The sequence below is a fragment of the Thunnus maccoyii genome, chromosome 6 (assembly GCF_910596095.1).
Source record: "Thunnus maccoyii chromosome 6, fThuMac1.1, whole genome shotgun sequence".
NCBI classification, from domain to species: domain Eukaryota; kingdom Metazoa; phylum Chordata; class Actinopteri; order Scombriformes; family Scombridae; genus Thunnus; species Thunnus maccoyii.
The window spans coordinates 10,279,296-10,423,474 of record NC_056538.1 but is presented as its reverse complement, the minus strand read 5'-3'; the positions used below and the strand labels follow the sequence as shown (position 1 = coordinate 10,423,474).

The 144,179-nt window shown below is 41.1% G+C and overlaps 4 protein-coding genes across 15 annotated transcripts; 2 read left to right on the top strand and 2 right to left on the bottom strand.

Annotated features, from left to right (window-relative positions):
- Nucleotides 1–12,489: 12,489 nt before the first annotated feature.
- On the bottom strand, nt 12,490–50,262 carry ets1 (v-ets avian erythroblastosis virus E26 oncogene homolog 1). 5 transcript variants are annotated; one of them, XM_042414005.1, is made up of 11 exons: nt 50,215–50,262; nt 49,631–49,711; nt 48,030–48,106; nt 44,711–44,858; nt 24,773–24,892; nt 23,752–23,952; nt 23,350–23,427; nt 22,641–22,886; nt 21,051–21,311; nt 16,245–16,363; nt 12,490–15,817 (listed from the first exon to the last, which is right to left on the bottom strand). In XM_042414005.1, the coding sequence occupies exons 1-11, from the start codon at nt 50,246–50,248 to the stop codon at nt 15,602–15,604; spliced, it is 1,581 nt and encodes a 526-aa protein (XP_042269939.1). In that variant the 5' UTR covers nt 50,249–50,262; the 3' UTR covers nt 12,490–15,601. The 5 variants fall into 5 exon arrangements, with proteins under 5 accessions (XP_042269939.1, XP_042269940.1, XP_042269941.1 ...); XM_042414006.1 differs by having other exon boundaries at nt 22,641–22,838; XM_042414007.1 differs by lacking the exon at nt 50,215–50,262 and having other exon boundaries at nt 48,030–48,226; nt 49,631–49,707.
- Nucleotides 50,263–62,625: 12,363 nt separating this feature from the next.
- Nucleotides 62,626–95,661, top strand: fli1 (Fli-1 proto-oncogene, ETS transcription factor). 8 transcript variants are annotated; one of them, XM_042415326.1, is made up of 10 exons: nt 62,626–62,765; nt 64,584–64,668; nt 74,538–74,749; nt 75,117–75,268; nt 76,666–76,869; nt 83,667–83,735; nt 90,767–90,826; nt 91,251–91,310; nt 92,104–92,151; nt 92,353–95,661. In XM_042415326.1, exons 2-10 carry the CDS (start codon nt 64,630–64,632, stop codon nt 92,880–92,882), a joined length of 1,374 nt encoding a protein of 457 aa, XP_042271260.1. In that variant the 5' UTR covers nt 62,626–62,765; nt 64,584–64,629; the 3' UTR covers nt 92,883–95,661. The 8 variants fall into 8 exon arrangements, with proteins under 8 accessions (XP_042271260.1, XP_042271259.1, XP_042271258.1 ...); XM_042415325.1 differs by having other exon boundaries at nt 75,114–75,268; XM_042415324.1 differs by having other exon boundaries at nt 64,584–64,695.
- A 3,214-nt stretch (nt 95,662–98,875) lies between these two features.
- On the bottom strand, nt 98,876–102,825 carry kcnj1a.1 (potassium inwardly rectifying channel subfamily J member 1a, tandem duplicate 1). Its single transcript, XM_042415057.1, has 2 exons — nt 102,742–102,825; nt 98,876–100,044 (listed from the first exon to the last, which is right to left on the bottom strand). Exon 2 carries the CDS (start codon nt 100,027–100,029, stop codon nt 98,911–98,913), a length of 1,119 nt encoding a protein of 372 aa, XP_042270991.1. The 5' UTR covers nt 100,030–100,044; nt 102,742–102,825; the 3' UTR covers nt 98,876–98,910.
- Nucleotides 102,826–114,042: 11,217 nt separating this feature from the next.
- On the top strand, nt 114,043–142,939 carry kcnj5 (potassium inwardly rectifying channel subfamily J member 5). The gene is made up of 4 exons (XM_042413187.1): nt 114,043–114,088; nt 125,710–125,792; nt 128,055–128,928; nt 141,422–142,939. The coding sequence occupies exons 2-4, from the start codon at nt 125,730–125,732 to the stop codon at nt 141,805–141,807; spliced, it is 1,323 nt and encodes a 440-aa protein (XP_042269121.1). The 5' UTR covers nt 114,043–114,088; nt 125,710–125,729; the 3' UTR covers nt 141,808–142,939.
- The last annotated feature ends 1,240 nt before the right edge of the window (nt 142,940–144,179 follow it).

Here is a 144,179-nt window from a genome sequence, read left to right as displayed (position 1 = left end):
ATACATTTATATTCTATGCATGTCTTTAACACTTTTAGATCCATTCATAAGTGTATCTTTAAAATGAGTTAGAATTCATGTATACTTCACAAGACAACATGACATGCTCTGACGGTGAATAACCAGTGAGATGACCAAGTGAAATCAAATCAAATGCTGTCATTAATTTTTAAAAAAATCACTTGTCTCAGTACACAGAGTGTAAGCAGAGACGTAAGCATGAGGTCCACATGTTGCGCAGGCACGCTGAGTTGTTAATGTTATGCAGTTGTCCGATGAGTCACATGAAAAGCATGGCTACAGTTTAGCTTTGGATATGGGAACAGATATAAACACAACTTCTACATCAGGAAAACACTGATGTTAATCTAATTTATCTTTCCAACAACACAATAAACTTGTTTTTTTTCCCAAAGTCAAGACCAGTGTCCCTATTACCAGTCGCTCTGCTCTGCTTTGTAACAATCTGTTATCACCTGACAGTGAGTCCCCTCTCACCGCACATCAGCTGCCCTGTGACTCAGTACTCTGGGCCGATTTCCTGACCACACACTGGCCTCGGGTATCTCTTCCTTTCTCTGTCCATCTCTCTCTCTCTCTCTCTCTCTCTCTCTCCCTCTCCCTCTCTCTCTCTGCTGGGGTAGTGACTACAGGGGGAGATGGTGAGAACAGTGGGCCGTAGCCTTTCCCAGCCACAGCCCAGAAGATTGCTGTGGAGCACCTCTTGCCTCAGCCCCCGGCCCCCAGGCCCCCAGTGATGTGGGAAAAGCTTGGGAGGGTGTCCCACTGAGCGTGCTCAGGCAATCGTCCCAGGCTGCAGACCTATCACTACAACCTTCAGTCGCAGCACCAGTCAGCCCAGGCCAAGCTTGTTAAAGATAGCTTGCTTCATGAGTGTTTTCTTTGCAGTGTTGTTTCACCTTGCCTCAGACCAAACAGAGAGTGCCACACAAGTTGCAGTGGGAGTCAGAGAGGTTGAATTGCGCCAGTGAGACGTGACTTCTTGTTGCCACTTAAAAAGATCTGTTTAAATATCTGTTTGGCTTGCCAGAAACAGACACGAGAAGGCTATTGATTGACATTGTTTCGTCAGTTGTTTTCCAGCTTTGAATCTCTGGTATCAGTTTTTGTTTGTTTTCCTTTTTTTACTGCTTTTGAAACATGCAGCTGTTATAATCATTACTATGATAACTGTATTAAGTGTAATGACTCTTATCCAGTTTCATGACTAAAATTCGAGAATTACAGATTACATAGTGTCCGTGTGGAAGAAGAAGGACTGTATGGTGGCTTGGTGAGTAATCTCCTGCTAGTCCCTGTGTGTTAAACTGATAAAGAGCAGGAGGATCTGCGTAATGTCAAATCCTAAAACAAGCCAAACACAAGCGTACACGAGCACATGCACAGATAAAAAAAAAAACTTCACACCATTGCAGAGGATAAGAGTGCCAAAATATGAGGAAAGAGAGAAATAAAGAGAGATCACAGACCATCATCTAGGCTTAGAGAGCATTTTCATTTTAAGATCCTTGCATGTCTCCAGCAGCAGTGCTTGCCATGGGAATGAGGCTTGCTCCACAGCTTACACCTCCTCTGTCACAATGTTTTCATGTGAGCAGAGCACATCAAGGAGAGCTAAACTTCTCTGAAGTTCCAAGTGCAATGATTTTTCACAAAATACACAAAGAAGCATAAATCATCAGTGCTATGTATGTTCACATGCACACCCCTCTCTAAGCTGAGAGCTTTATACTTTTCCAGCCAACCTTTTGCACTGATTCAGTGTCCATATGCGAGGGAGCGGATCTTTGTATGGGAAACTCTGTGACCTGAGGAGCGCTTGTCTCCTCCGCAGCGTGTGAAAGCCACTATCCTCCCTCCCTTTCCCCCACGCTCCCCCTCTACTCGCTTCATGCTAAACATGGCATTATATTTTTCTTTTGTCATATTTAAGTCTCATTGTCTTGGAAAAGTGGTGGCTAGTTGGCACCAGACCACCCTGTGCCTGCTTTACATGAGCTATGAGTCAGCAAGGAGAACCCTGTTTACACTGACTGAGGCAAGTAAGCTGGGGAAGACAGCCAGGAGAAACCCGTCTTCATTCTTTTACAGTTGTTTTTTTTTCCCCCCAAGTTTCATCTTGGATCTTGTGAGGTACGTGCACTGTCAGAGTCTGGGGGGAGGCAGCGTAAGCAGATTGTATGTGTGTGTGTGTTTGTATGTGGGGTGGGGCATTGGGGAATGGTTTGTGGTTATGTGAGCAAGAGCTTCTTGGCACATCATCATATGACTTTATTCTCTCTCACACTGTGAGAAAAAAGGGGATGTGATCACACAGATTGTTTTATTGTGGAAAAAACTATCACTGTTGCACAGTCACAGTAAACACATGATTACATAGCAACCGCAGCAAGTTTTTACAGCATTTTATGTAAATATAGGTGAGCTGTTATTGACTCTGTGGGTTTCCAGGATATTCACTGCTCGTTTAAAAATACGGTGATGATGTGGTCCTGTGGTTATGATTAGGGGAGAAATATTATGCCGATACTGCTTACATTATACCTGAACAGTACTTAGAAAGCAGACAAATTTGCTCATTTTATGTCTTTTTTTTGGTTTAATTTTGAAACTTAACATAGTGTGTTTAGCATAAACACACAGAAGAAGACTTAAGAACTTCCAGTTTACACAGCAGGAGAGCATTACTGCACACACAATAAAATAAAGAAAAACACAGCTTTTAATCATAACATTTAAGAAAACAGACTCTGAAACTCAGGTCTCATGTTTTGCAATAAAAGTGAATTATATGAGAATTGTATAAGAATTTAATTATCTTTATTCTTACTTTGGGTAAGGTGATGGGAAGGTTCCTTTGAGGTGGAAAACAATCATTATGTCATCATGTAGTGAACACAAATTAGAGTTTTTAAGGAACATATTATTTCATAAAATGTTGAGAGGCCTTTCATGTAATTAAATCTCTATTTGTGATCTTAAAATCAAAGTCACAGATAATTACTATACTCTGGCTTTTCCAAGATAAATTCAGTTCAAATTAAAACATGCCTTTTACCCATGATTCCCAGGAGCTCTCTATATAAAATCACAGACTGGCTACTTTTGTCCTCCGGACCTCTTGAGTCCCCCTCAGTTGCCAAACACAAACACATTTCCGGAGACGAGAAGCTTAAGTCTTGGAAAATGACGTGATATCACTGGACTATGTCTTTCCACAGCCCGATACGGTTTAGGATGGTAGTTAAGTCAGGAGTTGGTGTTTTCGGTGGGGTGGAGCTTACCTTGGTGCAGCACAGGTAAGCTCTGTGACACACCTGCTACACTTCAGCCTAGGTGCTGGAGCTCTTCAGCCCCTTTGGTCTCACATCACCCATCCAAAAATGAAAGTATGACTGAGGTTTAGTCAAAGTGCAACATTAACTTCTAGTAGTTTATTGTGGTTTTGCAATAGTTCCAAATCATTCACTGAAATGTAATCAGCCTATTTACTTGGAAATAATACTCATAATTTACGAGTAAAACTCTTGCGTATGACCAGAGAACATTGAACTTTCTTTTATACAGTTATCATTTTTTCAAGACACCCCCTGGTGACCTGTTCACTTCTCTGATGACTCCTCTGGTCTCAGTGGCCTTCTCCCTGAGTGCCAGGGGAGCTGCCCTTCTCACTTCTCCCTCCCTTCCTCTACTCTATGCTGTTATAGCTCATGGCTCAAGACTGAGTAAATGTATTCACTGTGTTATTGCAACAAAAATAGTTCATTCATGTTGTATACATGTGCCTTCACACAAACCCCGGGTGTTTCTGTCCTTTCCCACAAAACTTTAACCTCTGAAGTGCTAAAGGTTGGAACAGCTTACTTTACTCACTGCAGGCTTTGTAGAAGGGGTTGGTCTTAATCTCTCATGGGTACAAAATATTTAGTAGCTCTCTAGTCTTCTAAGCAGGAAGAGTTGACTTGACAACTGGGGAATTTTGCTCATAACCAAAACTATTAATCCCTTAGTCCAACCTTTGATATCTTTCAAATTTATCTTGTAAAAAATATACAACAAAAGTGATCTTATATTGAGCTCATCTGTATGGAGAGTTTACTGAGTCATCTGTTCCTTAAGGTAAGCCAAAGCAGAGCAGGCAACATGTCATGAAGCATATCTTCAGCCAGTTCTAATGAGTCACTGCTAACAGGTGCTGAGATATGCTGAGCTGTTCATAGCCTCCTCCCTATCCGCTGTACAGCTTACTTAGCCATGTTTGCACAGATAATATTTCATATCTCTGTGTTTTGTGTTTGATGTGCAGGGCCCAGCGAGCCGTGTCAAAGAAGCAACTGAAACAGAGAGTTAAGCCGGACAAGTGTCATGCAGACTGCAGTGAGCAGGCAACCTGCAGTGAGCAGCATGCACAGACTGAGGGGGAAAAGGGCAGCGCCACTGAGAGTACCAAAAGATCCAAATAAATTGCAAAGACACTCTTAAGTTTTACATTGCTAATATCTACTTTGGTGTAACTAAAGAGTGGCTGTGCCTAGAGTGAAAGATGTGAAAAACAATAAACAAAAGTGTATGTAAAAGTGTATATTTCCAAGTACAGTAGATGAAGATAATACATCTTTACTCCAACAACATACAAACATATAACAAATAAAGGTGAAGAGTGGAGTCTGGGCTGTTGATTTACATCTGATGACGTTCACTGATTTTCCTTTACCCACAGGGTTAATCTTTTTCCCTCGCTCATCATCTCAAGCTCTCACTTACCCATTTATTCTTTTGTATCCATGTTTCCTCCATCTTTAACCTTTTCAATCTTTCTGTAGCCACTTGCAAAAAGGCTGGTATGGGCAAATGTAATTGCAAGTGAGTTACTGAGTGGAATTATGATTCGTAATTGGCATGATTATATGAAATTCTGTGGAGGGAGAGCAGTCTGCTTAGACATAAGAGCTCTCCTTACACAATTGTGTTATTAGTTTTGACTGGCATTTCTTCTCTGTAAATGCTTGGCTGATTTTGCATGTATTGTTATTGGTTAAAAGTGGTAGTCTAACCCCACTCACTCCCACAGTTTTGTTTTAACATGTATGTGTGAAATATACTCTGAAAACTATCCCCACAACAATGTAATATAGAATTTACAGAGATTGTTTGGATGCTGTAGCAGATGTCATGTAAAATGTTGAAAGCCAAAAAAAAAAAAAGTAAGAGAAAGAAAGAAACAAAGACAAAGAATGAAGGAAATAAAATACACTTTCCATAAATCCTGTGCTGCAATCTTAAGGTTGGTCTGACCCTCTCTTGGAGTGGCACACTATAGATTTATTAGCTCGGTTTGACCCAGGATTACTCCTGAAGACCAGGCAGCACTACTGCGCTGTAAATCAGGCCTTGCTCAGCAGGAGCAGGACCACAAAACCAATGGTGTTAAGGGTCAAAGGTCAATGGGAAGGAAGCTCAAAACTAGGCAGCCACTAGTAATATCTTTATCTACTCTAGAGGACACTGTTTGTTCATTAGGAACAAGTTTAAAATGTGGTTTTCAACACCATAAGAATAGCGGTTATGGGTATTGTGTAATTCAAAATATCCTGGAAGCTCAGTAGTATTCAATTCCACTTTACTTTTTTTTTTTTATTGTTGCCTGTGAGAAAGATTTGTTGGGGGAGCCTCTACAGTTTGGTCCAGCTGTAGCAGAGAACTGTTAGTAATAACTCCAACATTTCACTTGACCAACCTCATAACCTCCAAGTTATTTCTCCCATGATTGTTTAGCTGTGGGGGCCAAAGCCTATTAAGCAGTTTGCTGGCAGAAACAACACAGTCAGCCTTACTGATAATAGCGAGCTATTGCTAAGAACTGGAGTAACTGCTGCTTACATTGTGTGTTTCTCTTTGGCTACAGTGAATCACCATGCTTATTTCTGAATATCTGTGGAAAGTACCTGCTATAATAAGCTGGGTTTTCTACAGTTTGTTGACTTGTTGTAGTTGAAAGTCACGCAATAAGAGCAACAGTAATGACCACACAGGAGGGCCGAGCTGTGAATGAAAGAGAGAAATAAAGTCAGAAAGAACAGCAGAAACTGACGCTTGTGGTCAAGAAAGTTGACCCTTAGTACTACTTTCTCATGAAAAGGGTGGGATGAAGTGCTGATGGCAGCAGTCATAAGGTTGGTTAATGTGTGTGTTTGTGTGAAAATAGTTTTCTCTTTACCAGTTTCTGATCTTGTTGCTGTCATTCAGTTCAGTCAGACTGATTCATGAATAATGACATATCATTCTTTGCAGTCAGATGTTCATAACTGAGTGTGAGTCTGTCACCTATAAAGAAACAGAATAAAAATCATATTATAAAGACAACATTTAGAAAAGTACTTGAATGAAGTCTGTAAAATATTTTTAAAAATGCATGTTTAATGTTGCTCACGATGACGCTTACAACAAGAAAGCTCTATGAAAAAGGTTGTCTGGTGTGTGTGTGTGTGTGTTTGAGTGTGTGTGTAACCCAGACAGCAGGGAGAAAGAGAAGTGGTCTTTTCACTAACGTTGATTGGAAGCAGATGTTGGCGAAAGCCAAGACAGAGAAGAAAATGTTTCGGAAAATTCTCAGGGCTCAGCCTTCCCTTTCTGGGCCCTGGCCCGGGCAACCAATCACTGCACAGCAACTGCTGGTCTTAGGGGTGTAAGAAGCACTCCTATTGGATGAAGATTCAAGCGTGGGCGTTGGGAGCAGATGTCCTGGGAAAGTTGCTGAATCCCAGTCGACTCACAGTAAAAGAAAAGCGAAAACATTTGCTTGTTCAACTGGACAGTGACCAAAACCTGTTTTAATCCAGCTGAACTCCCCCTCCCTCTCTTTCTCTATCCTAATGCTTGTACATACACTATAAAGTTTCTGAATGCCCCAGCTATGCATATAGACCCATAAATTTCAAATAGAATGGCTTTCAAGTGGTTAGTTATTCAATTGCCTCACAATAGAAACCCTAAGAATAATCTTTTGTAAGAAAAGAAAGTTGACTTTAAGACCCCTCTCCTTTCTGCTGTGTTCTTTCATCTAGTTTGAAGAAGATGTTTGAAATGAATGCAGTTGAGAGCTTCCACACCTTTGCCATCTCCCACCACTCTACCCATCCCTCCACTCCTCTTTCCCCCCCTTCGCCCTCTCTATATTCAACCTTTCATTCCATCTCTCATCTCTCTTCGTCTCCATCTCCAAACCCCCCTCTCGTCTCACCTCTCCTCTCCTCCCATCATCAGCTCCTTGATTCAGTCACACTCTAGTTCACATACGGCCTCACCTGCACACAAAGCCCCATCTCACTCTTTTATTGTGCCAGTCTATTGCCTATTCACAGCAACAGCACAGCACAAATCAATCATCTTTCCTAATGGAAAGTCCACATTAACATGAGAGGACACTCCATTTCCGTCCCAGAATGCCAGGTCGACTGGTACCTGAGCTTCAGCCAATGCAGATCCGGAGGCCAGCAGGCACTCTCATTTCAGGTGGGATAGCAAGGTGATGCCGTTAGGTCCAGGGGTGGCTCTGGGAGTCAATGGTGTATTAACTGAGGATGCGACAACGGCAATAAAAATGCAAATTACCAGCTAAAGCAGGGGATGGCCTGGATCTGCCCTTCATAAGCCTGGATAATACAGTCACCACACATGCCAAGACATGTGGTTCAACACATCTCAGCCACAACAATACAATGAATGAGAGGAGGGGAAGAACAGGAGAGGTTTAGAGTGTGTGACAAACCTTAAGAGCATAGGTGATATAGCAAGGGAAGACACCTTTTTTTAATCTGTGACAGCCATTGTAGGTTTGGGAAAATGTCTCCATTATATTTATTTGGTATCGGGTTTAATAAGAAAGTTATCATAAACAACATCAGACATTTGCTGTTTCTTAAAGATCCTCTCCAGACATGTATTAAGACATATAAAAATACTCTGCTTGCAACAGTTATGTGTGTCTGATATGGTTTTTCCACAAAACAAGTATAACTACCACTTTCAAATCCTTAAAATGACATCTACTCCTTCTCCCTCATTAAAAATTCCAGAATCTATGAATATGCGGATATATTCATGGAGGCGCGCGGCAGTGCAGTGGCTTCTCTAGCTCCCAGTTATGGTGTAAAGAGTGTTAGGGACTCTTCTCTTAACGTGACTAAGTGTGCAGATAACACGACCAGTGCAACTGGAAACTTGGCTGACGGAAACTTGGCTTTAACAGCAATATGCTACTTAGCCAAGAGTCTACCACCTTGAGTCTTCCTCCTTAGGAAAACCCAAGGAGATAGACTCTGCATATAATTATCTTTAATTATTAATGATTGGTTCCTTAGATTTGTGACATAGGAAATCTTGCATGACTGAATCTGTGTTTATGAGATTGTTCTTGGTACAGTGCAGTTTCAAAGCGGAAATGCTCAGCCATGGTGTTGACTGCTTATTTCTCTCCATCTTAATTAAAACGTGTTAAAATGTAGCTGTACTGTAAACAGAAACAGCAACAGGATGCTCATCTGATGTATTTCTAGACATAGTAGTAACTGAAAGAGTATTTGCTGTTGTGTTAACTCCCACTTATTGTTACTACCAGTAATCATGGGTGTTGCCAATTCAACCAGGACTGAAATATTAAGGATTACAACTTTAAGATTAAAAATTACTTTTACCCAAGACAAGTGATGTTTGAGTCTAGAAAAGAGAGACTTTTGTCTGAGTGAGTTTGGGCATCAGACTCTCAATTCTGAGCATAATTCTGCACCATCATTTAATCTATTGAAACAGTTTACGCGCTTCACAGTTAAGTTGTGCTGGTATGTCTTGATGTGAAATGAATAAACGGGGCTGCAGAGCGCACACTGCTACCAATTCATGGACATGTGTAGAGTTGAAGATGCAGCTGCGTTGAGAGTGTTGATATCAAAGTATAGCTTCCCCAAAGTAGCTAATAATCTCTCAAAAGCTTGGCCACTTGCATGACTTTTGATGCAGCGGTCCGATTTGATTAATTTGTTTTTCAATCTGTGTAAAAAGCCCTAAGATAACACTTTCTGTGATATATGGTGCACTGCCCAGTGTATGTGTGTCTAAATTCTGAGGTTGGCAATAGATCAGATCCATAGGCAAATTATTCACCTTTATCAACACTAAACTCTCTGTCTGGTTGGCTGTCTCTCCAGAAACCATGAGAAGGGTCATATTTGGGAGGACACGCTGGATGTAACTCTGTTTATGGTAGTCCCTGGACATATTGGCCTAAGTCAACCCAACCATGAAGGACAATAGGACATGGATATATCCCCAGGCAACTGCGTCTTAAGTTGGGCCATGGATGGGGGCCCTCAGGGACACATTGGTCATATTTCACAACTTCTCTGCGTAATGGAACCACTGAGCTGGTCTTTTGTGCGTCACAGGGATTCTCTATCTATGAAGAAGAAGTTAATTTAAGGCAGTGAAGATAGATATAGTTGTGTTTACTCCATCATAGCAGAAGGTCTTAAATCTGAAGACTGTAGACGTATAAGCATCATGACTGAAGCTAAGAGCTGACAGGGATGTTGCAATGTTGTAATGACATCTAGACTGTGTAATATTCATGACTTAAAAATTTACTAAAAATACCAATACAATATTTCCTTTGGAGTCAATGGGTGGTCAAGTTTTACTTCAATGTCATTAAAATACCAGTTCTGCTGCACTGATCTTTATAATTCACTTAGATGACATACACATGTACTGTAACATTCTCATATGGGGATTTATGTAACTTTCTGTGGGGATTTATGGTGTACAGACACATTAGTTTCACCATAAAAGCAGTTTCCTCTGGTACGATTCACCACCCCTGATGAGTGTGACTGGTTTAAGAGATATGGGGACAGATTTACTAAATCTACTGCAAATTACTGTCAGGACCACAAAACTTAGTGTTGCTAGCTGCCGCATGTTTTCAATTTAGTATTTTGTATTTGCTACGACTGGTTTTGTAATTTGGCTCAGCTGCAGTGCTGCCTATTATTTCATTTGAATGTTATGCTACTAATTAAGACTAAATCCAAGGCAAGGAATGTCTTGTGTGCATTTCTTGAAAGCAGTAAAGCGCGTCAGAAAGCTCTGCTACTGAGCTCGAAATATTTTAATGGTGTTAAATAGTGCTGTCAGCTTGATAAAAGGATGAGTAATTAGATAGAGAAAAAAATAATAACTGGTACTTATCCCAGACCTTCAATCACAGAGACAGTTTGCTGTGCTGCAGTGGTCAGTCATCATTTATAAATCAGTTTCCATTGCCTCATCTCATATTTTGCACTCCCACACAAGACTGCCCTAAAATACATGTTGCATTAACTCAAAACTCTGTCATTTTGCTCTCCGTAGTATGGACAACTGTGATTTGACCCATCAGTGTCTTAAAGTGCCTCCGATTTTTTGTAAAGCAACCCCATCATGTTTCTGGCTTCCTATACTGCAGTAGTATAGTTGTAATTTAAGAAGTAGACACAGTATACTAACCCCTGATCTCTTCTTTAATGATATGGTTGTAGAGTGAATATAGCCATGAGTGGTGTTGGAGAAGTAGATGTGAAAAAGAAGCAGTTCAAGCAGTGCATTCACAGTACTTGCATATATCCCACATTGCACTGTTAATGTGATAATGGGTTTTTCTTAAAATGGGTTGCATGCCAGTATGGTGAACTCAGACAGACCAGGTGCAGACAGACAGACCGAATCATCTTGATGCACCAAATCCTGTACTAGGAAATACACATCCTTCCATGCACTGATAAGATAAATCTAGAGGGTAGTTACAGTGAGTTATTGATTTCACCTAATAAATCCTCTTCAGAGGTTTAAGTTTTTGTTGGAATAGTGTTATTAATATGGCCACCCCAAATATTTCCCAATTTCATGGCTACACCAGTGCATTATTTAAGCTCCCTCCCTGTCTTTTCTAACTCATGTTAAGACTACATGCAGGAGACAGATGTAGCATGGTAAGACCCTTTAGATAAATATTTAGGTTTGAAATCTGACAAACGAGCCGTACTCCAGTGTCAAGAGAGCTCTAAGCTGCTGACGACAGGAGGTGAGAGGCAGAAATCATCCGACATCTTTCTGAGACTGCCATGCGTGACAGTTCTCACTCTCTGCACAGACTTCCTCTTTTCTTTACGTCTCTCTCTCTGCTGTCTTTCACTTTAAAATGTCACTTTAGATCAGTGGAAGCTGTCTTTAGATGAGGCGCGGGAGGGGGGGGTAAATGGGCAGAATATATCTGTGTGAGCCAGCTGTGTGTCTGGGTTTGGATGTGAAATAAGCAGGTATGAGTGGTATCATAATTGTTTGGATTCTGTTCCAGGTCTGTTGGAATGTGCACTGTCCGGGCAAGTATTTAAAAACCTGCCTAGCGGTCCCGTCTGGTCTGGATCATCAGCCCAGTAAGAGTGAGGGAGGTGGAACAGGAGAAAAACCACCTGGGTAACCTCAGCCTGCCCTCTGCCAAGAACACCACCAACAGGTCCAACAGGAGTATATGGGTCTGATTTTGACAGAAGACAGCTCTATTGTGGAGTTAGCTGTGGGCTGAAGTATGTGAAATCATTCATGTATGTGTGGTACATTCAACTAATTTACATAGTATGTGTCTTTTTTGATCAGCATCACTGTCATTTTTATATTTCCATGACCAGTGTAATAATTACATTTGTCATTTATTTTAATTTGTTCCACCTTAAATACACATTCTTAAATAGTGTCTTTCTGTAACATGCTCTGATGTGCATTTCATTTTGTTTCTACATTCAGGCTGACATTTTCTGAAACTGAAAATCAGCCTGTTCTACTGGACCTGTATTTTGGCCTTATTGCTAGACTGCTGCACCAGGGCCAAACAGCTGTGCTGTTTGGGGCAACAGGCCACAGCCCTGTATGTTTTCTATCTACAGTGGAATTTATATGAGCCCGGGGTTACAAGCACATGAATGGGCCCCAGTGTGCTGGTTCTGTTTTGACGTCACCTCATCAGTGCGCGTGGGACGTACTCGTTAAACTGGGACACACCATGGCCCGCTTGCATTTCAAAGGAAACCTAGGCCTCCTTTGAAGGACCAGAATGTGTTGATTGGAACAAAGGGCAGATTTGTATGAACAATCTGACACAGCCTGTGCCACTTTGAGTTAGGAAGTATTGCAGAACCAATCATTCATTCTATCTATCTATCTTTAATATTTAATGCACACTGTATATGACTCTTAATGAGTTTTCCTGCAGTATAGAAACAAAACAGCACTATGTTGCCATACAGAACAGTGAAACTAACAACAATAATGTTCATAATACTAAATTAATATAGTAAAGTAAATAATATATAATAATAGCATGTTATAATAGTACTAATAATAGTATATTATTGTGGATCAAAACACCAACAACACACACAATTATGAAATCTTTGTTCACATATATTTTATAACATTTTGAAGTACATTAAGTACATTTTAGAAATAGAAGCTACAGTTTATAAAACCTTTCCAGCAGAAATCATTGATGGGCCAGCATCAGCCTTTTTTCTCTAGCAGACAGGTCTATTTTCTATGTAAAAAAAGAATAAAAAAAACAACAACAAAAAAAAAAAATAATCGCTACATTATTTTGTCCTGCGCTACCTTTAAATTCCCATGAAAGCACCAGCTGTCTGCGTCTCTTGTCTTTTATAAAATATAAATTATTGAAAAATATTCAAATGTTTGTGAACTAAATACAATAAAAATGATCTCATAACAAAAATACAGAGACACTATAAAATATACAAAAAACATAAAACAAAAATGGTTTTCCTTCTGAATCCATTCTGAGATATGCATATGCCACAAACTATTGGTATGTACTGTATACACTTGCCCAACAAAGGTTCCTTAATACATAAATCCTGCAGTAGATTGTGATCTGTGACATTTAACAATAGACAAAATAATTTTCAAAATATTAACATTTTAGGTAACAGAATGTTTACTCTTAGCGCGTCGATCTTTTGAAGCCAACCGTACTGACACTACTGTGTGACCTTGTGTTGAGAACAAAAACTTTTTTTCCAGGGCATTGTCAACCATTACAAGTATGTTTAAAAATCTGTAAAGCTCTCTCTAACATAAAACACTGACATCAGAAAAAAAAAAGAACCTGAACAATACAAATAACAGTGTTTTGAAACCATGACATCAATGTGCAGAAAAGAATGAAAGTACAGTGCAGCTTATGACAAATTAATTTGTTGAAGATCCAATTATCTGTGTTGGATGAAAAGCATGGGTGAGGGTTTGCGAGTCACTGCTAGATGATGATGATTGACAAGCTTGTTACCAATTTAACATTATGAACATACACAGTATCTCTTCTCACAATCAGTGGGAAACCCCTATCAACGAAAGGCGTTTCTTTTTGTCCTAAAGCTGTGTGCTTCCAATGTATTAACAAAAGATAAAAGAAAAGTCAACACTTTCCAAAGAATGTGAGAGAATTCTGGTCCCTGTCTTCTAACGTTGTGGACGATACCCAAAGCACCGTGGCCAAAGACCTCACATGGGTTTTGGTTATTATTCCTGCTTTGTCTCTTGCTTATTTGTGTAATCTGGGTCTCAATAAAGCATTATGAAATACAATCTGTACAAATAGACATCTCAAAAGCTATTTTCATCCATATGGGTAACATTCAGCCACTGTAAACAATAACATTGTATTCTAAGATGATATTCGACTTTGGCATTTCCCATAAGGCCAGTGTACAGACACTGTTCCCACTGTTGGGAGGAAACTGCTGCCAATTTGCTCATACAAAACCAGTGAATCTTTATGCATGTATTCTGAGCAAACTGCACATATAAGGGTGGAATCATACATAGGTTACTCACTATGAGCTGAAAATGATCTTGTCCATAGATAGGCAACACAGAAACATAAAAATTAAATGACTACCACTAGTCCTAATAGGTCTCCATTTGTGATGGTGTTTCAGCTGAGAGCTGGAACAAACCTCGATGGCAGTGGCAAACAAAGTCCTCAGTACACAACACATAATGCAAACCTCCAAACAGTGCCAGCTTGAATCATTTCTGTCAGTCATTCTCTGTCAGATCTCACAAGCGATCCTCACTTGCAGCATCAACATTTTCTTTCAGTTACTTCCATCTGTCACATACAGCTTCCGAATCTCTCTCTGAAGTCAACATTTTTCTATTGCCTTTCCCTTTTTCCTGCACTGTACCTTCACAAAATACTGCATCCATCGTCTACTGCGTGATGAAAAAAAAAAAGAAAAACTCTCTGACATTCTTAGGATTTGGTAAAAATCCCTCCCTCAATTACTTCACTTGTGATTTTATTGTACAGACAGACAGACAGAAGACTATTCAAACACTTCTAAAGCAACGCTAACATGGACAGTGAATTGACAAATTATACTTCTAATCTGCACATTAAACAACTCTTACCAAGGACTCCTGAATTTCCCCACAAAGATTGTCTACAGTTTGCTAATACTGGTGGTATATGCAAAAATGCATAAGTTTCAGTCACAATATGTGTGTCTCTAACAAGGTGGCAAACATGTACGTAAAGGTGAAAGCGTCAGTTTCAAAAGCAACGGCTACTTTCAGTTGTCTGTCTATCAGATACTCTTGGTATGAGTGATCTCAGTGGGTCCTCACACCATATAAGCACAGGGCCAGAGTCTATAGTGTTGTCTGATAACGAATCAGTACATTTCAGTTTAAGGCTTCCTAGATAACAGAACAATTAAACTTGGCATCTAATGTTTGGTTCCACTGTAATACCTTCATTGACAACATAAGAAAAATACTCTTTCCAATATATGCCTGGTAGGTTTACATTGGGTGTTTTCAACATCAATAATATAATACTGGCACAAGCATACGCTCCTCAAACAACAGACTATAAATGACGCTTTTTGGTCCAAGCTGAAAACTCTTTCCTTGCAAAAGAGAAACAGTGAGCATGTACAGTATGTAAATATGACATTATACCTTCCTCAGTTCAGTTTTTACATTTTGGCAACCATTTTCTTAGAGGGAACTTTCCACGCTTACCCCACCGTTTACCCCGACAATCATTTTATTTTCTCTTCCTCTCTCTTGACTTTCTGTCTCCTCTTGTCTCACCACTGTGCTACTTAGGCAGAATGGAACCTGAACTCTACCTGATAGCACTCCATCTGCCTCGAGCTGCTAAATAATACCGGTATATATCACACATACGCACGCTCACACACACATGCGCACGCTCACACACACACATGCCCACACACATCTCAAATGCAACAGGGTATGAATACAGGCTTTTGGCTTGTGCCTTCTTTTAAAACATGGTCTGAGAGACAAGAGCTTCAAAGATGACAAAGACCACAGTTAGTCATTAAAAACATTTTTGGTCCCCAAAAAAATGGTTTACCGACTCTATCAAACAGTTAAGACCACTTTATGAGCCCCAGTCCACGTGGCTTCTTAACTTTTGTCTTCACCTTCTTTTTCATCTTTGCTTTCACTCGTCCGTATCAGGCTTAACGTCCAACATTGCATGCAGCTCCTCAGGAGTGTACCCCAGCAGGCTTTTTAAGTCACAGACAAAGCGGTAGACATAGCGTTTCCCTGATGTCTTGTGGATGATATTCTTGTCATAGTAGTAGCGCAGGCCACGGCTCAGCTTCTCATAGTTCATCTTGGGCTTGTTTTTCCTCTTGCCCCACCTCCGAGCAACCTAAAACAAAACAAGGAATAAGATGGTTACTATGTGCCATTCACAACTGAGAAACTACAAACAACTAATTCATTTAGTTTCAAATTAAGCAACCATTCTTGAAGCTTAATTTAATCTGGTCACCTAATTTAGTACATTCATTTGCATCAATACATGCTTGCAAAACAGCAACAACTCAGAGAATGCCATCATCTAATTTTTTTTAATAGCAAAGAACACTACTTTGGTTTTTGGTATCTTTAAGTTATTTTGAACTAAAACACTACATTTATAAAACCAAGCCAATCTAACCTTTCCAAAAGTAGTAATTGAGCCAAACAAGGCATGCAATCTGTTTACAAAGTAAGAAGACATCTTGTTCATCTGGCTAACTACTTAGGACCCCCCAGCACGTGTGCCAGTGAGCAGCGGGGTCACAACCTCTCACCTCATCTGGGTCAGAAAGCTTGAACTCCCAGCCGTCGCCTGTCCAGCTGATGAAGGACTGGCAAGACTTGTCGGTCAGCAGCTCCAGGAGAAACTGCCACAGCTGGATGGGGCCGCTGCCTGCAGAACAGATGGAAGAGAGAGAGAGAGAGGGAGAAAGAGACGATGTGGTTTTTAAGAAGAGCTATTTAGACTGAGAAAACACATTGTTGTTGGTGTAGACGCTGTGTGAGGATTTAATTAGCAAAGTGTGACTTTAGGGCAAAGAGATCCAGATTCAGGGAGTGCTCTCATGTTCTGCAGTCTTATTTTTTGTTTACTGCTCCACAATACTCTATTATATATAATATTGCATTTCATCTAATGTATGTTAATGCTAAATGCAGCTTAAGCGGTTCACAGAGTGGTATGTGACATACAGTATGAGCATAACAGAGTTTAGAGCAGTGAGGCACATTAGAGCCATGCAGAATTTCTGTTTATGTGCTGCAAAGATGAAGAGGAGATTGAAGATATTTGAAAAGCAAAACTACAACCCAAGTCCAAAGGAGGAATATGCTCCTCTATACTTCTGCTATGTATAAAAGTGTTAAATATTCATGCCAATTATTCATTTAGGTCCGAAGAAAGACAAAGTAAACCTTCTAATCTGGGTCAGACTGAAGTACAGCAGTGGAACCAAATGTCCTCCTAAATACAACAGTCCCATTCATCATGTATTCCCTTGTCTGCCAGTTGCCCTGTGCAGTATGTGAATCTAGAGTCTGTGTCTGTATGAGTTCCACACTGATGAAATCACTAGTTTAAAATAAGAGGGGCTGCCTTTAGACTTCAGTAACATCTCTGGGACTTGAATACAGACTGTGTGTGTCTGTGTGAGAGTGAGAGGGGTTGTTAAGTCATCTATAATATTATAGTGGAATGTATTATTTTATAAATAAAGACTAATATAATAAGCAGTTAAAACTGAACTTCAGTGCTATTACAACAACTTATTACATCTTGTGGAAAAAGGAGGGAAAGCAGAACAACACCAAAAAAGGCTGGTTTTGTTTCTGAGCTAGATTCACTGCAGTACACTTTGATCTTGTGGTTTTTCAGCATATGCACTAACCCACCCACTTTTGAGGCTCGCATGTTGAAATCACACCTGCCTATGCAGCACACCGCCTCAGCAAAACTGAAGCTAAGCAAAAGTCACCTCAGTCGAGTGCCTCAGAAAACCAAATGTACCCTTATACAACACAAACAAAAGCTTTCAGGGAAACAGATGCGTGGGCTGTACTCTTGAAATCGTGTTTCTGAGCCCTCTTTACTCCTGTTAGGATTGGAGAAGGTGCCTGACAACAGCCTCCCCGACTTTGGAAAATACATGGTTGCAACACTGGGTCTCTTTCAGACAGAGAGCTTTGACTCGCATTCCAAAAGTCTGCTACTGTAACAGCGTGCCCGTTTACCAGCCCCCTGTGCTCTCACGCCAGAATGTAGGCGACCCCTTTACACAAAAAAAAAAAAAAAAAAGTTTCCAAAAATATGTTACAAGTCTCCATGCACAATGGGCCTCATTGAATAAGCATACAGTGTGCCAAAATGGTGGGTTGGGTGGGGGGGTCACATTCACAGCAGCCTTTAGTCTCTGACCCCTGGCATGCTAAATGAGTCTTGAGCATATGCAGCTAAAGCAAGAAAGCAGGGTGGTGATTGAAGCTGCAACTAACGATTATCATTGAATCTATGGTTTCTATAAAAGTTAGTCTATGAAATGTAAAAAGTAATGACAAATACCAAAGGGATACCAGAGACCAAACTCATACAGCATCTTAACTTGAACATACAAGTATTTGAATTGGATTCTTATATTTGAAAAGGGGGAACCAGCAAATATTTTAACTTCATGAAGAACTTGAAAACAATAAATTCTCAAAATTACCCCTGATTTACTTTTTGTCACTTAACTAATTATTTCATAACAAGTGGCAATGCAAATAAAACACCAAAGTTTTATGATATAGACTGAGTTCACCACGTTGTAAGGCTGCTTAGTGTTACTGTAGGCTGAAGTATAAATGATGAATTGTCACAGGAAACCACGGAGATGACAAATGGAGCTTTACTTATCTCTCTGCAGCCTTATCAGGCTCCCTGTCCTCGCTACAAGTGTCACCTGTCACCCCGTGACTGGGACAGGAAGCCATGCAGAGCAAACTGTCAAGCTGTCATAAACATCGATTTGGAATTTTACAAAAACCTCTTTCTTTATTTTGAGGTTTGATTTCTTCTTTTTTTAGGTTGAGGTTTTTCTCTTTTGCTCGCCCTCTCCCTCTCCTTACACCTACACGTACCTACACGGGCATGCGCATACAGTACTTCTACACTCATAAAATGCTTCCACCTTTGAGGGCCTACACTCTCCTTACACTGTTCCTAATAACAGCTAGGACAAGAGTAGGCTGCCTGACATTCTTCTCTTTGAGAAAAATCGAGGTGTTTAAGCATGATTTTTTTTCCATCTTTCCCTTTCCCATTGTGTAAAAGCTCAGAGGAAGCACATTCCCCTCAGTGAGAATACATTACTATGCATTAGGCTGGAAACACTCGCCAGGCTTTCACACATGAGCTCTTCGGAGTCATCTGTCCTGACATAATAACTGATACTTCAGATGTCAGATTGAAGCGGTAAATGGAGTCAGAATTTTAGGACTGCATGAATCTGGACTGTTTGCCTGGATGTACATTTGCAAAGGTGGTGGAATAAGATATTTCCACATGGTTAGGTTCACAATTTGATAGAACACTGTGATTTCTGTCAAAGAAAATTCATCAAGGGCGATGGAACCATAATATGTTTGCATGATATATTATCTTCTGCATTTTAGTCTGTTGGTTCAGTCAGGGAGCGTCACTGCTTCTAATGGTCACTAGAGGGGCTTTTAGACTCTTAGTCTTACTCTTCATTATTCGATTATGTACATTACAACATCTTTCCAACATCATTACGAATGAATGACTCATTGTTCTATACGCGTCTTTTGAACTAATAACCATACAGATGACCAATTAACTTGTGCATACCAACTTTGGGACAGTCTATTGAGATCTGATGTATGCATTGTTAGTGACGTTGAGAAATTTGCTTGGACTTCCCCTTCTCCAATGCTGGCAATCTTGCAGCCTTGTGACTATAATTTAAACACAGTGGAGAAAGTCCCAAACACTTTGGAGCGATTCAGTGTCTACTCTGTAACCGTTTAAACCTCTTTATAATCCAGTTTTCAAGCGGCAATGCAGGCTCAACTTGAACTACTTAATATTTATTTTCTTATGCAATGCATGACTTGGAAAGTATCCTCTTCATGTGTAGAAAAGTTAATTAACATTGGGATGCAGTTTGCACAATTTCAGAAAAGCTTTAAAGTTATTTATATCCATTTCCTATGCTCGTATAATTATAGATGAAGCATTTATGGCTCAGTGTTAGCAGACATCCTGGTAAACTGTTAAATGTAGTAACACACTTTTTTTTATGCACCTTTTTCAGAACATAAACCATGACAGACTCTAAAATAGTGCATTTGCTTTAGAGGAGCATGTGAATATATCTCCACATCTCATTGAACTTGGAGAACATACATAAACCAGCTCTTTGAGCATGTTCAAGTATGAAGATGCCTCGTGAGATGAAGAGATAATTTCACTCTGGTGTTATGTGCAGGGGCAGGCGTAATTTCTATGTTTCACCACCGTTGCTAGGACGACCTGGAAAAAATAGGTTGAGATGCGGGCTGCAGATAACAAGAAGGTAGATGAGAAGTGAAGACAGAACAGAAGAGAGAAAGAAAGATAGAGGGAGAGAGAGAATACAGAAGAAAAAGAAGAGTGTACGAGCAAAATCTATTTTGTTTCCTGTAATGTGCATGACTCGGGCTGCTTGGGTAAAAGGTGTTTTTTTGTTTTTTTTCGTCTAAAAACCATTAAGGCACCCCCATATCTGGGGCTTTTGCAAAGCATCAACAAGTGTGTTACAGCTGCACTGAATTCTAGTCCTTATAGAACTGGTGGTAGAAATGAAATCATACACCTTGTGAGAAAATTTCACCCAAATTACAAAAAAAAGATAAAAAGTAGCAAAGCAACTAATAGTTTGGCTTTTATTTGCCCTGATTTTGAGACATCCACTGCTGAGACTTCTGCCATCCTTGGAAATTCAATTTTGTTTGTGATGCTCACAGTATTAAAATTTTTTTGATTTGCTCCAACCTCAATCTGTTTTTGCAATACATTCTGTGAAAAGACGAGATTAATTTTGTAGTCTACTTTTTTGTTTTGTCTTGTTATCTTTTTTCATAATGTCCAAGGTTGGATGTCAGAAAATGTCTTCTTTTCAAGGTAGAAAAACAAGACATGAACAAAATCTCTAATATAATTCTTTTAATGAAGAGCTTAAACCCTTATCACGTTCTACTCTAGATCAGGTCTGTTGAAATGGTTCCTTTTTTTTCCTTGCCAGTGCAGTTTAGTTAGAATCAGGCTTGGTAGCATACAATATGTGTAGTTTCGTATAGTTCTACATGTCTGTATGTTTTTTTAGGTGTACCAGTGTCAGGGCCTTAGTATATGCATGCAGGCTTACTGGCAGACCTAAATGGAACATGTCTATGATTGATGTTATTGGCTACCCTGTGCTTGAAATATGTGACATTTTAAAAATGACTGCAATGTGAAAGGTCTATAAAATGCTGTAGCACTTTTCAAGGTAGGAATCTATACAAAATTCTAATGTATAAACTATGACCTTTAGACCTTTTACCTGTGTATCCTGCCAGTGCTGCAGCTGGGATGACAGGTTTATCCTTGCTGAGGTCTGAGCGCTCCCTCACATAGTCTTTGAAGGTGCCCTTAGGCTTGTGGCCGTGCAAGGCGGTGGGGTAGTCTTCTGAGTCAAAACTGTCATATGAAGGTACCCGCTGCAGGCTGCTGAATGAAGACTGGCTGCTCCATGACTGGGTCAACCGGTCACAGCTCTCAAAGCTCTCAATGCTCTCAAAGGAGTCCTGGCCGCCGAGCTTACCTGAGAGGAAAGAGGAAAGAGAAATCGAGTTATTACAAAGCAGCAACCTGTAATTTGTAAATTTAAAAGCCCATCACAATTAAAAATGTAACAAAGTCTGAATTTGTTTTGAAGAATGGACGTGTAACTATTTTTCAATATATACACTTAAATGCATAAGAATTTAAATTGGTATTGGGCCTCTGAAAATGAAGCTATATTTCTGATAGTGACATAAAAACACCTTGGGAGTAAATTAAGTTCCTTCTCACTAAGTTATATTGTTCTCTATGGTGCCATGAATCTCTCCATTTCACACCTAATTTCACTTGTACAACCACCATTTGGATTTGATTTTAAATGGAAGACAATCACACAAATTGCCTTGCTATTTTTGGCCTTGGGAAAGATAAGAGGAGCCTTTCAATGGTGAGTCATTAACAAATGACAGATAATGCAGCGCCTCGATTGATGCTGAAATCTTCAACTGCTGAAATTGAAGCCACATGTGGATATCAGTTGTGCTACAAAATACTTTCCCATGTTGAGAGAGCACAATGCAATGCTGAAAAGCTTGGTATGTGTGATGCATGAGGATTGGACCTCATACCTTGCAGGCAAATGCCTAAAGCACTGGAGGGAGGCTTGTATAGTGTACATGGCACATGCTATTCATTTATGCAGCTGGGGATTTGTGAGAAGAAAATCCTAGCTTTATGGCTATAAATGTAAACCATGCTGCTAATTCCTCTGCAAACTATCACTGGGAGAGAAAACAAGCCTAAGCATTCAGAAAAGCAAACAGCTTCATGAGAAAACCCCACGCTTGCTAACTGAGGATGACACCTCTATCTCCTTACCCAGAAGTTTAAGGTTGAGTCGAGGAAAAGAGGCCAAGACAAACGAGAGAGAAAAAAAAAATTCTTGAAGGTTACACCACTTGAACTATTTTACATAAAGGACAGGCGGTAAGAAGAGAATTCGTTGTGGCTTTGTTCGTGTATCACTCTGACAAAAACAATTGAGTTTTTTTTTCTTTCCAAACCCAGTCTAGAGTGTATGAGGCGGGTTTGCTTGAACCACAAACCAACCAGAGGCCCTGTTTTTCTTCTCTTCTAATACATGCACACTGATGTGGCATGACAAGATTCTGGTAGCTTCAGCACAATCACACACACGCAAACACCCACAGAAACACTTAACATTTACACGCACTCACACATGCACTCGTGGACACATTTATCAAGCGCTCAATCCAAACTATTGAGTGCAACAGAAATTCACTGCAATGGTCTCTCTCTATGCTTTAATCTCAAATATGTTTCTCACATCTGAAGTGTGACCTCTCACCTCTGCTGAGGCGTCCCACACACATGTTGTCAGGGGATACCACCTCCTGCTTGACAGAGAAGTAGTCCGCTTGCAGGGGGTTGAGGGGTGTGTCCCGTAGGATGACAGCAGGGTATTCACTCTCATATTTGAGCGTCAGCAATTCTTCTGAGCTGATGGGATGAAGCGTCTGGTAGGACTCTGTGATGAAGCCGGGCTCTGAGTATTCAGAAGGAGGGACACACTGAGCATGCTCAACACCATAGCCTGGAGACACAAAGGGGAATATGTGTAGATAGAAGGCAGAGCAGGAAAGCGAGGAGCAAAACAGAGAAGGTAGATCAATCTTAAGAGAGCGGAGTCTTTATCCCTCTTGTGTTGAAGTGCTACCCAAAAACCTTAGTGTGTGAATAGTCCTGAGTGCATCAGATGAATCTTGCACATTTTAGGCAAGGTTAGACATGTACCTAATCTTGGCAAAACATGATGCAATATTATTTCTTATGAAATATGGCCAATATTTACAGCTACACAGCTGCACAGCTGTACTGGGGATCCATATCAAAAAAATGTTTAATCATTTTATCATGTGCAATAAGAAAGGATCCATTTTTCTAACATTAAATTCTCTTTTATTCACAACACTAAATCACTCCTCTTTTCGCATTTCCATAAGCATGTATCTTGTGCTATTATGCAGTGATTGACAATGGGTGTGATGAGTACTTACTGACAAAGTAGTCTGAGGTATAACGGGATTCCTGGAAGTTGGAGGTCAGTCCATTGATGGGGTAATGCTTTGTATCCTCTTCATGAAAAATAGATAGAGAATGAGCGTCAGTGACCTCGTCATTGATTTCATGTATCATGTAACTGCATCCAGCATTATCAAAAATTAATGGCCTGAGCTAAATTGTTTCTTCCCGTTTGGCTCTTGTTACTATAGCAAATGCCTACAGAGTCCTAAATTGGTGCAAGTAATGATATCACCCTGTGTGGTACAGGTTTTTCTCACATACAGTAAGTGAGAAAAAAAAAAAGTCTCTTTGTCTCTACTCTAAACCATCTTATAATACATAATACTCAGAACATCTCTATATATTAACTTGTCTTTAGATCAATGTAGCCTTACCTTTTTGAAGCATTTCTAAATGTTCCCAAAGGATGTCACCCACAAAGTCAGGTGCTAAGTCCAGGAAGCGTTCCTTCCCCATCGCACACAGGGTGGCTCCATTCATGCAGAATTTGTCAAAGTCAACATTCTTCAGACTGAACTCGTTCACTGTCCACGTTAGCCACTCAGCTACATTGTTCTCTGTCCACTGTCTGGGATCTGAAGAGGATCAAAATTGGTTATTGTTATATTCACTCTTTACATCTGTATGCCAATTATTTTGTTTAAAGTCACTCGTAGTATAGTATACATAAAGTATATATAAAAGGTGCATTTACTCTCCTTGCTGCATATACGACACATACACATTAATTCAAACATTCATATCAACTTGTGACCATTCAGATTACGTTTCCCCTTTTTCTGGCTCTAGCACTATGAACTACAGATCATATTTCTATGCATACATACATATTATGCTCTGGTTTCAATGCGAACCAATCTAAATCTTTGGTTATTCCGCTCACTTCTCTCGAACCTCCTTTGTGGTAAATATACCTGCCCATAACTAGTCAATCAAAAACAAACAGGGAGGCAGCAGTGGATGTAGACAGCTGTGGTAATGACAAGCCAAAACCATAGTTTGCAGATAAAGCACGATAACACAAACAGATACTGAAAGTCCTGCTGTTTCCAAAGAGCATGAAGAGGCTCTGCGGTCGGCCTCAATTTAGGAAGCTAACTCATTATTTTACTGTCTGTCTTTGTGTCTACATTCTGTGGACGCTGCAGTCAGTCAGTCTGCCTGGACTGAAATGTATGTAATATAAGCCATTTCTAAAATAACTGGGTGTCTCTTGGTTTTCAGTGAATCCTTCTAAGAAATGTCTTGTGGAGGGATCTGATGAATGTGCATGCCTAACATGTGACAAGCTGTGGTGGTTTTGAGTGCTTATGCTTTACTGATAAGATGTAGGTAATTTCCTCAATGAAGATGTTAACTGGGACTAATGAGAATACAAGCAGCTAACAGTCTTACCTTTGGGAATACCCAGCCGCTGCTGCTCCTTGGTGAAGCCACTGAAGGTGGCCTTCAGAGCCTGGGACATCATCTCTTTACTTCCAGGAGTTAGTAGGGGGACATCTCCACACTCTGGATCTGCAAATCAAGAATGACAAAGAACAATGATTATGATATTATTTTGAGAAATAGCGTTATCTGTACCATGTGGGATTTTAATTACTCATATGCTAACGTCATATACTGCTTTAATTATTATTGACAACCCAAGCCACGGCAATGCATCCTGTATTGTATTTCATGCCAATGAAGTTTACTAAATGGAAAATTTAGTTGAGACAGAGAGAGGGCGGGAAAGAGAGACTTGTGTGGCTCAATTACACACACACACACACACACACATACTCAAACAAAATCAACACAGTTGTATCTGACCGTGATCAACAACACCACTCAACAATTACATCCCGTCTAGACAGACACTGTCTCCGCATCAGATTCAATCTATTTAAACAAGAGCCGTCACTCTGTTGGATTGAGGGCAAGATGAGTTGGGACAGTTCAGAAAATGTCATACAGTTTCTGGTATTTCAGCAGGGTCCTATGGAAAATCCCATTCATCTAACACTCTGCATTAAAATAAACACACACGTTTATTTGCAAATTTTGCAAACACCATCTCTCTCCAACCCACACATCCTGGGTGGGAGTGCAGCGCCTGGTGCCCATCAGTGACACCATGACCCCTTCCAGCCCTCCTACCATGTTACCCCTACACAGTGGGCCTACTGTCACCAGACCAAGCATGGGGTCAAACACTGAGAGAGGTCAAGGGTCGAGCGATGAGGTGATGATGTCACCATGGCTGCTGGCGGGTGGCTAGGAGAGCTGGGGGTGGGCTGTCTCGAGGGTCTCGGTCGCACACTAGGCTTACTGTTCTCTACTCACAGCCAGTGGGCACCCAGTAGGGAACAGAACTCCCTTTGATGGCTTTAAACAGTGCCTGATGACTCGCACTTATCTAATTAGATTGACCAGGCTACAGAAGTGTGGGATAAGGGGACAAAGGAGGGAGATGATGAGGGAAGAAGGGGAAAGACCCCTAGGCCACTACTACTAGAATAGACTGCTAAAAACTAATCGGGCCAAGACTCAACAAATGACTTGTAAATAGACACAAAAAGTCTCTATAGAGTTCCAATTAACTAGCGTGTCTTTATCATTCAATCTGCAAAGCGCCCACAAAGCGCCTACACAAGAAAGACAGACATATATCATGATTTGTTAAAATCTTCAGTATGACATAAAGATATTATCTTGTCTGATCAGCTTGGGGGGTAAAGTGTTTTAAGTAAAATTTTAATAGACCACAATAGGATATATTGGGGGCTCAGCAGGTTAAATCATGAGTTCAAATCAGCATAAAATATTTGCAGCATGTCTTTGTTTTTAGCTCATCCTTCCTGTCTGTACTGATTGCATGTCAATTAAAATCGTTAAAAACCAGATCACAGGAGGCTTGGCTGGAAGGCAAACTAGTGGTGAGGAAAAGTTGTGTCACTCTGCTCGCAGCACCACCATTCGTCGAACCCAGATGTTCTGGCATCTCCACTGGCTGGTGGTTTTATCTGCCAGCAGTACACTGGGGCAACGTACAGTTCATGCTTGTTTTCACCACTCACTGACGTCTCGACCTCGTCTGGAATGCACAGCAGCTGTCCCTCCTTCGCCCATGTAACCAATGTCTGTCTGGCTGTTTGTAAAATTAGGTCTCCCATTTTCTTTTTTCTGTCTTTGACTTTTTTTCCCCCTCTTTTTCTCTCTCTAGAGAAAAAAACCCTGCAACAGACTGAAGACAGAGGACAGACAAGAGCTCTTTGCTTCTCCATGTGATTCAATTAGGCCTGTAATAATATATTGCTCTCTGTTACACTGGTGAACAAACACAAAGTTATTCATTCTAGTCTGAAGTAAAATCAAGGTAGAAGAGTTTTACAGTCTCACATAAGACCTCAGTTAAGCCATCGTCAGACAGGTCGTACATCAAAGTAAAACATGCAGTTTCACAGTGAAAATAAGACCTGAGCGAGCTGTCTTTGTGTACAAGTCGCCCCTGACAGCAAGGTTGTCTGGGTCTCTACTGAGCTCATTTTGTCTTCTAAGAAGCGTTGGTAGTGCAAAAACGTACATGTTGCAAACGGCTGCAAACTGAGATGGGGTTGGGGCTCAGACAGTCTGCGCTTTGATGTGAAGGCAAAGGCGAAATGTGGCAGTTTATTTAAGCTGGATCGAGTGGAGTTTGGCTGCACTTTCGAACCGTTTACGCCCCTCCCTCCCCATCACTTTTATCAACCCAGCCTGTACTTGCCCACACAGTCTTGAACCCACTTTAACACTAAATCCTCCATCAAAGACACTCAACACCATAGTGCATGAGAACTACCATTAGGCATTCTGCAGAGTGAAATATGTTAACCATGATTATAGAGCAAATTGAAATGCAAACTACAATTTGTGTGATTTCTTTTGTTTGTTTTTTTTATTTTAAATTACTTCTTTAAAATGAAGTTTGAAGTGGCATTTTTGTTTACTATCTTGAAGCAATTCAAAGCACAACAAAAGTTTCAACTATTAGGTGACAGTGTTACAGATTCTAGAAAGACAAATTTCTTTTTTTTTTTTTTTGCAACATTTTACTTTTAAATAGTATGTAATGTATGAACGTTGCTTTGCTGGGGTTTTGTATATTGAATTGAATTTCAATATTACAAAATGTGACACATAGGACACAGCACCACTGAAAGACAAACACAAAACCTAAATGCGCCATTATAATAGAGCAGTCTCCATGGTGAATGATCCATAAGAAAGTTATCTGCGGCAGAGCTAATGTACAGTGTGCATCCATTAGTGAGAGAGGGGAGCTAGGATCCAGACAATCTTGAGTAAATGATGAAGTCCTGATAGGATTTCAATGCCTGTGAGTCCCATTAGAAACAGAATGGTCAGTATGTACTGAGAGTTAGAGCATCCACAAGTCATCACTTTCCGCATTAGACAGTGTGGGTCTGTCCACAAAATGAGTCCCATCCACTTAGCTCACAAAATGTGGGAGCGGGTGTAAATCGCAATATTATGGCATTCACATTTCACCAACAAGACTCAGAGTAAAAAGAATGTCTGCAGAGAAAAGTATGAAATAAAACCAATTTCTGTTAATGATGAACTATTCTAAGAATCACTGATGAAGTGAGACTGAGGTCGTCTAGATGAACAGTAAAAAAGTATTGATTAGCCACTCCCCTCTTGCCATGATATGAGTAATGGACAGGCTGCTGAGTGCGACAATGATATTTTCCCCCAGGGGGTTCCAACTGACAGACTGTGCACCTTTACTGCCCTGCCCTTGTGACCAAGCCCCAACCCAACTTTCGACGAAGGTTGTATTCAGCACCTCAGGCTGTTAAACTGACACACATATAAACATACACACACATGATCTAAATTAGCAACCCTCTTTGCCTGTGCACCAGAGCGTGGGCGTGAAATTGGGATTCTTGCTGCTGAAGCCAAAGTCTATGGGACTGGAAGAGGCAGGGCTGGGTAGGACAGGACAGGGCTGGGGAAGATAGCAAGGGAGCATCTCGGGTGGGTGAGGGGTGACTGAGTAGGGGGCGATGAGTCACCAGCCTGTAATATGAGCCCATCACAGGACAAGAGAATCGGGGGTGGGCACACAGAGAGGGAAAGAGACAGATGAATGAATGGGAGGTCTCATAAAGCTCCCTCTCTTCTCCTTGTCTCTGGAGTGACATCACAGTGGGATCAGTGCCATCTCCCAGCCTCTGGCGGAGACTTGGTTCATTCATAAAGCCTGGACTGCTGCCTCCACTCAGAATGATGCAATGATACAAGCAGAGCAGGCAACCAGACCCAACAAATAAGGGACAATATGCTTTCTATCATGCGATTGAGCTATAAATAGCCCTATAGAGTTATTCAATCAGTGGGTGTGTGTTGGTGTGAGGAGTGGGCTGTGAAAAAAAACATGAGGACAACATCTGAAAAGGGTATGTATGCCTTTCTATGTCCCTCTATGCTAAAATGTATGGTGGGCTTTCTTAAAATCAGTTCAAGAGTCCATTTCCTGTGGCTAAGTTGCCACTTCCTGTGGGAAGTGAGGTGAGTTGTGGGTTCAGGTGAGGGTCAAACATTTCAGATCCACCACTAAGGCCTTCCTGAATTTCCCTACATGCAGGTACATATCAGCAGGGTCACGATAAGGTGCAGGGAAAAGGAGCGGAGGTCCTGGCTACTTGCCAAGGACTTATAATTGGCTCTTTAAAGCAGACCAGTCTACCCACAGCAGACCAGAGGTGACAGTGGTATCTGAGAGAGAGCCTTTGATGGCGATCCGTATCTGGACCCCTGGTCTGAGAACGCGGGGTCATAAACCCGACCAACATGAAGGGGGCCCATTCAGCGCCACAGGGTGATAAAGTGGTGGCTGAGGGCTGCAGTGGAGCAAGAGGAGGAGGACGGGGTGGCAGTCTGGTTTTGAGAGGGCTGCTTGTTCAGCCAGCCGCTTTGCTGTTTAGATTTCCATCTCAATGCCAAGGACCAGGAATAGAAGTGTAGGGCTGGCTCAAGCCAAAGTGAAGAAGCCAGACCAGACCTAGACCATGCCTGCTCCAAAAGCAGGACAGTGTTAACCTAGAGAGATCCAACACACAAACCAGGGCCATCCCACCCTCACGAACAACGGTGCTGAAACACTAGTTTTATTCTTAGGCCTCCACCACTGCCTTCTGGCTGCACTCTTGCAGCACAAGCCTGTGGTGGTGTAAAGCAGCTGTATGGGACGAGTCCACTACTGCTGACATCTGTCTTTGCCCATGAAACTAGAGTTGTCCAGGATCACCACCACCACAGACACACCGGCTACTGAAGCAGACAATAAGTGAGACGAATACCCCATAGCTGCCTTGCTGTCTTTCTTTCTTCCACTCCCTCCATTTCTGAAATCATATTAGCTTATGATGTGAAAGTGCATTAACTCTACTGTTTATGCCAAAGTCTGAGCACTTGATATGACATTACCTCTGAGTTTGAAATGATCCGCGCCACCGCCAACAGACGCTAGACATATTTTTGCTGAAAGCTTGATGGAAATACTTTCCTTTCCAGAGGAACGATGGGAAACAGAGACAAAGCACTTTCAGCAGGATTTGGCTCCTTATTGCTTGTTTAACTGCCTGCAAACTTTGTTGCTCTGTGATCTTCAACAGTGTGAAAAGGCCTAGTTTTTTTTAGATATGCTACAAGTATCAAAGATTGAGCAACAGTAATGCACTTTTCACAACAGCCCATTGCACAATCTTCAAGTTCTCTATTACTTCAAAGAGGCAGACACATAATATTTCTTTTTAAAAAGCTAAAACTCGATATGCACTAAAATTATATACCTACAGTAAGAGATCTGACAAATCACACACAACTTTGTGGTTTTCTGTGACCTCCTTGTATGTTAAATATTTATAATGAAAGCACTACTTGATCCAAAAACCTTGTTTTATCCATCTCTTCAATGCATATTCCCAAACACTGTGGCAGGGAAAATAGAGCTGACATCTGACTACTGTACTGGAGAGTGCAGGTGGTGCTATCCTAGCCGTATCCAGGCTAGCTGCACTCCCAGGCTCCATCCCTGTTGTAAACAGACAGGGGATGCTCTGGAGGAACTGTTTAGGCGTTAAACCAAACACACGACGTATCTGACAAACAGTTTACTCTGTGTGTTGCATTTTTTCCACAAAACATGGGGCCTGCCCCATTTCTTAGTCCAAACTGATAAATTCCACAACCAAGTTCTTGATATAAGTGTGAATTATGTGGGACACTATACAGCCACACATTCACACACAGCCACTCGACCATTCTATTGTACACATACAGTGCGCACGCATGTACGTCTTGTAATGGCTGGGTCTAATTATACATCATACATATATAAGAAGCTTGTTGCTTGTTTGAAGGCGAGCTATGGGCGACAGATGGATACTTGATAAATAAATTCCCTCCAGACCGCAGTGTTTTCATGTTGCGTGCCTCACATTCCACCTCTGTTTTACAATCACTAATGTGCTTCTCACAGCTTTCTTGTTTTCCTCTAATGTGACCAAAAATGACTTGTGGTCTAAGTGGCAAAATGGTTTCAGCTCAAGATGATGAATTACCCTTCTATTTTAAGCTCAGCGTAGACTCCATGGCTAATAGAAGTATAAAACATCAAACATCTGGCCACATCTCTCTTTCTTTATCTTATTTAAGATATGTGTGTTATTTTTCATGACGGTGTGAAACACCTCAGCTTTGGCTGACTGTGCTGATGAAAAGATCTTAACCACAGTTTGATAACTGGAAAGTTACAACTCAGTGTTTTGCAATAAGAGATGGAAGTGATTTCCAAAACATGCACATATCATTGCAGAAGTGTAAACTCAAGCTCATCGTGTGTTTCCTATATCTGTCTTGCCAACTCTCTCTCTCTTACACACACACAAGCACGCACAGACTATGACTCATTCCATCAAAGAATGACTGGACTTCAGGGGATATCGTGCTGTTTCAGTTGACAATGTGACTGATCATGATGAAAGCAATGACCATATCTTGTAAAATTCCTGCTCAATGACTCAAAATTTGACCCCGTTGCCATGTAAGTATGAATAAAACAAACACGTTTAAGGCAGCAAACCGAGCATCTCTAATGAGCATTTATGTGAAGCCCTTAGTTCATTTTCCACCGACACAATGGCATTTCTGTAAGCAAATACTGTCAAGTTCTCATTATGTTGTGGATGTGTGGGCCTACACCAGATGTAGTCAGTAAAAGTAACTCATTTCAATATGTAAAAAGTGCAGACATGAGGGAGGTCAGGCAGACAAAGCTAAGGAATCCAGCTGCTTTTACTCTCATAGCAGCAACCCCAGCGGCAGCCGAAAAACTTCCCATTGCTCGACCTCCTCCATGGCTGCCAGAACACATGTGCCTCCCATTTGACTGCGTCACTGAGGTCCAGCTCATCACGAGAGCCACGGAGTCACACCTACACAGCAGACCTGCCACCTCCTCAAACATACCCTTCTTTATCAGTCTTTGTTTTGGCAGGCCAATAAATCAATACAACTTTTGATGCTTTAGGTCTGATACACATACAGTCTGTGGCTGTACCCTATTTGTTCACCTGATTACAAAAGCAGCACGCAATGCATACTGACTCCAAAAACAGGTGGTGTGCAGAAAACACAGACAAAAGAGAAAACAGGGGAAGAAAATCTGGAACATACACTGAACAGAATGAATGACATAGCCTCGTTGTGGACAGATGAACATCAGCGGTGAAACAAACCTGCTGCCTTTCGGGACAGTAGACTGATTCTCAAAGCAGGCATGTTTCTAAACTAGCCCACTTTCCATTCCATTATAGGAAACACAGCTCCTAAATGTGGAACTATAAAATAGAAACAGCAACAGAAACAGCAGGAGGACTAAAAAAGTTAAAAAGCACTCAGGACGATGTGGAGATGCGTGGGTGTTGTGGAGCCATTCCGGGGCAGCTTCAGGCCAGTTAGGGTTCACAGTCTGACTGGTAATGTAGGAAGGACAGAGGCCTGTGGCAGCACAAACCGGCAAGCGAGCCAAGCAGACGCACAGTCGGACAGCCAGTGGCGTGTGGTGCAGCAGGCGTCTAGTGCCATGACTCAGGAATTACAAGCAAGGAAGGAGTGGGGATGGGACAACATGCAAACATCAGGAATGCACTATACACCACATCAAGGTGACATGAGAGAAACTCATGTGGCCAGCAGAAAGAAATAGAAGCAGAGGAAGAAAGGGAAAGGAGTGGGAGGAACACTGGAGGGCGAATTGGGTGAGTGGGTGGGTGAATGATTGAAAAGATTTGTGTGTTACAAAAGAAGCTTGTTAATGCCTTATTTCTCCCGCCAAGGAACATATTTTCCTTTGTTTTGGTCGTTGGCTTTTTGCAGAATGTGAGTAAAACAAGAAGCTGTTGAAGATTGATTGCTGGGAGAGGCACTCTAATAATTTTAATCTCTAATTATTTCTTAGCATAGCGAAGACTTTTCACTACCATCAAATCAACCACACCTTGGAAGGTCTCTCTCTCACCCTGACCCATATGCTTACTATTTAGCAGACTGCTGTATCTGGTGCTAACACGCCTTACTTTATGACTAAGCTTTATAAGCAAAGATTAAGGCGTGTAGTCACTAGGGAAGCGTCAAGATAGGACCCACGCAGTAAAATAGTTTTATGTTTATATGGGCAACACTGCAGATGACTGGCTGAAAGAATAAGTAATGAATGAAATGCCAACTGAATGGGGGGATAACCCATTTGATGTAACACAGTGGCATCAATGAGTAGTGCGGGAGGGAAAGAAAGACAGGGTCATTGTGGAAACTTACAGACAGCCACTTTACTACTACTCGCCTAGTCTGTTGACAAGCCTGACCAGCACAGGGAGGCTTATTGAGGATGCTGGTATCCATTGCCCTTTAGGCATAAACATGGCCTGGTCAAACACTACCTAATGACATATGGGTGATGCACTGAACACTGGGCTGACTAATCAGGTTTTGAGCCGGCAAACCATATCGCCCTCCGTTTGACATGGCGCATACAGATGAAAAATGGGCTTGTTTGCTCCGTTTGGCCCGATTCATTGACAGACCACATCAAGAGAAGCCTGGATCACCCAAACAGTGTTTGCACAGCTGCCAGGCAGCAACGCACACTCAAACATTGGCATATATTACACTGCACTACTGAAGGAGTGCTGACACAAACACACCGAAGCAAAAATCTCAGGCTTATGTAACACTGTTCTGACAGAAACTACCCTTCTCCTCACCAAACCAACATGGGAGCCACCTCGGGAGATATAAGTCACCGAAGCCTTTATAAGAGTCATCCGTGTGCTATGGCCTGTGTGTGCTTGTGCGCATATGCAGCAGGCGTGGAACAAGATGCCATATAAGGGCTCTCAACAGAATCATCAGGAACGCCAGCTATAACAAACAGCAGTGTTTTGATCAGATAAAAGTGAGACTCCCCCTCTTGCTCCTTCTATGCCTCCATGCATGCCACCCAGCAGGGCATGCTCACAAACATTCCTGTCAGTTACTGAACCCCGACCTGCAGGCCTGATGAACAGAGAAGGAAAGTAAAAGAGGGACGAGTCACTCAGGTCTGAAACAGACAACTCCTTGTACTGTAAATGATTGATATCTTTCTGGTATTAAGTATTAAATCAATACTTAGATGACCTTAAATGATAGTTATTTCACAATCCAACACCTTCCATATGAAGTAATGTTCCGCCCATCTTTAAAACTTGTCTCTGTAGAGCTGACAGTTTTGTTTTGACTACATGATGCTTTCAATAATAAGCTGCTATGATCTGGGTTACACTGAAGTAAGTGTACTGTATCAGGATTTGACTACTTTAACACTGAACAAAGGAATAAAAAGCTTGGTGGAACGTTAGAAGGCTTGTTTGGGTGCACCTCTGACCCTGGCAGTGTGTGAGCGCTTTAAAAGGAATTACCTCTGCTGGAGAGAGATAGAGGACAGGCCATGGGTAAGCTGACACTGGCTACACTTCCGTCACAAAGGAAAACAAACAACATAGTAAGGTGGGCTGGAAACCACTTTAGCCTGTTATGTATGTATGTACAGCATGTGGTTTCAGGAGGTCGGGCAAAGAAAAAAGAAAAAACAGCATCTGAGATTCTCACGATGCCATAGTTCTGTGCTGGAGAAAAAAAAAACAAGGAGCCATGTCCACTGGGAGAGCTACTACTTCCCCAATTGAGCCAATCAACAAATTCATTCTTGTAAGTTGTAAGCATCACTGTTGTGTCTTTTTGGAATCAGGAACAGCGAGGGCATTAGTAGCACATTTATCTTGTAAGCACAATAATACAAAGGAGTGAATAGAACAATGTGTGTGTGTCTGTGTGAGTGAGAAAGAGGTGGAGAAAAGATGTGCTTGTATCAAGTTGTGAACTGCTCTTTGGCAGCCTCAGCTTGACCCGAGTGCACCCAAGTTGAATGCAAGAGGGAGTGAGCATTGCGAAATGGTTTTGCAAGATAGCGCTACGCTTTGGCAACTTAACTGCAGCCATCAGCACTTTTAATGTGAGTTTGTGAGATGTGTATGTGAGAATCTATGCTGCGCAGGTATTGACAGTGAGGAGAAGGTGGTTAATGTGGTGAGTCACAGCTCCTTAGTGGGTCAACACTTGCAATTAGTATCAAATTTCTGTGATGCATCAGTGCTGCTTACTGCTTTACAAACACCACCTGAGCTGCAAAAACACAGGGGATTAGTTAATGTAAAAAGCTGCTAAATGCAAATTATCCAAACACACCACCATGTGTACCATCGCTCTGTGTAAAAATACAATCACACAAAATGAGAAGTGAAACCACACAAAGGTTTAAACCCAAACCCAAACACAGCTCACAGTTGTGGGCTTCCCTGCCCGTGCCCTGGACTACCCCTGCAGCAAGCCAAGTCTTCCAGGCAGCAGGGTCAGAGAGGCAAGCCTCAGCACTGCAGATTCATCACCTCAGCCTGCCTCTCCTTCCCTCTGGAAAGTCAGTTTCAACCACTGAAGAGGAGGGGGGGAGATAGAGACTAAAGGAGGGAGGGAGGGAGGGAGAAAAGACAGTGGGGCTGGTGGTGGAGGGGGGGCAGGAGGGGGGTGATTAGGCACCACGGCCTGTCTCCCATGCCGGCTGGGCAGAATGCCTTGGCTCTCCCAGTGTGGCACTGACTATAGTCAGAGATGGGAGAGAGAGGAGACGGAGATATATAGTGAGATTAAAGGCATAAAGGAAAGAAATAGAGGATATCATTTGTACAACAAATCTACAAAGCATAATCAATTCAAGCAGCACCAGTCCAAAACCAAACGTGACAAAACTTAAATTAGACAACTGTTTAAGGATAGGCTGTGTGTACAAGCAAACCTGGAAAAGCCATTAGTGTAGAACATGATCAGTGTAAAACATACAGCGTGTCTGAAAGTGTGTCACTTCAGAATATCAACACTGAAAACAAAATCTTTTGAATGAAATTAACACTTTTTGTTGCTATGCGTTGTGCCTTCACGACATAATCAAGTCTGCTTTTGTCATCAATGTCTAAAAATGTCTTAACTCTTGTGTTGTAACTTTTTTTCATATTTGCACCCTGTTTCACAGACAACGTCATGTTATGTATTATAACATGGGCACACGGGTCAGAGCATGATTCATTCAATAAGAAAAAAGAAACACACTGGTCATACTGTACAGCATATTGCATGACTGTAGAACCCTCAGGCGTGATTGCATTTCCCTGTTGCGTGTTGTCCAATATTGAGCAACCAACACGTTTTCACACTGAAATACCTTCGGGACGTTATGTCCCTCACAGCGCATCTGTTTACCGAGAATTATTACTGTAGTTAACATCACAGTAATCACCAGCCAGCAAGCTTACAAACATTAAAGGAGTAACGTTAGTCTCGTGTTAACTGTCAAGCTCTTACAGAAGAGTTGTATTACTCACCGTCCATTTTTTCAGCCTTTATGATCGTTAACGTCGGTTTCATATCGACAGCTGCCGTCATGATCATCAGATCAGTGTGACTTAATAACGCCGCGTCCCTCTTTTATTCTAACAGCTCCAAAAACACAATATAAGGGAAAATATTGTCTTCCTCTGGCGCCCCGGTCAGTTGTACTGGCAGATTTTTTTTTTTAACCTTCCCTCTCACACTGAATACCGATTCCGTTTCTTGTACTCCTAACTTATCTTTCTCTTTCCCTCTTTCCCTCTCCGGCACATATACACACACACTCCCTCTTTTCCTCGTTCTTTCTTACTCACTCACACACTCACTCACTCCTTCCTCTATGTTTCTGGCTATGGGCGTTGCATTGCAAAGAGCGGAGTGCGACGACAGCTGAAGGGGGCGGTGTTTGGGGCTGACTTGCCAGTTGATTCACAATTCAATTATAATGCCCCCCTACCCCCCCACCCCCCCGCCCCTTTACACACACACTCATGCTCACACACACGCACACACGCACACACTACTGCTACTACCACCTCCCCCGTATCTCAGTGAGAACCTACTTGTACCCCTTCACGTCATCAGACGTAGTTAGGGGTCCGCATGTTCCCGCAAATTACTCTCGTTTTACAAGGATGAGAAACACTCAGGAGATGTCAGAGCTGTGAGTTGCTGAGAAAGAACTTTAGTAAACCTTATTATAGGGTACACCATCCTAACATGACAGCAAATACTTCATCATGTTATCTTTTATGGCAAAACGTTTTAAAAAAATACTATTAAAGACTACTTTTATAGTGTTGGTCCCTCTAGGGATATTACTGAAATGTTACAGACATATTATAAGAACAAAAACAACATGGAGTACAATATGGCTTCTAAATTTGCACCAGAGAAACACTGTGAATCTCTTTAGGAACTTTATAGGAATAGTAGTCTACTGTTGAAGATTATTTCCTGAGTGTATGTAAGAAGCAAGTCCTTGGAGAGCATTTTAGATCTTAAAATAGTTACATACGGATGAATACCAGCAGTTTAGATGTAGTAATGTCCGAAGAACTGGTGACTATGAGCTAAAAGGAGAGACACGGCTGTCTGTGTCCTATATTCTGCACTTCCAGGCGTCCTCATAACTTGTAACTCACCCTCATAAACACCTCAGAGTATTTCCTGTTCACCTTGTACTGATCAATAAAAACAAACTATGTCTTTTTTTTCCTCCCTACATAGCTAATCTGGTCTAAATCTTTGCAATTACATACAACATTAACTATGAAATTTTTCTTATATAAAAATGAGACACATAAATGTTGCATGGTTTAAAAATAGGTTAGTCATACAAATATTAAAATCAATCAGACTCGGTCTTATGTCACCAAGACCATCAATGAAAATCCAGTTTGAACAAGGCAAACTGCCTGTTCTAATTCTCAGTTTGCATTGCTTTTTTTTAGACTTTTGTACCTTCTTATCTACAATAATCAGGAACAATGACCATGCCTTACTGGAAATTGAATCAAAAATTTGCTCTGCCACTGGAAAAGAACAAAGACAAGGGGAAGATTTGGCTTTTTAGCCACAGTACGGCTCCACTCTGAGCAAACCACTACCATTAGGGAACACCTCCCATGGCAACAGAAACAATAATAACAGATTATTATAGTAATTCTTGCACAAGTTCCAGTGGAACCTACTGCTTTTAACAAAAGCGAGAAAATCGGGCTCCAGCAAGAAACACTGGAGGAATAGTATGGACTCAGGTTAACGCAAATGCTTTCCTTCTTTTTTTCATTAATCAAACAAGGCAAATAGTTTACTTGAAAACACCAGACCTCTATTTCCATAACTCCACCCTCATCATAAGCAACCTTGTTAGGGTGAGTCATACGGCGCACCCTACGATGAGCGTAAATATGATACTTCTGCATGTACTGTACGCATGTACTTCTAAATGGGATGATGTGGATGGAGGCAGGGGAGCCAAGGATATTGATCATACATGGATTTTTAAACCGGTGGTACTTCACCGGTTCCATTAGCAGCCCCGGATCAGGTTTCATTGGCCTGATAGGAGCCTCGTCTGGGAAGAGTGCTGGTGGGTTCTGTGGTGAGAGGAGCTGCATCACCAGGGGCAAAGTGGAGGGGGTGATGGAAGGAGAAGAATGGACGAGGGAACAGTTCCTCTCACTTCATCCGAGTCAGTCAGTCAGTCAGTCAGTCAGTTAGTCTCTCTGACTAGACCTCTTTGTTTTCTGTTAATGAACTCCCCCGTATCTGTTCTTAAAAGGACAGCCTCAGTCCTTTTGTGCCTAAGGGCAGCCATTAGAGGTTTAATGGTGTTGCTGACTAATACCTGGGCTGGCGTCACTGTAGCTTGTTTCAGTTTGTGTTTTCTTCTGCCTGTCTTCACATCTTTACATCTGATACTCACATAAGAGAATTTAGATGGTATTTCCCAAAACACTTCTGAGAATGCACACTAAAAGTGATATGATCAAAACCGAATTATTAAACTGAAAATGTAAAAAAAAAAAAAAAGAAGTGAATGTGCAGCTTGTTGACAAAGTGATTACAATCAGCATTGTTGCTTTAAATTCCTGTTGCCAGGAAACATCTGAGCATATTTCTGTTCTCGTATCGCAGTGCAGTATGTTACTGATCTGTTTCTCAGAGCAATGACCATTTCTATTGCCAAAAGACAACCGGGTGTACAATGACCCTGAAACCAAACACATTTTTATGAAAAGGACATACTGACATGAGGAAAATGATTCCCATAAAAAATGTAATTGTTAAATAGCAAACAGTCAGTTTATCTCCAGAGAGATCTCAATATCAGCTACTTGTGTCAAAGTTTTGCACAATACAAACCCAGAAAACAACTATTGTTGAAACAAACTGTGTCATTTCCCTTTTAGATAAAGAGATTGTTAATTGTCTTACTGTCTCATAAAACAACCAGCTAGTGTATGTACCAGTACGTTTGAGGACAGATGTCCCAGATCAAACAAGTTTTGGTTTCAGTGTCTCTTTTCTTCACCTGGCAAATGCTGTTGCCATGGTTTTGACAGTTAGCTGGCTTCACTCATTTGCGTTGCAGTATAGCACCCCTAGCTGAAGCAGCTATCTCTCTCCTTGCTGCTCTCTCCTGCTGTCTGTCTCACCCTGGCACATCTGTGTTGTCTGCCTGTCTATAATCCTTAGATGTAACCGTTGCACCTGCTACTTTTCACAGAGTTAACTGAAAGGTTATTCGATTTAGAGCAATCCATACACCTGTCAAGTGATATTTTGTCTTTGATGTTGGAAGAATTTGAATTGCTTTAAGTATTCTGCTTTCAACGCTATTCATTTTTTTCCCCCACATTTACAAATATAAAATATGAAGTGAAGATTTAGCCAGAATTACTTCGAAGAGTTAAACTTCTCAGACAATGGATACATTGTGTGAATAGACAGCATTTAGCATGCAATCAATCAGTCACTGATTTACAGACACTCAAGCACAAGCACAGATGGGTGATGGACACACACACACACACACACACACATAGAGAGGGAGAGAGAGAGAGAGCAGACAGTGAAACAGTAAAACAGTGGGGTCCTTGTGGCCTCGGTCTAGTGGCTCAGTCTCAGCTCTATCTGTGGTGGATGCTGTCTGAAGGTGCCACAGGCTGGATGCACTCCTGCTGAGATCAGAGGGTTGGCTGGGACAGGAGCGGTGTATCCCTGTGTGTGTGTGTGTGTGTGTGTGTGTGTGTGCTTGCTTATGTATGGTGTACTGTGCTTGTGTATGTCTTTCCCTTGTGCCTCGCATTCCAAAGTCTGTTCAGACAGAGTGTATGTGTGTATATGTGCGTGTGTGTGTGTGTGTGTGTGTGTGTGTGTGTCAGCGTGTGCACTACTAAATTGTGTGCATGTAAGTGCACTGGGAAAGTAGCAGGGCCTCCCTGAACAAAGGCTCAGCTCTTTTCTGAACAATTAGCTTCGCTAAAAAGGACATCTCTTCCTCCATTAGCGGCACCACGTGCCCCCCATCACTCCATTGTGCAGATAATTCAATTATCCCCACCCCCCTCTGAGTCTCTTTGCCTCCCAGACCTCCCTCTCTTCGTCTTGCCCTCCCTCTATCCCTCCCTCCCTTTTACCAACACGCTCTCCGATAAAGCTCCACTAGTCTCCACAGCTGAAGGGAAAATACATCAGTCTGTGGTTTTAATTTGTTTCTCATTTAATAAATTGTGTATTACAGTAAGGAGCAACACTCAAAATAATGGTATACAGAAATGAAAATAATCCTGCTGTTGTACAGTTGCTGGTTGTTGTTTTTTTTTGGGGGGGGGGGGTTTGTTAATTGTTATATAAATGCTCTTTATATTGTGAGTTATTATGGGAAATAATTGACCTTTCACTGAAGGACTGGATTCAACTGTGAACACACATAACAAGACAAAGTAAGAGGTCTTACCGTCACTGTTGTACACTCATTGTAGTTAACAGTCTGTGAATATTGCAGAGCTCACAATATAAACATTAAAACAATGGGAGGTCTCTCTTAGGACTCATTAAAGCGCCACCTTTCCTGATGAGCTGGCATCTGTTGCATCATCACCCGTCAGTGATTGCATGTGTTTCAGTACTGCATGTTCTCCAACTGAAGTGGTTTGTAATTAGTCACTGCGCTATCAAGAGGAACTTACCACACTAACGCTTCCTAGAATAAAACTCTAGAATTCTGGGAAAGTTCAATCTGAGTATTTGGCTGATGCTCTAAAGCAGAGCATCTTTAAAATAATGGTAGAATAATGACTCTAAAATAAGAGGACCTTCAATAGACGTCAGTTAGGGCAAAATTCTGAGACATTTCATCGAGGTCAAGAGACTCAATCTTAAAAAGTACTTTAAATGATTCTTCAAAGAAAGAAGAATATTCACCAGAAATTAGTCTTTGAGATGATCCTTTTAGTTCTGTCAGTTCTTTTGGTACTTTGAGATACAAATTACACACTGACTCTGTTGTAAACATGCCATTTTAATGTGCAATACATCCACTTCTCAGAAGTCTAATGTTGAAACTCAGTCAGATAGTTAAGACTTCTAAAAATACTATAAAATTGACACACATACAGAGAAGCAGCAACTGACTACCTCTTTCCTCTGTTTATTGACTAACACCTCTTTCCTCAGAACTATCATTATACCATGCGGTTCAAATCTAGGACCACGGCAGTGGTATAGACCATTCCTCCACAGTTGTCTGTCGCTTTTCCGTGTTTCCACTCTTGTTTTGTTTTATTGTTGGAGGGGGAAGTGTGTGCCGGCCTGATTAGCATCACTGTTTCCTCCTTTCCCATAACCCCCCAGACCCCCGCAGGCTGCCTGTTTACTTTAAGAAATAAAAAATGGGCCTGCACCCGTGAGGACGTGCCCCTCATCAGAGGCGAAGCCCCCCGTCCCCCCTCCCCCCCCCCAAGGCTCCACATCTCAGATCCTCCTCCCCTCGTCTCTTCTCCTCCTACCAACGCCAGTCCCAGTCCTGTGACTTATCCCTCTCCTTATCCGTCTTTTCTCCTCATACTCTATTCCACCCACTCTCTCTTTTCTTTCCACCCTGTTCCCCTCCTCTTCCAACTGTCCAGCTGTCAAATCACATCAAATAAAACACAGGCCAATGGTCCCTGAGTGCCAGATCACAGCTGTGTCTGCGTGTACTAAATGGGAGTGCATGTTTTAATGTACAGTGAACTCACGAGTGCCTGGGAGTTGATGTGTGTGTGTATGTGTGTGTGTGTGTGTGTGTGTGTGTGTCTGCTTTACTGAATGGGAGGATGCTGTAATACAATACACACCAGAGTGCAGGGTGCGAATTTAATGAATGAATATGCGGAGTTTGCATCACTGCAGGATGTTTGCTGGAGGTTGGAGTGCATGTGTGTGATATCTGTGTCTGGATTTAGATAAAATTGGACACAGAAATACGCACTCACTTTTTTTTTTTTTTTTTTTTTTTTTTTTCACACACACACTCGCACATTGTGAGTTTCTACAATGGGAGTTTACAACAGGCTCTGTGGTACGAGTGTTGGATAGTGAAGAGTAGAGCTGGGTTAGTGTAAACATCACTGTGGCATGGCTGTTGTCAGGAAGCAGTGTGTGTGACATTGGGCTCTGGGCCAAACATGCAATGGTCCTTTAACATCCAACATCCCCGCCTCACATCTGCTCTGTACTTTTTCTTTCTCACACAAGCACATTTCATTTTAACAACACCCAATCCATTGTCAAAGAATAAAGTGACTTCAACTGCAAAATCATAACCTACCTCACTTTATCATCCAATCATCATCCCATACATCCAAGAAAGAATTGGTTTGTGAGGAAGTTGGGGGATCTTGGCAACTAAGAACTTACCTGCTTTAAAAAAAACATCAGATTTCATTTTCATGTCAACTATTGTGGCCGTAAAATATTTTGAAATGGTTAATTTATCTTTTTAGAATATCAGTTTCAGTCTTCTTTCACTGAAGAGTTAAAGGAAGGGAGGAGTTTGCATTTACACATATTTATCTTTTCATGAATGTACTGTTGCTGATGACAATTTAAGCTCTACACACATGAATCAAACGAAAAGAGGTGCCTTACAAGCCCTGCCTGCCACATGACCCCACAGGTGAAGCCATTATTTCCAATTCAATCTGAACAAATCTTCAGCTGATTTGATTGAAGGGATCTAAAATGCTTCCTAGTTGATTAAATAAAACTCCTGTGTACTGTTAATGAGCAAAAACATAATCAAAATTAAAAACTGGCACAAATTTATTGGTAAAAAAGAATGGTATTCACACATGAAGTGTCAAATCACTAAAACAGCAGGAGAAAGCCAAAATCATGTGTACCTTCAAGTGAATATGAATGATTTGACATTTGCAAGCCTAAAATATTCAAGAGGAGGGTATGCTTTCAGTTTGAGAGAAATGAGTCAAAGCAACGGCTACAGGGTGTGGAGACTGTGTCAGAGGTTATTTAGCTGCTTTGAGGTTAGCACAGACTCATAACGCCGTATGCTGGTGGCACAAAAACCTCAGTAGCACTTTATGACACCGAAGACAAGAGCTAAATGACTCTAACAACATCTCCAGGTGGCTTCAATGCTCTTAGACCTGTGGTTTGCATAGTGTAGGATTTAGGAGGAGAATGAGAAAAAAAAAAGGTCAGAGCACGGTCATTTTTTTCCACTCAGCAATGTTTATGTCAACGGTTTAGCGCTGGGAGCAATGAAGTGAGGGCTCCAAAGGAGTGTGTCTCTGGCAACAAACATCAGCAAATCCCATCAAATCCTGACTCCCTCTCATACATGCACACACATGCACACACACACAGACACACACACATATGCACACTCAGGCCCCCTCCACCTCTCTAGAGACCAAACCAGAGGCTTGGGAAAAAGATGGCCGCCCTTTGGCCCCCTGTCTTGCCCCCTGCATCCAGCTCAGGGAGGTGACGGAAGAAAGCTTGTGCCCCCCAGCACCCCTACCCTACTCCCGTGGCATGCGTCCCAGTTCGCCAGCATCAATCACTTTTGAGGACGAGAAGAGGCCAGAGTCAAACACAGGCAAATGCACTGGAAGGAATGTTCCAGTTTAAAATAAAACTCATTCGAAAAAAAAAAAAAACCAAACAAACAAAAACAAAAAAACAAAAAAGAAAAAGAGATGATTGGAAGCAGAAAAATGCAGGGCATTTGGTTGTCCCCACAAGAAGAGTGGATATACAGAGGAAAAAAAGGAGAGAGATGGTGTGGGGGGTGGGGTATCTGGTAAAGGCATTGCCCTCTGGGTCAGCATCACCAACATCCCTCGTGCAGCAGACGCAGAACAACAGGCCAAGTCGAGACTGTGCGTGCATGTGTGTGTGTGTCTGTTCAGAAAAACTAAATGAGGGAATTTAAATGTGTGTGTCAAGATTGCAGGCATGAATGTCGGAGTGTGACTGATTGTCGATTTAGCATTACAGTCAACACAAAGTCTTTTGTTAAGTTGTTTATTCGCAGTGAACTATTGTCTGTTTTTGATGCATTATATATTGAAGCATATACAGTATAACTAAAAAAAAGAAGGTAAATTGTTTTTAGTGATTTATACGTATGAATTTTTCAGTTTGGGTACATACATGAAACTGTTTTGATCAAATATCATCACGTTTAGTGGTAAAAACTGATCATGACTGAACATATGTTTGCCTCTTCTTACAGTATCTTGTTCCATGTTTGAGGTCAGACTGTCTGTGTCCATGTCCTACCTGTAGGGCACATGTCATGTCCATTGGGTACCTCCTGCAGCGGTATATCCTGGGGGTAAAGGGGCTGTGATGGGTAATACTGTTGCTGAGGGTGAACCACACCTGGGAGCTGGGTCTGAGGGCCCACTGCAACCCCTCCACTCTGCCTCTGGGAACAAACAACACGTAGCAACATTACACATTTTTCATTTAGCCAAAGCATTAAAGCAAGCTTTTATCTGTTAACCATTGGAAACACTTATTTTTCACTCATTTTCACTACATCCTGAGGGGACGAAGCTGAAGCTGAAAAACAACTGATCAAACTTTCCAGTAGCGTTGGCCAACAGTACAACCTTGGATTTTGAAAACTATTTTTTTCATTGTTTTCCTGCACAGATAACCCTCGCGGCTAAATTTGACTCATTCAGTTTATCTTTGCTGTGTTGTTTTATCCTGCTTATCACAGCAAAGTTCACGTAAGAGGTTGCACCACGGGGGAAGTCTAAAGTCAGCACTTGACAGGGGAGCCAGGAGAGATATGAAATTCTATGTGGATACAAGAGATAGTAGGGGGGGAAGATAGCCACTTGGCCATTTTTAGCATATCAAAACCTTCATTTGACAACAAACAAAACCCTCAATAGATATTGTTGGACGTTACTGTTTGACAGTGATGTGAACAGGGGATTGGCGTTTTTCTCACAAGAGTGTAGACAAATGATCAAACAGGATTTTTGCTGTTTTTCATTTAAAATTTGAGAATCAAAATAAAAATGTTTCTTCAGCTCATGCTGAAATAACGTATTCTCCACAGTTGTGTACACAGCATGTAATCTGCTTTCAGACTTTATGTACATTTCATTTTGTTTCTGAGCCAGTCATTCAAAGGCGAGAATTGATCATTTTTATTTGTAATATGCTAAAAGAGACTCAGAGCAATACCACAGTTAGTCTTGGCAATGTAGCCTCCACTAGGGATGTTAGAGTATCATATGTCATATGTGTAACTGACAGACTGCCGATCTGATAAGCATTCCCTGTTTAAGCACAGCAGCATTTATCAGTAGCTGGCCAGCTTTATGGATGGCTAACCTGACCAGAGGATCAGGGAGGCAGTTTACGAGGCTCTTTAGGGGTTTGCGTGGGACGCTACCATCTCCTATCAGGTCAGTCAGTAAGGAGGGAAAAGTTACATAGGCATGGAGGGAGCCACATGGATAATTTATGGATTAGACAGATAGACTGATGTTGATAGCAGTGGAGATAACAGCAACACCATGTTCTTTGATCAGTTCCTCTTAAGTGTAGGGTAACTTTGAATGCAGCATACAGTCTACAATTTGAAAATTGAACAGGGACGGCTAACAACAACCTTCAATGCCTTTTCAATTTGAAATAAATAATAGTATAAATACAGTACTGTACTATTTTTGTATGTATCTCCACAATTGGCCAGCTTAATATCTGCAATATAAAACATTTAGAGGAGTTTCCTCTTCCTCATCTTGTCGAAACAGTGTTATTTATTTTATTTGATTTTATTAGCTTGTTTTTTGTTGTTTTGTTGTTGTTTTTTCCATACTGTACTGTACAGTGAAAAAAGCAAAACAGACACATGGCATTACACATGACTACAACTATAAGAACTAACATGAAAACAATTATTTGGATGTGAGGGTATTACAGGCAAAACATTTGTGACAGGACAAGTTAATTGTCACTTTTGAACAATAAAAAAACAATGGTACATCATGTAGAAAGCACTGAGACCATAATTTACTACAGTAATAAACCAACATTTAAATAGAAAAAGACCAGAGGACATACATTTTCACTCCTGCGAGGTCTGACTGAAACGGCACATATGCACTTTTTCTGTGTTTTGCAATATGGGAACATCAAAATTTCAGCACGCACTAAAAAAAAACCCCAAATTATAATTGATAGCTAAATTGACATCAAAGACTCATTGTTCTCGTATAGTGAATCAAGAACATACATGTACACAGTCATTCATTCATTTTTTTATTCATTCGCCATTTGTGTTTAGTTTATCTGCCCCCTGCTGGCTCTAAGAAGGAACTGCTGTGTCTACAGTTAACGGACAGGTGTAATTAAACGCACCTGTGCGTTAAAAGGAAAAGCACAGGTGTAAATTATAATGTCTGCCGTTCCAGGGCTGTGATGTTGTGCATGTTGACTAACTGGAATCATTTGCAACTGATTGCCTTCGAAATGAGGTGTCTTCTGGAATTTTCTATTTAATTAAAGTTACAGTGCTGCTTGGGAGCCCTTATTTTAATCCACTGTTCGTTGCATAAAGTCCTTGTTAAGCATATAAGACACTGAGAATCACTTAAGAGTAAACATAGAAAAGAAAAAAAAAAACTTCAGAACTTCTGCTTTCTCTGATAATTCATGTAAATTCAAGAGAATAGAGCTACTGAGGTGGCCTTGGTTCACCTTTTGACCAAGTCTGCCCTGGTACACAGTAGTCTCAATTTCAAAGGCAAGCCCCGCCACCTGAGCCAATTAGGATCCAGGGAGCTATATCCTTCTGTGTTTTCTATCAGGCCAGGGTGGGGTTGCCATTTGCATATAACCTCAGTCTCTTATCCTAATGTGCCGGCGCTCTGCATACAAATGGAGGCATTTATTTTGCCGCTCCTTGGCCTTCACCCTTCAAATGCTCACCTGACAGGAATCCCAATGTTCCCAGCTACCACTGTCTCTGACTCTGTATTCAGCTCTCTCATTTGGGAAGCGTTAAGAGCCTTGGTGTTCTTGCAAACAGACTGTTGCAAAGCACTGAGCGGGTGGCTTAGCTGAGAAAAGTGTTATTCGTTGGAAATGGTCTGACTCCAATTTGATTGGTTAGTGGCAAGGTTGGAGGCCTACAGGTCTCAATATTTACAATATTACTTTGCTAAAGAGAAGTGTCTTGGCGCAGGGTGGTTGTGCAACACAGAAGAGTTCATGAGGGTGATTTCACAGCCTTGTAGAAAATTGTCTTGTTCAACAGTTCTGTTTCCTAACTTTTGATGAAATCATGAGGAACATCATGTACAGGGACGCTATTAGTGCAACACTGGTGGACCATACTCAACAGGAAAGATGTTCAGATAGAGTGTGTTCCTGTGAGGTGATGGAATCCAGAGTTGCTAACACACATAGGAGCACACCACTCATATGCTCCTGCACACATTCCCACACTGCCATGTGGCTGAGCAGCTAACACACATACACACACAAACACTCATTCCCTCACACCAGCCGGCTGTGTGGTAGGTAGCTGAGGCAGCCTTAGCATGGAGGTAATTTACGAGGGAGGTCTTACCATTGCGCCCAGACGGTCACAGGGGTGAAGGGCCGGGTAGGAAGAAACTGGATCCATGTAGTAACTCATCACGGACGCTGTGGACAGGAGAAGCAGGGCCTGCTGAAGGGATCAACACGCAAACAGACGAGGCAGGGTGGAACGACCTATCTATCACACGCTGTTTACACTTTGTGTGTGCAAGTATGTGGTATATACTGTGTGCGTGTGTGTGTGTGTGTGTGTGTGTGTGTATGTGTGTGTGTGTGTGTGTGTGTGTGGGGGGGTGGGGGGGGGGGGGGGGGGGGGGGGGGGGGAGTATTTGTGTGTGTATATGTAGGTGTGTGGGAGAGGAGAGAGACAAGGAGGGAGAGGGAAGGGGGTCAAAGAGAAAGAGAGGGGAGAGAAAGAAATTTGAGCTGGGTTTCAATAACCTGCAACATCAGCTGCGCAGTTCAAAAGGGTGAAAACAGTGGTTTGAGGCTTTTTGAGAAGACAGTATCATCTCATACAATCATTGTCTGATTTAAGTTTTAGGGCTGGCAGGAGTTTATCATATTTAGAGGTGTTTCTGTTGAGGTACCGGATCTTTTTTTTTTTCTTCTTTGAAAAAAAAAAGGATTTCAATTGAAGCAAATCCAACAATCCAGAGGCTTGTCAACTTAATGTTTCCATCACTTCTGTCTCACCGTCTCTCCCTCCCTTCTCCTTATGAGACTGCCTCCTCCCCTCATCTGCCTCACATCTTCTTCTCCTTCCTCTTCCTCTCCTTCCTCCCCTCCTACACACTTTGCTTATCACTTAACATTGTTTACTTGGAGCAGCATCAACAAAAGAGACTGGAAACTGAGCTGGAGGATCACATTAGAGGAGGAATGGTGTACATGGGCAGTGGCACGTTGCATACAGGTCCCATCCTCCTCACATTCATATGTTAAGCAATTTGGCATATCTGGTTTGTGGCAGCTGTTGACAGACTGAGGGGAAGATGCGCCAGCACTCAATGCTTGCAGATGTTCACCAGCTCAAAAAGATTCAGATGCTCTTGTTTCAGAAAAAAAACTACCCATACACAAAGTGAATAATGTGCAAATCAGTTATGTCATTCAAATGCATGCACTACCTTTAAGCTTTCACTTAAATGTCATTGATTTGCTGGAGAAAAGAAATCAATGGGAAATAAAAGAGTAAAGCAACTAATTATGCATTTTTTGTGATATAAATAGGTCCTACTTACATATTGTGTATTTTAATATTATATTTAATCATAGTTGGTTTCGGGTCTATAGGCTAAAGGAAATTTAAAAAAAACAACTATTGGAGTAAAATTAATTTTTAAAAGAGATGAAAATGTTCAGCCAATTGTAATTTGTCATTTTGAACGCTGCTGTAAACTCGCTAAAATAAGCAGAGATGAAACAGGTCGAAAGCAATGAAAAAGCGCGCTGCACGCTTTATGAGAATTCCTGACGGGAAAAACAGAAACTTTGAAGCCAACACTTTCCGCCTGATGAATGAAACGATCTGACCGACAGCCGATAATATGACACGTTCTTTCATTGTATCAATTCATGTATAGTAAAAAATCGATACAAAGAAAAAAAAAAAAACTTTGCACTTACCGATTGTGAAGTTTCCTGTGAGCTGGAGGCGCCGGGCAGCTGAGTGTGACAGCTGAGCGGTGGACTGCAGAGATGCTGTACCTGCTCGCAGCGAGTCCCACAGAGGAAGGAATATTATGCACACTTTTAGTCCCTCCCTCAATCATACGGTGATCCTCTCCAAATCCCTTTTTTCCTCCTGTATGTAGTCTTTGGACTTCACATGCAGTTGTGGTTCACATGCAACCACGTTACAGGTGTAAAGTTGTAGAGAAGCTGCGATGGTCAATAATGGGTTTGGAGACACCTCAGGAAATGTACAGCACTTTTTCAAACTACAATATTCACTTTCTTGGAATTTTCCAAAGTATTGTGGGAGAAGTGTATTTATTCAGTGTCCATCTAAAATGAACTAAAAAGTGTCTGTGGAGCCTCACAATGAAACTGATTTTTCTTTACAGACTCTTTGTTCCTTCAATAACCCACATATATATATTGTTTCCACGTTAGGGTTTTGTAAAAATGACATATTTTAATTTCAGATACATTTGAATTCAGTTTGTTTTATTTGTTTATTTGTTTGTTTGTTTTAGCCCATATCTTACTGGGAAAAATAGCAGGAAAGAGGCAGGAAAACATCACATGGAGACGGGGGTGATGATAATGACAATGGCTGATCTTCCTGTGATGTTGTCATCTGAAAGAAAGAAAAAAACATCTGTGTGTATGTGTGTGTGTGTGTGTGCGTACGTGTGTGTGTGTGTCACATTAAGTACATGTGAAAACACCAGATGGGTGGGATTTACCATTTTTGGACATTTGTATCAAACTAATATTTTTAATTTGCTTTAGTAAATATCTCTTAACATACACTTGTATTGTCCTGCATGGTGAACCTCTGAAATCTGGCATCAAACTAGGCTAAAATGAATCACTTGAAGAACTGTCGCTGTCAAATCAATTTGTCTCAGGTCTTGCCAGAATGCCCCTGAGAAGTTTCTTCTTCTTCTTGAATATTTATTTACTGTACATCACTGACTATCATATCATCCCCCGCATCCTACCTCCTAAACCCAACCAACAGCCAGTGCATGTGCGACACTGATTAAAGCTATGACAGAAACGTTGACCACTCTTCTGCGAAATGAGAAGTTCCCCCCAGTACAACACAAGATCTACAAGCACCTGCTCTGATAGGGGCAGGTGATAACCAGGTAAGAGTGAGAAGGTTTATCTGTCTATTTGCCTATTTATCGCTTTATTTGTTTATTTATTTACACGCTGCAAGCGCACAGGCTTTACACTGCATTGATACCTAACAGCATAGAGCGCCGTCTCTCTACCACACGCTCACTCTCTCTCTATATCAGCTTAACACTCAACACTTGTGAGTCATCTTAAACACCTTGTGGCACCATGATAATTCCGTGACCTCAGTGCAGCATTTGTTTGAATTAGAAAGTGCACGGTTCAAACCTCCTGACAGCCACTGCTCTTAACAGTAAATCTTGAAGTCTGGGGGTAAGGAGATGTGTGTCTGTGTGTGTGTGTGAGTGAGTGAGGAGCTGAGGGTGGGGAAGGTGGTGGGGAGGGGGCGTGTGGGGGGGGTCAAGTCCAAGGTGAGAGGCGTGAAGAAGTACCATAAGGGGCTCAGTGGCAGGCAGCCTGCATTTTCTCAAGACCTCGTCTGAATCCCTCTTCGTTCCGTGGGCCTCAGCGCCCTGGGCCCCCAGGGGACACAGATGGGCAACACGTCGAGGGCAAAAGGCGAGGGTATGACTTATTGCCATGTGGAGAGAGAAGCACGGGACGCGCCCTGTGATGAGACCAAATTGAATAAAAGCGGGGATGAATGTGATCCAGATCCTCAGCCGATGCCCCGGCAATGCTGTTTCAATTAACTGGCTCACCAGTTCAAAGGCGAGGCCCTCGATACACTTCTGCTCCGCATGAAGCCGCTATCATCACGTTGCCCCCTTGCCTTTCACCTCCCCATTATGGTGCCACCTTTTTCCACTCAGAGGCTCCGTCTATGTGCTGGCTGTGCTCATGTTTTACATTAAACAGACAACGCCCTGCCATCACAGCCAGTGAAACCCATCAGTCAAAATACCTGCAGGGGTTTATGGCCTTCACCACCACTCTCTTACTAAAGTCTTCTTGGTTTTCTTGCATCTACATCAGCTCCGAATTAAACTGATATGAGTCCATTTCTATCTGAAAATCTAAAATCTTTCAAATAGCACTTGAAGAAATCATCCTCTATCGCTACTTTTCTTTTTTTTTTCCTTTTTTTTTTGATAGATGACAGTGTTCAATGCCACATTCCTCACTTTATCCCATCAGGAGTTTAAAATCTTGACCGGATAACTTAAACCCTGAAACAAAGATTTCATGACAGGTTCATTCTCTGCCTTGAAAGATACAGTATCTGGAGTCACATAGGGGTCATATTCTTATCCTTACCATCTGTCCAGAAGTGACAATCCCACATTGAAAACACAGAAAAAAGTCCCATAAACGAAGCTATAGTTTGCTTTAAGTAAACCGAAAAGGGTGAAGCAAGCTTTGAGAGGTACTACCAGTCCCACAAACCCAATGTTTCAGCTAAGGAAACCATGTTTTGTAGATGAAATATTAGTAATAATAAATGGGACAGTTCTGCAGTCCTTGTGTTGTCATTATCAAGCGACATTGATGGATTTCTGTCATCCTAGTGCTTTTTTTAAAAAAAATCAGCACACCAAACCATACCGCTGTCTTTCCTCCACCAGTTCCTGACGTCTTGGTGAACAGCTCCAGACTGTGAATCCTTTTGTCTCATTTTCTCATTTTGGATCTTCCAAAGATAGCGCTGACAGGTGATATTAATGGTCTTTTATTAGCATCGTCCTGATTGCTACAGATTTTTGGAAGCAAGAGATAGAGAGGGAAAGAGCAAGAAAGAGAGAGGGTGGGGGGGGGGGGGGGAAGAAAGAGAGTCCTCCGCCCACCGCTTCTCACAGGAGATCGCCTCTCTCTTTGATAGCCTGCCCGAATCTGTTCCCCCAATAGAAACTGCCCAGCAGATGTTGTTGCTGTATGTCGACTACAAAGAAGGAGCCCTTTATGAGAAGAACATCTATTTTGGGCCTCAGTGTTTCCGAGCTGTGGTGCTCATTGCTCAGTGAGAAAAGTACAGGCCTAATCTTTCTGCTGCTGAAAACTGTTTTATTCCCTGCCCATGATATTTTTAGATTAAAGCCCAGTTCTAATGAATAAAGTGAGGATGTAATATTTTATGACAGTATCAATATGGCATCACCGCGGTGGGCTGGGGCCTGAAAAAGCCTGCGTTGCTATTGGCATCAGCAGAGAGAAAAAGGGGTAATATGGAGTGCTAACCTCAGTGAAATAAAGAACATGGGGCAGCCTTTGCATCAGGCCTGACTAGATTAATTTAGAAGTGTTTGTGGTTAAGAGTCTCACCCTCACCCAAAGAACCGTGACTTTGTTGCACTGTTGACTGGGAGGCAAAGGTCTTGGGGGCAATATTAGCTCTTGATATTATCTTTAATTAAAGCACCAATCCCTCAGCCAAGTTGTCCAAACAGTCCTAAATAGGCTCTGTAAATCAGACAAACATCCTCAATATTTGATGGGTCGAGAGTGTGCACTATAGCCTCCAGATGGTTTGTGTTTCTCAAGCGTTTCACGAGGGATGGTACGGGACAGCGATCTTCTGTTTGAGTGTGCCTCTTGACAGAACGAGTTCCTCCAAATCACATGCTGAGTTGTTGGATTTCTGCCTAGGTCACTCTCGCTCCCCTTTTTGTGTTCTGTGCGTAGGTTTCTCTGTATGTGTGTGTGTGTATGCGTGTGCTGTAACTTCAGTCTAATTCTCTTATTTATCAGTAAATGTTGTGTTTATTCACTGGCATACCCCCAACACACTGATTCAAACTAACACTGCACATTTAGCATTTTATGCAAAGAGCCAGTACAGCACACAGGACAGTGAGCAGCGACAGATCATGAATTTGCATGTATTTTATGTCATACATGATGACTCAGAGAACAAGTGTCGTTTTCAAAGCTTATACAATCTTTAACCCTTACATACTGTTCATATACTGACCCTTCACAGCGTTACATTATATTCTGCGTCACTTTTGGGGAAAGTCATAACATTTAAGTGTAAAAGAATGGTGTTAAGGGTGTTTTTACTGTTGTCAAATGTAAAAAAATTGGTCAATTTGATAAGAGCTAATAAATTTACAGTTAACATTGCGTGGCAAAATAATACCCTTACACTGATCTTTTGTGAGAAAAAAGATGAGAGTATAGTAAGATGAAAGGAAAAAGCAGGCTGAGGAGGGAGGGAGAGAACGAGCTGCTGAGTCCAACATGCCCCGGTTGATAAGCTGCTGGCCTGGCGCCAGAATAACCCCCCACCCTCCCCTCTTCAATACACATATACACACACAAACACCCCACCCAGTGGCCAGCTTGACCCCCCCGTCCACCCTCTCCCACCACCACCACCACCACCACCACACACACACACACAGTCACACCACCACCTCCACCACTCCAGTGGCGTCTACAGCTTGCTATTCCTCTTCATTAGTGTCCCAGAACGAGATGCTTGTCATGTAATTAGCAGAGGAGGTTTTCTGAATGCCTGTGTAAAACACACTCTCATTAGAGGAGCGAGGGAAGGCTGGAGCGAGAGAGGAGAGGTGGAAAGGCAGGCCTGGGAGGCACGGAGAGGGAGAGCAATCAGTGAGACAGATGGGGAGAAAGACAGAGGGACAGAGAGAACACGCAGGAGACAAAAAAAAAAATTGCTGAGCGCAGCAAGAAAAAAACAGAAACTTACATGATGTGAGTGACAACTACTTGGTCTGGACAAAATTATAACCTCTCACCTCAGTCAACTGGTATTTTCTGCAACAGGTATTTAATCCAGGATGTGTTTGCTCAGTTTTAGTCATCAAACTCAAATGTGATAATCAATGAGTCAAGTGAATCTGGACAATCTGAGATAACAGGGATAATACATGAACTTCCAATCCATCCAGGACTGCAAACACAAACATCCTCTAAGTTTTGTAGTTTTTGTCCACTCTCTACATCACGTACACTCTGCTGAAGTGGTTATCTCCTCTGAGAAGAGATGGCTCTTCTTCACAGTGTTAACCCATTCACACACCTTTTACACAAAACCCAGGCTGATTAAAGTGCACTAACCTAAATCCATCCTGGAGGTAATTAAAAGATCTCAGTGATCCCATTTACACTGACCCTCAGTATTTCCCTGCTCACTGTTGTGAGAAAGAGGTATCATTAGCTACCACTACATCCTTGTTGTGTTCACACTGATAACAACATCAGTGCTGCTAGTAGACCTGTCAGCTTCGTTCAGTTCACCCAGCCTGTGATGAGGTGTGGTTCAGGCGGCAGAGGAGGGCTTATCGGGGTGATGAGAGGGAAGAAGGAGCAGCTTGTCAGTGGCTGGTTTTCACCAGATCTGTCTTGTGTCCTGGGTCTGGTCTCCTTTCCTGTCTTATGTATTCTGTGCAACCAGCTCATCCTCCAACTCTCTGTCCTTACCACACCTTCAGGGTTGGAATGTATTTGGAAATACCTTTTATGTCTTGTTTTACCACACCTAAATGACAGACAGGTAAAATAAATGTAAAGCTTATTTTAGAATTCTCCTGATGTGATAAACCCATCAAATCTGGTAATATAATCATGAAACAAATGCTATAATACATTTATTATACTCAGGTCTAACCATGACCAGTCTCCCTAGCAGATACTTGCTAGGTTACTATCTCTTAGTCACTCCTCTGCGTCATCAGAAAACATATTATAATGAGGTCTAAGAGAGATAAAGATCATATATTGATTTTTTCTGAAGTTTCTGAAATGATTGTTGCATATGGCCATGGAATTTTTTTTTGTAAACCACCAGCTTACAAGAACAGCTAATTGTATTCATGAAACTAAACTATTCTCAAGTCCCCTTAAAGTGTAACTAGCAATTATAGCTGTCAAATAAAAGTGGAGGAAGTAGTAAATGCACTTTGTTAATGGCGTCTTTATGATCCCTTGAGCCATCGATTGGTTGTCTACCAATGTCTCTTTGCTGATTTTTTCCCACTAGCTTTCTAGCTGCAGCAATGTCCCTGTGCTTGCTCATGGGGGAACTGTTGGGTCTCTCTAAATCAAAGAGTACGGCCTTGACCTGCTTTATGTGAAAAGTGCCCTGAGATGACTTTTGTTGTGATTTGGTGCTATATAAATAAAATTGAATTGAATTGAATTGTGATTTCCAAGTCAGTCCACAGGTGAACGCCACTTTAATGCTCTGCCTGAGCCAAATTTCATTCAGGGTTGAAGACTAGAGAAAAAGTCTTTCCAAAAACTAAAAAGTATGGACTTCTTAATCTCAGAATATCTTTATCATTTGCTTTTGTGTTTACCAAGTGAAAGGACTATGATAACTGGGTTTGTGGAGTTCTCTCTCCCACTTTAACTCTCTTACTCCGATACTATCTCTCTCCATCTTTGTCTCCCTCTCACACACATGCACACGCAGCCGTGCAATCTCTAGCCCATCTCTCATCACCACTGTCTGGCAGGGTGGTGCGTCTTTGTTTCTCTCCAACTTTTCACTCCCAGTCTCATGCTCCGATTCCCATTTCCAACCACCAGCTGCCCTCACTCACCCACACCTCACTCACCCCTACTCCTACTCCCACCTCTTACTGTGCAGAAACGAGGGTTATTTTTAGAGCGCAGTTGATGGTTTAAGGATGTTAAATCCATATAGTGCCATGGATTTTCAGTGAGGAAACAGGCTGTTTCTCTTTTTGCCCCGTAACTTCCATTTCATTTCCTCCTTTGCATCCTCTCTTTCCTTCTCAGAAGCCCTCTCTCTCCAGAACCCCCCTCCACCCCCCCAACACTTTCTCTTTCTCTTACCATAAGCTTACCTTCTCTCTAACCACTCGATTGTCAACACAGCACCACCGCCATGTTATCGCCTCCCTCCTCACACCTACACAACTCATTTCTCATTCTCTGTTTCTCGTCTTCATCGTCTCTCTTCCTAGCAGTGTGCTTTCTTTTTTTTTTCCCTGTGCATGCAATCTGGGCCTGTCATCATTCAGACTGCTAACCAACTCTGCTGTCTGTTTATGGATGGAAGATGCTTTCAGTGTGGCACTGCAGAGTGATGTGTATTACCATGCTTTACTTTACATGGTTCATGTTTGTGATGTAGGTAACATCCCGAAAGCAATCAAGAGCACACAGCATATGTCTCCTTCCTTTCTAGGTATATCCATGTTATATCATTAAATGCTGAGATGACAGTAAACATTTTGATTTGTCTTCCAGACGGTCAAACTGTGGTTTTGCACACTATGTACCTGTATGCATGACACAGATTAGTATCAAGTTGAGAGAATTTTAGAGGTCTGCCACAGCTGACTTAAAATGTATTGTTTTGTGTTACTTGTGAAAGTAAACGTTACTATAAAGGCTCCAGAGGTAATGTAGTTATAAGAATAACAATGTTGAGTTTTATATTAACGGTGCAAACTTTAAACTAAATGCATACATTGGCATACTCAAAGGTTTGCACCGTACTGAGGAAAGTTTCAAACACAAGCCTGTTCGTAACACGCTGCTGCTATCACACTTGTTTCACAGCTCAACTGTGCCCTCTATCACTGGATCTCTGAAATGCAGATACAGCACATCTTAAACAATCATTTTTAGCAAAAGCATGACACAAACAAACAAAAAATTGATGTGAAATTTTGAGGTGTCTTTTGACATTTTATTAGTTTCTGTCACATTGCATTGAAACAAAATATCTAAATCTTCTTTTTTTGTGAAACGATATCTGACATAGAGTTCAAGCTGGAATGCTCTTCTGTCAGGATGCAGTCAGAAAGCTGGCATGGCCACCTACTGGCTTCTGTGCGTCTCACCAGCCGTCTCAAATGGCCCTCACCATGTGTTAACACTTTACTCCCCAAATACCCATGATGACAGCGTCGCTCTGTCTCTTTAAGACCTGGTGTGGAATGCTGTGGTTTGCCTAGGCGTTTGGGGTAGTGCCCTCACCCACACATAAACACAACCCTAAAAGTGACTGTGAGTCACTCTCCTTCTTGCTGTCTCTCTCTCTCTCTCTCTCTCTCTCCTCTTTCATTCTTAGATGCTTTCCTTGCCTCGTCCTTGCATGTGTAAGAATATGTTGTTTTGTGGCCTGTACTTTCATTCTGCTTCACTCGAGTGTTTGAAAGAAAACAATGTCCCGCTCTCATCTGGCTGGCACAGATTCAGTGCACGGCAGCGTGTGCTTCCTGTTTCACATGTTTGTTTGTGCCACAGGTGAAGGGGAGGGTGCCATTGTTTGTCTTTGGCCTCAATAAGCCCACAAAGGCTGTTTTTTTTAAAAAACACTTCAAACAGTTCAGGATAAGAAACAAACTTCTTATCTTGCAGATGTCAATCTCTTGAGTCAATCACAGGTATATGTGCCTTGATACGGAATATAAGCAAAATAATAAAAAAAAAAGAAAAAATGATTTACTTAAGAAACTGACACATTTTCATCATGAATCACCTGCTAATTTGCACAAAAAAATACTTGTTCATAATGTCTCCCATTATGAACAAAAGGGCACCCAGAGCCTCAATGAGCTGCTTCTAGCTTGAGCCAGAGAGCCCTCCAGTGGTGAGAGTTGGCATTGCATTTTCCTATGAATAGGATCAATAGGCAAGCTCCCTTTATTAGATCCAGATTTGACCGTCTGAAGGCACAGATGAATGATTTTTGTAGTCTGGTGAGCAGCCCACATCGAGTTCAGCCTGTCAGACATGTCTGGGGGGACGTGGGGGAGGAAAGAGACGCAGGCCTCAAAGTAAAAGCCTTGAGAATGCGGGACAGGGGTAAACCCTAAACCTGAGAGCTCAGCCCAGGCTAGCAGCCTTCCAGGGAACAACACTTTTCTTATTGAGCCAGCGGGCCAGACTCAAATGAGAGGTGACAGCATATTCATTTCACCTAGTGTTTTTCTTTAAGGGCTTTTTAAAATGCTGCTGAATGATGAGCGGTCAGTGGATTTATAGTTCAGGGGATGATTTAGGCTTTCTAAATGGCACTGCTTTCCTCCTGAGCCTATTCGCCCTGCTTTTTTCCACAGGAGCAGTCATGTTCAGGGGCTTTATTTCAGCCGTGTGTTGTTCATGTAGGGATGACTCCCCCCTTGGCAACTGAGATTGATTTTAAATGTAAAGGGAGCACCTTGGTTTCCCATGCCCAGTCTGGACCAGAGGCGGGGTGTGTCCACACTTATAGCTGAATTGACATAAGATAAGTGGTCTGGGAAATCCACATATATTCCCCTCAGAAAAGAGAAATTCACCGTATTTTTTTGTGTGCTTTGTGAAAAGTAATTGTGGGCACACACACTATAGATGCATAAAGCGTATAAAGTCATGCACATGCATGCACACATGCAGACACTGACTCTCATACGCACAGCTCTTTTGATGAAGTGCATACCAGAACATATTGTATGTAATGACAACATGCATTTTGTCTCGACACCACATGTTGCTCCCCAAACATCCACTCTCCTAAGCTCTCATCTCAGCGCTTAACCCCCAGGGCGAGAATACCAAGACTGAACAGATGAGGTCATATCGTGGACGTATCAGAGGTTTGCTCTGGACCTGATGAGTGGCAACACATCAGGAGGCATTGGGAGGTCGTTAATTTATAGGGATGCTATTACCTTCATAAATGCTTGCCTCATAAAATGACTGCCTTGCTTTAATTTAATACTTCCCCTTGCTAATTATCACCGCAGACATGAATGGGCCACTGTCTGCACTCTGTGTGAGCTATTTTCAATGGACAGATGTAGTTTTGATAAGTTTATTTGAATTTTTTGGTTTCATATTGTTAAGTTGTGTTGAGTCACTGAACCTGTTTGGTTAGGCTGGCAGGACAAGCACGTGTTCTAAACTCCCTTACCCTTATCTTTTAACATAAGAAGCAGTAGCTTTGTCATCATTGCAGTTTGTTGTATGTAAGTGTTGAGAGAGGGTACAGTGGTTAAGACCCCTTACAAGAGCTACAGGTCATCTCACGTTTCTCCATTAGGCCTTTCTTAATTTTTTTTTTAAACTGGTACAAACATTAAGGTAAGAAAACTTCCACTCTTTTGAACATGAGCTCTGCTACATGTTGTCCCATGTCTGGCCATGACCGCCTGGAAGCTTGCGTGAAAAGATTTGATATTCTGCCCTGCCTTCCCTGGTGCCACACTGCCATTTTCTCTCTCCCCAAGGAGGGGAAAAAAAGGTCTGGAATGGGACCAATCTCCATCTCCAGATCATCTCTCGGTAGCCCCTTCAACTAAATAAATAACTCATTACAGTTCAGAGTAAGGAGCTTCATTTACTCTAGGCGATGTAATCACAGATGTCTGTAGGTTGCCCACATCATCTCAAATACAAGTGTTTTTGGTGGAATCCCAAGAGAAGGAGCTCTGAAATGTTAACATACCAGTGAGGAAAGACTGGCAGTTGACTGCATATGGGGAACTGTTGATGGCAGATTGTTTGGCCTCGTTGCAGAATGGGATTAAGTCTGTTTATTATCACACAAGGGAAGATTCTGTTTGCAACATTAAAACACATGAAGCTAAATAATAACAGAAGACAATCACAAGACTCCACCAGAAGCATAATCACCTCACAGCCACATTCCATATTTAATGTCATTACCAAGGTAAAGTACAAAAGCCAAGAATGGCAGGGAGGTGCAAGGCTTGATGAAACAACCAGACAGATGATTTGCAAATATATTTTGACACAAGAGAGGGGGTGTTGCCACATAGGACAAAGCAATCAGTGTCAGAGAGTTTAGACAATCACAGCAGGTCAATCTGACAACCTCTGATGACCTGGTGCAGTTTGAATTGTCCCCATAAATCATGAGTTCAACCTAAGTTTAAACAAGTCCATTGCAAATATCAATTGACCTATAGTGTAGTGTAGGTATAGAAAATACTGTAGGTATAGAACAGTGGATGGTCACTTGAATAAAAATGCACCGAAAATGTAGACTGTTTTTGTCTTTTTGGTGTTAATAAGTAAATCACACAACTTCTGTTTTTACTCATTCTAAACTGAACTGCTTCTGAAATGGGATTTTACTTCATATGTGATGTCTTTATGTCTTTTGTAACAATGCTAGTCACTAAGGTTGCCATCAAAAGCTCTTTTTTGGTTAAATGGGGACACTTTGCTTAGCCCAGTGTCCCATTAAAACAGCTGATGCTCCAGCACTTAATTAATATTAATGCTAATATTAGCTCAGCATAACACATCTCTAAATTATCATATAATATATATGTATTTATTTTTCTTTTTTTCTTTCTTGAGAATTTAATAGTTGCTGTTCAAACGTGTTAGAAAACTTCTTCTACTGTATCCTGAGGAAGGCAACACAGCAGGCGCATGAATGCCATTTTTCAGTAAAACGGATGTTGGGATTTCCGTCCATTGTTTCATGCTGGGAACACTATTATCAATGTTGTTGTTCTTAATCATTGCATTAGGAAACGGTGCAACAAACAGAAGGTCTAGCCGGTGATGAAAGACGACCTTTTTACCAGATGACCTCTGTAAAAAAAAAAAAAAAAAAAAAAAAATCATCTTATAAAGTCACTTAGTATAGTTTTGCGTTTTAGGATTGTGCTGTTGTAGTGTTGTTATTTCATTTGTTCCCAAGGAAATCATTTTTCCTCCCAGATCAACTTAAATCTATCTGAACTATTGTCTATTTGAAAAGAAACAAATTAAACTGGCTATAAAAAATAATGAGCAGGAAAAAAAGCAACTGTCGGATCATGATAAAGATTTAAATTAGAGCAACAGATCCCAAATCTCTCACTCATCTTTGGCATCTTTATATGCTCTCCAATGCAAAAAAAAAAAAAAAAAGTTACAGGCAACTTCTCTGTTTCACTTCGGTTGCTCTGCGTGAAATAGCGACCTTGATGGGGCTATAAAATGCCATGGTTGGGCGACTTTCCTCACCGTGAATTACCCTACATCCTTTGGGGGACTCTTGGTCGAAGATGAGGGCAATGTGAAGGAAATGAAGTTAGTGAACTGAGTGGGGTCAACTGAGCAGGAAAAGACAACCCCGCTGCAGAGGAACTCGTGTTGCTGTTGTATTCCTGCGGGAACTGTCACCATGAGGACAAGCAGGAGCATGAATGAATACCTGCTTATGAATTATTGTACAGATGCTTTTGTTGATTCATTATTAAAATAAATTGCACTAATTCATCGCTAATAAGAATTCACATTTGGATTGTATTCACCATTGCCTTACTGAAAGGAGTGAAGGTTTATCTTGCAATGTAGAAGTGTGAAAATCGAGATGACCTTCTATTTTTCCAGAAATATTCCACATCATGTTTGATCCTCGTGAGTGATATGTTATTAATTAGTAGAAATCTGTCACATAAAACCTTTTTTTCAGTTATAGAGCCCAAATCCATAGACATTGTACATCAATGTGGTGAAGGAAAGTTTACAGGTGAGAGAATATTGATATTTTCTTGGAAATAAACTCTTGTTTTTGTATTAATGTCTGTGTTTTTTTTCAAGATCACATACTGATACCATATGCATCCCAGTTGTTCAGAAATTTCCAGTGTTGTGCACATTCACTTCATCACAAATTAACACCAACAACTAATAAAACAACACAAAAACAAAACAAAAAAAATCTTTAACATTTTTATCGACAATTGTCTTCGCCAAAAGACTTTATAAAGCAGATTTATGACGTTCTTTCTGGCTTTGCTTTTCCCTTATTTCATGGTTCAGTGGCCTCACACGGCAGGCAAGGGGAGGTTTTCTCTCGCTGCTCATTGGTCGCGGCTCTCTCATCTTAGGAGCATTTCCATTCATACACCCGGCGCTCCTTTTCGACCCTTTCAAAATATCTCACTGTCATCATCATCATTGGGAAACGGCTTTGCTTGGACGGGACTAATTATTTTAAAATTGGAGGAGGAGTGATTAAATCGAAAAGATCAAACGACCGACACAATAACGACAGGTGAGTGAGAAAAATAACAGATTCGCGTTTACTAAAGTCTTGCTCAGACAAACTCTGCAGCGTAGAGGTGCATTCAGAAGGACAATAAATCATTTACACTTGTTTTATTGCTATAATTGATGCCCAGAACAAAGTCAAATTAGAGGATTGCACCTCAGTCGAACAAAAAAAAAAGAGTGAGCGTTACGGAATGACTGCGGTAGTGAACCTCAGTCTCAATCTTTGTTATTTTTGTGACTTGCGAACTTTTTTATACAAAGTTTTACCTCATTCAAGGTCCGAGTTTTGCACTCGAAAACTACTGAACTTTTTGTCAGTTACTTTCTTTGCAGCCTCGCTTTAGGGGAAGTCTAGTCAATGGTAAGGAAAAATGGAATGCGTAGTTGGCTCTCGTTTATGATGGATAACAGCAAGGTAAGATGCTTAAAATGTAACACTAGAGGGGTCCCGGCCCACGGGGCCGTCTCGGAGGAAGGTTCACGCCGTTATTCACCAGTCCTCCTCTGCGTAATTGGCTGCAGATGCGGTATCCTATGCGCGTTTTACCGCTTAGAAATTGGATGCATTTGGGGAACTTTATGAGGCGAGCCCTGCGTTTGCCTGCAGGAGCCGAGAAGACAAAAAAAAAAAAAAAAAAAAAAAACAGTGGTCCCCTACAAGTATTTAAACCGTGCCACGTTCATATATAAGCCCCCCCACCCACCCCCCCTTCCTTGGCTAATTTATCATGGGGGGAACTGAGGCAGGAATTCAATGCGCAACAACACTTCAGCAGAAACGTGAAATTGCGCTGTAAAAAAGAGAACTTGTGGTGCCATTAACCACTGATCGCGTGTAGGTGCTATAATCTGCCCTGTGCTTTTTTTATTGTTCATCATTTTTCGTTTTTTGTTGAATTTCTCTGTCAGGCATTGGCTTAAGATCACACGGACCCCTCATGTGCATCCACCCCTAATTATGCTAAAAATACAGAGTCGGAAAAAAAGGTTCCTGGTTATATATTTATAATCCTGACAGGTCAGAGCACGCATGCTACTGATCAGGAGAGGGATGTCCCATAGGTCTGGTTAAGATGTGTTGAACTTTAATGGTGCGTCATGAATTCAAATATAGAGGTCCATATACGTTCATCTGCTTTATCACACAGTCTATATAACAGCTATTTGTGATGGTATATGCCTCTGCCTTCCTAATAATTGCGCAGGGAGGGAAGGGCTAAAGACACCGTCCTCTAAGTGCCCTTTCACCCTAGACTTTGTAAGCTGCACTTATTAAAGCGAAAAGTGTTTCAATATGTGGTAAGCTTTAGGGGAAAACGTGATGGGGGTTGGGATGGGGCCCATGGACCTCTTCTTCTTGCTGCCCAGCTCCTATTGGGCGACTTGGAGTAATTCATCCATGTTACCAGTGCTGTAATTTCCATCTATTGGTGTTGTTAATGTTCGGACAACTGCCATTAAAGCCTACCCGTATCTAATAGCTCTGACCACTGTTAAAAATTAGGGTTATATGAATAAATCCAGGCATTATGTGTGCAGTCAGACATACAGGGGGCCATTAAGCAAATTTGACTTTCTCTTTATTTTGGTGTGGTAACCCCTGAGTGCCCTATGTGTGTAAGTCCACAAAACCAGCGGTATTTTGTGAATGATTGCTCCACAGCACGTCTGGTATATCAGGTGTAACTGATGACAAAAAGGGAGGAAAGGGGAATCTTATAATAAAAGCAGCAGATTAAATCGAAATATCAAAAACAATGATGATGATGATGATGTTTTTCAGGTGTTGTTACTTATTCTATTCTTTCCCCCCTCCCAGGGCCCTTTGGACACTGAGCACCCTTGGGCCTGTCTGTCAAGTAGACATGTTTCAAACTGTCCCTGACACGTCGTCTTACGTAAAGGTAAGACACCACCGTCTCTTCGACCAGGTAATGTTGGAGGGACAAACTGGGGTCCTTTCATTTTTTTATGACTTAGTCAGACAAATATACGCATGTTCAATCTCATCTATTATCCAAAAAAAAAAAAATCTAAAATCCCCAAATGCTCATCATCACTTACACTGATTGTTAAAACAAAAGAATTATTAAAGTGATTGCTATAATATAAAGGAAATGATGCTTGAGTATCCTAAATGTGGTTATCTGCATTAGAAACAAATAGAAATATCTTTTCATGGTGCATTTTAAGGTGATTTTACATGAGAGAATAGATTAAATGACTTTTTAAAAATGATTACAGCCTACTGTAGGTTAAACACCTGTAGCTTTATCACAGATGCCAAGCTTATTGCATGTGATTGCCATCTTGTTGTTTTTCCCTCTAGTTTAAAATGCCTTCATGCTGGCTGTGTAAAGTCGCTTGTTGAATTGTGCCTCTGTTGTGGTCTATCTGGGTTGTCAACATCGATTTGACTTTTTCGTCCTCAATCCAAAAATGGCTCATTATCGTGTTTGACGTCACGACCCCCACCACCCCTCCACCCCCTCACCCCCCAACCCTCTCTCTCTCTCTCTCTCTCTCTCTCTCTCTCTCTCTCTCTGTCTCTCCACCACAGTCCTGAGAATGTAAATAAAGCAAACAGCGCACACATCTGGTTTTAACATTAAAAAAAAAAGCTGCATCGCGTCACATATGGCGCAGCGTGAATACCTGAAAAAGCTAGACATTTATTTGTGATATCAACCCATTATGACCATAAATAATAATGTCCACATAATATCAAGTTTAACGTGCACTTTGCCCGAGGTTGTGTCAGTGAATTTGGGTTTGGCTGCATGACGTTTGCTCACATCCATCATAATCATCTGCAGAGGGTGACTGTTCCGATTGTGGCTCATTAAAATGAGCCATTGTGCCCTGGCGAGCTATGGTAATATCTTCATAATCAAGGTATTTTTCCAAGGGCGACTTGTTAATGTTTTGAAGACTTATTTCCCCTTTGAATAAGGAGTCTTTTCATCCAGCCACAGCGTTTGTGCCACTGCAGAGAGACCCGGCGTTTCAGAGCTCAGAACAATTCCTGATTTGTTGTGAGAGAGTTTAATAGCGAGGAATGTTTTAGGAGAAAATATGCTTTTAAATGAGTCTTTCTGCTCTCTAAATAAGAGGGGAGGCCAGCGAGGGAGCAACAGAGGTTACTGGGACTTTAGCAGGAAGGCGATTTTTGAAATAAACTGTCAATTTCACAGTGCTTGCGTCCCTGAAGATTCACATACCTTCTTTTATTTGCTGTGGAAATGCAACCTATATTATATCTGGGTTTTTTTTTTTTCCAAACAGAGTATATTTTTTATATTGTTTTTTTTTATTCTTCCCGGATTCAGACTTAGCATGTGTTTTTTGCGTGCAAGTCCTGCACTCAATCACTCACATTCAGGGAGATATTGGTCAGAATGTGGCACGCCTCAATACAAAATTTAAAAGAAATATTCTTCATTCAAGCGACTCCACGGCCCAGCATTTGGTTTTGTTTGGTTAAGGCCAGGCGAGACTGGAACTCTCCAATAAAAATAAATCTCAAATTAATTATGGCCTAGAGCGAGGGGCCAGACAGTTCGTGCTTATATATGTGCTGCAGACTCCACTTTTTGCCCTCGGTATTTTGACTCGGGCTGTCTTTTAGCCCGAGAGAAGGAATGATCTGAATACAAGTCTGCAGTCTAATAAACAGCAACTTTATCAGGCTCACATAGACTGGGACTATTTCTTTGTTGGAATAACACTGGGGCAAAAAAGTTTCTCACAACACTCAGTACTCGACACATCATTTTCCACTTCAGGAATGATCAAATGAGATCGCCATGCGCATGGGCAAAGAGTGACCAAATTATGTTCAAAAATACAAACCTTTGAATTCATAGACTACACTGTAAAAAGTATGGTTTTACACAACGCACAATAAAGGAATAAATCATTTGCTTTGGACAATTTAACATGCATGATGACATGTTTTGAGAATTTGCATGTTCACTTGTTCTGAGACTTTTTTTTTTTTTAGAAAAAAGTGACAACACTTGCATGAAGCAGAACATTCACTGTCAAGTTAAAATGATTCAAGACACTTCTTTAAGTTTATTCCCCCCTTTATAGCTCTCTTTTGACAAATTGTTTTCACTTGTTAGGCCTATGTGATGAATAAAAACCTCAGCACTCACTTTTTTCATGCAAGTCTGTAACCAAATTCTACAATAAACCCAACTAAAGGTTGTAATACTGTAGATTTTCATATAAGCTAAAGCAGAAAGGATGGGTCTAACAATTGAAAGGCTGCTGAACATAAACCCAGCATAGTGTCCGCCCACCTCTGGCTTGTTGCCCCAGCGGAGAGACTGAGGAGCTACTGGCTCGTGGTGTAAGGAAGAAATGTCTGGCTGTCTAGTTCCAGCGTCAAGCCAGATGTTCTGTGGTTCACTGTGTAAACCAACTTGCATCTGTTTATTGGCCTTCCAAAATGTTTGTTACCACTGTATTCATTATGGTCTTGGTAGGTCCTGGACCCCCAGACTTCCTAATGAGCTTTATGAGTGGGATGGTTGCAGTTATTTGAATACAGAAAGTGAATGATCTTGTCTGAGTCAAGGTTTTGGAAAGATGTTGTCAGATTAGAAAATCAGACATCTCATGAAAACATGAGGATTTCTGTGTCAGTTGAAAAGAATCCTGTAAATTTGCAGCTGTATTTCATTTCACTGAATTTCAATTATACACACCACTAAAAGTCATTTTGGTTTCTGCGGTGAAATGGACAGTAACTCACCTTTTTTTTAATACATGGACAATGATGACATAAATCAAAAGAAGGAAATCATACAATAAAGCTTAAAGGATCCAAAATATGAGATGTGTTTCTACTGGTGATCAAGCCCGGCTCAAGACCACATTTTAAGCACCTCTTTAATTTGCCACTTCATCACTTCTTTTCCTACAATAAAAGAAGTAGGCTATATGAAAACTCCAGACACTGGAATGTATAGGAAAACAAAAAAGGACTAAACCAGCCAGTGAAGAGTTAAACAAGGTGTCTCCCTTAATTACACGAGTCTGAACTGGCCTCAGGCAGGAGAAGCCTTGACCCTTAGCAGGATCCAGATGTGGTGGTCCCAAGGGTGGGGCCCTCAGCCCCACCAGACCCCCAAGTCGAGAGCAGACAGGCCGGCCCTGCTGTCACTCGTTGCGGCGCAGTCTCTGTTTGGCCACTCTGAGACCGCTCCCCGAGGCAGAACCCCAACACTGCAAAAAATATTCACCATCAACAGTTCAACTATTGCAGTTTTAAATCGTATTACGTTCATAAACAATGTAAAAAGTTGTAAACTGAATGAAACACATTCACTTTTTTTTCCAAAGTAAGGTACCTATCAAATGTGATTTTCTTGATGTTGGTGGAATGAAGTGTTCAAGCTTGTTCCAAAAAATCTATGCAACAATCAAAATAGAACTGTGTCAAAGTAGATTTTAAGTGTCTAAATCAATAAGTTTTTCTGAGTCTTATATGATGTGTGTGTGTGTGTGTGTGTGTGTGTGTGTGTGTGTGTGTGTGTGTGTTTTGTCTTGAGAAACAAAATAACACTGATGTGTAAAAATTGACGTTTTTTGCAGTGTTATTGGTCTGGTCACGTTCAGAGCTGGCTCCATGTCTAGCATCTGCGCTAAAACTATGCTTGAATTGATGAGGGCAATTTCATAGGGTAGACGAAAAGGGGAAAAAAATACCTATGTGGGGGGTGGGGGCGAGGATTTTTTTTCTGACTAAGGCGAGTAGGGGGAAACCACTGAGTAACAACAGCAAAAACAACAACAACAACATTAATAATACTAATAATAAATAGATAAAATTTGTGCCCCCTTTTCAAGTGCGCCCTATAATTTCTTGCTTCAGGCTGCATTTCATCCATTCAGTCCTGTGCTGAGCAGCAGACACACACGTGTAGACCAGACCCGCAGACTATAGTGCGGTTAGAAGCTGAACGCTTGAATTTTATTAATGGTGTCTCAGGAAAACTTCACAGAGGCTTGGAGAGTTGTAACAAATAAAAGAAGGATTGCAACAACTCCTGTCATAGGTGTTCGGGTTACTCTCATTTTTTTTTTTTTTTTTTTTTTTTTTTGATTTACAGTTCCATCAACTTTCTTTCATGTAGATAGATAGATGTTTTACTGTCACTGCGTATTAAAAACACAACGAAACTTAGTTCGGGAGCAATCCACTCATTTATCAATTGAACTGTAAAATATAGAATATAACAGAGAATAGGCTGATTTACAGAAGGATGGAGGCATGGCCAGACGCAAGCCTGGAGTGTAGGCGTGAACCAAAAGCGCTCTAAAACATGGGATCACATAACTTATAGTGTCCTTCGACAGTAAACCTCTTAAAAGAAAACCTCAGTTAAATGTGTGCAGAAATAATTCAAGTCGGACAAATAGTAAACCCCTCCACACCATCTGTGGCATTACTGGGAAAGCAAAACACACAACACTATTCTATAGCAGGCTACACCGCTATGGCTGTGCACAACGCAGGCAGCCATCCTGTAAATATTTCCGAGCAGAAAAACATAACAGTGGAGCGAACACTCAATTGTTTTCCCTGCTTATCTCTCTGGGACAGTATCCTGCTTTTTTGAAGGCAGGGCTTTCGGTGACACACAGCTTCCTTCTCAACCTTCTCAACAGTGGTGACTTCACTTCCCAAATTTAGAGGAAAGAAAAAACTCAATCCGGTAAAAGTGTCTCTTTCTCTCCGCCACATACCGGGGGCTGGAATTAATTCAGGAGCGTGTCATGTTTGGGATATTGTCGGGGTCCGCTGAAAATTGCGCAAAATGGACGGAACTATTAAGGTAAGGGTGGAGAACGGGGTGTATGAGTTTGTGGGAGACCGCTTTTTCGGAGTTGCGCCTCCTTTTTTTAAGCAATGGGTTGAAATGCCCCTCTGTGTCGGTCTGTGAGCTGGGACCTCCAATCTGACGACGATGAGCGGCTTTTTTCTCTCGGTTTGAAAGCGGTAACAAGATTTCCTTCTTTTTCCTCTTTCTTTGAAAGTATCCCCTTTCCTTTTCGAATAAGCTGACTGGTTATGAGGATACGCGACGATGTGGATTCAAGTCTAAATCAGAATCACGCTTTGGATTTTGGGGACCAAGCGCACAATTACGCACGTCTGGAAAGGCACAAAGGAGTGACTATTTGTTTCAGACACGCTATAGACTGTGCTTTTTCATAGGTATAAGTAATCCACGAGTTCTACGATTTGGTTTAGTCTGGGCAGCGGGGATTGAGCAATAGCCATGACTGGATGTACCGCTATACGATGTGTCGAGCTGCGCAACAGCGGTGTGGCACATCGCCCGGCTCGGTCCGAAGATCCTGTCGTTCGTCAAAAAATGCGATGGTTTGGTATTTACAAAAGAAATAATACTTCTCTCTTTGTTGTTGTTAGATTATTATAACTGTTTTTCCTCCGTTGACGGACAGAGAGTTTTGTCAAAGTGTAAGGAAAGCTGTCATTTGGTAACTTTATGCGGTAACTGCACAGTTTGCAACACTTTAAACCACAAGGCTTCACAATGATACCTTGGCTTGCTCCTTATATAGTTACACAACTATTTTGAAACGGTATGTTGATAGTCAAGAGCGCTGGTCTACATTAACATTGGCTACTGGCCCCCGACAGTCAAATTCCAGATGCATTATGGCTGCAGCCACCAGATGTTGAATGGCAAGTCCCTATTAGTTCACTCTGCGATGCGTTCAGTATGTGTCTTCCCGTTAACAAGTGTAAGCTCAGAAGAATGCAGCATCTGCATTTACTCTTATTGTTGCTGAAAAACGATGCGTCTTGTTTTTCTTTTGGAAATTTAAAGTAGCGGGTTTGTGGCAGCTGGGTGTGGTATGAGTTTTGGAAGAGTGTAAACGTTGGCCAGACAAAAATGTCAGGCTCCATATAGTCACTTAAATCCCGTCATTCACCGCTCACAGCGCTGTGATTATTTTGTTATGTATGGGGGATGAATGCCAAGCTGCGAGAGGACATGAATGTCTCAGCCTGTATGTTTGTAACAAAGCAAGAAGTTGTGACAATTAATGTAATCATAATTGAATCCTTGGGTGTAAATGACTGGCTGTTAGCTGCATTCATGCTCGCTAAAAGAAAGGAAGGGCTCTCTAGCCACGAGAGCTTCCTGTTCTACACAATCTTTTCCTGACAGGTTTCCTCTTCCTCCTTAAACAAAAGACAGGAATGCCCCCCCTGGGTGGCTCCTGCTGGATGGCTGTGTGTGAACGCCAAACAGACGCACGTGTAGTCTGGATGTGGAGATATTGCATATATCCAGTCTGCTCCAGACGCGTCGTGACGCATTTGGGGAGATAGACTTGACTGATGTAAACAGAACAGAGGTGGCTCCCAGCAGGTGTCACACTCACACAATGCTTATAACTGTTTGCAGCTTAACAGCTGAGCTATGATTCATTTGATGTTTTTTTCTTCTTTGTTTGAGGTACTGTAGAAAGCTGTATTGTAAAATGTAATTCACATTTTAGGTGTTTTAAGAAAAATGTATAAAGAGAAAAATTGTTTTACTTTTTTTTAAATTTCAGAAGTTTAATAGAGCTTTTTGTGGCTATGTTGAAATATGATAGTCAGGAGAAATTCATATGAACTGTTTAAAAGTGACACACAACTATTTTTCAGAAATTATCTGTGGACATTGTGAGACAGACAGAAAACTGAGAGTAACTGCCAGTAGCTCTGACTGGCAGTACGTGTGTGTTCCCCGCAGATACTGGAAAGAAAACACTGCAAATTGGCACTGGTCTGTTGTCCTTTCAGCTCTCTTCATGAGAGTGGTGTGCTCCTATTTTTAAAAAACCCTCTGCAATCTTGATAAGCACACGCCACTTGCCAGTCATAGTCTCAATTGCGCAGGCTGATATGTCACTGTAAATATAACGTGCAACAGTCATATTAGTTGATGCCCTTATCGAGCTGTAATGAGACATTCAATCACTCTTCTACACTTTATCATCCACAGACTAGCTGGTGTGCTGTGCTCAGATAGTAAGTCTAGCTGCCAGGGTTCAGACTATGATGGATCCCACTGATGAAATCACTGGAAAATCTAATTCTGGCGAGATGGTTAAATGCTCTGGAGAGGTTCAGCCTTTATCTCTGCCCATTAGCCTGAAGAATAGTATTTTATAAAGTCCCTTAAGTGTGTTTTGTATTTGACCTGTGGCATTTGTTTCTAATTGTGTGTGAAGAAAAATTAATTATAATATCCGAGATTTCTTCATCACGCTGTTAATCCTGAACACAGGTGCATTTTAGTCAAGGGTAAAGACAACTTAAACTCATGTTTAACTTTCACACTTTGTAAATCTTTGTATCCGTACGTTAATCATTTTAAAACCTTTACTGGTGTAAAGCCAGCATGGGTCTGTGGCATTACAATGGAGTTGTCATAACTTTAGAAAATAAATTGTTCAGAGTGACAATGTCAAAATATATCATCTAAATGTTAGGTCCAGTATCTTTTGACAAATAGAATCATTTGCAAAATAAAAAAATCATCTTTTTTTTTCTTTACACTTTTTCTTTACACATAGTATCAATTCAGAGTAAAAACTTTGTTATTTTGTCTCAGTTTATAGTGTATAAAGCAGCTATAACTTACATAAAATCTCTCCAAAACAAAGATGAAATATTACTATTATTTCTTAAAGTAAAAAGTACATTTTAGTAAATTATATTTTACTCACTACTGTACTGTTTGTTACTGTGTTTCTGTGTATGTCTACTTCATACAGACTATAGTCAGTCTACAGGTGCACCACTGAAAACTTTTGCGACAAAATAAGACATATATGGCTCAGACAAACGGATAAATGAAAACTTTCTGCTCGCATGAAACGTCTTAGAGTGGATTGGTACTGAAGTTATGTGAGATCTTGAGGATTTTGAGAGAATGCAAACAGCTACATGTTGGAAATATTGATCAATGAATATCAAGTAGCATTTTTTCCCCTGAAGCAGATATGTGGCATTTTGGAATGAAATAATTCAGTCCTCGGGGATTAGACACGTCTCGGTCTAAGCTGTGCCATCAGATCCTATCAGATCCAGATGTGCATCAGACCCGAGTCTAATCCTCAGCAGAGCCATATGACTGTAATGATTTCACTTGATATTCTTACTTATTGTTTTCGGTATTTGTTTGTTTGATTGTTTTTAACAATGACAGATGGAGCAATAATGACAACGACCGACTCATCAAATCATTGTTAAGCAGTATATGCATCCTTTCGGGCCATCAAGCACTATGAAGTTTGTGCCTGGCACAGGTCTGAGATGGTGACATTGCCCGACTCTGCTCACTGTCAAACACTAAGTGGTGACATCTGCATGTTAAAATGTAACCCATCAAGTACTTAATCCATGCTTTACTTCCAAGACATTACACAAGGAGCATGTTGGAACCACGTAATATCTTGGCCAGCCTAGACTTTCTGCGTTTGTTTTCTTTAATAAACTTACATTGCTCCAGCTGAGCCACAGCAGAGGGGTCAGTGTAGCAGTGACCCCCCCTGCTTCTGTTGAGTCTTCAGCTGTGGAGGGAAACCCAAGGCCCAGACAAGACAGACACACCATGGCCTGACAGAGGAGTCTGCTGTCTAATGACTTAAAGAAGATACAGATAATAGGCAAAGGAAAAATTATTACACAGCCAGGAATCTGGGAAGTTTTATTTTGGATAGTTCTTTAATTGTCAGCTCATACAATAAATGTGAAAATCTCAATTTAAGAAGCTTTTTGTTTGTTTGTTTGATCTGTGGACCAATGGCTCATTACCAGTAGAATAGTTGTATGTATTCACTGATAATGTTAGTAAACCAGTATGTTGGTTGCGCCCAAGCTTACAACTCTGTTTTACTCCACTGTGGGCATGATTGAAGTCATTTTAACATCAACAGGAAGCTACAGTTGCTACGTGGGCTGTATACACAAACTACTTAGGATGCCAGACTGCGATATGACCCATAACTGCACATAATTACTGTAAACAAAAATACTCAAGAGATTAAAAAATTTGACATCACAAGTTTCTGGGTAGTGTCAAATTATCACTCTCATTACATGACAATACCTCTGCGTTCTTAAAGGAATAGTTTGAGATTTGGGGAAATACACTTACTCACTGTTTTGCCAAGAGTCAGGAGAGAAGAGCGATGCCACTCTCATATCTGTACAGTAAATATGAAGCTACAACCAGGAGATGGTTAGCTTAGCTTAGCATGAAGAACACAGCGGGAAACGGATAGACTGTCGCTGTCCAAGGGTAAAAAGTAATTCACCTCCCATTACTTCTAAAGTCCACTAACTAACACATAATATCTTGATTTTTGAATCAAGATATAAAATCAAAAGTGTGAAGTTATGGGCCAGGCAACCAGCAGAAACTCCAGGAAGTCACGGAACCCATTTAAAAAATTGTCCAGCACATAACCCCACCTAAAACCACAACTTGTTGTTTTCACAAAAGAGTGTTAATTAGAGGTGCTAGCAGGCATATATTATACTACCTTTGGACAGAGCCAGGCTAGCTGTTTCCCCTGCTTCCAGTCTTCATACTAAGCTGAGCTAATTGTCTCTAATCCTTTAAAGTGCATATTGGTGAGGCTGTATATGGCCTATTTGGAATTTGCTCACACACTTGTAACATAAGTGAAGAAAGACATACCAAGTATTTGCTCCTTCTACTTACAGGAGGCGCTATCAGTGGTGAGTGAAGACCAGTCCTTATTTGAGCCTCCATACGCTGCTGCTGCCCCGCTCCCTAAGACAGACATGACTGCATCTGGCACACAGGACTACGGCCAGACCCACAAAATCAACCCCTTACCCCCACAGCAGGAGTGGATCAACCAGCCAGTGCGGGTCAACGTCAAGAGAGAATATGAGCACATGAATGGATCCAGGTATGGCATGAAAACCACTTCTTGTGTGTTACATTCTTCAGTGTCCTGTAAAATATGACTTTTTTAACTATCTTTACTAGACATATTAGACATTTGGTGTTCATTACCACAGCTTCTGCTATTATCATTGTCATTTGTCATTCAACAGGCCATTTCTTTACCACAATTAACCTTCAGTTTTGCTTCTAATCTTCGACATACTTGGCCCTGGCCAGCAAAGGGCTTAAATATCTTATGCCAAAGTCAATGGCTGGAAAGGAAAACCAACAACACCCAATTTATCTGCTGATAATATTTTTACAACTTACTCATGTGTGTACGTGCGTGTGTGTGTGTGTGTGTGTGTGTGTGTGTGTTTGTGTAGCAGGGAGTCTCCGGTGGACTGCAGTGTGGGTAAATGTAATAAGCTGGTGGGGGGTAATGACACATCTCAGATGAACTATGGAAACTACATGGATGAGAAGAACGCCCCTCCCCCCAACATGACCACCAATGAGCGAAGAGTCATTGTACCTGCAGGTAAGGTTTTTTTTTTATTCTTCATGCCTGGCATAGGATGGATCACATTGTTTATGTCTTTTTATTTATTTGTTTTTTTGTTTATTAAAATCCCCGGGGGTCCACACATAAAAAACACATCAACACACTACATACAAGAAACAGTCAGACAACACAACCATCATACCTGTCACCCCATACCCCAATTCCTCTCAACCCCACCAGCACCCCTCAGATCACCTCAAACCCTCACACAGAAGACTCAACTTTTAAAGAAAATCACTCCAATAACAATGACAATGATAATAATACCAACAATAAACAAAGAAAACAAAATAAAATAGAACAAAACACCATTTTTACCAGGAAGGAAAGAACTCAGGAGCAAAATTGAAACAAATAGATCAGACTCAAACAAAACAAAACAAGATTATTGTGAAGGTCGACACCAGAAAACAACAAGACCAAAAGACCAACACCAGACAACAGTTGGTAGGTAATTTATCTTAAAAGAATCCACTTTGTAAGTGCTTTTTAAAACAATTTTTGCTAGTCTGCTGTAAATGTTTTATGAGTTTTTTATATAGCTGGTTCATGGGTTAAAGCACTGTTCCAGTGTTTTATGTCACCCATGGAAGCACGGCTGAATGTGTGCAGGTAGAGATGTCTGTTTGTCTGCCAGACCTATATATTTCTCCTCTGGTATCACAAATTGAATCTTTAAATACAGTACCAGTCAAAAGTTTGGGCACACCTTGAGTTCAAACTGTGTACTGTATGTGAAATAATACAGTTCAGGGAGTAACAAGTGTAGTTTCAGGGTTAGAGCCTGTAAAAAAGTTATTTTAATGTGAAAGTTGATTACGTTGTTACACTTAAGCCACAGATCCAGAGAGAATGACTATATTTTCCCCAAAAAATGAGCAAATGAAATTCATAAAATCAAATGGAGTCTTGGCAGATTTTCCATTGTAAAGGCCATTAAAATGTTAGTGCTAAACTGATGCAAAGGGCCACTCATCTATTAACCTAATAGGAGCCGCTCCTTAACCACTAGTGGTAAGTTTGGGGGTTGGTTTCCAGATTAACTGTGCAGTAAGATACTGTGTGTTTGTGTTAGTCTACTTTGTTGCCAGACGGAACAATACAAGAAGTACCACAAATGTTGAACAATGACAGGATGGGATTTCAAAATGAATACTGTCAGAGATGATTTACCTGAAATTTCATATGAGTCATGCCACTCCGGTAAACCCTTGTGGTTAAAATAACACAACGAATAATTTACTATCTGAACCAAGTCTGCTACTGATTCTGTTTCCACTTTGTTCGTTTCTCCCTCTTTCTTTACCCTTTCCCTCCTGTCTGTCCAGAACCAACTGTTGTGAAGTTAATAAACTTCTTTTCTCGTCCTGCAGACCCATCATTGTGGTCCCAGGACCATGTGCGTCAGTGGCTAGAGTGGGCTATCAAGGAGTACGGCCTGTTAGAGATCGACACGGCCATGTTTCAGAACACAGACGGCAAAGAGCTCTGCAAGATGAGCAAGGACGACTTCCTCCGGCTCACCACCATGTACAACGCCGAAGTGCTTCTCTCTCATCTCAATTACCTCAGGGAAAGTAAGTATGCTCAGTAAGAATTGGGTTTAAGAATAAATTGAGCAAATCAAGAGAAATTAATGATTAATCAACTCAGGGATCAGTGGAACGAAGACTTCAACAGCAGTTGTTTGATGCTAAAATGACAGAAAACTGAAAAGAAAAATTCTGAAATTTGATCAAAAGACTGAATTTCATCCGTGATTTTTTTTTTTCTTATCGAGTACGAGACAGCAAGAGGACAGTCATTTTGTTGAACTGCGCTCTATTCCTACTGTTTGTGCCTAAGTCAAAGTCTGTACTGGCGTCTATTTTTGCCAAAGAAAAGAAGTCATAATCAACTTTCTGTCAAGACACAAGCCTCTTTTCATACACTTTTCTTTATTTTTGGATGAGAAGTAAGTGGAAAAAATGCCAAACCCGGGCAAACAACATGACACTTTTTTTTTTCACCGCACTATATTCATATTACCATCAATAAACAATGAAATTGCTTTTACTGGAAACTCATTTCTCCATAATGGCTACCCAGTCTTAAACAGAGCTGTGGAAACCAGGAGGGTTTCTTTCCCTATCGAGATAACCATCGACTACATCCCCCACTACACTTTGCAGCGCCTTATTCCACATGGTCCACAGAAAGATGAAGCCCAGGTGCATTGCCTCAGGAATCACGCTAGGCCTGTGTGTTCAGCACAGCAAAGAAAGCTGATCTGCAATTTGCAATGGAGGCAACTAAATTTGAGCCTTTTACCTTTGAAGAGGTTCTCAGCATAATCCTGCTTCATATGTTTCAGTAGGGAAATGAAGCCAGTTTTCTGAGGCAGTATGCAAATGACATTTTAATAGAAAATATAACATCTGGTGTGGGTAAAAGCTTGAATACGCAGCGATGTCTTGTTCAGACACTAAGTATGTTTACCTTAAAAATAAGTAGATTTTAATAATATGACTGTTGGACATACAGAGACCTATTTGTCCCATCATTGAATACTTTGCATTCTAAACTGAAGAATAGTGAGAGCTGCCTGTGCTGCCACTGCAGAATATCATGACGCCACATTGGGTGGAGTGAGTGATGGCTCAACTAAATTTAAAATTACTCCCAAAAAATCGCGATGGGCCTTGGTGTGATGTAATGGGAACTGTATTTTGTGGGTGTCAACAGTTTTCTCTATGCACGGCGTCTGGGCAGAGAGAGATGCTTGTCATGAGTATAACAGCCTCATTGTGCAGCGCTGCAGCGGGTGGATCTGTCTGACCGCCACTGGGCACACTCCGCAAAGCAGTTTTCATTATGGCCACTGGCTGCGGGACTTAGCCACGGCTTAGGCGTGCTGCACCACGACTCTGCCCAATGCTGCCCTTTTTTTGATTTAGACCTTGTGTGTTTTGGAGACAGAAGAGATGTCTCGGGAATCCTCTCCACTTGCCAGCTGAAATTGCTTTGGATCCGTTCCCGACAATCAAAAAAGATGAATGCTCCCATCCCGTGCCTGGACTGACTGACCTGTTTCGGGGCAGCTCTCTGAGAAGTGAGCAGTGTGTATTATTGACACTGGGAGCCTAAGGGCAAGAGGAACCATGTTAGTAAATGAACGTCTAAGAAAGACAGTGAAGGAGAAGGAGAAAGAGGAGGAGGGTTGAGGCTTTATGCAGACCCTGCAGGGCTGATGATTTGGAAACTAAAGCTGGTCTCTCTTCTCCCCCCGCAGCACAAACAAACACAATCATAGACGAGGAGTAACCCCGTCCAGAAAATAGACCTCTGGCTTCACTCACAAGTGTTGGAGCTGGGCCGAGCTTCCAGAATACAGAAAAAGAGAGAGCATGGGGGGGTGGGGGGTGGGTGATCTGAGCCAAACCCTGGAAGTATTAGTGATTACAGGTCATGTGATGTCTTCCTCCTGCCTCATTCATGGCTCTTTCATACATTACTTCCCATCCTCCTCCAAACAATGGATGGTCCAAAGGGGTACTGCAATCATTTCATACACATCTGTGTGCATCATGCGTGTGTTTGGGTCTGTTTATTGAACCTCTGATTAACATTCCTCAGAGTCATTAAGCCCTGTATGTACACTCGGCACGGGGCAGGGACACACTTCCCCACCCTTCGGCCATACCATAACAAAACATTCCTGCCACGTCATGCACAGAAATATCGTTCAAACACCCACACTGGTGCAACCGCGGGCACAATCTGAACATCTGTCTGGCTACCCAGCTGCTCGCAGTAACAAGGGTAGTTGCCCATGCATTATTTTGGCCTCATTGTTGGTCACTTATCCAGATTTTTATAAATGATGGCCGCCCGCACCCCAATGTGCTTTCAATTTGGGGTGCAATTTGAGAATTTGTTCAAATTAGTCTGTCAGGGAGGGACCGCGGACTGTTTGCTTTATCACACCCATGTAGGTCGGTTTGATACCACATGTGCTGGAAACGGAGCAGAGCGAAAACCTCAGACAACGAGAGACTGTATCCTCCAACACACAGAGATGCAAGAAGAGAGAGAGAAGGAAAGAGAAGGGAGAAAGAGGGAGTGAGGAGGGAAAAGTAACAAGACTGAGACTTGAAAACAAATCTACTGTAGATCAAAAGAAACAGAAGAAATTGGATGAAGAAGATATCCTTGACAGGGAGACTTTACAGTAGTTAACTGAGGACAAGGGCAGGGGCAAGAGAAACAGTTATAGAATGCAAGTGTGAGATAGAAAAAAGAAGTCGGGGGGGTGAACTGTTTTTTAGAAGTGTGTGGAAACGGTCCGAGGTGGTCATGATTGAGTGCCATTGGAGAATAGCAATAGTTCTGTTTCCCAGCTGTCGCCGTTGCTTGTGTCTGGATAGATTTACAGTGAGGGAGTCAAGACAGAGGGAGAGAGAGAGTGATAAGTCTGGGCTCCTGCACTCCACTGCTGCTGCTGCTCGCTCCAGAGTGGGGGACATTCTCGAGCCCTCAATAGTTTATACAGACCATAAACATCTGGGCTCGAAGGCTGAGTAGGGAAAAAGGAGGTCTGGAGAGCTCTCTCTCTCTCTCTCGCTCTCTTTCTCTCTCTCTTTTTCTCCCCTCACAACATTTTTATTGAGCTCCCCTTGCATTAGTTCTTTCTATTGGCAGATTATCACTGGTGCAGAGGGGCTCAACGGCCTGGCTCTGCACCCTTTACTGTTAGCTGTCTGCTGTAAGCCACCATTACAGAGCAGTCTGCGGCTGCTCACTTGACTGCTGGGGTTCAGACACTTAGCACTGCAAGAATTTATGAACATATCACATCAGCATAAGTGGAGGTGAATAATAAGCTGTTGCCGTTCATATAAATACTGAGATGAGTTCAGCAGTAATTGAAGCTAGCTGCTTCGGGGTATAACGTAATTGTACTGCATCTCAATTGCCAGATAAGAATGTTGATATTGGAGAATTCCACAAAACCCGTTCTTTAACTTTAATGCTAACATTTTGAAAATTCTTTCTTTCTGCAATAACATTATAACAGTAATACAAAAACACTTGGTTACGTCAGGGGAAGATTGTGGTCTTTAAATGACTGTCAAAAACAGCATTGGTTGTTTGTATTATATAGGTGACAAGATGTGAATAGTAATCTCTCGTGTCAAACTCACATACTTACTCCATCCATCCACCCAGCCTCCTCCTTAAAAGGGTTTGTGGAGCTATGACAACATTTCCACCTTTGAATTTGAGAGATAAACACCATAAATTTCAAGGCCACAAGTGGTTCATAAAAATAGGTTGTTTTAGGCATTTGCACAAACGACCAATTCTGTAATTTCTCTGGTGAGTAATATCCAGTATTCCAAGGAATTACATTCATATTGGATCATTCCGCAGCTCATGATTTACTTCCATTGCCAACGTCCAGTGCCAATGCAGGAGTTAGGGTACCCCATATGTAGCATGGCAGAAAGTAAAGGGAAGTCACGGTGGTGACTGGGTATGTAGTGCATTTGCCTGTCATGAGACCTGAGTTTGGGTCCAGTCACATACCTGTAATGAATGATCTTTCCCTAAGCTTTAAGGAAAACCCACAGTTTTTGGGAAATACTACTAAAGTGTTTTTTGGCTCCAGAGGGAGCGGAGCAGATCACCGTCGGTTGGGGTTGAAGACTACCAGTTTAAAAATGAAAAAAATCTAGGGATGTGGAGTTAGAAAGAAGTGACCTTACCAGACCTCTGTAGCCTGCTCCTCATCTCTACTTTAGGCTACATTAACCGCTACTAGCATAACACCCAAATCTCCAGACAAACTGTCACTGGTCAGGTTGCATCGTGTGTAATGTGGGTGGCAGGTTTTGACAGGGAAGAAGAATGTCTCTAGTTCTGTTGCATTGATTTTGATCCTTTTTTAAAAAACTGTCCACAAGTCTGACAGTGTAATAGGAGTGCAATGCTAAATCGCTCGGTGCTAACTAAGTGTTTTAGTTAGAAAATATATACTCCAACCATAACCAAGTAGTTACTGTAACCAAACCATGATATATTCCCCTAATCTTACCCAGTATTCTGCGCCTTAACCTTACCAAACTGTAATTATAGCACTTGCAGATCAGAAAATGGTAATCGCCCATATTTGTCATATGCATTTTGACAGGCACTTACAAATGATGTTTTGACGATAGGGGCATCTGATCAGACAGCACTCATATGAGTCATTTTGGAAGAGTAACAGCCTTTTTGAGGCCAAGTTTTGAGGACTTGTTGTAAATTTCTCTGGTGCACTACATAAATCTGTTATAAAGATGGGCAGTGGCTCTAGCCAGTGCAGCTTTATTCTATAGAGCTAAAAGGATGACTTTCTGTTGGCTTCCTTTAGGTGGCAGAATGCCCAAAACTGCACAACTGGGACTTTCAGTTTGTTGACAAAGCCTGTGCCACATGTTTTAGGCGATGGTATCATATGGCTCTACAGAATAAACAGCAGGGGCCCAATGGAGGTCCATCACAATGCTGAACAAGCCCTGAAAAATCTCTGTCAATATTATGGGCATGCCAAACTGGAGGACAGGGCCTTTTGAAAGAGCCATCAGTCATAGGAAGGAGAGAAAAGAAAATTGTTTGTGGATGTTATGTAATCTAACAGACTCTGAGCAGATGTGACTAGGGAGGGAAAGGGAGAGTGAGGGTCTTAAAGGCTGAACACTGGCCAGTCCTCCCACTGTGCTGTCAGATTACCAGGATATGTTTGTTTTCTGAGAGAGAAAGAGGCCGTCCAAATAAATAGGCAGCACAGCCAAGACTCCCTCCACCAAACTGTCAGCTGTGGCCTCTCTCTCTCTCTCTCTCTCTCTCTCTCTCTCTCTCTCTCTGTCTCTCTCTCTGTCGCTCACTCACCCCTCCGCTCTCACTCACTCTCACTCTCTCTCGTACAGCAGTCCTGAATTTCTCTGTGGGATGGTTTTGAGGTTTTCTCAGCAATGCTGCCTGTTTGCCTGTCTGGGTCAGCCCACATATGTAGCACACAGTAGGAAAAGGGTTAACAGCCCCTTCCTCCTCCCTTCTTTCCCTCTCTTTTTCTGTCTGCCTGTTCACCTTTTCTCTTTCACTTTCTCCCTTATTCCAAAGATTCGGTGGCTTGCTTGCCCCATGTGCGCTTACACTCCGCGTGTGGAATTATTTTTGTACGAGGAACTGCGTTTGATTGCTGTGCAGGGACCCTGCCTCATACAATGGCTCCCCTGTTCTGAGGCCCCCAGGTTTCTAAATTAGACCCAGAGCCTTGGGGGTGCCGTGGAGTAGGTAGAACTGGGAGGGGTGGGGTGTTGGGAGGTTAGAATACATTTGTGGAGCACCCCACCTCCCACTAAAAAACAGACCCCTAGTCTGCCACCATGGGCCCCTTCACCCCCAACCCCACCACCAGCAACACAGTGAATTAGGATCCTGCATCAAATCTTAAGAAGAGCACATCTCAAGCTAGATTTTTCTTTCCAGTTTTTGTTCTTTGTCAGATCCCCCCATTCAGAAAACGTATCTTCCCTACTCAGCAGCTCCTCTTAGCAGTCGTAGTGCTAAATCTTAACACTCCCCATGTAGTAGCAGCTCTTGTGTTTTCTCTGTGCATTTTTGGGTCTGTTTTTCCACTCGCTGATTTATGCCTGGGGGCAGCTAAAATTAAGAGAGCATTTTGGTGCCGCCCAGGGTGCCTGTGTAAGTGCAGGAATGCAGCGCAGAGTTCTGCTCCATAAGGTGAAATGAATAGGCAGCCATATGCAGAGTCTTGCCTCTCCGACTTTATTATTCAGGAATAGGGCTTTGCAGTGAAAATGCTGGCAGACTTCAGGGTTTTTCCTACATTTAGCGGACTGACAGTGCGCACATGTTGCTGGATTTTTTTTGTATTTGGGGCTAGATTTATGTGTCATGAATTATTTTCCCTCTGAGATTATTTTTTAAGACAAAATAGGAACACAGTTCAAGAAATGAAAGGGGCTTGAGTGCTGCTTGACAGTAATTGAGCTGAACTTTCTACTGCCACCTGCTGGCTATTCTTATATCATATGAGTCTGTCACTTAGAGTTCAATAGGGGTACCCAAGGGTTACTCTCCTTTAAAGCACATTTTCTTGATGATTATAAAAGTTTACATCTGTAATTTTTTTAATGCAAGATTACTCATTACACTACAAGGAATTGTGCTATCAATGCTGAATCTGAAGTATAAGAGACTTTGTGAAAATTATCATATCACTTATTCAGATTTTTATGTGCTAGTTTCAGATGTCATTCATTTGTTTACAGGACAGGTGCATAAGACATTGTTTTGTCTTAATGTGCTCTCTTTTGTCTCATTGCAGGTAGCTCATCATTATCCTACAATACGCCATCTCACACAGACCCATCCCCTCGCCTAGCTGCCAAAGAGGGTAGGAACACAATTTCTTTATTGGCTATCCTCTATCCAATTCTCTATCCATGTGTCTATATATTTGGTTTGGTGTTTGCAGAGTTCAACTGTTTTACATCAAGGGAGTGAGGTGAGAATAATAGGCTCCAAAGAGATAAAGGAAGAAGAGTGAGAGAAGGAAAAAAGAGAGAATAAAAGACAGAGAATTTTCAGCAGTCCTTTAAAATTCTCCTTCACAGTACCTGCCAGCTTCACACAAGCAGATGCAAACAAATACACACACTTGAGAATACAGAGCACTCACACAAATTCAAAGCACACGCAGTCACTGCTTGCCACTGACAAGGCTCTGGGTAGGTGCACCTTTTGTGTTGTTAAAATAACATGAGGCAAGCTGTTACAGCAGTCCGTACTATTCAGAGCCAATACCTGTGACAACACATTGCAGCTTAAAAGGGTGGTTTCAGAATAGAGGCGTATTAACAAGAAGACAAAAGCAGTGTGCTGATGAGTTCTATCCACAGCAGCTGGGGTGGACATAGACTGTGAATGTAGCGATTATAGGTAAGGATGCGGGATGTAAGACATGTGAATGAGGTTGTTTATTGGAGAGACATGCATCAGAGACAGGTGCTGAAGCAACAATGTGTACGGTGCAACACACATGGCAGAAGAGGCTGATTGGCTACTTTAGACCAGATTGGATTGGGAATTAGTGTGTGTGTCTAGATGTATGCGGGTGTTCATGGCAGAGGGTTGAAAAGAGAGTAACTATACAGTATATGCTGGGGGGCTTTTTTTCTTTGTATTAAACTCAAGAGTAGAGCAACTATCTGAGACTGGAGTTAACCACCTTGTGCACATTTTGCTCTACAAATCAATTTCTATACTATTTGTTAGAGATTACTATCACTACCTGTTGATGAAACTTATTCAATGTATGCCTAAAGCACATTGAATGCTGGGTATTGGGACTGCAAAATACTCATCAAATATTATTTGTCCGAAAACATGTTTTTTTTAAACAAATATCACGTCAGATAAGATGATTCTACTTGTATGCAACACAAGTCAGCTTTATCCAAATGTTCTTGAATTACATGTATTATTCGTACGTATGATTAATTTGTTTTTCTTCAGCTCATTTTTATATTTTATTTCTCAAAAAGTGCATTAATCTGAATTGTGAACTGTTTGGAATAGCTCACCTCTGTAGGGGAGATTTTTTATGTGTTTGTTAAGAGATTCGTCAACTTTTTTTTTTTAAATCTCAGAAATTAATATTAAACTTTCAGGTAAGTTAAGGGCATTTTGTTTGAATTATGATCAACTAGGCTGCTTAGTGATTTTTTTTCTCACAAAGTTAGTCAGACTAGTAACTAATTTACATTTACATTTTCAAATCTGTAATTAATTGGAGATGCAACTGTCAAGTTTGAACTGCTGACTAATTTTCCATTGTTACTTATAGTTTTGATAATGTTACCAGTAAATTCCTTGTAAAAACTAAGCTGAGTTTCTTAGAACAACGCCCACAGCAGCTCGGGATGACAGTCTCTTTCCTCTGGATACCTTTTCACTCTACAAACATTATTTTGTGCTGACACGACATGAACTAGGCGAAGGCTGCACTGCGTATCTGTTAAAAAAAGCTACACATCCTTTACATCGGCTATATGGTGTCACCACCAGAGACGGGAGAAAGGACTGCAATAACAGTGATAGCCTTGCTCACAGGATGAGAGGCCCTATCAAGGCAGGAAAAGAGGAAACACTAGGTCTGATAAGTGTCCGAGAATGCCCTCTGCCTCTCTCTATCTGCTCCAGTCGTGAGCGTTAGCAGGCTTTGTACTTGTTCTCGCCCAGCTTCAATACCAATAGACCAATGGGCAAGCCAGATAAGATTCTGCTCGGTCACCCCCGACCTCGGTCTTCCTGGTTCTCAGCACCAGGTATTTGGACTGGCAGGAATAGAGGGTCACTCCCTTCAACAGCATTTCCCTTTCACAAGAGGTGATTTCTATTATGGGCTCCTGTAACACTGACTGTGCCTCTAGTTGTGTCCCATGATCCCAGCCAGTGTACAGCCAACTACTTCTAGCTAAGAAAAGGCTTACATATCCAAAAGGGTGACTTTTTAGGAATTGGGAAATACAGCCATGTTATCACATTGATGTCCATCCAATTTTGAAATAAATCATCTTGTTTGGAAATATTTTTATTGGCCTTAAAGTCATGCAGCTTATTAACCACCATTAAATATTACAAAATTTAACTTTCATGCCAAATTAAGTGAAAAAAATGAAACAAGATGAAAAGTAAAAACATCAAAATTGTTAGTCATGAGTTTGTGACTCAACAGTTCTCCATTAAAGAAACCTTGCTTCAGGAGAAGCCTTTATCAACATTTTCTCAGATCAGTATTGCCAGATGTTCAAGTTCATATTGCCTTTCGAGAACAGTCAAATACCATACAGGCTCTTTGGGGTAGAGTAAGCACGAGCATACAGCAGGAGACAACCCTTAATCTGCTCCAGACTCTGTGGTGTAAAATGCAATGTTATGAATAAAAGAGAGCATATAAAACATGGAATGCAGCAGCTATGAAAGGGAACGTGTGTGTTTGTGTGTATGTGTGTGTGTGTGTGTGTGTGTGTGTGTGTGTGTGCGTGTGTGTGGCTCTGTGTGTATCGTGTACTATTTGCCTGTGGATAGGCATGTGTTTGTGTGGGTGGGTAGGTTCCTGCATGTCTTCCGTGCAGCATGTATTACAGTATGCAGTTGTATTGCTTTTGAGTATTGGAAAGTATGTATATTGTACAGTATGTGGATGGTAATGTTAACACACAGTATGATACACTGGCAGTCCTGGCCGGTGCCTACTTTTCCAGCTATTTTCACTGTGCCGTGGCTTTGTACCTTTATTGACTTTTTTTTTTCTTTTAGCTTTTGTTTGTACCGCTGCTATGATATTTTGGAATTTTTTATTCAAAGGAAGGACACTCATACTCTCCACTGCTTCTCGGTAAAAGATGATGATTCACCTCTGTGAATGTATTTGCTGCCAAGTCAAAACGGCAATACAGCTTGAAGTGCACCATTACGCGAACAGGCCGTCCACATATTCAGGACTTTCAATTGCTCCCTTTGCATTTCTAAATTAAAGAAAAAGAAAAACATAGCCCATAACTTTTGCCCATGCGTATACGCAGCAGTGTTACAGTCCTCTGTTGCTCTATTCCGGTGCACTCATTGTCTACAGTGTTTCTAACTCCTGTACTTTACCATCATTATCCTCCTCTTATGGCTCCTGCCTCACACAGATGGCTTTTAAAGCACCTGTATTACGGGTATTAAAAAAGTTTACCCTGTCTGAGTCTCTCTCCTTGGCTCAGACTGCGGGTTAAAAACAGTACACGACTCGACTCTCTACCTCTTCTCTCTTTCTATCTCACCCTCTGTACTCAGTTGCTCTCTCTTTCTTTCTCTCCCACTATGTCTCCCTCTGTGCCTCTTTCTCTCTTGCTCCTTGTGTCTCTCTGCCTCTTTCTGCCTCTCTGTCTAGCGCTCGGGCCTTGTTTTGACTAACTGGTCCTGCAGTCGAAGTCTCCCAGGAGCGTGCACCACACCCCAGACCAGAGTGGAAACTGGCTCAAGTCGCAGTCAGAGCGAGGCCTGGAAAAATGAAGGAGGGTGGGGGGAGGAGGACGGGGCTTGGGATGAGGCAGCTCTGTGTGTGCACATTCAGGTCTGTGTCTGTGTTTGCGTGGCTGGCTCGCTCCGCGTACCCCCGACCACTTGGGTTTTGTACATTTTACATCTGCTGCTTCTTCCTCCTGCACTTTCACTTCCATTTCCCCACCTTTCTCTCAGTCCAATTAACCTCAAAACAGAGTGAATACTGTTGAAATCCTTTAATTGTGCAGCACTGTTTGAGCTTTTTGGCCTTCTCCTTCTCTATTCTTGCTTGCATGTGGGTAAAGGAACATTTCTTTTTTGGAGTTGAATGTAGTCTGCTGCCAACCACTTCACCAAGGGTATATAAAAGATGTGGATGAGCCCATAGTACTGGGCATCTCCTCTAGCCCATACCAGACAGTAGCTGGGTTTGCTGCCATTGTTTTCTTTTCAAATTCCAAAGTTGTGTTTTGTCTGACTCTTTTTTTTTTTTCAATATTTTTTCTTCCCTCTCTCAAGTTTTTTCTTCCCCTTCTCGTTCTTTTGCCCTTTCTCATTTCTCCTTCACCCTTTTTTGTGCACTTAATCTGTCTCCATCTTCTGCCACACTTCTGCTTCTCCCCCACCATCTCCTCTTCTGTTTGTAACCCCTCTCTGCACGTAGATTGAGGTAGCCCCGTTGTGTTTTTTTCGGGGTGGTGGAGAGTGGATGGAGGTGGGGGCTGGCGGTGAGTAGAGGGGAAAAAAGGGCCAGTAAAACAAAGAGAGGTTGTCTGCAGGCGAGGCAGACAGGAAACGCAAGTCTCCCAGGACTCTCCCCCAGTCACTGCTCCTTGGCTATCCTGCCGGCCCACACCAGATTGAACCTGACAGCCCTGCTGAGCCACGGGAGCCCGCTTGTTCTTTGTCCCTCTTCTCCCTCTTTTTGTCTTTCTCTCTATTACGTTCTTCTTTATTTCATTTGTTTCATCATATTCTAATCAATTCACTTTTTTGTATTTTATTTTGTTCATTATTTTTTATCCCTTTTCTTCATTTTGAATATCACTTTTTACAGTCAGAGACTAGAACCCCTCTTGTTGTCTGCAGACAGGAATGGGCCCTTTGGTTAAACATCAGGGGTTAAAAGTTGAAAAGTTTGAAATTAGTGTAGAGATCAAGAGGTCCCTTAGCAGCAGGAAGTTTTCCCATTGGAGGATACTCTGCCAATAAGGAAAGGGAAAACAAGGCAACAAAATGGCCTTTTGAAAGAGGCACAACACACATAATTGGATTTGAAGTGTTTTTACATTGCCATTGGTGGGTTATGAAATTAGTGAAACAATAAAACACTTGTGGCAAGTTACTGGGCAAACATTGTTTTTATGGTTGTCGAGAGATTAGAGTCTAGAGTTCAGTTATGCTGAAAGGAGAACTAAAGTGATTTATTTGCAGTTTTTTATCATTTGTTGTTTATTTTAGGGAAACCAAGAGGAGGACATGGTAATATTGAAATGTCAATATGTCTTGATCCACAGGAGGGCAGTATTGTACAGTGTTTAGAAATGGCGGGACCTGTGGTGGCAGCTGATGATGATAATGATGTATTTGTGTGGTGTGGTTGTATGAGGTTATATGAGTCAAGATGGCACACAAAGCCCAAATGAGTTGTAGGGAAGATGGCCATCTTCATTTGTTTCAGACCTAAAAGACTGAAAAACATGCCATACATACAGTTGGTCATTGTTTAACTATGTCTTGTATACCAAGTGGATGGACTTTTTCAAATATGAACATAAATAAGATTCAGGAAGTTTAGACAACTACAGGGAGTACATAATAGTGAATCTAATAGTCTTTTCAATGCCTGATAGCTCATCTGGCAGTATGTGAATCATTTTAGTGCACTGGATAAAATGACAATAATTACATAAGACATAGACATAAATATTCATGTCCGCCAAAAGACACCCACCCACACACACATACACACAGACAAAGCATTTATATTCAACACAAATACAACTGTCAAAACATATCATTCTTATCATCACACCTTTTCAGATTAATAATTAATCATGCACATTGCGTAAAAAGACAATGCCATTTTTTCCCATGTTTAGTTATTGATTTGAGTGCCCGATGCTATTTATAAGCTACACTGTGCTTCATATTTGAAGTTTTTACAGTGGTCAGTCAGTCTGTGCTGTGCTATTGATCTGATTCATCACAGAATTTGGTGTCGCGTTTGTTGCAAAAGCATCAAGTCTTGCTCATTCTTCTTCTCTGTTCAGATTTTCAGTCATATCTAGGGATTCAAACTGCCAACTTTAATCATCCATACACCTGATTCTCAAAAATTCAGCCTACACTGATGGGAAATGGGATTGCCTCTTGACCTTGTAACAGCTTGCTGATCCCAGCAACAATCTCTGTCATCACCATTACACCGTCTCTATTCGCTGCCCTCTGGGAGAAACACTGCTGACGAGAAACACTGCTGACAAAAAGATTTGCAGAGCATGATAACACTTTGAAAAGCATATCTGGCCAAAATACGCATCATATTTCCCTGTATTCTAGCAACTATTTGAACAGTTTTAGCCCACAATAATACAAGGGCGCTGGCCAGGTGCACTGTGAGTATACCAGGGTGTTTTTGAGACATTGCCAGGGGAACGATACATCCTCTGTTTTATCTGCTTGTGTCAGAGTGATTGATTGTTACTGGAAGCCGTCCAGCTTCACACTCAGTCAGGTTTGAACCGCAGACACACAGCAGGTAGAACTCATGCAAACTGGGCCATGTTGGCTGTTTGTCAAGGTTTCATGAAAGCCGCTTGTGTGGGGCGATGGGAAGGGGGTGAATGCCATGTACATGGATTGTCTATGTATGTGTCTCTGTTGTACGTTAATTTGCATCACTCCCTGTATTTGTGGTCAGAGTGTTGCAAGCTGCTCAACTAACTGTAGTCTTTGTCAAAGATTGTGCCATCTACATTTAAATCATCACTGCGTGTCAAACAAAACCACATTACCATGCCCAGATATCCTGTCAAGAGCATCTTCAACCATATTTTGATAGATTTATTGATGCCATTTGGCACTGATCTTTTTTTTTTCTCTGTGACGGTTGCATTCCTGAGAGAGTCTAGCACACAATGAGATGAGACACTTACTGTAGTCACATACACACAGGCAAATTTTGAGTATCGACATTGAGATTGTAATTTCACTTAACACCCAGCATTTTGGTCAAGGAACTGCAAATTTCTATAGCACTTGAGTTCATCCACTGATCTTTTATGAGTTGTACATATTTCTCATCCTTTTAGAAAATATTTTAAAATATATTCACACTTTGTCTTCCCTTTTTTTCTCTTTCTTTGTCAGACCCTTCATATGATGCTGTACGGCGGACAGGATGGTCAAACAATATGCACAGTGGCAAAGGTGAGGACACAAAAATCATTAAAGCGGCATTTTGTCTGAAAAGCATACATAACTGTAACCTACTGAGAGGGGGTCTACTGTACATATAACCTGATGTGGTAAACATTAACATCTGTCATTCCATGTAGGTTAAAGCCACCAAATTATTTGCAAACAGTATTAAACACTAAGTCTGCATCACACTAGAGGCAGTTCCAACATCCACAAAGTCTAGACGTGTAGGACAGATTCCTGAAGATTACAGCTTCTCTTGTCAGAACATGAACAGAAGTCAGTCCAGCCATCAGTTACTGACTTATTGACTTTGGACCACTGCTTACGTGCCTTCAAGATGTGTAGCTTGGTTATCTGAAGCCACCCCACTGATGTTTTCTCTGAACCTTTTCATGTCTCTCTCTCCCGCTCTCTTTCTGTGTCTTTGCAGGCTCACCAGTGGTAACTCAGAATGTGACCAAGTCCACTGAGCAGCCCAGACCTCAGCCAGGTAACAGTTTACCTGATGTTTTTCTTGGTCAATATTGTAATATTGTACAACAAGAACTGCTATCAGCCTTCGTTTGTGCCTTTATTTTTCTTTATTTTTTATTACTCTCTTGAATTTCAAGACAGTCACGTATGGTTATTATAAGAGAATTATATGTACTCCTAAGTTGCCTGACTGATTTTAGTGAACTAAAAACTGCACCTTTTATTTTTGTTGCATACAGTATGTTAAAAATTGTAGTATAATCAGCCAAAGATCTAATGTGTAAAAGTAGCTGAAATGTTAGTAAATACATTTCAACATGACTTCAATCACCACAGCCTCAGAAAAGTGCAAAACTATTGCTTACATGGCTGTCAACAACAATTTAATAGTGGACTTTTGGAATACAGTCTACCACCACGCTTTGAGTTTACGAGTGAGTGTTTGTACTTTTCTCTCGCCTCTCAGCCACATATCTATTAGCACGTGTAATTGGTTTTCCTGGTCAGCTCATTATGTAGTGGGTGTGCAGAGCACAATAATCCAAATACATTCATCCAAGACTTCACCACAGTCAGTGTTTTGCATATTTAGCTCTAATTACTCAAGCTGAAATATAATATTATGAGCAATAGTAATAAAGAAAGATGGATTATTATCATTTTAAATGTATTCCAATTAAATTGTTAATGCCTGTTTGCTACAGCAAAATCACTGACCTGTTAGTACTGCATACCAATTAGTGTAGGTCACATTCCTTTAAATCATCACAGCAGTGTGTATTTCAACAGATCTCTCCTTTTGTCCACAGATCCTTACCAGATTCTGGGTCCCACCAGTAGTCGCCTAGCCAATCCAGGTAACAATCTCAGCATGCATCCATATTTATAATAAATTTGCTGTGAATAGGCCATTGTCTTGGAAGTTTTAACAGAAATGTCCTTTCATGCAGACCTCATACAGGCAGATAATGAGCTGTCGAGCTGTGAACAGTGACTAATGTGCTCTTAGTTGAATGACGCTGTGCCTGACCAATGTTCGTGTATGTGTCTACCATCAGGGTCAGGTCAGATCCAACTGTGGCAGTTCCTCCTGGAGCTCCTGTCTGACAGCGCCAATGCTGGCTGTATCACCTGGGAGGGCACCAATGGCGAGTTCAAGATGACAGACCCAGATGAGGTGGCGCGGCGCTGGGGCGAGCGTAAGAGCAAGCCCAACATGAACTACGACAAGCTGAGCCGTGCGCTGCGCTACTACTATGACAAAAATATCATGACCAAGGTGCACGGCAAGCGCTACGCCTACAAGTTCGACTTCCACGGCATTGCTCAGGCGCTGCAGCCTCACCCCACTGAGTCCTCCATGTATAAGTACCCCTCGGACCTAGCCTATGTGCCTTCCTACCACGCCCACCAGCAGAAGGTCAACTTTGTATCCCCCCACCCTCCGTCCATGCCAGTCACCTCCTCTAACTTCTTTGGACCCACTGCTCCATACTGGAGCTCGCCCACTGCAGGCATCTACCCCAACCCAAATGTTCCCCGCCACCCTAACACCCATGTGCCGTCCCACCTGGGCAGTTACTATTAAACACCTCTATCTGACCATCCACTACCCTCGAAAACCTCCCCTCTTCCACAACAAAGTCCACAATTGCTGACCTGCACTCCCAATGACGCCGAAGCAATGAAGACTAAGTCGATAGAGGCCTTTGTCCTCTGAAGAAATTTTGCTCATGAATGAAGGATGATAAAATTGAAGGATATTATTTTATATTTGTAAAAATTTATAAACAACTGGATGCTATGGTCCAAAATGGAATACTACTTACTTTACAAGACTAGCAACTGTTTGTTTATGTTTTGGACGTGCGTCTGAGTTTCCTGTGCCTTTCTCTTTCCCATCCTCCTGAGATCTGCAACTACAGGCCAGTTGGTGTCCCTTCCAAAACCTTCCCAAACCAAAGCCTAAGGACAGGAGAGCAACCCGAGTCTTTCTTCCTCCTCGCCCCACTACCAGACATGGGCCTATTATTTATGGGTCTCAATCTACATCCTCCTCAGTACATTATGTACATTATGCTTTAAAGCATCTGCCCTTTCCGCTGTCTACAGCCTTGTCGGGGTTTCTTATTCCCAACACATCTAGCCTTCTGTTTCCACTGTCTCAGTCTGCTCGTCTGTCCATCTGCATCTTTTTATGTGTGTGTGGAGAGTCTTCTGGAATTCGCTGGACAAGAAGGAGCTCTCAAACAGATGGACTTTTCTCAGCACTGAATGAAATTTGGCAACTGGAATATGCCATTCACGATTTAATTTATCCTCCAAACTGGAAGGCTAGAGAAGAGTTAAATACCAGAGAAGAAAGCGCTGTATGTTTTGCTGACCTGTGTCAACTCAGTTACTTAAAATGCTTTCTGTGTTGTGTGTGGAGTTCAAGATGGGCAATGTATACAGTTGACTCTGTTGTGCTGAGGAAGCTGAGTCAAGATGTAATTGAAGTAATTTGCAACAATAATTCAACCCAGGTCAGATGTTTTCAGGGGGCCACACACTAGGCTATTAAATGTTTGCCATGTTGTTGCCTTTCAGTCATTTCCAGATGTTTTGTTGCTCGACCATGTCAGTATTAATGTGAATGTCGTCTGGTTTGTGAAACACGTGTAAAAAGGATATCCTAGAGCAAAATCAAAATTTGTCAGATGTTTTCATTTTGTAAACATTTAATGAAAAAATTCATTCCTTAACACCACATTTGCTGCACACAAAAATGTCTAAATTTAAAACATAAAATGCCTATTTCCAAATGTAATGTAATGTAGATGTCTACATAACAAGATGTTGTTTAGTGGATGTTTCTTTTATCCAAAGTGCCTTACAGTGCCACAAGCGCATCTAGTTTTACTATGTGCCAAAATGAGAATCAAAGCCTGACCCTCACAATGTTAGTGCCATATCTTAACTGCTGTTTTACACCATTTATTTTCTATTCATTAAAGAGAGACAGCATTACATCTGAAATGTATAGTAAGATACATACAGCCATCTCCATGTCTGAAAAGAAATCTGACAATTTTTGATTTTGAAGTGCACTCTGACAATAATGGCTGTCACGGTGTCTCCCTCTATGTAGGCCAGTCAGGACCATATAGGTCACACAGACACAGAGAAGTGGCTTAGCAGTAAGTCATGTTAATAGACAGTCAAGTTGCATTTTACCAGGGCTGGATCCTAGTTTGAGAGCAGCATGTGTGTTTGAATGTTAGTTTCTCACTGATCTAAAGCCCAGCCAAATGCACATGAATCTCAAGGCAGGATTTCATCATCATGTAATAGTATCATGTCAAAACATATCCATCTTCAGGTGTTCAAAGCTGTTAATAGCAAAAGTATTCCTTTAAAGAAACTGAAAATGGACACTTGAAAATAAATTACTTTGGACTAAGTAGTTCATCAGAGAACAAAACCAATAAAGTATGACGAGATGAAACAAAGAAATCCTCAGATTCGCAAACGCTGTGCGTTTGTCAGACCTATTTTTTATTATTTTATAAGCATCAGTCAACTAGGCATTAAAGCAACTTACTGTATAAATTATGCAGAGTTATTTTCATATGTGACACAGTATTAAAAAGTCAAGAGAATTAATACGAGTTGACCTCGGTCAAAAATGCAAACCTTTTAAGTCCATTTCTGCTAAGTAGTTTGTTCAGCATTTTAAGCGTTTTTATATCTGTACATTTGGGCAATACATTTTAACATTTTTTTTGTTTTCTTGTTATTGTTATTATTTCTGAAATTCAATTTGTAACATCCTAAGTGCCTTTACGTGCACAAGATATTTTCTAGTATTCCCAAAACCACAAATGCCTGCTTAAATCATAATCCAATAACCAGGGATTCCTTTACTCTATAAGCAACATGTGATTATGGCGGTTCTTTTCCACTGTTAATCACTTTTGATGCCAAATAGCCCTGGAATTGGTCGCTTTTCCTGTGCATTAAAGAATTTCAGGTATTTTATGCAAAATAATACAAACAGTATTCATATCCACAACAAGCTTCTCCTGAAGTTTTATAGCTTTAAATGAACAAATAAAAAGGGAACATGTAATTTGTAGCATAAAGAAATTATTCTAATGGACCCTTAACTTCCATGTTTCACAAGCATTATCAATGAAAAGGGATCTGTGCTACTTCGTATATGCAATGTATTTTGGATATCAAATATATATATATATATGTGTATAATTTTACAATTAACCAGTGTATTATTATTATTGTCATTCCTGCAATGTATGAAGTAATACCTTTTGAAAAAGGGCTTTTGTATAGGAAAATGTGACAAAATAAATGTTTTTACCTCTCAAGTTATCTTCCATTGCATGCCCATGGCTTCACCTGAGTGTGAACACAACCAGTGTATTTTCCATCATGACATTTTGAGAATATACTTGTCTCAGGTGTGTCAGGTTTGGACATCCATTCCCCTCAAGTTTATGACAGTTCTCGACAACTTATTACAAATGTTCAAAATGTATTGTATATTTCTTACACTATTTGTTTCTTTAAGGTAGTTTGAGGGAAGTGTTGGCACTGTCAGTGTTAGCATTTGCATCCTTGTACTGGGCACATCTGAGACAATGATGAGCTCTAACAAAACAGTCTTCCCAGTCAATAATTTTCCTGACTGAAGTGTAGCTTTTTCACCTGGATTCACATGCGATTTACAGAAAGATAAAGCAGCCGTTACAGTTTGTAGTTAGGCAACTTCAACTTCAACCATGAAAGTCTTGTTATCTGATTGTAATATAATTGAATTTATACACAAACTAATTAAGGCACTACGAAAAAAATGTTTTAGAGAAGTGTTGATTTAACATTCTGGTCATTTTGGTGGCTGTAATTTGCAGTGCTGATGTTAATCATATTTTGTCCACTCCATTTACTGTATATTATGTAATGAAGGTAGCATAAACATTAGACTGCATTAGGTTTAGCTGGTTGTAACTTATAGACAAGCTTATATTCTAAGCACTAATCATTGCCAGTAGAAAGACATGGGTTGAGGGAGGGTGAGGAAACTGCATCCTATTTACAGGCCTTCTTTTCTTAACGCCAGCTTTTTGCCATGATGATCACAACTTACATTTTGTCAGTGCAAAAATACTGTTAATCTGTGTTTACACCTTTTTCAATTCCAGAAAGTTTTAAATCAACTGAAATACGAGGCCAAAGGCTGACATATCAAGGGAATTGTATTTCTCCATTTGTAGAAAATAATACAGTAAAGTGACAGATGTCTAGAATGAAAAAAATAAGTTTTACTTTTACCTTAACCATTGCCAATCTCCAATATTTATATATCAAAGTAGGTGAAATGCTGAGAATACACATTCCTTTTTTAAATTTTATTCATACAGTTTTGCATCTTGGGATAATCAGAACATCCACAGTCCTCCACTGCTGTTCATTAAGCAACACTACAATTATCCTTTGCTTAAGGAAGTTATTCATTCACTTTAACAACCTGTATTATTATACCAATCACCACTAAAGCATACCCAAAGCCTTTTATTTTTTATCATATTTGTTTATATTTTCAGTCTTATCTCCAACAAATTTCTCTTCATTCATGCAGTTATTGGGAATGGCTTAGGTTCATTCAATAAGGTTAGGCCACTGGCACCACTTGGATAAAGTCAAGAGGTAATTATCTTGTTATTAAATAATAAAGATGTCAATGCTGACACCCTGACCTCTCAATCCTCTCTGTTGCACTACATGTCATCTTGAGTGTTGCCATTTAATATCAACTGCACATACAGAATAGTCACATATGAGTGTAATTCATAGGAAGCATGGTAAAAGTGTAAATATTTCAGCTGGAAACTCACTTTGACCACCTCAGCTTCTCTCACCTTCTTTACAACACACCCAGTGGTTTATAACAGCAGGTGTAAAATCATCCTAGTCGGCAATATATCTACTCAGTATTTCCTTTCCTCCAAACAAGTTGATGACTCTTTGAGTAATTTAATTCTCCCACTGAACACTGCTTCAAATGATAGGTGTTGGCAATTTAACAACTGCTATGTGCACATGGTGCCTGTGTGAAATGACAGCTCTACAAGCCTAGTTTGTATGTAGACAAAAATATGTGCAGAGGCACTGAACAGCCATGTGGAGTTGCTTTTTTAATCAAAATGTGCCTGTGCTGTTTAGTCATATCACATATTTGTCAATAATATTCATATTATTGTCTTAATATTTTTGTCATATTGTATTCGTCTTTCATCTTAGCTTTTCTTACTGAATAATAATACTATTTTTTATTATTATTGCTACAGTAACATCTCTGGATGCAGACACACTAAGGATCTAAGCATGCAGTTCATTAAAGAGGTCATGGTGCCTTGGCAAGACCAGTTAAAGCTCCATGCTAGCATACAGTATGTGCTGTCATTTTCTAAATGGAGAATTCTGGATTCATGTTCAGAAACTGCAGGCAAAATAATGGGCAGTAAGCAACAGCTCTTATCTACAAAACACTTTGACTCTGTTGTGTTTGGATGTCTGTTTACTGTCACAACTTCACTTTGTTTGTAGATGAGAATCTGTGATAGGGGTTGGCACCTGTCATTATGTTGCTTTGACCTTTTTGATCACAGTCCTTATATGATGTTCCGGCTCGGTTAGACAGAGAATAATATGACACTGATATTTTTTTTTTTTAATGCAAAAATAGCCTTTATTTCAATGTCTTTTTCCCCTGAGATTAAATTCAAAAAAGACTTACAAACAGAATTGATTTTCATACTATATTCAGTGCTGCATGCAGCCATAATTTTAGTGTTTCCTGAGAGCTTTGCTCTCTCACAATGTCTTTACTCAAGAAGAAAACCACAACTACATCACCTACTGTTTGAAAAGACTGGCCCCTGAGCCCAAGCCATAGTGTCTCAATGTCTGAATTGTTAAGCATACTTTAATGCTTCGAGTCCGAGTGTCTCTTTCTGTACAGCAGCCTACAGTAGCATGAATTATTGAGCAACCACTTTATCTTTTTCTCACCCATGACAATAGCATGGTCCTCAACACCAGTCCTTCAAGTAATTGTTAGATTTACACACAGGATAATACATTTGTTTTGTTCTCTCTCTCCTTACTCAGTAAACCTGATGTGCAAGGCCATGGGTAAATTAGAACCACTCATCTTCATTTACAGCAAGAGCTCACAGTATATTTCTTGTGTGAGCAATTGGGAAAAATTTCTTTTTCTGTTCTTGAATTGTAGTTTCACCGTTTCACCACCTTCCCTTTTGAGAACAGGTTTTTGGTCAATAGACAGTGAAAGGTGTGGTTTAACATACAAAGAGCTCATAATACATGTCCTGACCCATAGACAGCTTTCTTATCTGTGTTAAACACAAAAGAATAACAAAGAGGTGGGTTTTTCTTTCTGCGTATTTAAATGCTACACAATGTGCTGCCATTAGGTAACCCCACCTGCCTCCAGCACTTGTTTATCCCTCAGAGTCTTGAGGAGTTTGTCAATGAGAGCTACAAGCCTCTACCAGTGTCTGTTTCTAATGTTCATTGTCAATGTCTCCATCATGTCACATCTTGGTGACATTCGGCTGATCAATATCAATCACCTCAAAGCCATGGTTGTCATGTCCATCTTTGGAGTGGTGATGATGACCCTTGATGTTGTGGAAACAGTAGGCACAGTGTGCAGTGGCCATAGGGACCACCTTTGAGAAGTTAGAGAAATCGACCCTGTACTTGCCCTCTTTGCTTCTGGAGATGATGGGCAAGAAATTGTAGCCCCACATGATCTCCTGAGGAATAAAGGAGGTCCGGACTTGGCAGGCGGAGCTGGTGGACTCTGCGGTGCCGTCTAGGAAGACGACCAGCTCAAACTCTTGCTTGTGGAGTGTGTCTACCGCCATCTCGAAGAATGGGCTGCTCTTGTCGATCATGTGATACAGCGTGAGAGGACATACAAAGAAAAGGTTGTCCTTCCCGGCGTCCACTGTGAAGTCAATGTTCACCTGGTCCATGATGATTGTCTCCCCATCTGGTGTGATTGTTGTCCTCAACAGCTTGCCATAGATCTGGCTTCCTATCATCAGGGTCTTGCGCAGGTTGGCCACTCTGATTGATAAGCAGAGGGAACCATTTTTGGGGCTGATGACAGCCATGTCACTAAATGTGATGGTCTTAGCCCTCTTTTTAGGCAAAGAGATTTTGGACAGGATGACTCCACACATAAAGCAGTTGATAATTGCTCCAACGAGGGACTGGATGATGAGAAGGGCCACAGCACCTGGGCAGAGAGGGGTGAGCGCTCGTCCACCATACCCAATAGTTGTCTGGGTTTCAAGGGAGTACAGAAATGCAGTGGTGAGTCCTCCGACATTATCAACACATGGAATGTGGTCTGGAGGGGGGTTCTGCCACGTCAGGTCTCCATTACTTCGGGCAATCCAGTACCAAAGCAGGCCAAAAATGAACCAGCTAAGGGTGAAAGAGGCAATGAAGAAGAAGAGGACAAAACGCCACCGGATCTCCACAAAGGTGGTCCAGAAGTCAGCCAGGAAGGCAAAGTGTTTACTGTACTTGATGTTTCCAAATTCAATGTTGCAGCGACCATCTTTGGTCACTAGTCTGGTCCTGCGATTCCTTCGCTCCACCAGACAGTCCTGGATGCGTTTGTTCAAGGATCCACACATTTTCTACAAACCAACCTGTAAGACAATAAAATGAAAAAATATATATACAACATAAGTACATAGTTGAAAACAGTCATCAAGCAATAGTGTGAAGTAAAGGTACTGATGAATTCCTTGTAATAAAATTTCACAAGAAAAGAAAATCTCTATTTGGTAATGGTAAACATCAACAACAAAATGGATACAAACTTTACACTACTTATAAATACAAAACAAAAAAGCAATCTGTTCATAGGTGACTTGTCCTATAATCACACCAGAAACTGCAGCTGGGGCCCCACTACACTTTGGCAGCCCCAGTAATGACAAAAAATCTCTTCACAGAAATGTGCAACAAAGTTTGATGAAAATATTCCAAGTTTAAAAAATGCCCATATAACAAATGTACTCGATAATGCCCCAGCTTTGCATCACAGTGCACATCATTTAACTAGTCAGTCTGTCAGAAAGCTTTACTCTCAAACTGTCAATCATCCTGAAAAAAATGTCACAATCAAAGAGCAGAATGTTAAGATGACACTGGCTGTCAAGTGCTGGAAGGGAGATGAAAAAAGGAGGATATTCTTGCACATACTGTGCCAAGGACAAATATAATATACAGTATATGCCCAGTTATATATGCAACAACATTTGGGACTTGCAAAGAGCAAAGAATGACTCTGAGTCTAGATGAAATAAATTCCATTTTTTGTTTTATTTCTTTTTTGTGTTTGTTTGCTTTTTTTGTATTTTATAAGCAATTCCAGTGAGCACCTGTCCTACTTCTGTATACAGTAAGTATCTTCCCTGTTTTCCTGCTTTACTCCTCTCCCCATAGTTGCATGACTGAGTCTCACTGTGAACTGCTTACTGTATGTACAGTCTCATATGCTCCAAGCTGCTCTGTCCCACTGCAGTTTTAATCCTCAGTGAAAGGCTGTAATCCTGGGTGGATGCAGCACTGCAGTAAAGACCTGACGTTAATGAAAAACAAAAGTTTCCAATGAAGAACGCATGTGGTCCAAATAAACCAAATAATTTGGGAATTTTGGTCCAGTGTAAGTGTCTCAACACAAGGATCATCTTTGTTTGCTAAGTTTCAATGCAGCAAAAAATAAATGTGGCATTAAAATAATTTGGGCAAACCCAGCCAGAAGGCCAGCTGCTCACAGACATAACAATCTTTGACTTTATTCAAGCTCTGAGTTCTCATGAGTCTAGTGCTTGATGGATGGTAACTGGCAGTATTGGCTGAGGTTTCCAAACAAGTATGGCCTCTGTTCTTGCCAAGTCATGCAAACTACCCATTTGGATCATGGCGTGCTTGTTAGTGAGTGTTAAGTAGTACAAAACGATCAGTGCAGTGAGTTTATGTTTTTGTTTTCAGCCCTCAAGGCTCACACACAGTGATTTTGCCAAAAGAAATCTGATAATCACATGGTGTAGCTTGTTTGCAAGCTTTAATCCCTTTGAATGTAAACCTTATCCTTCCACACCCAGTGATTAGGTCAGCATGTTTTCATACTGTAATAAGATATGAGCTGAAATAATTTCAGGTAATGGGTATTTTAATTGCATGTATGACGACTTACTCTAAATTATTGCTTTGCATTAGAAAACAACTAGCTTTCAAAATAGAAACCACCTTTGCTTTACTGTCATGATTCAGAGTCAAAGAATTTTAACCCTATTATTATTTAGTTAGGATCAAAGTTTAAATTCAATAAATCAATCAATAAAAGACTAGCAATCACTGTGTATGAAAAGTTTCCTTATATGAATGATTGAATTGTATTTCACTTTTTTTCTTGTATTTTTGGCACTCCAGGGTCCTTACACAGAACTTTTGAATGTGCCTTGAATGTTTTAGTCATTGACTGGCTGTATTGAGCCAAGTTACAGTCAAAAGCCTCTGAGTCATGACAGTAATAGTGTTTTAGGTTTAAAGCTTTAACACTCTACTGCCCTTACTGTATTTAATGTTAACTGATACTTTTGATATATATATCAGAAGAGTTTACTTTCTTCCTAGTGCAGGCTCATTGTAAATGATTACATCTCATGTGTTACAGTGAACAGCACTGGAAACTTAAGGACAACCTCTTCTTTTATTAATCCACTATAGTGGAAACAAATAAAAATGTGGCTGGTAAAGAGTAAAGTAACAGTGTTTCTTCTTTTGCATTAATAGCATTAATTGACATTAAGATTAGCAGATATTAGATATAAGATATATTAGATATATTATCAATATTAGATCTGTTTCTGTGTTTCTAAGTGTCTAATTCATTATAATGATCCATTTTCAAAGCATATTCTAATGTCAGAGTTATAAAAGTCTACTTTGGATATTTACATTATTAAAATGGTTTGTGACTGTGACATAACTTCAGCTATAGCAGGGATTAAGCAATACTTTTGATTTAAAGAGGAGATTAGTGAAATAAATCTCTAGTGAGCTTTAGTGCCTTATTTGTTGTGAATGCTTTCTTTTGTTAATGAGCTACAAACCAGCTTCAACTAAAATATAGTGTTTTTGTAAAAAGAAAACTGAACCAATCAATTTATTTGCAACTCTCTTTCCTTTTTGTCTTATAATAACAGTGACAATCATATCTCCCATTAAATTAACTGCATCTGAACTAGTCACACAGACATCATGCTCATCTTTATATAATGTGGTACAGCTGAAAATTAAATACGAAAGTCATGTTTCTTCAAGTCCACACTCACCTCTGTTTACTGAGGCACATCCAAAAAGTTGATGAATTGCAATCTCCAGCTCGACCTCTTCTCTCTGTGTGTTTCTTGTTCAGAACTGATTGAGACAGCTTAGGTGTGTCCTCCTTTCATGCCTGTTCACCCACACCTGTGTTCATTTATACTGTCCTCTCATGGTGCGCTGGAATCATCCAGGTGATGTTTACGCCCACAGAGACATCAAGTACCCCTCCGCCCCCAAACACACATACGCATGCATATTCTTCCCCCCCAGCTTTAACAAGTTGTGTTTACCCCACAGATGCCTGGCACCGAGGGCCAAGCTGACCTCTATCTACCACACTCCCAGTCCACCTCAGTCTGGGAGCTGCTCTGGATTTACTCTTGTTTGTTTCTAGTTTGTTATTAGAGTTTAAGCTTTTCAAAGTTGCTCCCAGTGTACACTCTAGAAAAAGAGGTCAAGTGAATGGTTACGATGTAAGTGCAAAGCCTGTATACTGTATCTGTAAATAGTTCCGATTCTCTGAATCTCAGTGACGTGGCATTGTTTACTGTAGACACACACGCACACACGTTTTTATTAGCTGCTGTTTTGGGTAAAATCAATCAAGTTTTTTTTCTTTTTTTCAGTTGTTTCCAGCTTTTGGTATATGCACCAGTGCACTGAAGCTATGATTTCTGAATGTGAAATATGTTCCAAGACATTTGAGCAGAAAGGATGATTAAAATATTTACTTTCACTGCTTTGTATAACCTGATATTAACATCTTATAATACTAACATTCCATGTTGTCCCTGGAATGAGTTCATAATTGAAAAGAAACTCATGTTTGTTTATGCATATAAACCTCCAATTCACTGAGAATGACCATCATAAAAAAAAAAGTTTAACACATCTCGGGTACAGCGTTGTCACTATCAATCAAACATCACTACTTCACAGCTCTGCACGGCAGAGTTGTCTTCCCCCAAGCAACAACCATTTCCCACTCTTCGCCACAACTACAGAGCTGTGTTGTGATGAAATATGGGGACTATAGAACATAAATAGGTGATGGAGTGAGACAACAGAGGCTGAGGAGATGAAAAAGAAGATGCTCTAGATCCAAATAGATAGCTCTCCAGGGTTGGCCAGGAACCGAATCGGTTCATGAGCTGAAGAAGCTCTGAATGCTGAGTGGAAAAAAGTTGTGAATTGTTATTGGGCTCATTTTTCAACTCTATTGTTCCCAGCAAAAGTGACAAAAAGGGCTGCAGTATTACCTTACATGCTGCAGAAAGTGTATTCTATTGACAGCCACAATACATTACTGTTGACACACAACAAGATTAGGCCTGTTTTCATGGGTTACGCTATTGTAAAAAAGATGACAAGCTTGTATTTAAGCTTATTCTTTTGTGTAAGAGCTGATTTGCGTGTTTGTTTAACCAACTCCCTCATTTTAATACCTTATATTTCAGACAAAAGCATGTAGCTAACAGATTAGCTGCACTGATTGTTGGGCCGGTTTAGCAACTTAAGACCTGTGGAGGCCACATTTAGTTGACAGCAATGCAAGACAATGCTGATACAATTACAACCAGTGAATAATAATGACAAAGAAACAAAAGACCAACAGATAAGTCCCTCAGATAGGGTGGAACTGTTTTCGTACTTCAGAAGAGAGCTATCAGAATTATTAACATAACTGATTATTCATTATCTTTTGTAATTATTGGTAAAAATAGGTTGTAAAAGTATTTTAATATTCCATTTGAAATTACTGGTCACTCTGTTGTTATTTTTACTGTTCAGATTAAAAAAAACATGATGTAGTTGCAGGAAAAATAAACCCAATATAAAGAAAAAGTCTCTGCTCTACATTAGTTACCATGTTCACCTTTGCACTTCTACTAACGTGATTAGTACAAAAACACAACTCTGTCACCCTGAGTCCTCATTGATCAGACATATATGTTTGAGAGATCTGAAGTGCCTTTGATAACTAGATGTCTGGAGGTGATAGTAAACAATGGCAGTTTCTCCCTGCATCAGTTGGAGCACTCAGATGAACAATGATGGTTTCTGTATCAGTTTCTGTCAATTAACTTCGATTGGCAGCAATCAGTGGCTTATCTTCATTGCCTGTGAGGTGATTAGCACAGTAGCGGAAAAATACAACAGATAAGAAATGAAGATTTGTCTCTACATGTTGCTGCTAATGTTCTTGAGTTAGTAAATACTGTATATTTGCTTGTCTTAAATCAACTGACAATCTTACTGTGATGAAATTCACGTTCATCAAGTCAGTTTTTTACCACAATTAAAGAAATATTTGATAACAATCACAGTCCACACCTTTTTAGCCCCAAATTTGATTTTACCAGATTTAATCCATTAACTGTCATTAGCCTTATTGTTTTGTTATTAGCCTTCTTATTTTTTATTTTGTACCAAGATAAGCATCAGGAGTTAATTAACCTGTAATATGTCAAAGTCACATGATCAAATGGAAAAATTAAAAGTGAGAATCTAGAGCCATGCTGGAGTTAATGTTTGAATCCAATCTACAAAAGAACATGACACACATTTTATTCACATATACTTGTAAATAACACGACAAACATCTAAATAAGACAAAATTTGACAGTCACATATACATCTACAGTTTTATCATAATTAGAATGAAGCTTTTCTGATGAACATGAGTTGCTGGTGTACTACTGTGTAAGATAAAATTCAAATAGTATGCCAGCATCTGAATCTGAAAGTAGTAGTGAACCTTCATGTGGTTGAGATTCCAGCCTCCCAGCTCAAATTTTGGAAAAGCTACATTTGTTTTAAGTGGTCAATAGATGAACTGAATTGACAACATTTCTTTGGCAATAAAATCAAGGCCTCTTTTTAAGTCTGTTAAGATCTGACCATGGTCTTCCTTTGAAGCTGTTAAACATTCAAAATGTTGTCATGACCCTTTAAGGTTCATATCCTGCTTTGCTTTAGAATCTCTGTGGTCTCCTGACCCACAATTGCACCCCCAAAATGTACATTAAGTAGATAGTCTCTGAGTAGTTGAAGCTGAGAGTTCTTTATCTAAGTTTGAAGTTGCCAGCTGCTCACGCTGCTTCCTTTATGCCATCATTCTTTGGTTAATTTTTTGCTTTTTTAAAAAAGACAGTTCAGTTAAAAACCACATCTGACTTTTTCATGACTGAAAAAAATCCATTGCAGTCCAAATAAATTATGAACTATAGCCTTGAGCACTGGGATAAAACCTTTTAATTAATTCTGGTATAAATAAAATGAAGCTTTTTTTTTTTTGTCTTTTTTATTTGTGATTTGTGATTTGTAATTCGGACGTGCTTTGGCAACACACATAGTTTTAACATTCACCATGTGGCTTCATATTCTATGATCTGCTGTGTGTGTGTGTATGTGTGGGTGTATTGACCAAGTATTACTCATGTTGTGGGGACTTGCCTCCCTTATGGGGACAAAAAGCAAGTCCCCTTGACATAAATCATTCATTTTAGAGTGTAGGCTTGGTTTAAAGTTAAGGGAAAGTTTAGGGTTACGTTAAGGTTAGGGTTAGGGTAAGTCTCCAAGAAACAAATTTAAGTAACTGTAATGTCCTCTGAAGCAATGGAAACATGTCTATGTGTGTGTGTGTGTGTATATGTGTGTGTATGTGTGTGAGTGAATGAGTCAGTGGAAAGCGGATAGAGGGGGCTGTACACTGATGACAGCCATTTTGCTGGGTCATCATGTCACTGAGCATTCATATTCCATATCCATCATTCTCAGAGTAAAAATGGCAAAGTGCTAAATGCCAAGCATTGCAATCCCAAGCTGTGCAACATGCTCATCAGCCCGTCCTCAAAAGAAAAACAACAATATAGGTTGAAAATTCAGCCAGCAAAAACGACACAGAGTTACGTTTGAGTGACAAACACCATCTAGCGGCCATAGTGATTACGACCCGGGAAGTGATACAATTCAGATGGCGGATGGAGGATGTGTTGCGTAAAGCATTTGCCTCTTGTGATAATATAAACATAAGCAGCAAAGCATTTTCTCTTATTGTCAGCATGCTTTTGTGCAAGAACAGTTTGTCTGGAAAATTCAGAGATGTAGGCATGCAGAAACAGGCAAGCTGTTGTAATTATAATGATCTTAGGATCTATGCATACAGTACTGATGCCTTTGGGTGTAATGTGCATATCAATAGGAGCTTATACAGATGAGGACTTTGGCTGTCAGGTCTGTATGTGGACAAAGATGAGAAGCCAGGCCAACAGGGTTTGTGGGGATTTTCCATTACAGGACTTACACTCCGCCTGCTTGTCCTCTAACTGTTAGGCCTCATCAAAACCAATGGAATCATGTATGTTTTTACTGTGCCATAATGTATCCCTGTGTAACCACAGTCACTCTCTAAGATTCTCTAACACCTATTTCAGCTTCACAAGCAGATGGCTGGGATGTGACTGCAGTATGTAGGCAGTGAAGTGTAAGATGAAAAGCATGGCTCAAACATTTACAGTACAGTCGAGTTAGATGTGTTATGCAGGGTTGCAGGGTGATGAATTTGAGTTGTTTGTCTCTTTTGTTTCTTGAACAACAGGGTGTCGTTCTATTTGCTCTGTGAGAAAAAGTAGAAGTAGAAGGTTTGAGATTGCAACCAGAGATAAATGAAAAATAATCTTATTTATATCTTAGTTTTAAACTTTTTATGCATATTTTGTAAATTGGATTTCGTTGACTATAATGTATGGCATAAATGTATATAGTGTAATTAACTGTAAAGGTCTGTAAACTGCATGTGCGGGGTATGTGGGGACCTCCCCCTCCCCTGCTTAATCAGTCAGCAATTTGGAGGTTCCCAAGGTCGCATGGGGAACACATAAGTATTTTTGTCCTCCACTCAATATTCTCAGGTCACATTATGATCCTGATCCTGTCCCGTCTCATGTCTCCCGTCGCACATCCACCACTCAAAGGACTTCAGCCTGATTAAGTAGCAGCCACCTAGCCTGAATAACACAAAACCCCTCTTAAAAGCTTAAAATCATTTCTCTCACTTCTTTTTTTTTCCCCTCCCACGAATTCAATTTTGCAAGTTGTAAAGTGACACCCGGTGAAAAATCTGCAAGAGAACACTGCACTTCTGTTCCACATGAGGGAATACCTCTCCTCAGCTGTGGATACAACTGCACAGCCATTATATCACATTTCTCAGATCTACAGTTCTTTGTCCTTCTTTATGGCTACTTTTTGTATCTCAAAGTAATAGTCTATAAATGAAAAAAATGGAGCCTCGCGTTATAAAGACTAATCTCTGCTTTGCAGTGGTTATAATGACGGGCCTGACAGTGCTTCCCTGCAGACTTTATTGAAAGAGCACTATTTGAGGAGAAGGTATCTCTTAACTTGCATATTAAACCCTTCACAAGAATTGTGGAGCAGGTGGGTCCAAGAGAATTCAAAAATCCTTCTGGAGGGATATGCTCAGAAGGTACATGACTATGGGTCTCAGTGAAACTCAAGCAGACTGTCAGCCAAAACCACAAATTGCGCCCGTTAATAGTACCGTGAATTGCGCAGCATGTGTAGCCGCAATCTGCCCCGTTCCAAGGTCCTATTCACGAAAGATTTTTGCGCTAATGATATGCCGTCGCAAACACGCCCATAAAGTTTTGCAGCTGAGTGTAATTTCCTTGTTTTGCGTCTGATTGAGTGAGCTGAGCGGTTTCCAGCGTTTAAGGCTTTTCTCCACATTTCAGAACACAGATGGGTCCATAATGAAAACTGCAGAGAGCATAAAAGCTCCAGATTGCGTGTCTTTAATTAGCAGAGGTGCACACACAGAGCTCTCCACAATAACAAATCAACTTTCATGTATTTTGTTTCTTTTACTTCTCTATAACATAATCTACTGAAAGGTTAAAATACAGCTATTAATGTGACTTAGGCAGGTCTGAAACGTGTTAGATTAATGTCTGAATCTTACACTAATGTCGTTCATGTGTCACTGAATATATCCTGGATTTTGCAGAAACATCAGTACTGATGTTCTGTTTGTTGTTGGCACAGCTGGCTGTGTGTCGCAGCTGGCTGCAGCATCACACAGCAGCTGAAACGATAAGTGCGTCTCCAAACTGAGAAAGAGTCATGATCTGGCGGTAATTAATGTTCTGTGTTCTGCTAAACATCTACACAGATCAGCTGTTAAACACAGATTCCAGGTTTATACGGTGGAACTGTTTGTAATAAAGCAGCCTTAATGGATGAATCCTGAGCTCCATCAGTACTGTCAGGACATTTTTATTTTTGAGTAGCTGAAAAGTCCGAGATAACCTACCATAATAACCACAATAACTCAATATTATTCGAGAGAGAGAGAGAGAGAGAGAGAGAGAGAGAGAGAGAGAGAGAGAGAGAGAGAGAGAGAGAGAGAGAGAGAGAGAGAGAGAGAGAGAGCTTCAGTTACCACCAACTCTCTGAAGACACTATTTCACTCTCGGTGCACTTCACCTTTTGCAAGTGCTTTGTGAATTACACGTGCAATCCTTTTGTTGATATTTTTTAAGACATAGCCATTAGAAGAGGTGGTTGCACTAAACCATGGATGTTAAACCTTTCTGACATTGATTTCTTTGGTCTTGAACTAAAACATAGCATAGAGCACAGAGAAAAATGGGTCATGGAGCAATAGGCTGTAAAAGTCAAGTGCTCCTTGACTGTTTCTTGTTTCACTTTGAAGGCCTATGATGAGATACATCATGGTTTTGGAATGTTTCTCCGAATTATTTCTTCAAAATAATTTAATTAAATGAAATATTTATATCTCTCTGGGGCTATTTGTGAGTGTCACTCATGCACTAATTGCTCCTGTTTTGGATTACTTAACTTAAAATAAACATTTCCTCATCATACAAATTCCTTAACCAAATAAGCAGATTCCTTTATTCTCATCATATCGAAAAAGATGTGGTTTATCAAGGTAATATCATTGGCATTAGTCTTCTCAGGACTACGCTCCACTAAGCAGAGCACATCAACCCAGAGTGATACACAAGATTTCCCACAAGACTTGGACTAAGTGGAACATTTTGCAAATGATGACAAGATAAACAACAAAGGAAACACTGGAAATTACATCTTAAGTTTGAATGGAGCTCTTGATTTCAGGGAAGAGGGCGAGCTGAAAATTTGCCAGATTTGTTTTGTCAGCGGTCACCAATTACAGTAACCAACATGTAGCTCTCACAGAAAAAGACCAACAGAAAGATGTTGCTTCAACCTACTTCATACTGTGTAGTTTAATTATTTTTATAATTGCAAAAACTTCCACAATGTCTCAAATCTGGCATATGTTGCTGTACAAGAATACACTGTTAATTCCATAGTAGCAAAGATTAAAGATGCCCCCAAGATAGTTACAACATCCAAAATTCTTCAACTGCACAGAGCAGTGTTCAGTGATTATGTTTAATTACTCACTGCTATGCCTCTCTCCTCCACATAGTGTCACTGTGTGTGGTAGTGACTGGTGTCCAGGATATGAGCAGTCTCATTCTGTTTAATTCAAAATATAAAATGGCAACAGAGCAGTTATGGTTGATTCTTTTAGCAGAAAAACTGAAAAAATTTGGCAAGGAACTCTATTTTATGAAAACATGCTAATGGCATACACTCCTCTCTCTCACATACTTCTGGCTATGGTGTTGTCATGTGGAATATAATTTTGATAACTCTCCTACACCCGCACATTATTAGGTTGTAAACTAAAAACTCTTTTCCAACGAGCCAATGAGAAAAGGCTTTATTGTTAATTTACGTCACACCTGCCATACATACAGCTGTTATATTCAGTATAATTGATCAATCTGAATGTTGTTTTTCAGTAGGTGTTCAGTGGTCATTGCATATGATCTTATATGATGCCCGTGTATATATATATATATATATATATATATATATATATATATATATGCTTTATTTTAGGACTCCCGCTGTGAATATGTCAGTGTTCTATGCATAAGAGAAAAACATGCTACAGTATTTCTAAATTATGTATTCACATATAACAAGCACAGTGCTGCGCTGTAGATCTTCACACTCACATAATTCATAATTTAAACACTAATAGATGTACTCTTTCCCTAAAGTTCAGCTTCCCTTTAAACGATAGCATATAAATATGAAAAATAAAGAGTACATAATGGTTGCTGCAATGCTTCTGAATAATGATTTTTGGACGAATATGTTGACATTGATGACTTTGTTTAAGTTAAAGCTGCAACAGCCTCGCTCAGATAGATTCTTTAATAATTTACACATTTCCCATTGCAAACATACCTTGCCTCTTCATGCATTCACTAGTTCTGCATGCTATTAAATGCTGGCCTCCAGCTCTGCTCTTTGCGCAACACCAAATGCAAAACAGCCACTTGGTTGCAGAGTTAAATATTTCAGATATTACCATACAGCAGTGTTCCTTACAAGCAGCTTCAACTACAACTTCAGTATTTCTGCTCTGTGATACATTTTGGCAATTTGTCAAGGAATTTCTCAGCATACACACTCATACTCAGACACTCAACTTCCTCCATTATGCCCTTGTAGTGATATGTTTATTGTGGTTGTCCTCTGATATCCATTCCCGCTCCTTTTTGTTCCGGGCTGCTTGTAACAATGTAGTTCATCGCAGTGCCATAAGCTCTGACAAGAGGATCAATCAGAGCTAATGAAGCCTGGGAGGAGGTGAGAGAAAGCAAAGCCAAAGGGGGAGTGGGTGGGTGAGGGTGAGGATGATGGTGGTGGGGGGCAGGGAGTGTAGGGGTTGCTGGAGGAAAAGAGAATACTAGAGCCAAGGGAGCAGAGAGAGGATTAAGAAAAAAATGACACTTCCTCCTCTCTCCAGGAGGAACTAATTCCTCTTTCCTCAGTTATGACCTCTGAAATGATCATTTCTTCACGTGATGATTGTGGCCTGACACGCACTATCGACTGCGGGCTGCTGTGGACATGTCAGTGTCGCTGGTTTGGACTTTTTGCATGAGAGTCTGACCCCTGATACCGCTATCCCGTCTGAACTGTTTCAGAAGAATGGTTTGCATTTATTTTCCAGTCTGCGGGAAGACGACCAAGAATAGCACATACAGTGATAGGAGACAGTGCTCAGTTTATTTCATGGGGAAATGCCTGCATTGATGAATATTAAATCAGACTCAGAACATGCGCAATTCTTAACAATTTGTATTAAACATCTTCATCCTGCAGTACAGTGGAATAATCCACAGTTTGATCATTCTAATAGATCATCAATTAAAGGACCATTGAAGAGCCCATTACAATGTGTTACACACACTCCTTAACATTAAGCAAATGGATCCGTACTAACACAAGTTTTCTCCAAGCACTTGTAGTAATGAATGTGCCAGGAAGCTTTATTAATGTGTGATGTGTGATTAATGTGAGGTGGTACGGTCAACTGAATGTATTTCTCCACAGGATGAACAGCAGAGGCAATAAGGTGGAAGGGGCTCGGCTTTGATCAATAACGGTGTAACCTCAGGAGGGGAAATAATTACATATACCCCCTATCTGAGCAACTGAGAGCCATGAGGGGCTGATCCACACACAGGATCCATGTAGCAGCGTCGCCGAAGGACCTGAATTTTTACAACTGAGAACACCAACACTTCATGATCACTGCTGAGATTAGCACCTTTACCCCGGGAGTGAGTGTGAGCTGAACTCGTATCCCTCAGCCAAATCCCACGCTCCTCATTATTGCAGCCTCACTCCTTGATGTTCCATAATCCGCTGTCATTGGCTCCCCAGCTGTTCGGGGCTGAGGACAGAAGAAGTATCTCCCAGGCATCTTGCTGCACCCCTGCGACTCAGCAAGGGGGGGCGCATGCAGGAACAAAGGGGAGCTGCAGAGTCATAAATCTCCTCCCAAATCCAATGCAGGAAGTAGGCCTAGATGAAGCGGCTTGTGGGTGATGGCAACATTGTAGCTGCTCCTCCCCCACTTATCAGCATCTCCCTATCTTCCTCTCTCTTTGCTCTCACTCTCATTACTCCTCCTCTGTTATGTAGAGTCTACAGTCAATTTTCTCTGTGCCATGCTAATAACATTTCAATGTCAAGTATCTATCCGTCTGTCTTTGTCTGCATGTCCTCTCATATGCACACACTCCCCTATGCCCACATGGCAGTTACTGAACAGAATTTTAAAATATGTGGAATAAATGAGCCTGTGCACTCCATTTAGCTGTTAAGCTATATGAATTTATTTGACATTAACCTTCAATTCAAACATTCAATAAGCATCCTTTACTGTATGCTGGGAACTAGAGTTGCAATTTAAGCGGGAGCATTAGCCAAAGTGACATGATGCCTTATTTTTTAGTTACTTCTGAGGATAAGTTCTGGGTCAAAATGTCCCGTCCGCCCTTTCATTTCTACCTGACTGCTTTCCCTTTGTATTTGCTCCCCTCTATACCTCATCTTTTTCACTCCCCTCTCGTACTTTGTTGCGTCTGCTACTTTCTTCCTCTTCTGCTGTTTCTTTGTCTTGCCCTGTGTGTTTTTGCTAAGACTCACTTCTCTGCTTCCACTTTATATCTATCCCAACCCCTTTGGGCTTTTTCTTCAACTGCGGTTTTAGAGCAATTGATTATACCACACTCCTCTTTACCATCGCTCTTTCGCTGTCTGCATCCCCATTACATGTACACACACTCATCTCTTTTCCTACCTCTCACTGTACAACTGTACTTGACTTTTCTTAGGATATTTCTTTGCGGCAGAGGGAAGGGAGCCATGTGACAGATGTACACACACACACACACACGCACACACACACACACACACACTGATGCACTGTGCAAATAAGCATAAACAAACATACTCATATAAAGGACAAATCCTGAGAGACAAGAGGTCCAATCTCTGTTTGGAAGTGAGAAGAGAGGAGCGTTCAAGAGAGAGAACACACATATTTACATCCTTCCCATCTCTTCTCTCACCCACTCTGACTCTGCCTCTCTCTCTCTCTCTCTCTCTCTCTCTCTCTCTCTCTCTCTCTCTCTCCCTCCCCTCTCTCCTCCTCTCCCTCTTTCTCACACACACACACACACACACACACACACACACACACACACACACATGCACTGACAGACCCCCCTCTTACACAGGAGTAGATAGAGAGCGGTGAAGAGCAGAAGGAGCTGGATGGCAGGAGAGAGGCAGGAGGGCTGTTGTTGATTGAACAAAGCCAGGAAAGGAGTGCGCAGTCCTGGGGAGAAGAGCAGCTGTGAAATGCCTCGAAGGGAGCCTGCCAGCTACTCCTGCAGAGACCTGAAGGTAAGCCTTGTGCACCGCTGATGGAGAAAAGCAGAGGAAGAGACAGAGAGAGCAAGGCAAAAGGAGGAGAGGGGAGGTTTTGAAGCCGCTGATGCATGGTACGACCATGGCTCCACATCCAAGCCTCTCAATTTGTCTGCGGATGGCATCGCATGCTGTGAGTGCATTATGTGTTTCATTGCACAGCCACAAATCCCTTCCGGAGTGGCTTGCCAAATAAAAAGTGTGCGTTACTTGAAGAAAGATCAATAACTATAAGGATAAGACAGCTACTGTAGAGAGAAACAGAGAGGGATAAGAGGACAGATAGAGAGAGAAGATGTGAGACACTTCCAGAACAGAAAAAGGAAAGTGTTGATGGGAAAAGTGGCTGGATTACTCTCCTCCATCAAACACAACCTTTATCATCACATCTTGCTCCCTTCATCTTATATCACTGACTGCAGAGATGCATAGATCATCACCATGCATCCCCTTGCCCTCACGGCGGGGGCAGGGTAATCAAAAAGGCAATGGATTTCTCTGACGCAAGCAGAGAAAAGCCTGTCAACACTCCTGCTGTTTGTGCCTACTCGCGTATCGTGCTGTAGTTCTTTCAGTGCAATGCAGGAGTTTTACAAGCGCAGTAGCAGCAGGAGCAAACCTGGAGCGAATGTGCATCTGTGTGTTGCTGTAAGCGCGTGTGTGTGGAGAAGGAGCGGTGGGGGGGGTTGGATCTTGTACCTCAAGCACACATGTTTCTGCTCTTACACATTTAAATACGTTCAATAGAAGCAGGAGATAGAGCGGACGGACGCAGGGAAGTGACAGCTTTGCCAGTGTTTTCATGAATATTGTAGGCAACACCAAAAGCACTGAGAGAAAATCATTTATATTGATTCCCTTGAAACACTCTCTTTTGGCTGAGGATTTGGGTTGCTTGGTTTAATGACTGACGTACACCACTATTTTCTCCTCCAGCTCCAGTCCAGTGCACTCTGCAGGACACACATCTTGAGAGTTGTTGCTGTAAAACTTTGATGACAACGCAGTGGGCTTAGCAACCACATTAATCAAGCACAGTTTCCCCAAAGCTCCTGTCCTTCCTGGTATTGTCTCATCAGGGAATGTAAAGACAGCATCAAGGCAGCGTGTGGACTCAATCATCATTTTTTAATGTCTTCTCTTTGGCACAACGTGGAGGAATAACTAAGAAAGCAAGCCATCTCTGCTCTCATCATTAAACATATTTTAACATATGGCATAACTTAAACTCTTTGGAGCGAAAGGAAAGGGAAAGTACAGTCTGACAGAGTGATTTCTTAATACTAGCTTTGCAGCAAAACCTGCCTATTTGCCACACTTCAAGCTACTTTTATCACTGTAATCTACCATGACCTCGCTCACAGCTGGTTGAACCGTGATTGGCTATTTAAAGAGTGTTGGGGGAAGTGCAAACTGTTAAGATGTAATGGTTTTTGATGGATGGCCTTTTGACCTTATTATCAGCTCTATCGTTGTAGCTGCAACTCAGCACTGCGTACGTCGCTCCACTCATGCTGGGTTATTATCCATGTCCTGATCTCCCTAACAAGTGGACAAAAGAGGGCAAAGGGCAGATGTAATGCTCAGCAGGATCTAAGGAGACTCTCAAAAGAGAAGACACTGTGAATAATTAATTGGATCTGTTTATTTAGTCAAGACTGTGTGTCTCTAGGGGATGTGGAGAAAGCTCCGTTCTTCAAGCAGATCCACATTCTCTAATACCGCAGCGGCACATTTGTGTCAAGAGCTTAGCCAGGCGTGAAGATTTTTTTTTTGTATTTAGTGCCCTGGAAAATGTGTGTGCATGTCAGAGTACTGCATAAAATTACAGTATTTTTTGTAGGGCTTTGATAGACCTACATGCCTTATTTATTCATCAGCAGTGAATTAGTTCAAATTTCTGCTTCAGTTCTAGTTTGCACACTTGGCTCGTTGAAAAAAAAAAAACAAAAACATACAAACATTGCATATAATTTAAAAGTCGTAGCCTTGCACTTTGTGAGCACAATCCAATACAATACAATCTCTTGGTATTTGCATGAAACTGATAAGCAGCATAAATTTTCTTACACAATCTTGTCATCCCCCAAGGAAAATCATTCAGTTTATGCCCACATAAATCTGTAACCAATGCAAATTCAAGCCTTCATGTCTACTGGATTTTAAAGTGTCACCTACGATACTTATGTACCAGATTTATGGCACAACCCACTCACTGTTTGGGCAACAACCTCACTATGCATGGGTTTCTCCTACAGTCCTGTCACACTTAAAGTTGATACAGTACACATAGCTGCTGCTTCAGAAAACAAGCAGCACAAATAAACCTTCGCCTTCTGTTTGGTTGTAGAGAGATGACTGTTTTAGGGTTCACCTCTTTGCTCTGTGTTTGTCCAGCACAGCTATACTAACACACGTCCTTGTCATGGATAAGAGATGATACAAGCCATGTTTCCATCAACATATTTTTATGTGCACTTTAAAGTATCTCATTAGAAAAGGTTGATGGAAATGAGAAAATTCAACAAAAACAATTTTGCAAAAAAAAGTTTTCACGCTCGTTTGATGTGGGGTTTTTTTTTTTTGCCTTTTTCAAAAAAGAGATGGCTGCTTCTTTTAGGTCACCTTGCCCCATAGCATCTGTCAGTGTATTCATCCGCAACCATATTTCTACTGTTCAGGTGGACTGGAAGGAATAACGTTCGTGTAGCGAGACTGCCCACTCACCAAAAATATCATTCAGTGTAATCTGTCACAGATTACATTTTGACAACTGTGAAAATGCATTTCAGTGTACATCCCATGTCCGAGTTAACTGGCTCTCAATGACACCAGAGGAGAATCTTCATAATGGCCCGTGTTCTTATCTTTCAGCAGCAGGTTATGTGGAAGGTAATAGAAGTTTTACCGTGTCTCTTTCTCCAGGCTTAGTCAGTAGGGTTAAACCAGTTTTGTCTGGAGTTATTTTAATAAAGGTGGATCCCTCGTACTATTCATGAGGACTCCTTTGTTAAGCATGGCGGACAATGGCAAGAGATACATTGATGTCTCATGTGTACCTGATAAGCATTCAGGTCAGTCCAGTTTAAGTGAATCACATAAGGGTTCATGTTTCTTGTGCTACAGGATTCCTGCATCCATATAGTGCATAGATATTGCACCCCTTACTGTAGATGCAGGCTGATTTCAATATTGTTTAGCTTCTTATATGATTTAGAAACAAAAACACTATACAGCCAAAGTCATTTTAATTGGCCAGTATAACAAATACCCATGAATACGATTTGCTTAGATTGATGCAGAGACACACTGTCAGCTTAACTACTGGTGCACACTGATTCATGCATGTAAGGACAATTTAGCTTCATATACAATGCAAATAGAGGACATTCCATACATGTAAAGCACACTTCCACAATAAAGTGATGTTGTTAATCACTGCAGTACCTTTAGGAGGTGAACACATTCAGGCCTTCTCTACATCTGGTGGGATATTTTTTTTTCTTTTTTTCAGGTTTTATATAAGCATCTATGAACCGTGAGCATCCATCACCCTGGGGAAGCACATCCCTGTGCATTTGCAGCTCATTAACAGTGATGGAAAAGAGAAATACTGCATGGATAATAAGGCCTGTAGAGTGACAGCATGGATTTTTTTTTTGTATTTGACATGTTTCTTCTTTTAAAGATTTTTTTTTTAAGATTAAGGGATTGCTGAGCATTTTTTTCAACACCAACTCGCTTCACATTTATACAGCTAAGACTCATTCATACTGTATCATCTGCTGTCACCCACTGGAGCAACGGATATTTAAGCTTGTTGGATACCTCGTCAGAACAAACAAAAAACAAACAAACAAGCCGATCTGAGGAATTAACATGCAACTGCGGGGTCACGATCCCATTTTAATCTGACTCGTTATGTGCTGACTACAGAGAAGGAGGCCCCTCAACGGGACAAGCACACGGGCACAGTGAAGCATGTCAGGAATTCCAATCAAGACCATTTGACCTTTGGCTCCTCCAGCATTCGCCATTCACCGCCTGGCTCTGCAGCCCCACCCCACTTTGCTCATGGCCTCTCATCCTCTCTCCTCCCATCCTCCCCTGCTCTCCTGTCCTCTACAGTGGGGTGAAGCAGAGGAGTAATGACCCAGTATAGTAGGATCAAGTTTGCTTGCACAGCAAGTAACATTTGATGCAGAGATTCACATTATTACTCTAGAGTCATACTGCACATATATTATGCTAAACAGAGATTACTACTCATCTCCACATAGTTCCCACTCATTACAATTTCTTCTTTTGCTTAGGCATCATTCTCTCCTGCTAAGTAGGAGCAGTGGCACAGGGAAGCAGTAAATCACAGCAAGAGCCTGACAGAAACGCCTGATAAGAAGAAGAAGCAGGGTGTTGGGGAGCATGCCCACCCAACCTCACACATCTCTTGTCTCTCTCCCTGTGTCTCTTTCCATCATGTCTCTCACGCTCAAGGCCAGCACGGTTGAAGAGGGTGTTATTTGGCTCCAGGAGGTGTTGGGTTTTAATCCCATCCAAGCTCCACTCAGCACGATTGTGAAATCTTGGCAATCATTTAAAAAAAACATACTCATCTTAGTGGAGGAGTGGGGTAGATCTGAAACATGTAGCAATGAAATAGCTCCATTCTTGGCTTGCACAACCATACTTTTTTTTTCTAAGGGTGTGAACAGAATGTACTGTAAGAAGGAGATTGAATGAGGGACAATAAGAGAGAAAGATATGTGTGTGTGTGTGTGTGTATGTATGTGTGTGTGTGTGAGAGAGAGAGAGAGAGAGAGAGAGAGAGAGAGAAAGAGAGAGAGAGTTGGACATATCATTAGGGAAATTGTTTCTCCAGTGTGAGTCAAACGTCTCGGTGCAGCAGTGTCACTCCAGAGAAGGTCATCCATGAGAAGGACACAACTGGATACACTCAGCTCACTATCGGGCAGGCATAATGGGAAAATGGGAGGGAGGGTTGGTATGAACTTTGCGTGTGTGTGTGTGAGAGAGAGAGAGACTCGTGCGTGCGTGTCTGTATGTGTGTTCACTGGGCCTGGAGCCAAACTAGCTCGGGACGTTTTTAGTCATTTGACCCACCCGACCTCAAAGTGTCATAAGTGAGCAGAGATAGGGATGAAGCCATGTTATTTTATGGGCCAATCTTAGCCCGGGACATAATCGTGACAGGTCCAGTAACCATGACTCTTCACTTTCACTCAAGGGAAGGAGCGAGGGAAAGTAGGGAATCCAGGAAATAGAAAGTTCTAGTGCCTCCATGGCCAAGAAACAAAGACAGCAGATAAGCTGGGACGGCCCTACCAGTGTAGATATCTATCTGATGCAGTGATTTTGTAAATATAGTTGTTTCAGTACTCTGAAAAGCTCAGCTCTGTTGCAGTCTTTCTCTTCCTTCTTTCTCCCTCTTTCTTTTCTTTTTGCCTATTTTTCACGGCCACTACCGTGTCAGCACTGTTCACTGTATTTGATGAATCGACAGAAAACTGCAAGCTATGACCTCAAAATCTATGGATGAGTGCCCACTAATAGTCAAATTTGTATTGTAAACTAAGGGATACCGCTGAGTTTGCAGTGTCTTGCTGCTATTAGTAACCCTGTCATGGTCTTCGGCAGGATTACAACCCAATAGATGAAGTGTGAAAACACGAGCACTATTGTCAGGTGAGAGAAGGGTTAGTGAAATGCTTTTTTTTTTTAAATATAATGCTGATTTTTCACTACTGACAAGTTCACAATCTGAGGAGAAAAAGCTTGTACCCAACAGCAGCAAGCAGCAATCTAAGCATCTGCAAAACAAGCACGTCTCAAGCAGGAAAACTGTGTTCTCCACAGACTAAAAAAGCTAAATTGATTGCCTCCATATAATGGGGGGCATATAATAAAAAGTAATTCATAGAATAAAACAGTTTCAAATTATGTTGATCAAGTGAGAATTATAATTCAGATAATTAATCTGTTGCTGGTGCTTTATCGGAGTGGTGATTTGTATTGATAAAAACCCCTCTATCGGCTCAGCTCTAAGCCAGTTTGTACCTTTCAGGGCTGCACACAGCACTGACAACATTAGTTTCTGAAGTTCTGAAAATGTAGGAAATTAAATCTTGAAGTGTGTGCTATTCAATACAGCACAGACCCTGGGGGAAAATTATAGAGCTTGCCACAGGTTAGAAGGAAAAAAGACACATTTTCCAGTGCTCTGTACAGATTATTGTTTACAGCATGCAGCGTCAGCAAATAGGGGAAATATATGTGCTGTAGATATCCCTTAGGAAGCAAGTTCCCTGGTTTACTAGTACCCCATTGGCTTTAAGCACAATAGATGAGTACTCTTGTTATCAGGACACAAACACAATTCAGCCAAAGCATCCTGTCACTCTCCCGGTAACAAGATAAATGCTTGTTACCCTCTTAAAGCACCAAGATAAAACACCCCAGCTGGTATCCATGTTCGAACACCTCTCATTTAGGCTTGTTGAGTCTGCTGCTGCTAACAGACACCGCAATCACAGCCTCGCTGAAAATACACACAGGTCTGGAGTTCACAAATCTCCAGGGAGTCATGTTTAATTCATGAGAGAACCTAAAATGAGTCAGAAAGCGAGACCTTGCAACCCCTTTAATGTATTCAGTGAGGTTTTTCAGAAGCTTTGTGTGTGTCCCACGCATCTCTGCTGTCCGTCTGTCTGTTTTTTTCCCTGCTCAGATGCCTGTCACGTCACTCTGCCCTTTGCTTTGGACCATCAATGTCAACACTACATTCCTGTGTGGATCTGATTTGTGACGTGGTCCTCTCACTTCTCCACTCTCGCCTTTGCATTCCCTCTCCTCACTTGTCAGCGATCAAATAGAGTAACATCAAAGACAGATGACAAAGAAATGTCAGATGTTGTTAAGGTCAGGAACCAGCGGCAAAAGTAATTTACCCATATTCTTTTGCTTGGTTGGTTACAAGGCCCTTTGTATCCCTTGTTCTTTTAGTAAATTAAAAGTAGTTGATTGTCAAACAACACCCAGGGGCTCTATAAGTTAATTGCCTCTTGTGGAACTCCAAAGGTGTTGTAAGATTGCTGCTAAAATTAGGGCTTTATCTGAGGTTCCCCCCAACACACTCACACCCCCGCTCCCCTCTATAGCTGTGGATGTTATTAAATCCTGCATCATTCAGGAGACAACAAAAGTGTTCCTTTTCTACTTCTCCTGTCACTTTGGACCTAACATAACAGATGTTTAAAAATACCTGTTTCGGCATACAACTAAGGAGAAGAGAAATAATCTTTAAAATACCATCACACATAATGTAGACTGTCAGCACTTCACCTATTCGCTCCACTGGAGCTAAAAACAACCACAAAGATAATATGTAATGCTCATTTTACATTAGATTAAATGTAAAGTAAAAGAAGCAATTGAATTTCCTATGACAGTAAGTGTTTATTTCTCTGCCTGCTTCTGATTAAAAAAGCAATCACTGCCTCTGATGCGAAGCATGCTTTGTCCATGGAGGAGCAGTCTCTTTGTATATAGAGAGTTGTGTTTCTGTATCTGTGTGCACATGTGTGTCTGTATGCGGGCACATGAAGCTGAAGCAACTGGCAATGCTGGCAATGACGAGCTTGCTCTTTGGGAAAATGATGCAGTTAAAAATGCTGCAGCTGAGGCTGCTTCATTGTACGGGCAAAGTAGCCAACAGTGTACACTGGGTCATCTCCCATGTGATGTTAACAGATAATCCCTTAGTTAGGTCTTTTAGCAATGAAAATGCTGTAACTTTATCACCTCAGTTTATTCTATTTGTATAGTGTATACAGTATACTGGGGACAAAATATGGCATTTTATGTATTTTGTATCCTCATATTACCTCTTCAAATACAATTTTATATTTGAGCATTTCTGTATTTATACTTAGTTTAGTATCAGTTAGGGGTGTGCCTGAATACAAATACGTTATACAGCAAAGCACAAATACTGTTTTTTTTTTTTACAAATATTTATTTTGTACAAATATTTTAAAAATGATTTGTTTTGGGAAGAAAAAAAAAAACATGTTAAATACCAGCGTGCAGGTTGGTTACACCGTTATCTCAGTGTCTCTCCTCTGCTCTGCTGTTACGTACATCAGCAGGTCTCAACAAGGGGAGTCACATCCACCTGCTGCATGATTCACATTTCCTTATTTGGACATCACTCCCAGAGTTGGGGGTGTTCGCCAGAGTTAAAGCTGAGCTACTGACACACGCAAAGTGCTCCCAAGGGACTCTCCATAACCTGTTGTTCGCCTTCTCCTTTCCACAAAGTTAGGTTGTAAAAAATAAATGAAAAGTGCAAAGCAATAGTCACCTTTGAAGTTCTTCCCTAAACATTACACGCTGTGCTGTTGCTGTGTTATGAGTGTATAAATAAGTAGAGGTCTGGTTGTGGATTTGCAATGCACTTGGTTTTAGCTCAGTAGTCAGCGCAGTCATCTATGATCTGGGAGAGTTCTAGCCACAGTGTGGGTACCCCCTACGTAAGATAGTTTATTCATAAACACTTATTTCAACAATTTAATATCCCCAAATTAAAAGCGTAATAAAAACAAAAACTGTAATTTTACACCTATTTCCACTTTTATTTGAATACAAATACAAATATAAATAATTTTGCCGCCTCAACAAATATAGATACAAATACAAATACTGGGCCCTCTGCACATCCCTAGAATCAGTGTATTTACAGGGTAAGCTGAAAATGCATGGGCTGTTTACATAGACTGACTCCTGTTTTGAAGCCTCGAGTTTGCATTTTGACTGTCGCCATCTTGGATTTTTGGAGCCAGAAGTAACCATATTTGGACAAGAGGGTGGAGCTGACCCTAACGCTAGCTGCTAGCCTGGTTAGCACAGTGCATTTACAGTCTATGGTGGATTGTGATAATGCTAATGCTAATTTTGGCTAACAAAAAGCAAGCTTAAAACAAAATATAATTACCAGAAAAACTGAACATCAGAAACCTTAAAGGGTCTTTTAGTACAACTGAACACCACCAAAATGTTACAATTAATTTTCATGACCTGAAAACACACTGAAATAGCAACAACTATGCCTATACTCCTATTCTAATCTGGGGTTATGATACATTACGTACATAACTAATGTTATAGCTGTGGTAGTGACTTGTCAATCACAAGGTAGCCACACCCTAAATCATACACTGCTTTATCGTCTATTTTACTTTAAATTGGGCCACAATTTACAAAATGAGCATCATGCTGTATTGAAGAAGACCTGAAACTAGCGATTGAGACCATAAACACATTAGGAAAGTGTTTACTGAGGTAATAAATCAAGTGAGAAGTAGGGTCATTTTCCCATAGACTTCTATACAATCTTACTTCTTTTTGGAGCCAGTGCAGTTGCCCCCAGCTGGCCATTAGAAAGAATGCAGATTTAAGGCACTTCCACATTGGCTTCACTTTTCAGATCCTGAGCCACCCACTTGTCTTTTTATTAGTTGTTGTTCACCAGTATACACAATAATGCAGGCTGATTTACTGCATGAGGTGTGCTCTCTGGTGGCACAGTTGATTTGAACACAGTTTAACTGACAGTGAAATCATGGGAGTTGTATTGATAACATTTGGAAATGGTTCCCATTTGATAGATGAATTTATCTTTTACAGAATGTCAATGTGGAAATTATTCAGTTTTAAAATCCTAGTTAAAATTTACTTATTTGTCCATTCCAGTAGTGAAGTGCACACCACCAGATACCACCATGATACCAGAAACCTTCCCCGTCTTCCCCAGTTCAGAGTTGGCATGAAGAAATTGTGAAGCTAACATATCCTATGATCTGGTAGGGTGGTTATTAGATTACAACACTGTCTTGAGAAATTGTGTTTATATACTAATTTGTAACAGCAAATACATTTTGAGAGAAACTCAGTGTCGCTCATATTATGTTTTTTTATCCACATAATGACAAAATACTCTTAATGAACATAACTGCAAAGTCACAAAAAGTAAACTGACAACATTTATTTTTTCCTATGGCAATACATACTAACACATTTTCATGTTTATGTTTAGGCAATCATGGCCCTCGGTTAAAGTTAGGGAAAGATCATGGCTTTGGTTAAAGACTGAAAAACTCAAAAGTGACTTACAGCACAAGAAAGGATGTGTTTACTTTAACATCTCACTGAAACCCTGATTTTTCTCTTATAAAAGTGTTTTACTTTCATCCAACTTGACCTCCTACGACTTTGAATGTGGTACAAAAATGTTGTAGAAAAATGCAGCAATTAGATTTCCTTCAAAACTGATTTGGCAAAGCAAATTAGTAATGATTTAAAGGAGTACCAGGTATGTTGATGCCTTCTAGATGCCACTATGACCATCCAACTTTTTCATATATCTGATCTGACAGTGGTGAGTGTGATAGCTGTCCGGAGTGATAAATGGAATGGCACTATAGTAAAGTATATGGCATTCAGTGATTTAGAGGTAGTGGCAGCAGATGAGCAAATATCCATAATTATGAGTAAATAAATAAATCATGATATCAGCTTTGGGACAGATAACATCACCACTTTTGACTGAGAGATGCATGAGAGAGAGTCGTGTGAGAGAGCTGCTTCAGCTACTGTGCCATTAGTCCTCAGACTTAATTTTCTTGTAGATAATTGTCATTCACGCTCATGTTTTTTTGCATTGTGGTGAGTTACACAATTTAATAAAAACCTGGATATGAAAATGTAAAAATGAAACTCTCCTATACTGAAGTATGCTCTCAAACAGCAACATTTTTCACAAAGCAGAGGCTTGTGGATCTAGCATTTCATTTGCTTCCTAAAGCTGAAGTTTGGCACTAATGTTGTAACAGCCAATAACAACACAGGTTCATTTCTTGCACTTTGGTTTGCAGTGAAAGCTCCACAAAAGTGGTTGAATGGTGAAATTCTTTACATGGGCTACACTACAATTATATTTTTTGGGGTTACAAATGAGATGCCACTGCAATAATGGCAGCTTCTTTACTTCTACCCATATCCCAGAATTTGCTGAAAAAAATGTCACGTACACTAATGAGACAAAGTATTACAACCAAAACAAATGCAAATATTGTACTCTGTTGAAGATTTGACCTTTTAAAGCTCATGGTTCAAACTACCCTTGTAGATTTCCGTGGGTTCTAATTACACCAGCTAGCAAATATTGACATATTGACAAACTGAAGCAATTTAAATGACAGGTAGGAAATAATCTTCCTGGGGGGTTGCACTATATATCAACACAACATTGTTAGTGTAGATATAATGTATGTTCTTTTCAAAGAGGCTGTGTAATTTAGCTGAGGGCTGAAAGGTTGAAGGGCCCACTGGGTAAAACTTGTATATGTCTTCTGAGTGCACTGTAGCTTTGACCTTTAGTCTCTATTGCAATGGTTGATTTTAATGTCAGTGATCAATGCAATGAAGCTCATTCTGTTGTTGCAAATGCCAGCAAAATGCTTACATTGTTTTGGCTGAATTTTAAGTGCCTCAGTGATGATATACTTTCTTATGTCCCACAGGTGTTGAGCTTCAGCTGAGGATGGCAGGAGATTCTCGAGTCCTCATGGACCACAACATGGAGATAGGAGTCACGCCTGCACAGGTAAACTGCTCAGCCACCACTGGCCAAACACTGTACTAGTTACTAGTTTTCTCATAACTGTGAGAGAAAATATGTGAGAGGCATGATGTGATGAGAAAGGCGGCATGGTTGTGGGGGCCCATTGAGGGAGTAGGCCAAGAAAAAAAGATGGAGAAGATATAGAGAGATGGGAATGATTAGTAAGGACTGAGCTGTGTGTGTGAGGAAGAAAACCAGACTGATGGCTTTCAAGAATGGTGGGAATAAAGAGGATAAAAAGGCTGTTAGATATACAGTAGATATGCTGTAGTATACATACTTAATAGATCAACTAAGAGGTACAGATTATAGATCAAGCACCACATAGTGTAACCAAATCTGTTTTTCTAGCTCAGATAAGTGCATGTTTCAGTTTGCTTAGCAGTGGGAGGCAAGGAAGAGACACCTCATTCACTCCCAATAACGAGTGGTGGAGTTGCACTGGTTATCTGTCCTGATTCTTCTTATACTGTCTACTCAAGCGCAGCCGGGAAAGCTCAATGAGAGAAAACACCCACCACTTACTACTGCCATGCAGAGAGAACTAATGAATTTGTTTATGGACCATCACCCCCAGGGACTGTATTGACTACAAAGGCCAAAGATTGGGTGGCACTGCTTGTGACAACTTCATTCATCACTCAATTAGCCCCAGCCCAAAGTGTGAAAATGAATGGACCTATTTTGTCTGTCTTTCATTTGAAAGCTGTGTAGTAGTGATTAACAACAATTTAAATAGCTGAACATTCACTGATTTTGTCAGTGGAAAGTTTGAATCTAAAAAATGGGGTTGACTGGCTGTGTTTCGACTCTACATTTGATCCAATATCTCTGAGCACAGTTGGTCATAAGGGAGCCCGCTGACATTTAGTGAATGCATTGTCATCAAGCCACTAATTGCAATGCCGGTCAATAAGCATTGTCTTTCAATTCTTCTTTGTCAAAACGTTCCTTAAACAGAGATCACTTCAAATCAATATCTGAAAATTCAATACACGCAGGCCCAGCCGAACGTGCATGCACACAGGACAGCAGTGAAACAGCACCTGACATCTCAATGAAACTCTCCTATCTTGAATAAACCTGTCTGACAGATTTTATTATCTGGGTGCTACAGTCGAAGGCGCTGAGAGGATATTGTGGTGCCTTTAGATTATGTCCTTCCCCGGCTGAACTGTGAGAGTGATCGTGTTTGTGATAGAGCAGAAGAGCAGTCAGTGCAAGCACAAAAGGACATAACTTTCCTGGTGAGGTGAGCATGACCCTCGAGAGAGACGGATCACAGGTGTCCGATTAGCAGTGAGAGATTCAGAGGGCACAGAAGCTGTTTTCGTGCCTCAACACAATGCATTTCAATTATCAACTCAGATTGGAAAGTGTCAGTGTGCTGCCAACATGTCCTTGGTCTTTTTGAAAGGTGCCTTGCAACTGTGTCCTACGGTGTGTGTCTTTCCGTCTGAATCTATGCATGGATCTGTCCAAAAAGAGGGCAGAGCAACTGGGCAAATGCTATGCAGTCCTGGGAGCAATCTATTTCCAGGCTGTGTGACAGTCATTGTCTTTTGTATCCCTAAATGTTCTCAACCCATGCAAAACATCAAATATTTAAATCCTGTGTGTACAATATTTGAAAGCCTGTTTCTTGACAAGTGCAATATATGTGGCTAGGCACATGTCTCTCTTTTTAAGGATGCTATAAGCGTCTATTGGGGGAGGATGGAGGATGTGCTGCCAATGTCCCATAGGGTGCGAGGGGAGGGAACACAGGGGACAGGGAGGGAGGCAGGGCACAGCTGTGGAGCCAGATCGCCTCACTGGAGCTGGGCCAACATTGACAAAGACCTGGGAGTCCTTGTGCTCTTGTTGTGTCCTTACCCTCTCTTTTTCCCTGTATATACACATACATCCACTGACACCTACAATGTCATTGTGGAGCAGCATGGAGCAGCAACTGTGTAACAGCTTTTAATTTTATTTGCCTCCCCTCCAGCAGCACAGAGCAGTGTGGTTCTGCAAAGGCTACAAGAAAATCACATAAAAAAAGGTTATCCTCCAGTAAAAACACGTTATAGCTTTAGAAAAAAAATATTTATGGAAAGAAATTAGTGTGGCCATTGTGAAAAAACTTCAATTGCTTCTGTTCTCTCTCTCTCCCTTTCTTTCTGTCTTTGTTTGTTTACTTTCTTTCACTCTCTTTTTCCCCTTACTTTGCCTCTCTCTATCTGTCTTTCCTCTTCCACATAGGTGAAGAAGCTTCCCAAACACTTGCGGGAGGCTCAGATCTCAACAGAGCGAACCCACTTGATTTCCGACCCGGCGAAGAAGCCGCGTCAGCGATATGTGCAGAAGGATGGCAAGTGCAACGTTCATCACGGAAATGTGCAAGAGACCTACCGTTACCTCAGTGACTTGTTCACAACACTGGTGGACCTACGCTGGCGTCTTAGTCTCTTTATTTTCACCTTGGTCTATGTAGTCAACTGGCTTTTCTTTGGCTTTCTGTGGTGGTTGATTGCACTCATCCGTGGGGATCTGGTGCACGGTGACGAGGAGGGCTGGACCCCCTGTGTGGAGAACCTCAACAGTTTTGTCTCAGCCTTCCTCTTCTCCATTGAAACAGAGACCACCATCGGGTACGGTTATCGTGTAATCACAGAAAAATGCCCTGAAGGTATCATACTGCTTTTGGTGCAGGCCATTTTGGGTTCCATTGTTAACGCCATGATGGTGGGCTGCATGTTTGTCAAGATCTCACAGCCAAAGAACCGTGCCGAGACCCTCATGTTCTCGCACAAAGCTGTCATATCAGTGCGAGACAACAAGATGTGCCTGATGTTTCGGGTTGGTGACCTGAGGAACTCTCACATCGTGGAGGCCTCGATCCGGGCAAAGCTGATCCGCTCGCAGCAGACCAAGGAGGGGGAGTTCATCCCACTCAACCAGACTGACATCAACATCGGCTTTGACACGGGAGACGACCGCCTCTTCTTGGTGTCACCGCTCATCATCTCTCACGAGATCAACGAGAAGAGCCCCTTTTGGGAGATGTCACTGGCGCAAATGGAGAAGGAGGAGTTCGAGATCGTGGTTATCCTCGAGGGCATGGTGGAGGCCACAGGTATGAAGGGGGGTAGATGGTCAAGGGAGGAGGAAAGAGAGGGAGAGAGGTGAAATGAGAGAATATGGATGATAGACAGATGGATAGATGAATTGTTGGATGCAGGAGGTGAGCTGAGTGGGAAGGATGATGGAAAGACAGAGGAGGCTCATAGGGAAAGAGGCATTGCTTAAAAGAGAGGAGGGGCAGGAGTGAGTACCTTGAAATGCTGCAGATAGGAAAAGATAATAATGTAATGGATGAAAACAGAGAGAGACTAACATTAACAAATAATTGACTCTCTAAGTAAGACATAAATAATATTAATGCATTTCAGCTTAAAGTTAGCACAGGTTTTGATGAAGTTTTTATTATTTTAATGATGTCATAACCGCTGACAATGTGTTTGAGGAAGTATTTGTTATTTCAACTGAGGCAGATAACTGTCTACTACAACTGCCTTGCAAATGTTTCTTTGTACTTACTGCTGCCCGCATTTCCACTGTTGCTACTTCAAGGTTATGTCTTTGATATTGTTTATTTCAAAATGAATGAAGTGTAGCTACCCACACTGCTGGTCTATGTTTTGTGTAAAGGCCACGCGGTCCCGGAAATTGCTCCAGGCTAGTTACATTTACAAGGCAGACATGACCAGGTGTTTCTGTAAAGTTCCACAAAACTCCTATTTCCCAAGGCAAGACTGTCGAGGCTGAAAAAGAAAAATGTAGCATCTTCAGCTCAACAATCAAAATGAGATAACAGCAGGTTATTATGACCGTGTTTCATTCATGGGATTATCAAAAACACTCAATTTATGATATTTAAAGCTAGTGTTTTGTCATCTTTGAAGAACCTTATATGAAACATCAATCCCCTTATTATTCATCATTATAATGTGATGAATACAGACCTTTACAGCATGATGGCCCACCGCTAGCTGTTAATTTGCTGTTCTAATGTGTTTTCTGTGGGGTATTGGCTAAAGCAGGTATTGTTTATATGCCTAAGCTCCGTTGTTTATTGGCCTTTGTTCAAGGACTAATTATAATACACTCATTTTAAATACAATGCATTATACATGTTACTAATTTACTTTATTGGATATCATCATACTTTGCATCAATAAATGAGACACACTGGTTGATTAGGAGCATTTAGTCTCATGGACACACAATTGTTGTTTTAAAAAAATGTACAAACCGCAGAGCTCCCTAATGTGATCAGGCATGGCTTTGCATGCATCTGAACAATTCTGCTCTATTTCATTTTTGATTTCTCTATTTATTAAATTTTTTCTCCAAAGCACCATCATGCTTCCTGCTCACGCTGCTGGATACTTGACTCAGGCATTAAATCACCTCTCGCTTCACCGGCAGAGACCATGGCATCATGCAGGGGTTATGTCATCATCATCCTTGACCGCTAGGCAACAGACCAATCTGACCATTCACTGTCCCTACCCCCGCTTCTTTCCCCAGTTAACCTTAATAAGACTTGTTAAACAGGTTGCAGAGTGTAAGCCTGGGAATTCAAGTGCACTAATGTTATTTTTACCCATTTTGCACCCATTTTGAGTTTTTGCAATCATGACACTTCAAATTTTGCCGTCAGCTTTATATAAATACTTGCAGTACTGCATTTGACACTCATGCTGAAGTCAGGATGGTATTAACTCAAAACCACATGTTTGAGTTTGACTAAAGCCTGTAAAAAGAACTTTTTTTCGATAATAAGTGTCTTTTTAAATGAAGTATAAGATCATAGCTGAATAGGCATCTCACTTGCTATTTGAAATTGATGAATCGCCATTTCAGAGTAATTATGCATCAATCAATGCAAGGCCAGTGCTGTGGTACAAAATACTATTTATCTGATCCCATATAAAAGCTTATTACTACTAGTAACAATAGTAGTAATGCCAGGGTAGAGATACAGTAAAAACATCTCATTTACTAAATTATTTCTTAAAAAGTTTTAGAACATACATTTATGGCCCCATATCAAGCAACTAATGATTTCATGAACTCAATCCAGTTGAGAAAGATTGAAATCAGCATCTGATGATGTCCATAAATTGTTCAGGCATACTCTGTAGAGTAAAAACTCTTGAGTAAAATATTTACCACATGGATGGATGCTGTCACAGACTTTGGTAGTGACAGATAAGTGGGTGCGAAATGGCTTCATTTTCTCCTTAATGGCCAGCCATCACTTGTTTCCTCCATTGACAACCACCCGGTTTTTAGCATAATTGTGAGTCAGGCTCTGAAAATCACTAACAGCATTTGCTTTTCAGGCACTCCCACTGCATTTGAGATAAAACGTAAAACATGATAACACAAAGAATATTGTGCCTTCCCACTTGATGACACTGCATAATTGCACTAATGAAAATAAATAAAATAGAGAGAACATGCAATTAACTCAATTATATTCTCTAAGTTAATAAACAGAATGAAAGAATGTCACAGCACAATACATTTATCCAATTAAGGGTCTGATTCACATTTTTTCAATATATTGAAAATATATTAATCTATATAATTGAGGCCCATAAAACAACATGAAATCATGAACATCTAAATTAAGCTAACCTGACTATCACACTTAGTTATTGGCTATCATTTTCTAGGTTAACAATAGGTGATTCAAACGAATGGTAGACTTCCAACACAATGACCGCAACACCAACATCTTCACTGTAGTTGGAACATTATTCGCCTTAACTCTAGAAGCTGCTAAACGTGACAATGTGCAGAGAGCTACAGATAAATATTTCTGTTTTTCCTCACTTATTTTATTTATTAATCCAAATGTACATTTTATCTTATTTCCACTTTACTTTATTCACAAGGGTAGTTTGTGCCCAGTGGCACAGTGTTGTTTTTTTTTTTTTTTTTAATTAAATCTTACTCTTAGTAAACATGTGTAAATGATCAGGCATTGGTTAGATAGAAAAGTTGTCACCTGTGGGTGCCTAAGCAGCAACCAGCTGTCCCCAAAATAACAGCAAAGAGATCCCTTCATGGCCTTTAGGTGTTTATGTACCTTTTCTGTGTATTTTTAATACATAGTCGAAGAGTATTCACTCATAAAACTACCCATTGAACAAATTGTCTTTGGCAACCCATGGCAAGAAGTTGTTCTATAAAGATAACCAAGCTAACATATTGCGCCAAACAAAAAGTGATTTTGCTGCAGTTTACTGTAACATTTCTGGTACTTGTACTTCTGTGCCAGAGGCGCAGTCATGTGCGTCAGTGTTGCTGACAACAAACCTTGTTTTCCATATTGAAGTGTCTGAAGATAGCAGGTTTAAGACTGCTGATTGTCCTCTGATTTCCTTTACAGTAAATTATTTATATATAAAATAAGGCCTGCTTCATACCGTTTCTCAGAATCCAGAAAGCATCTTGCATCAATATTAAACAAGAGTGTCTGCACTCATGTTTTTGGTTCAATACTTTCCAGGAAAATCCAGAAAAACAAATACCTGTGGCAGGGCCCAAAAGTAAGTTTTAGAAATAGTTACTAGTAGTGGTTTGTCCTAAGCATTAAAATGGGTACTGCCATACTGTAATTCAAGTCTGGGCTAGCTGGTGAGTTGACAACAGATATAACTGCTGAAAAGCTGTTACAAAAATGTTTGTTTTTGAAGTTATTTAAAGCAAGGGCACACTATCATTGATGCAACACAACCAGAACCAGGCCCAGCCAATGTAGTCCAGTTACAGAGTACAGTTCTAGAAGTTTCAGACCTCCATTTCAGGACCTGTAATCCAGTCTAAACTGCTGAATCCTTTGGAAAGGAAAGTAACAGCAGCAGCAGCAGTTTAGAACTGCAGATTTAAACTGGATTTATACTCGACGTAAAGGGTTAACGGCACTCCTGTTGTAGATAAAGACTGTCCTCCCAAAAAGCCATTTCAGCAAGTGCCCCAAAACGACATGTTTATGTTCAAGGGACAAAGCCCTCTAGTGGCTATAGGAATTATGGTTCTTTTGCGTCAGGAGCAAAGGAGGAAATGAGGTGACATTATAATAAAACAATAAAGTCAGCTGAGGGAGGAGGTGAGGTGGTTGGATGCGTCAACACAACGTCAGACTTTAACACAGGAGATCCTTTTTCCAACCGACATTTGTTACTTTTAACCATGACTGCTGTCGCTCCCTGACCTCAACCACAAGGTTATTATTGTAACCATGTCGATGAAGGTCCTCTAACCTTAAAGAAGTAGTCATTTTAAACTCCAACCACACTCTTTCCCTAAACCAAACCAAGGTTGTGCCTAATTCTAACCAAACCATAACCATAGCATTGTAACACCAGAAACTGATTTTTAGACAGTGATTTGTAACAGTTTTGGAAGGCACAGGAAAATTATAATTATGAAAATTATAATAATTAGCACGATCACCACACTTGTCAGGTATAACATAAGTGATCAGGCTGTATTGTGCTTTAATTATATTCCCCACAGCTCTAAGTTTTGTTTGTTTGTTTTTTTGTTTGTTTGTTTTCTTACAACTAAAGCCAGCAAAATGTATGTTTAAGGAAGGACGAGTACTCCTTTTTTTAAACGTGTCCACAGGAAAAGAAAATCTGTCCTGAGACAAGCCCGGAGCATCTTGGTCTCTGGTACTGGAATGAGTTTGAGTTGCCCTTACACAGGTTACTAAGCTTAGTCAGCACACTTTGTAGTCAGACCTGAGTGTATACATGAAGCCTTGAAGGGGAAATCAAAAGTCACCACAAAACACAAGGGAAAACTAAAAATGAGTAAAAGAACACAGAACACAAGATTAACTGTAGTCATACAAATTATTATTAGCTTTTTATTGAATTGAGACCCGATAATGTTCTCTCAACTTACTGTATAAACATGATTTCTTTTGACATAAACCACATCAATAATCTACAACAAATGAATGGGAATAAGTCACAGTTTAGGTGTTTTCTAAGACAAAATTATGGAAATATATATGTTTAAAATGTGTGCAATAGTATTTTTCTCAACATATTTTTTAATAGCAAGATTAATAGGCAAGATTAATGAAAGTAATTTAGTCAAAAGAACACTACATGAATTTGGCATCTAGGCTTTGACCTCATCAGTACCTGCAAAGATACACCAAACTCAGCAGAGAATGGTAAGTGACGACAATGACCTTCCACGCAGGGTAGACTCAGAGTTTACAGGTGGATACTGGGATGGAGGTGGGGCTACATGAAAAGCACTAGCAGCATGTGATTGCAGTGGTTAGACCTGCAATGACGCTCTGACATTTTGACGTGCCAAAGCATATAAAGAGCAGGTGTAAGTAATAACATTAACAATGGCCATTTTCCATTTGGGTGTGCCGGTATGATAGTAAGCACAATACCTAAATGGAAAGCAGCCAAATTACACCTGTGTTTGACAAAGATAACGCGGGTGCTTTTAAATGCTTTATCCTGTTCACTATATTTGGGTTGAGACATGTTCTGGTCTGCTCTTATTGTTTAGATGATGCTAAGATGTGTTTTCATTTGCATGCTGTGGAAATCCTCAACTTCAGCTTTTGTAATGCAAGAAGCAACAAAATTTACATGATCCCTTTCAAGACATCCATGTTTGCTTTTGTTGCTTTTTCACTGTAGGTCTCTTGGAGAACCACAGTTCAACATAATAATATATTAGAAGACAGTAATATATGAATATATGTGTCCAAAATGTGAAACAGTGACCATGGTACAGCCCTGTACTTTACATAATAAAAAATTAATGTAACACAGTAGGTAACAGAATGCAGAAGCTGTTTTCACGGTATGTCTACATGGCAGTGGGTGGTGTGTTCATGTGCTGCCAAACATCATTGCATCAATTGCATCACAAGCTTTTTTGTGCAGGAATTCAAATCCAAAATTCCAACAAAAAGCAACGATTGTCATTAAAAGAATAATATAAATGTAGTAACCTCATCTGTTTCAATGGCTGCCATTCATCCGCTAACTGTCAAGTCTTGAAGCATATGAACACATCACAGCACAAATGTCCTCTACACACACAGTACACTTTTTCAGCCAAATGTAAAAAACAAAAAAAAACATAGTTGTTTTCAAAAAAGATGCAAGACAAAAAAGCCAGTTCACTTTTCTGGAGCCAAGAGCTTACTGTAGCAGTACAGGAAAAAGAGAGACATTATCATACATTATTTGTTTATGCTGATAGTGATAAATTGAGAGTGTGTCTTCAATTACGGAAAGTCTGTAGTGTCCCTCGTAGTGTCTGAAAATCTGTTTGTGTGTCTAAGTGTGTGTGTGTGTGTGTGTGTGTGTGTGTGTGTGTGTGTGTGTGTGTGTGTGTGTGTGTGTGGAGGATGGAGAATAGTACTTAACTGTTTGTATTTGTGAATTGATTCAGTCACTTGAACAGGTTGTTCATTTTAATCACAATAATCAACATGCCTGTGCATCATCAAAATACTGTAGCATTGCCTGTGAAAAGTCTCAGTCATCCTGTTCATAAGACATTTCAATGTCAAAGGCAGCTGGACTCTTGGATTTAGTCCACCTGAGTAACATCCTAAATATAATAATTAAAATTGTATGCAGCATCTTTTAAATGCTAATATGACAAGATACTAATAGATCCTCACAAGTATTTTTAATGTATTTGGACTGCAAAGTATTAGCTAAACTAGGAATTTAAAACCAACACATCAAACATTGTGCCAACAACCTTAACAGACACTATAGAAAACCCATCTCATTAGAAACCGAAAGACACTATATTGTCTTTGATGATAGTCACAGAAATAACAAACATTTCACAAGTTAAAAGTGGAAACTAGGCCACTCATTTCCAGAGGGAAAGCTGAATAAAAGGTGCAAAAGCCCCTCCTCTCACGGTGACACTAGACACCATATCAATGTGGCATCTACATCTATTTTAGAGCACATGCTTAATGTTATTGGGGATGTTATGCATTCATAGGGAAACAACACATTGCATAACTCAACAGCTGGGTGAGTTAAAATTAGTATCCAAGATGAGTCGGATGTTTTCAGTTTAAAATGATACTACACCCAAAACTGTCTTTTGAGTATCAAACAATTGCCTTCTGAAGGCTTGAAAGGTGACCGTAAAAAGTTGCTGCTATGGTTAGCTTGTGACCATGTTCCTGAGGAAGAGCCTAATTAACCAAATTCTATACACCTGTGTGATAAACAAAAAGCTGTGGGGGAGAAAAAAAGAAATAAATGAGTGTGCTTCACTGAAACAAGTGTGATAAACTTTTTAAAACTTTTTATGTCCATGAAGAATGCTTCAGAATGTAAGCTAGTTAGTGATGAGTCTGCTAGCGAAGGTAATGATATTGTAACCCTTCTATAAGCACAGGTAAAGCCCTCTACTGGACTCTATGAGTAATACTCTCCTCCAATCACGTGCACACAATCGCTCACTGAAATTTGCATAGAAATTTGCATAGCAGGCCAATCAGGACGCACCTACCGATAACGTGTGTCCCACACAGTAAAAAAGGCAGCACCTCGCTGTCGCTCACCATCCAAAACCACTTAAGCAGATGGCATAGGAGCAGCAGGGTCCATAGGAAGAGGGCTCCACCTGTGCTTATAGAACTAGGCTTACAATATTGTAACCTCCATTCTATCTCACACAGGCTCCGCCCTCCACTGGACTCTATTGGTACAGTAGGTGGAGACCAATGAATGTCACAACATTGTCATGACATGTCATCAGACTGCCCCACTGAGCCTGACTGGCTATAGGTTAATCACCGCAGCCCTCCTACTACTTTATAATAATCCCAGCCACTTAAGCAGATCAGTAGGAGGCCCAACCCAGTCCAGTTAAAATGTATATCACGGCCCAACGTCACAGGGGTCACAGATCATACAACAAAAACCCTGCACACCCAATTCCCTGAGTCATCATGGAGTATGGGAGAATGCAGGCGCATATTGCCTGGGGGGTGGGGGGGTCAGGTGTACTACAGCTGACACTCACACCACCCTTTTCACAAGTCCTGAGAGCATGGACCTTGAAAAGGAGCCGGTCATGTCCAAGAGATAGAAGCTTATGAACGGACAAAGCATAGACCAAGACTCTGCCGTGCATATGTCTTTGACACTCACCCCACTAAATAAGGCTATTAACGCTGCTACACCATGTGTGGAATGCACTCGGACCACAGTGGGGGGGTCCTTGCCTGCCTACCTGCAAGCTTGGGGAATGCACTCACAAAGCCAACTAGCTAGGTACTTCTTGAATAGGGCTTTACTGGCCACTCCCTCTCCACAGCATATGAACAGCTGTTCAGTGCACCAAAAGAGGGCTGTGCTTTCAACATAACATGCCAACGCACGTACTGGGCACATTAGATGCAACTTTGCCTCCCTGATGTCCCCATGGGGTGGAGGACAAAATGCCTCTAACTGAATAGTTCTCAACCTAAACAATCTCCTTATGTTCTTGGGAACAAAGGAGGGGTTTGGTCTGAGAGTAGCACCACTGTGGTCTGTGGTCTGCACCACTTGTGCAGACAGACCAGCCTGCATCAGCCTGTCCCAGGACAGGAGCAAAAACCTGGAGAAGTTGGCCCAATGTGGGCAGCATGCCTATCGCGCCCGCCTCCTGGGATAGAGCCCCCTACACTTGGGGAATGGACCAGGGCTGGGCCACCAACATCTGGGTCATCTCTGTGAACCATGACACTGAACGGTGTTCCAGAGATATCAGGATGACTAACAGTTGGTCTTGTCTCACTCTCTCCAGCAGAGGAGGAATGACACAAAGAAGAGGAAAGGCGTAAAGCAGCTTGGCCATGTCGCATGAGCAACGCATCCACCCCCAGGGGTGGATCATCTTGTGGCATCAGGGAGAACCAGAGTGGTCAATGGATGTTTTTTCTGTTCTCCCAAACCGGTTCCAAATCTGCTGCACCACCTCAGGGTACAGCACCCACTCCCCAGATAGCAAAACTGCTGTGGTCCAGTTCCGGCCCACACCCAACATTTTCAGCACTCTCATCCGGCCCGCATGGAATGATGGCACTTGGGCTGTCCACTCCTGTTTCCCAGATCTGGGCCACAAGCAGACTGTATGTCAACCAAGAACAAACCAGATAAACCAGAACTGGCCCACATCTAGAATACACATACCTGAGAGCACCGCATCTTTACCAAAAAAGTACTGGAGAACCAAGAGCACTGCCTGACGTTCGAGTAAGTTGATGTGTCAGTTTTCCCTTGAAGGCCATACGCCACCTATCGCTCCCCCAACCTGTCAGGGACGCATCTGTGAACACCGCTATGTAAGAGGTCACTCGACCCAGCCATCAATAGATGCTGTGGGGAACTGCAATAATGCCTCTTACACTGATGGGGGAACGTTCACCAAGCTGTGCTTGTGCCTCATGGGATCCAAGCACAGGCTGGCTAACCACCTTTGCAGGCAGCGCATGTGCAGGAACCCCAGTGGAATGACTGGATTGCCCATTGTCTGTCTGTGTTCCAACAGAATGGCCTGCAGACTGACCGAGTCGCAGATAGTCTGCCTGCTGGCATGGCTGGGGAGCGCTCTTCTTCCAGTTCATGGCGAAATCTAATCAGGTTAGGTGCAGCACCAACTTGACTGTGTGGAAAATGGCCCATTCCTTGGACATGACCATGACAATGAGGTCATCTAAGTAAAAGAAGACCCTCATGTCCTGGTTATGCAGCGGCTGCAGCGCTGCGTCCACACACTTGCTGAATGTGCAGGGAGCCAGAGAGTACCTAAACAGTAGTCTGTTGTACTCATAGGCTATCCCCTGAAAGGCAAAATGCAGGAACTTCTTGTGTTTCAGCGCCACCTTGAGGTGGAAATAAGCATCTTTCAGGTCGATGGCGGTGAACGAGTTGCCTGGTTGAGTCAGTTCCAGCAATTTCCTGATGGTTAGGATGCAGAACGTTGTTCAGGCTATACATTGGTCCAGAATTTAATCCAAAATGGGTCCGAAGCCTCCCATTTTCTTGGGAACCAGGAAGTACACAGAGTAAAACTCCATCTCTCTGTCATGAATGGGAACGATCAAGAGCCTGTTTCAGTAACAGGTCCTGGATCTCCTTGGAGAGAGAATCTGTCTCCTCTTGAGAGGATAGATTTATCTCCTTGATGCCTGAGAACGGAGGAGGAACATGGTAGAACTGGATTGAATGGTCCAGTCTCAGTGTTTTATCCATCCACTCTGATAATGCGTAAGTGTGATGCCATTCCTCATAAAACTGTGTCAGAGGACAGGCAACCAGCTGGGGGCCAGCAGCCAGGGAGTTGTGACATTCCAATTCAGCCCTCTAAGTTGCCATACCTTCCATAAACGGAAAATTGGCCCTTGGGCAGCAGGTATCGAAAGGGTCGAACCAACGAAGCAGTCCGTGAACGCATCACTGTCGGCTGCCTCAACACGGCATTAGATACTGTGTCACTGCACCCATCACCGTCTGTATTTCCCACAGAAATAACCTGAGGGGAGCGGAGCAGACTTGATGAAGAGTTCAATGCTGAGCTTTTTTCAGCTAGCACAGCCTGCAGCTGAATGAGGCCAACCGCCATCTGCTTCCCTGAGAGAGGGAAGAGAGGCAGGGGCGCCAGCTGAGTAAGTGCTTCCTGCATTACGCTGACTCTGAGACGCTATCATCCCAGCATCACAGAGGGCTGGAGAGGTGGAAGAGGGGAGTATGGAGGATTGTGCTCTTTGGTGGAAAATGTAATTTGTTTTTATTAAAACATTTTCAACAACAGGCACATAACAGCATACATGAACATGAACAGTGGTGGGAAGGGGCAGTGAACTCCACCGGAACATCTGGGAGGAGCCCTACATGTTTTGCCACCATGGCCATAACCTCCAGGAAATCATGGCGAACTGAAGTCGGTGGTGGATTTCCAAAGGTCAGCAATGTTGCAGACACAGATGAAAAGTTGTCTCACCCTCGTTGTGGAGATCAATCTCGAGCTCTCGTTCCCATTTGTCACAGTGAAGTGAGACGTCACATAGCCGAAAGTGGTCCCACCGTTGCCAGCGTTGAGTCGAAGAAAGTGCCCAGCAGTGCATGCAGGGCAGTGGCTGCATCATGCCGCTTTCTGCGTGGTCTCGTCCAAGGCACTCATTGCCAAAGAGATGCCCGGCGGCGGAGGCAATGAGACAGGTAGGAACAAGCATGGAGTGGCGACTCCATCTGCAGAGAAGCAAGATCAGTGAGGTAATTTCGCCGTCGCTGAAATGAGAAGGATGGGAGCTGCTGCCTTCTATACTGCGTGGGACACACGTTACCGAGGCACGTCCTGATTTACCAGCGATTGTGTGTGTGTAATTGGAAGAGAGTATTACCCATAGCGTCAAGTAGAGGTCTGTCCTCTACTGGACTCTATGGGTAATACTCTGGGTAATAGCCTGTGTGAGACAGAACTGATAATGAGAGCATCTATTGTTCCCACTGAATTTATAAGTAACAATGGACTGCCTCATTTGTGAATTATGTGTTTTGTAATTCCCGTTTCTTATATCTTATTTTTGTCTGTATCACAGTAAGCCATTCGCTGCATGGCTACCTATAGCTCAGTTTCTCCACAAATAGAGCTTTCACAGCAGAGATTTTATCATCACAGGAAAGCACAGGCGTAATTAATAATGTTATTAACGACTACATTCCATTTCATTGAGACAGTTTCAGGGCTCTGGTATCATGCATGCATGGCATGCTGGCTCACTGAAATGGCTCACTGGGACACTGAATGGAACTGAACCATCATTCATGTTATTAACTACACCTGTGATTTTGCTGCCATGAAAAAATGTCTATTAATCTTACACATACAAATCAACACTGCCCATAAAGACCATTGTGCAATGCCTAAAAATCCATATATAAAACTCTAGCAATGCATAACTGTGGTTAATGAGAAAAACTTAAAATTACAGTAAAGTTGTGGCTTTAGCATTTATCCTTCAAGGCTGAGCCTTTCTCTTTTTCCATTTCAAAAGCAAATGCAGTTGCTGCAAAGTCTGGCATGCCAAATGTGTTGTTTTTTTTCCTGACTTGCTTGTTGGCACAATCGCACACCAGTAAATGAATATTGGCACTGTTATGCCAGTCAGTTGTGTGTAAATTCAACTGTGTGTATTTTATCAGCCAAACAAATTAACAAAAAAACTTTCTATTTAGATCAGTGGCATTTCAAAAACTTTTGCTTTCACAAAAACAATGGAGGTTTAGAGGTAACATGGTACAGGTTACGGGGCTTTTCTGTGTGCAGTTTCTGTATAAGCATGAATAATTAACTGATGCTGTCTCTCTTTCTCCCCACACCTCTTTCCATCTCTGTGTGTGTTTGTTTACCTGTCCACTCTGATTGTGTGTGTACTTGCCTCTTTTCAAACCTTGTGTATGTGTGCTACATCTGGATGTTTTGTGCTTGTTTGTCTGTGTGTGTATGTGGATACATACGCCTATCCATACCTGTAACAGGGATGACATGTCAGGCACGAAGTTCCTACCTGGACACTGAGGTGCTTTGGGGCTACCGCTTCACACCGGTCCTCTCTCTGGAGAAGGGCTTCTACGAGGTAGACTACAACAACTTCCACGATGTCTACGAGACCAACACGCCCACCTGCAGCGCCAAGGAGCTAGCTGCTAAGCTTCGGGACGAGCCTCTATTGCCTCAGCTTTCACTCCTCAGCCCCGAACCCAAATTGCATACTTTTGACCCCCTAGACCGCCTGTCCAAACCGGACCCACTAAGCCAGGATGAGGACAAAGAGGAGAGAGAATCAGGGGGTGACAGAGGAGAGACCAATGGCTCAGCTGCTGCTTTAGAGGAGCCACCCCTTGCTGATGGACTGCCTGACTGATTAGCCACATCAGCTAAAAGCCCAGGAGAGACTGGACAAGAGGACTGGACAATAAAATGCTTCATTTAGTCAATGGCCAGCTTGTTCCATTGCAATGTTTGGAGAGACAAGGCATCTTTCTCCAGCCCCCGGCTCATGCAATACTCCTCTACTAGAGTGTCAATCTATAGTATAGATTGGTTTTGTAGACACGTAAGTACACATACACAGACACACACGTACGGTATCTATATCTACACTTAAAGGTTGGTGGTTCAGATTGTCTTTTTATAATCGTAACGACCACTTAACTGCTATACCAGCTCAAGTTGTATAACATAAACCTGAGCTGAAACCGGTAGCCATGACAGAGTACCATGGGCTTATCATGGATACTCCAATATTCTCATTTTAGAGTGTGTTAATTCAGCTTCATTTGAGCAAAGTATAAGTCTCATAACTCAGCTAATGTGTCTGACAGCAGCTTCTGCGTGGTAATTGAACCTTGCTATTGATGATTTTCAAAAAACATGGGGGATTATTATTTCCTTTCTCTGTCAATGTTGTTATTATTCTGTGTCCCCTTCACCTGGAGGAAATATGTAAGGCTTGTAGTTTGCCTAGGACAAGACAAGATGTAGGAATTGATCCATAACATGCAATGTGTACTGGCAACCACTATCCAGTTTTCTTTTCTTTGTTGAAACCCTTCCTCATGGTTGTACTGCCAGAAATACTTTCAGTGTGTGTCTGAGTGTCTCCCCAACACACCGGGAGCCTTGACCCAAAAGAAGCCAGCGAGTACCTCATTTTATACTCATTTCAGGGTTTGAAATTAACAATAAGAATGAGGCAAATGCTGGTAAAAGCTGTATATGATACTGACTGACTATTTTGAAAATGTTGTGGCTGGTTAAAGATTTAATTCCTCTCCCTGCTTCAGTTACTAAAACATTAATTCTATGCCCTTTCCTTGATACATAAAGCACAATTTCCCAAGAGGTGACTCCACGCTGACCCAACCACACACCTAGCCACTGCTACTGGCTGATGCATGTCAGTCCTAGTTACAAGTGACATTCAAATGTAGATTCAAATATTTATATGAAATATTTATGCTCAACTGCTATTTGAAATGTTCTTGATTTTTATACACCACGCACATGAATATTTCAAATGCTCCACAAGCAAAATGAAATACTCCATGTATCCTTTAATGTTTGTTTTGTTTTTGTTTTAAATATTTAAGAGATTCAACCTTGATATTTTTCAGTCGCATAAAAGTATACCTATGATAGGAGCAGGTTTTCTGTCGAATCTTGTGAGTCTGGCCGACCCATCACCTTGAGTAATTGCCTTCTTCGTAGTTGTTTCCTCTGAACATCACCTTTAACGTTCACCTTATGATTTGAGGTCTTCGTTGTCCATGCAAACTCAGTTCAATCTGCACTTTGGCCCTGTTTCACAAACTGCCCCTGGGTCTTTTGCTTGATATAGTTTATGGCCCTTGTGACCACTGTTTTGGAAGCTGACACTTGTCCTGTGAGGGACATAGCCTACAGTATTTTTTGACTTTTCTTTGAAAGGACACATGTCAGAGCTTGCATGCATGAATCAACCCTTATGTCCCCCATTGCTGAGTAACTTTAATACAGTAATAAATACAGGGTATTTTCTAGGCATGCAAATTATGAGATTTCTACAATATGTTATCAGATAATGTATCCAAATATCATTTGTTGAGAGAAAGATGAGATTCCTTATTCTTTCAAATCTCCCACTCCCCAATTTAATGTTAAATTGTTTTTGATTTTTTACAGATGCTTGTCCAATCAATGTATTTATTTTCACTGTGACATTATAGCATCTTACTATGTATTCCTTTTGCTAAACGATATGTTTGTCATTAGAGAGAGATCATCTTTCATTGTTGGAATGTCATCTGTTTTCTGTGTGTTCTCATGGGAATAAACATAATATGGCCGAAAGAACAACATGTTCCTGTTAGATAATGTGTGCATGCATGAGCGCTAGTATGAGTGTGTGTGTGTTTGTGTGTGGTTATTTTGCACATAACTTTGCAACTGAGGATTGGAAACTACCTTAATTTAACAAGTGTAACACCGCATTTTATCAGCTGTAGTGTGACAAAATGGCAGATTTAACCTATGGCTCTGGGTAAAACAACTGTGTCTTACACACAAGCTGCCTGAAAACTGGATTAACTGTGCACCAAATCATGAAAAGGAGAATTAAGCAACCTTTAATTATCAGCACAGCACAATCTTGTGTTGTACTAAAGCTCGAGGCAAAAACTGCTCCATACATGCTAGGGAAACAAGTACAAGGGATAACATCAAGAACTTTGTCTCTCCCTTTCCATGTCTGAACAT

Bases quoted from the DNA above. Each gene is read 5' to 3' on its own strand.
- ets1 (XM_042414005.1), bottom strand. From the start codon at position 50,248: ATGTTTTCCTGCCTCTTTCCTGCTATTTTTCCCA. The intron at 44,859-48,029 runs GTAAGACCTCCC...GTTTGTTCCCAG, and splicing joins GTGACCGTCTGGGCGCAATG to AGGCAGAGTGGAGGGGTTGC. The intron at 22,887-23,349 runs GTAAGTACTCAT...TTGTGTCTCCAG, and splicing joins TACCTCAGACTACTTTGTCA to GCTATGGTGTTGAGCATGCT.
- kcnj5 (XM_042413187.1), top strand. From the start codon at position 125,730: ATGGCAGGAGATTCTCGAGTCCTCATGGACCACAACATGGAGATAGGA. The intron at 125,793-128,054 runs GTAAACTGCTCA...TCTTCCACATAG, and splicing joins TAGGAGTCACGCCTGCACAG to GTGAAGAAGCTTCCCAAACA. The intron at 128,929-141,421 runs GTATGAAGGGGG...TACCTGTAACAG, and splicing joins GGGCATGGTGGAGGCCACAG to GGATGACATGTCAGGCACGA.
- kcnj1a.1 (XM_042415057.1), bottom strand. From the start codon at position 100,029: ATGTGTGGATCCTTGAACAAACGCATCCAGGACTGTCTGGTGGAGCGA.
- fli1 (XM_042415323.1), top strand. From the start codon at position 64,630: ATGTTTCAAACTGTCCCTGACACGTCGTCTTACGTAAAGGTAAGACAC. The intron at 83,736-90,766 runs GTAGGAACACAA...TTTCTTTGTCAG, and splicing joins TCGCCTAGCTGCCAAAGAGG to ACCCTTCATATGATGCTGTA. The intron at 92,152-92,352 runs GTAACAATCTCA...GTCTACCATCAG, and splicing joins TAGTCGCCTAGCCAATCCAG to GGTCAGGTCAGATCCAACTG.